At 46.7% G+C, this 121,896-nt stretch overlaps 4 protein-coding genes and 2 long non-coding RNA genes across 22 annotated transcripts; 4 read left to right on the plus strand and 2 right to left on the minus strand.

Annotated features, from left to right (window-relative positions):
- Window positions 1-47,336: 47,336 nt before the first annotated feature.
- Window positions 47,337-66,534, minus strand: LOC119182785 (tRNA wybutosine-synthesizing protein 5). Of its 15 annotated transcripts, XM_075888689.1 has the most exons (9): window positions 66,111-66,471; window positions 65,875-65,951; window positions 57,427-57,476; window positions 56,016-56,170; window positions 55,891-55,960; window positions 54,588-54,766; window positions 47,824-47,911; window positions 47,647-47,763; window positions 47,337-47,586 (listed from the first exon to the last, which is right to left on the minus strand). In XM_075888689.1, exons 1-9 carry the CDS (start codon window positions 66,186-66,188, stop codon window positions 47,339-47,341), a joined length of 1,062 nt encoding a protein of 353 aa, XP_075744804.1. In that variant the 5' UTR covers window positions 66,189-66,471; the 3' UTR covers window positions 47,337-47,338. The 15 variants fall into 15 exon arrangements, with proteins under 15 accessions (XP_075744804.1, XP_075744807.1, XP_075744805.1 ...); XM_075888692.1 differs by lacking the exon at window positions 55,891-55,960 and having other exon boundaries at window positions 54,588-54,770; window positions 66,111-66,474; XM_075888690.1 differs by lacking the exon at window positions 57,427-57,476 and having other exon boundaries at window positions 56,016-56,175; window positions 66,111-66,470.
- Window positions 66,535-67,740: 1,206 nt separating this feature from the next.
- LOC119184656 (thioredoxin domain-containing protein 17) lies at window positions 67,741-85,267 on the plus strand. Of its 2 annotated transcripts, XM_075888701.1 has the most exons (5): window positions 67,741-68,078; window positions 76,001-76,079; window positions 83,938-84,019; window positions 84,128-84,193; window positions 84,517-85,267. In XM_075888701.1, exons 1-4 carry the CDS (start codon window positions 67,919-67,921, stop codon window positions 84,191-84,193), a joined length of 387 nt encoding a protein of 128 aa, XP_075744816.1. In that variant the 5' UTR covers window positions 67,741-67,918; the 3' UTR covers window positions 84,517-85,267. The 2 variants fall into 2 exon arrangements, with proteins under 2 accessions (XP_075744816.1, XP_037289877.1); XM_037433980.2 differs by having other exon boundaries at window positions 67,742-68,078; window positions 84,128-85,267.
- Window positions 85,268-96,369: 11,102 nt separating this feature from the next.
- Window positions 96,370-99,456, plus strand: LOC142803567 (uncharacterized). The gene is made up of 3 exons (XR_012894170.1): window positions 96,370-97,927; window positions 98,647-98,728; window positions 98,838-99,456. It is a non-coding gene; the product is annotated as an uncharacterized LOC142803567 (long non-coding RNA).
- On the minus strand, window positions 98,783-111,581 carry Psf2 (DNA replication complex GINS protein PSF2-like protein). Of its 2 annotated transcripts, none has more exons than XM_037433978.2 (2): window positions 110,979-111,581; window positions 98,783-98,969 (listed from the first exon to the last, which is right to left on the minus strand). In XM_037433978.2, the coding sequence occupies exons 1-2, from the start codon at window positions 111,492-111,494 to the stop codon at window positions 98,925-98,927; spliced, it is 561 nt and encodes a 186-aa protein (XP_037289875.1). In that variant the 5' UTR covers window positions 111,495-111,581; the 3' UTR covers window positions 98,783-98,924. The 2 variants fall into 2 exon arrangements, with proteins under 2 accessions (XP_037289875.1, XP_075744815.1); XM_075888700.1 differs by lacking the exon at window positions 98,783-98,969 and adding an exon at window positions 104,338-105,592.
- Window positions 111,274-112,096, plus strand: LOC119184646 (uncharacterized). Its single transcript, XR_005111447.2, has 2 exons — window positions 111,274-111,413; window positions 111,574-112,096. It is a non-coding gene; the product is annotated as an uncharacterized LOC119184646 (long non-coding RNA).
- Window positions 112,097-113,113: 1,017 nt separating this feature from the next.
- LOC142803566 (uncharacterized) lies at window positions 113,114-116,219 on the plus strand. Its single transcript, XM_075888688.1, has 2 exons — window positions 113,114-116,082; window positions 116,154-116,219. The coding sequence occupies exon 1, from the start codon at window positions 114,328-114,330 to the stop codon at window positions 115,894-115,896; it is 1,569 nt and encodes a 522-aa protein (XP_075744803.1). The 5' UTR covers window positions 113,114-114,327; the 3' UTR covers window positions 115,897-116,082; window positions 116,154-116,219.
- The last annotated feature ends 5,677 nt before the right edge of the window (window positions 116,220-121,896 follow it).

Below are 121,896 nucleotides of genomic sequence, written 5' to 3' on the forward strand. Positions count from 1 at the left end.
ATGGTCTATACGAGTTCACTGTATTCTTGGCACTGCTGCTCAACACTCGCTAAACCTTTCTAAAACCAAAGAGGTGTCGCCCAGCGAGTAAAACGTAGTAACCCTTTTTTGTCAGATAGTATTCAATGTACATGCCAATGGCTGCTCATGGGGAATGAGAGACAGGAGAATTCCGCTTTTACTTTCTTACAGCTTGCGCTTCGTACCTACTTTCCACCTTTAACCACCTCGAGTTCATGGTTTATACCAGTTCACTGTATTCATTGCACTGTGGCTCAACGCTCGCTAAATCTTTTTAATACGAAGGAGGTTACGCCCAGCGAGTATAACGTAGCAACCTTTTCTTGTCAGATATAGCTCTATGTACATGCCAATGGCTGCTTATGGAGAATGGGAGACAGGAAAATTCGGCTTTTACTTTCTTTCGGCTTGCACTTCGGATCTGCTTTCCACCTTTAAACACCTCGAGTTCTTGGTATATACAAGTTCACTGTATTCATGGCACTGCGGCTCAATGCTCAGTAAACCTTTTTAATATGAAAGAGGTTATGCCCAGCGAGTATAACGTAGCAACCCCTTCTTCTCAGATAGTGCTCAATGTACATGCCATCGGCTGCTAATGGGGAATGAAACAGAAGAATTCGGCGTTTGCTTTCTTACGGCTTGCACTTCGTATCTACTTCCCACCTTTGACCACCTCGAGTTCATGGTTTACACTAGTTCACTGTATTCATGGCACTGTGGCTCAACGCTCGCTAAACCTTTCTAAAACCAAAGAGGTGTCGCCCAGTGAGTATACCGTAGAAACCCTTTCTTGTTAGTTATTGCTCAATGTACATGCCATCGGCTGCTAATGGGGAATGAGAGACAGGAGGATTCGGCGTTTACTTTCTTACGGCTTGCGCATGGTATCTACTTCCCACCTTTAACCACCTCGAGTTGATGGTTTATACTAGTTCACTGTATTCATGGCACTGTGACTCAACGCTCGCTAAACCTTTCTAAAACCAAGGAGGTTAAGTCCAGCGAGTATAACGTAGCAACCCTTTCTTGTCAGATAGTGTTCAATGTACATGCCAATAGCTGCTAATGGGGAGTGAGAGAAAGGAGAATTCGGCTCGGCTTTCACTTTGTTACGGCTTGCGCTTCGTATCTACTTTTCCCCTCTAACTAGCTATAGTTCATGGTATATACTAGTGCACTGTATTCATGGCACTGCGGTCCAATGCTACCTAAACATTTCTAAAACGAAGGAGGTTACGCCCAGCAAGTATTATGTAGCAACCCTTTCTTGTCAGATAGCGCTCAATGTACATGCCAACGGCTGCTAACGGGGAATGCGAGACTGCAGAATTCGGCTTTACTTTCTTAAGGTTTGCGCTTCATATCTACTTTCCACCTTTAACCACCTCGAGTTCGTGGTATATACTAGTTCAATAGATTCATGGCACTGCGACTCAATGCTCGCTAAACGTTTCCAAAACAAAGGAAGTTGCGCCCAGCGAGTATAATGTGCCAACCATTTCTTGTCAGATAGCGCTCAATGTACATGCCAATGGCTGCTTATGGGGAATGAGAAACAGGAGAATCCGGCTTTGACTTTCTTACGGTTTGCGGTTCGTATCTACTTTCCACCTTTAACCAGCTCGAGTTCATGGTTTATACGAGTTCACTGTATTCATGGCACTGTGGCTCAACACTCGCTAAACCTATCTAAAACCAAAGAGGTGTCACCCAGTGAGTATAACGTAGTAAACCTTTCTTGTCAGATAGTGTTCAATGTACATGCCAATGGATGCTAATGAGGAATGAAAGACAGGAGAATTCGGCTTTGACTTTCTTACGGCTTGCGCTTCGTATCTACCTTCCACCTTTAACCACCTCGAGTTCATGGTTTATACTAGTTCAGTGTATTCATGGCACTGGGCTCAACGCTCGCTAAACCTTTCGAAATCCATGGAGGTTACGCCCAGCGAGTATAACGTAGCAACCCCTCCTTCTCAGATAGTGCTCAATGTACATACCAATGGCTGCCAATGGGGAATGAGAGACTGGAGAATCCGGCTTTTGCATTCTTACGGCTTGCGGTTCGTATGTACTTTCCACCTTTAACCACCTTGAGTTCATGGTTTATACTAGTGCACTGTATTCATGGCACTGTGGCTCAACGCGCGCTACACCTTTCTCAAACGAAGGAGGTTGCGCCCAGCAAGTATATTGTTACGGGTAACTTATTTAATAAATTAAATACGATGCACTGTGCTTGGCGAACAAGATGGCGACAGTTCATAAACAACCAGCCACCAACGTCGTCTTTCTCTTTCTTCCAGACAGGCTGTGCCGGCTGTTGCGTATCATAACCCCCCGGTGGTAGAAGCACCGTTACGGTGCTTGAGCGACTCGGATGCAGTAGAAGGAGGGTGATAGGGCTTGAGTCGAGCTATGTGCACGATGTCACTCGAAGGTGACGATGATGTTGAATCGGCTGGAAGGATCTCATATGTAACGTCAGTCACCTGGCGATTGACGCGGTATGGTCCAGTGTAGCGTGACAGCAGTTTTTCAGAAAGCCCTACACGCCGAGTGGGGAGGACAAGGGAACCCGGTGAAAAGTGCACGTTTCGATGATGGGAATCGTAGAGCTGTCTTTGGCGCTCCTGTGAAGCCTGCAGGCGGCTGCGGGCGAGTTGGCGTGCGTGGTCGGCTCGCGCGATGGCTTCGCCGACATACTCAGTGACCGAGGGCAGCAAGGTGTCAAGGGGTAGGGCGGCTTCTCGGCCGTATAGAAGATGCAATGGTGAATAGCCGGCAGTGTCGTGACGTGACGAATTATATGCGAACGTCACAAGTGGCAAATGAACGTCCCAGTCCCGGTGGTCGGCCGCTACGTATTTAGAAAGCATGTCGGTTATGGTGCGGTTGAGGCGCTCCGTAAGACTGTTCGTTTGCGGATGGTACGAAGTGGCAAACTTGTGCTTGGCAGAGCAAAAGCACAGGATTTCATCAACGACAGCTGATAGAAAGGTGCGGCCCCGATCAGTGAGAAGCTGGCGTGGAGCTCCGTGTACTAAAATAATATCATATACCAGAAAGTCCGCCACATCGGTTGCGCAACTCGTCGGAAGTGCTCGTGTGATAGCGTACCGTGTCGCATAGTCAGTGGCGAGAGCGATCCATTTGTTGCCTGAGCTGGAGATTGGGAATGGGCCAAGCAGGTCGAGGCCAACTCGAAAAAAAGGTTCGATGGGAATGTCGATCGGCTGAAGGAATCCAGCTGGTAGGGAAGATGGCTTTTTGCGGCGCTGGCAGGGTTCACAAGCGGCGACGTAGCGTCGAAAAGAGCGGGCAAGACCAGGCCAAAAGAAACGACGACGTACACGGTCGTATGTGCGAGAGATGCCCAAGTGGCCCGCCAAAGGAGCGTCATGAAGTTGGTTGAGAACAGTCGCACGAAGATGTGCTGGTATGACGGGGAGCAAGTCATGGCCATATGGATCGAGGTTACGGCGATACAGGATGCCGTCTTTTACCAGGAACATTTGCAGAGATGCGTCGCGAGGCCTTGACTCAAGTTTGCCAATGATGGTTCGCAGGGAAGCATCCCGGCGTTGTTCGTGCCCAAAGTTGAGTAGCTGCGTCACAGACAGAAGGTCTGGAAAGGTGCCAGTATGGGCAGCCTCTTTCATGGGGTAGCGTGATAAGCAATCAGCATCTTGGTGTGACCACCCTGTTTTGTACGTTATGGTGAACGTGTATTCTTGTAATCGTAGGGACCAACGAGCCAGGCGTCCTGTGGGATCCTTGAGTGAGGCCAGCCAGCAGAGCGCGTGATGGTCGGTGACTACCCGGAACGGACGCCCGTATAAGTATGGGCGAAACTTGGCGACTGCCCACACGAGAGCGAGACACTCACGTTTCGTGATTGAATTGTTGCGCTCGGCTGTAGATAGAAGCGGCTTGCATATGCTATAATACGGTCATGTCCGCGTTGATGTTGCATTAGCATTGCCCCGATGCCATGCCCACTAGCGTCAGTGTGAACCTCGGTTGGAGCTGATGGATCGAAATGGGCTAAAATCGGTGGTGTTGTAAGGAGCGTCGTGAGCTGGGAAAAAGATGAGGCTTGGTCAGCGCCCCAGAAAAACGGGGTGTCCTTCTTCAGGAGGTTTGTGAGTGGGCGTGCAATGATGGCGAAGTCCTTAACAAACCGTCTAAAGTAGGAGCACAAGCCCACAAAACTGCGAACGTCTTTGTTGACTTCGGAACAGGAAAGTCCTTGACGGCGTGAATTTTCTCGGGATCCGGGTGGACTCCTGCGGCATCGACGATGTGGCCAAGTACGGTTATTTGGCGACGAGCAAAGTGGCATTTCGACGAGTTCAGTTGAAGTCCGGCTCGACGAAAAACTTCAAGAATCGCTGATAAACGCTTGAGATGGGAGTCGAATGTGGGCGAGAAAACGATAACGTCGTCTAAATAACATAAGCAGGTTGACCATTTAAACCCTTGGAGCAACGAGTCCATCATTCTTTCGAATGTGGCCGGCGCATTACAGAGACCAAAGGGCATAACTTTGAAGTGATAAAGCCCGTCAGGAGTGACGAATGCGGTCTTCTCACGGTCCATCTCATCTACAGCGATCTGCCAATAGCCAGATCGAAGGTCGATAGTGGAAAAATACGTAGCACCGTAAAGGCAGCCTAAGGCATCGTCGATTCTAGGCAACGGATAAACATCTTTCTTCGTAATTTTGTAGAGATGCCTATAATCTACACAAAAGCGCCATGTTCCATCCTTCTTTCTGATCAGGACGACAGGAGAAGCCCAGGGGCTACAAGAGGGTTCGATTATGTCTTTTGCAAGCATCTTTTTGACTTCCTGTTGTATGACTGTGCGCTCGGACGTGGAAACACGGTATGGACGTCGGTGAATGGGACTCGCGTCACCGGTATTGATGCGATGAGTAACAACACTCGTTCGGCTTAAAGCCGTGCTGGCGAAGTCGAAAATGTCACTATAGGACTCCAGGACGTGACGAAGGGCTTCCGCTTGATCAGGAGCGAGGTCTGATGGTACCATGTGGTCAACGTCGACGCCCGATGAACGTGTTATAGTGTGTTCATTGTCTGAGGTGCAGCAATCATCCACTCTGAAGGGTTCAACCATATGGTCTTGTAGAGCAGTAATTTCGGCCAGGGAGATGCCTTGTGGAAGAATTTGGGCAGTGAGGGCAAAATTGACAATAGGAAGGCATGTGCGGTTTCCAACGATTGTCAAAATGGTGTGCGGAACAGCGACGCCATGCGTAAGCATCACGGCATGAAAATTGGTGCCACCATGTAATTGCCGTCAGGTACAGGTGGTGTAGAGAAGAGGTCGATATGTGTGACACAGTTAGGCGGAAGGCGTGCGAAATCAATGCAGCAAAGGCGACTTTTGGGTGGGTTGGTCAGATCAGAAAGTAGAGGCATTTCAAGGTCAAGACAGCCGGCTGAACAATCTATAAGGGCCGAGTGAGCGATTAGAAAATCCATGCCTAAATTACTTCATGAGGACAATTTTCTATAACGGTGAAAAGAACAGCAGTGCTTCTATCGGCGATAGTCACACGGGCAGAGCACATGCCAATAATCGCGGCAGTTCCCCCGTCGGCAACTCGAACGGCGGGGGAACTGCGCGCACAGGTACATTGTCTAAAGTAACGTTCAACAGATTCCGGGTGGTCGGTAATGTTACACGAGGATTTCTTGCAGAGGTCATCGTCAATGCAGCTTCACATCCAGAAGCTGCACTGCCTAGTTTTCCGGTCGGGGGCGCTGCGAATAGGTCGGAGAGGCAGGACGGCGTTGTGGGGGCGAACGAGATTGACGGCGAGCAGGGGATGGTGAGCGGGCGCAGCGAGGTCTCGTCAGAGGTGCGGCAGAATCAGATGATGTGGTCGGCATAGGGGAACCAAAATCAAATGTTGAGGACGACTGGTGGTCAGAAGTGGCTTGGGTAGGAGGCCCATAGCGTGCCGGCGGAGCCCAGTGATTGCGGCAGTGGCGAGCAATATGACCGACACGTCGGCAGTTGAAGCATACGGGCTTGTCGTCCAGTGTACGCCATTCGGACAAATTGCGCTGTCGAGAGTAGTTGGACCCAAATCGAGGAGCGGATGGACGACGATAAAAAGGCTCGGCAGAGTAGACTGGTTGAATGGGGTGTAGGCCGACGTTCGATAATTCTTGACGAACGACGGCTTGCATCAGTGAGATATTGGTCGGTGAAGGATCAGGCGTTGGAAATGGAGTAGCTACTGGTTGGGCTGCCTCGACCTCACGACGAATGATGCGGGTGAGGTTGTCACATCGGGGAACTGGGCGGACGGAGTCATCACAAGAGGAAGTAGCAGGTGTGTTCGGCAGGCGCGTGATTCCGTGGGTGACGTAGCGGGCTTTAGCCTGTTCTAGACGGTGGCACTCTGTCAGGATCGTCTCGATTCTCGTGACATTATTAAAAACCAGCAGGTTGAAGGCATCGTCAGCAATACCTTTGAGGACATGGTTAACTTTTTCTTCTTCTGACATGCACTAGTCGTCCTTGCTACAAAGCGCCAAGACGTCAAGAATGTATGAGACGTACGATTCAGTAGACGTCTGGGCGCGACTGGCGAGAGCCTTCTTGGCAGCGAGCTGACGACCAGATAAATCGCCAAAAAGATCACGGATCTTCAATTTGAAAAGATCCCAGCTTGTGATTTCGGCTTCGTTGGTTTCGAACCATGTCCGCGGCGTGCCGTCGAGGTAGAACACAAAATTGGCGAGCATGAGCGTGGGATCCCAGCGCTGGGTAGCACTGACTCGCTCGTACTGGTGCAGCCAGGAGTCAACGTCGATGGTGCCGTCAGCGGAGAAAGTTCCAGGATCCCGCAGGGGTGGCAGGGTGACGTAGATTGTCGACTCGGATCGAGAGACCGGTGGGGATGAGGCACTGGCAGTTGAAGTAGCCGAAGAGTCCCCGGTGTTGCGACCGCTGCGCGTCTCCATCGAGGTACGGGAGTCGTCCACCTCCACCAATAATGTTACGGGTAACCTATTTAATAAATTAAATACGATGCACTGTGCTCGGCGAACAAGATGGTGACAGTTCATAAAACACCAGCCACCAACGTCGTCTTTCTCTTTCATCCAGACAGGCTGTGCCGGCTGTTGCGTATCAATATTGTGGCAACCCTTTCTTGTCAGATAGTGCTCAATGTACATGTCAATGGCTGCTTATGGGGAATGAGAGACAGGAGAATCCAGCTTTTACTTTCTTACGGCTTGCGCTTGGTATGTACTTCCCACCTTTAACCACCTCGAGTTCATTGTTTATACTAGTTCAATATATTCATTACACAGTGGTGAAATGCTCGCTAAACCTTTCGAAATCCATGGAAGTTACGCCAAGCGAGTATAACGTAGCAACCCCTTCTTCTCAGATAGTGATCAATGTACATGCCAATGGCTGCTTAAGGGGAATGAGAGACAGGAGAATTCGGCTTTGACTTTCTTACGGCTTGCGCTTCGTATCTACTTTCCACCATTAACCACCTCGAGTTCATGGTTTATACTAGTTCAGTGTATTCATGGCACTGGGCTCAACGCTCGCTAAACCTTTCGAAATCCATGGAGGTTACGCCCAGCGAGTATAACGTAGCAACCCCTCCTTCTCAGATAGTGCTCAATGTACATACCAATGGCTGCCAATGGGGAATGAGAGACTGGAGAATCCGGCTTTTGCATTCTTACGGCTTGTGGTTCGTATGTACTTTCCACCATTAACCACCTAGAGTTCATGGTTTATACTAGTTCACTGTTTTCATGGCACTGTGGCTCAACGCTCGCTAAACCTTTCTAAAAACAAAGAGGTCACGCCCAGCGAGTATAACGTAGCAAACCTTCTCAGATAGTGCTCAATGAATATGCCATCGGCTGCTAATGGGGAATGAGAGACAGTGGAATTCGGCTTTGACTTTCTTACGGCTTGCGCTTCGTATCTACTTTCCACCATAAACCACCTAGAGTTCATAGTTTATACTAGTTCACTGTATTCATGGCACTGTGGCTCAACGCTCGCTAAAGTTTTCTGAAACGAAGGAGGTTACGCCCAGCGAGTATCACGTAGCAACCCTTTCTTGTCAGATAGTGCTCAATGTACATTCCAATTGCTGCTAATGGGGAGTGAGAGACAGGAGAATTCGGCTTTTACTTTTCTACGGCTTGCACTTGGTATCTACTTTCCACCTTTAACCACCTCGAGTTCATGGCAGATACTAGTTCAATGTATTCATTACACAGTGGTGAAATGCTCACTAAACCTTTCGAAATCCATGGAAGTTACGCCCAGCGAGTATAACGTAGCAAACCTTCTCAGATAGTGCTCAATGTACATGCCATCGGCTGCTAATGGGGAATGAGAGACAGGAAAATTCGGCGTTTACTTTATTACGGCTTGCGCTTCGTATCTACTTCCCACCTTTAACCACCTCGAGTTGTTGGTTTATACTAGTTCACTGTATTAATGGCATTGTGGGTCAATGCTCCCTAAACCTTGGTAAAACCGAGGAGGCTATGCCCAGCCAGTATAACGTTGCAACCCTTTCTTGTCAGATAGTGTTCAATGTACATGCAAATGGCTGCTAATGGGGAGTTAGAGACAGGCGAATTCGGCTTTTACTTTCTTACGGCTTTCGCTTCGTATCTACTTTCCCCCTCTAACCACCTCGAGTTCATGGTACATACAAGTTCACTGTATTCATGGAACTGCGGTTCAATGCTACCTAAAGCTTTCTAAAACGAAGGAGGTTACGGCCAGCGAGTATCACGTAGCAAGCTTTTCTTGTCAGATAGTGTTCAAACTACATGCCGATGGCTGCTAACGGGGAACGAGAGACAGCAAAATTCGGCTTTACCTTCTTACGCCTTGCACGTCGTATCTACTTTCCACCTTTAACCACCTCGAGTTCATGGCAGATACTAGTTCAATGTATTCATTACACAGTGGTGAAATGCTCGCTAAACCTTTCGAAACCCATGGAGGTTACGCCCGGCGAGTATAACGCTGCAAAGCCTTCTTCTCAGATAGTACTCAATGTACATGCCAATGGCTGCTTATGGGGAATGAGATACAGGAGAATTCGGCTTTGACTTTCTTACGGCTTGCGCTTCGTATCTATTTTCCATCTTTAACCACCTCGAGTTCATGGTGTACACTAGTTCATTGTATTCATGGCACTGCGGCTTAATGCTCGCTAAACCTTTCTAAAACCGAGGAGGCTATGCCCAGCGACTATAACGTAGCAACCCTTTCTTGTCAGATAGTGATCAATGTACATGCCAATGGCCGCTAATGGGGAGTGAGAGACAGGAGAATTCGGCTTTTACTTTCTTGTGGCTTGCGCTTTCGTATCTACTTTCCCCCTCAACCCTCCTCTAGTTCATGGTATAGACAAGTTCACTGTATTCATGGCACTGCGGATCAATGCTACCTAAAGCTTTCTAAAACGAAGGAGGTTACGGCCAGCGAGTATAACGTAGCAACCCCTTCTTCTCAGATAGTGCTCAATGTACATGCTAATGGCTGCTTAAGGGGAATGAGATACAGGAGAATTCGGCTTTGACTTTCTTACGGCTTGCGCTTCGTATCTATTTTCCATCTTTAACCACCTCGAGTTCATGGTGTACACTAGTTCATTGTATTCATGGCACTGCGGCTTAATGCTCGCTAAACCTTTCCAAAACAAAGGAGGTTACGCCCAGCGAGTATAATGTGGCAACCCTTTCTTGTCAGATAGTACTCCATGTACATGCCAATGGCTGCTTATGGGGAATGAGAGACAGGAGAATTCCGCTTTTACTTTCTTAAGGCTTGCGCTTCGTATCTACTTTCCACCTTTAACCACCTTGAGTTCGTGTTATATACTAGTTCAATGTATTCATGGCACTGCGGCTCAATGCTCGCTAAACCTTTCTAAAACAAAGGAGGTTATTCCCAGCGAGTACAACGCAGCAACCCTTTTTTGTCAGTAAGCGCTCAATGTACGTGCCAACGGCTGCTAATGGAAATGAGAGACAGCAGAATTCGGCTTTACTTTCTTAAGGCTTGCGCTTCGTATCTACTTTCCACCTTTAACCACCTCGAGTTCGTGGTATATACTAGTTGAATGTATTCATGGCACTGCGGCTCAATGCTCGCTACACCTTTCTAAAACGAGGAGGTTATGCCCAGCGAGTATAACGTTGCAACCCTTTCTTGTCAGATAGCGCTCAATGTACATGCTAATGGCTGCTTAAGGGGAATGAGATACAGGAGAATTCGGCTTTGACTTTCTTACGGCTTGCGCTTCGTATCTATTTTCCATCTTTAACCACCTCGAGTTCATGGTGTACACTAGTTCATTGTATTCATGGCACTGCGGCTTAATGCTCGCTAAACCTTTCCAAAACAAAGAAGGTTACACCCAGCGAGTATAATGTGGCAACACTTTCTTGTCAGATAGTACTCAATGTACATGCCAATGGCTGCTAAAGGGAATGAGAGACAGGAGAATTCGGCTTTTACTTTCTTACGGCTTGCGCTTCGTACCAACTTCCCACCTTTAACCACCTCGAGTTCATAGTTTATACTAGTTCAATGTATTCGTTACACAGTAGTGAAATGCTCGCTAAACCTTTCGAAGTCCATGGAGGTTACGCCTAGCGAGTATAACGTAGCAACCCCTTCTTCTCAGATAATGCTCAATGTACATGCCATCGGCTGCTAATGGGGAATGAGAGACAGGAGAATTTGGCGTTTACTTTCTTACAGCTTGCGCTTCGTATCTACTTCCCACCTTTAACCACCTCGAGTTGATGGTTTATACTAGTTCACTTTATTCATTGCACTGTGGCTCAACGCTCGCTACACCTTTCTAAAACGAGGAGGTTATGCCCAGCGAGTATAACGTTGCAACCCTTTCTTGTCAGATAGCGCTCAATGTACATGCCAACGGCTGCTAACAGGGAATGAGAGACAGCAGAATTCGGCTTTATTTTCTTAAGGCTTGCGCTTCATATCTACTTTCCACCTTTAACCGCCTCGAGTTCGTGGTATATACTAGTTTAATATATTCATATCACTGCGGTTCAATGCTCGCTCGAGCTGGTTTACGGTGGAAGGTAGATACGAAGCGCAAGCCGTAAGAAAGTCAAAGCCGAATTCTCCTGTCTGTCATTCCCTATTAGCATCCATTGGCATGTACATTGAACACTATCTGACAAGAAAGGGCTACTACGTTATACTCGCTGGGTGACACCTCTTTGGTTTTAGAAAAGTTTAGCGAGTGTTGAGCCACAGTGCCATGAATACAGTGAACTTGTATAAACCGTGAACTCGAGGTGGTTAAAGGTGGGAAGTAGATACGAACCGCAAGCCGTAAGAAAGTAAAAGCCGGATTCTCCTGTCTCTCATTCCCCATAAGCAGCCATTGGCATGTACATTGAGCACTATCTGACAAGAAAGGGTTGCTACATTATACTCGCTGGGCGTAAACTCCTTTGTTTTTTTCACCGTCTTCAATCACCGTCTTAAGTTCTTCAGAATCAAGGCAGGCTCTTTAGGGAATATTGCAAAGTTGCGTCATTACAGTTCTACCCTGCTGCTCCTACCATCCACATCACTATGGAATTCAATATTTAGTCAGTTTAGTGCCAATATTGTGACCACACTGCATATGAAAAAGCATGTAGACAGTATGAAATGTTTGCAGTGTGGTCATGATTTCTGTGTAAAATTAACTACTGAATTCAGGCATGCACCAACTAGCCCAACAGCAGGTACTTCTACACCATGAAAAATTAGGTACGATGAACTTCCATTTGATGCCTTTGCTACTGGAGTGTCCAGCAGCATAGTCCTGTAATGGCATGCTGCAAAGTGTTTTTCTTAAAGGCCCTCACACTGCCTGAACAAGTGACCTGGGAAAGTCCTTGCATGGTAGAATATCAATGCCAGCCCATCAAGAAGGCCTCAGATGTCATGCTAGATTGCTCTTGATGCTGTGCATGTGAACAGATCTGTGTAGTTCTTCCATCTTTCCTGATGAAGTATTCACGAAGAAAGGTACCAAGAAAATCCACTCCAACCACTTCAGGCGCATGTGGTCGTGTCACCTGACGCTTTGTGAGAGGAGCTAATGAATTGTGTCCTGGAGTAACATTCACACAAGTAGCATTCCCTGGTTAATGAGAAAGGCAATAATCCTGTGTCAATATAAACAACAAAAAGCTTGATGGGGTACAGTGCACATAAACGAGTCTCATGTGGTGTGGTCTCCTATACAAAAGGGCCTTTGCACAGCGTCAAGCTCGCAAGGAAGTGGCTACTTAAGAAAAACTTTGGCATTATATTAACTATGTCAACTAAATTTAGGCAACTCTCTGTGTGTCTTTTTTTTTTTTTGCTGCTTAAGCTATCAAACTGGAGGTGGGCTACGGATTATTTACAGACTGCACTTCTGGAGGAATGCGGTCGTCAGCAACATTTTGGTCCCCTGGTATACACTTCGTTCGTCTGCGTAGCATTCGTCCCATCATCACATTTTGTGTGCGAGGGCATTTATGCTGTGAAAGAGAAGTTGAGCGGGTCAAGGTTAGACTTGGCTATTGTGGTCTTCTCTTTTACACCCCTTTATATCTGCTTGCTGCCTGACAGCAGAATATTTCTTTACAAGCACTAAAAACAAGAGCATTGTGCACGTGTCCCCTGCTCAAAGGGCCATGTCGTCTCGGGCGAGGTATGACTGATCACATTGCCTGCAGAATAATATGCAGGTGGCAAGTGCATATGTTGCGATCTTCATGCGTCTATAGAAGTAATATTGAAACCTGCTACCGGTCACTTGGATACTATGTTGTTATGATGCCAAATACAACAACGTCAGAAACAATGTCGTCAGAACACACGATAAACATTTTCTCTGCTGTGCCAACGACTCAAGCAAATTATAACAATAGTTTTGAATGGAAAATAAAAACATGTGTTTTTGTTTTGATGCTGTAGGGCATATTTTATACAGTCTGTTTTGCATAATATCCTCCTTATTTGTCCCTCAAATGCGTTAAAGTGGACGATGCCTTCGTGAAGGGCTCCTTGTCGGAGAAAATGTTGAGGAATATTTGTGAATGCCACTCGCCTTTTAAGTTTAGGAGAAGCACATTCCTCAACTCCACAGAGTTTAAGTGGAGAGTCGAGCTGAGGAGCTCTGTGAATACGGACCTGAGTACACAGTATTGCGTTTTTCCTCACTTTCATATTTGTAAACTCGCCATTATCACCTATATGTGGTCCAGTCAATCGACACGCTTATTCCGTTTTTTTTTTCTCACTGGATAAGCAGACCAGCTCATCAGTAATATAGTGTCAAGTTTTCTTGACTCCTGCGCCAAATGCTGAAGCCATCATGCTGGCTGATATATCTTGGAAAATGTTGCAGTCTTTCTTGATGGCTATGGGTGCAAATTCCGCATTGTAATGCTGATGCCAGAGGTGAAGTGCGTCATTGTGGTCTTTTTCTCTCATTTGCAAAAGTAATGGCTGCTATAGTTGCAAAGCGAAGGCACTTCAATTTCAAGCACCTTGAAAGGGCTTCTGTAACAGTATGTTCACTACCTTCATGAAACTTTGATAAAATGACTCAAATAATCAGTCACTGCCCATGCACATAAAGTCTGTTGGGATACGCAGGTGAAAGCATCAGCTTTTTCAGTGATCTCAATTACAGCTGCACGTAGTCTTACTGCTGCCTTTGATATCTTCACATGCTCTTCAGCTTAGCTTATCTGGGTCGCACATACTGAACAAATCATGGGCTTTGCAGCCCTAGCATGAAATTCTATTACTGCGATCCCTTGCGCAGTTACCCAAATATACTGGTGCATCAAAGGAACCGTATGTTGGTAGACAAAAGCTTCTCTGACAGAGGTACGTCCCTACAACAGAAAACTCCAACAAATGCTGCGTAACCTTGCAAAAGGTGCAGCCCACATCGACCATTTGAGTCTGACCCTTGTGGGGTCTGGAAATGGCAAGCGAGCACCACGCCACGCTCTTGAAGCAAAAGGACACCGTTGACACGGTCGGTACAAACCAAACAACATATTGTAGGCATCTATTATGCGCTTCATCCTCATCTGAACAGCATTCGGCTGCTGCCGATCCTCAATGCACTGCTACGAAGCAACAAGCAAGGAAGGCCGTCTACGACACCTCTCATCGTGTGGTATCATTCCGACCGGGTGACGAGGTGCTGCTATTGACACCAATTCGCACACCTGGTCTCTGCGACAAGTTCCAGCCTCGATTCATCGGCCCATATGTTGTTTTAGAGCAGACTTCACCTGTCAACTATCGTGTCAAAGTCAAAGTCAAAGTCAAAGTTTATTTCACCAGAGAAATTCTGGATGGGCTTCAGGGATAAAAGCTGCTCGAGGCAGCTTGACTTGGTCCCTGAAGACCCTTTACAATTGGCAGCAGTGACGCCTCTTGTCGTGCCAACTGACCGCCGTTACCGCAGCACCGAAATTGTACACGTTTCCCGCATGAAGCTTTTCACGCGGCATTCCTCGTCACCTTGACTACCCGCCCGCAGCGGCCAGGCTGGCCGCTTCCACGAGGGGGGAATCAGTGTAGGCATCTATTATGCGCTTCATCCTCATCTGAACAGCAGTCAATCATCATCATATGTTCTGGCTGACAATCATCATCTGCTTGGCACGAGCGCTTCTTTGTCGGGTCCGTTGCGCTTGTTCGTTCCCGAGTTCACGGCCAATAAACCTCGCTACAACCGAGTCGTCATAATATATACATTTATTTAGCTAACTTACAACGACGATATCGTCCGCCGAATCGATACATCAGTAATGAACACGCTAGGACATCGTTACACAATAACACGACAAACACACTAACACACCCAAGGCGGCATCGCCAACGCTTAACTTGCCACGTGGGCCCCCCGGCGCGCAGGGCCGCAGTGCCCCGCGCAGAGGACCCACTCTAGAGACAACCGTTCGCGGAAACCGCCACGCGCCGAAGAGACTCGCTCAACTCTCGCCCGCCACCAAGACCTGCCTTCCGCCAGAGGTCACTGCCGGCGCTACCACTCTACCAACAGTGGTAGTCAACGCGAACAAAACGCCATCTATCGTCCGGCGGTTGTCACGCCCGAAATACGGCTTCTGTGCGAGACACATGCGCCACGCGGCGCCAACAACTTAACAAGAGGGGTCAACACCCCCACATTTTTCCAACTTTAAATCAAACCATATCCCGAAAACAAAAAGATAAGCTACGCAAGCTTTAACAAAAAAATGACATCACATGTCCATAATGTCCCTGCACCACGACACTGCCGCCGGTCAACACTGCTGCACTGTTTGGCTCGACTTCACCTTAGTGCCGGCCCCGCAACATCAACGTTGCTGTTGGCGCGCCGAACCGGCGCTAGCGCCGACACGTCTTCCAGTTGCAACCAGCACTCACGAGGGCGCCCGACTGCAGGCAGTTGCACAGGTCCCAGGCATCTCCATCGCTCGACCTCACGACCGCATTCCTGGCCAGCGACGCTGACGATGTGCAGAAGACAGTCGGCCGTGGATGACATCCCTCCCGCTGAAGACAAAAAAAAAAAACTCGAAAGAAACAATGGAGCAGGGCCTAGGGAAGAGAGCTTCTGGCTTTTCGGCCACGTGGTGCGATGGTCAGTACTGCTAGCTAATACATCGGTGGCGGCCGAGACGCCCATCAAAAGAAAACGAAAATCACTTTTCTTAACTCGTGCATCACAAGATTTTAAAAAAGTGAGGGAAGCAGAGCGCAACACCTCAACGCCACGATCCACCTAGTTATGCCACATGCGACAGGCGGCTGCGCAGAGCCTTAGGCCTACTGAGTCACTCGGCAACAACCAGCATCCACCCAGCACCCAGCCTAGGTGCTGAAGAGGCAGCCACTAGAAGACATCCACTCTGTGAGGTGGCCCTATCGCTCGCCGCACACAGCAGCTTACCGAGCGATCAGCGTCCACCGCCCAGGGCGGTGTCACGACGCCCTGGCGTCGAGCCACAATACAAGTCAGCAACGACGCCCGGCTCCCTGAGCCCAAAGAGATAGAAGAAGCTATTTACAAGAAATCGGACCACCCACGAGGCTTCGGTACTCACTCGCTCCGGGCTTTACCTGCAAACCACGTGCTCTAGGCCTTCCTCACCCCAGGATGCAGAGCGCATGGCTCTCGTCCTAATTCAACAACGGTTTTGAAAACTAGCAACAAAAAAGAACAACACTTGCGAGCAAAAAAAATTATAAAAACTCAACCTGCCGACAAATTCAAACACGTCACAAAACCAATCTCCTCGCTTCTCAACAAAGCACACCGCCGACGCAAGCAATGAGAAGTCCCCCCTAGGCCTACTTTTTCCCGGCTCACACAAAAGCCTGTACCGAAAGAGCTCCACGTTGGGCAGCCAGTGTGGGGCCTCGAATTGGCGAGCGAGCACCACGCCACGCTCTTTGAGTGAACGGACACGGAAGACGCGGTCGGTACAAACCAAATAACATACATACATTTATTTAACTAATTTAGACGACGACATCGTTCGCCGAATCGATACATCAATTGTAATTAACACGCTACCATACAAACAACATAACACAGTAACGCACCACCCAAGGCGGCGTCGCCAACGCTTGACTTACCACGTGGGCCCCCCGGCGCGCAGGTCCGCGGTGCCCTGCGCCTAGGACACACGCTAGAGACAACCGTTCGCGGCAACCACCACGCGCCGAAGAGACTCACTCAACTCTCTCCCGCCACCAAGCCCTGCCTTCCGCCAGGGGTCACCGCCAGCGCTACCACTCTACCAATAGTGGTACGATGGATGGATGGATGGATGGATGTGGCTGTACCCTTTAGATCGGGCGGCGGCTAACGCCACCTAGCCGTAATACTTAGTGAACTAACCATTACATTTATCTTTTTTTCCCTTTAAATAATGAAGTTGAGGATTCGTACTTCGCAGTGAAGGGTTTAATTTTCACTCGTCCCTTGACTTTAGCCACCAATCAGATAACCTCCTTCTAGTTAAGTCTACCCGCTTAAAGTCTATTTTGCCCTCGCTGTCCCTAAATCCCAGTACTTTGAAAAACTCTGCGCCATCATCCTGAATTATAGGGTGAAGCCCTTTACAGAACATTATCAAGTGTTCGGCAGTTTCTTCTTCCTCTCCGCACGCACTGCATACTGTGTCGACCCCTTCGTATTTGGCCCGATATGTCTTGGTTCGCAGTACTCCCGTCCTGGCCTCAAACAGTAAAGAACTACCCCGAGTATTATCATAGATCCTTTCTTTGGCAATTTCCTGCTTAAAAGTTCGATAGATCTCTAGTGCGGACTTCTTAATCATGCCCATTCTCCACATGTCAGTCTCCGTTTCCTTCACTTTTTTCTTAACCGATAGTTCCTTTTGGTTTGGCCACCTGCTGTTTTCTAAGTATTTACCAGTCAACTTCCTGGTTCGCTTCCTCCATTTTGTATCGACATTCTTCATGTACAAGTAGCTGAAAACCTTCCTAGCCCAACGCTCTTCCCCCATTTCTCTCAATCGCTTCTCAAATTTTATCTTGCTGCTAGCTTCCCTGCCCTCAAATGATGTCCATCCCATATCACCTTGTACTCCCTGATTTGGTGTATTCCCGCGAGCTCCTAAAGCAAGCCTACCTATTCCACGTTGCTTAATTTCTAATCTTGCTTGAACTTCTGATCTCATGCACAAGACCGCATTGCTGAACGTCAGCCCAGGAACCATGACCCCTTTCCATATTCCTCTCACAACATCATACCTATTGTAATTCCACAGTGCCCTATTTTTCATGACTGCTGCATTCCTGTTACCTTTAGTCGTCACGTATATTTCGTGTTCCCTCAGATACTCGGTCCCATTGCTTATCCATACGCCCAGATATTTGTATTTATCTGTTATCTCTAGCGTGACCTCCTGTATTCTAAGCTCACTACCTTCGTTGTCATTGAAAATCATGATTGCTGATTTTTCCCTACTGAATCTAAAATCTAACCTATCTCCCTCATTACCGCAGATGTCCATCAATCTCTGCAAATCTTCCTTGTTGTTGGCCATCAGCACTATATCATCTGCGTACATTAATGGTGGTAGTGCCTGATGAATAAGTACTTAACGCGAACACAACGCCATCTATCGTCCGGCGGTTGTCACCTCCGAAATACGGCTTCTGTGCGAGACACGTGCGCCACGCGGCGCAAACAACTTTACAGGAGGGTCAACACCCCCACACTTTGCAACTACAACCATGAGTGAGTGTAACAACTTTATTAGGTTCACAGTAGGCGTGAGTTAACTCGATGTCTCCTGGCTAGGCCCACTCGGGCATGGTCTGTATAATAGTGACCGCCCTCATGCGCGCCATACGGAAGGACAGGATTAGAGAGGTCAGGTCACGGGCCTTAATGAGACTGGTTATTTCCTCTTGGTAGAAAGGGGACATCTTTAAATCATCTTTTTTTAATCAAAGGTAGTCATCTACTTTCAAGTCCATGATGCATCACAGACTAGAGCTGCAGAAATTTTGTATTTATGTCCTACTTTATATTTCAATAGGAATGCTCATGTGCAGGGTGGAAATTTTTAAATATTACACTGAAGTATAAAACATAAAAATATGCTTATGTGACCATTGGCATTGTATCCTATAAGAGGCATGACCCGCATTTCAATATCTAACACTGCACACAAAATAATAAAAGAGTTTCATTTAGTTTTTGTATTGCGTCCTGCACTAGATGCTGCAATGGCAAAACAAGCTGCCCAAACTAGTTAAACCATCATAAACAAAATGCACAGATGTAAACAGAAATATACATATGGTTAAACTATGTACGTTCAACTAAGTGCAATATCAATGCTAGATATTGCACACTAATGAATTCTAACCGCAGTTCAAGGCTACATCAGATGGTACAAGAAAAAAAGCACACATTCTAATTAGAATATTGTACAATTTAGTAATTCATCTGTGAAGTATTTAAAGTTCATTCACAATATATTGATTGAAACAATAACTCGTCAATGGGAAGCCAAGAATTCTATTGGTGTGGTTTCATATGTCGTGCAACACATGTCAAATGGTAAAATGAACATTTGTATTTATGCTTATATAGCTCATTCAGACACTATCACGTGGTACAAAATTAATTTGGAAAGAATTATATAAGGAGGAAAGGAAACAGTGCATTGCATGTCACTCGCACAAGGCTAGTAACAGTGTTTCAAGTCAAAATAAAATCGTGCATTTCAGTGTGTGTTTCAGTACGTACTTTTAACCATAGAATTTCTTATAAATAAACTAGAGGGAACTCTGGCACTAGTGTCTATGAAAGCTGCAACGCACGGTGCTTCAGCGAATATGGGAATGATGGGTAGTGCGTGGATATGTCTAATTTTTGTACTTTCGGCTCCGTTGGTTGGCTTCGAATTGCTTTTTCGTGAAATGACGATCAGCAAATCTTCAGCAGTCACACTTCACTGCCTTCACCTTTTAGGCTTACCATTTCAAATTAGGTCACAAAGTTCAAAAAGATTTGTTCTTCCAAATAAAACTGAAACACAGTAATAAACAAAGCCACAAGTGCCTAGATCCAGTCACTTTGATTGCAGCCTTGCCTTGTTTACAACATTTTACAGATTACTACAGTTAGCAAGAAGTTTTCTGATAATAGCTACCAGAGACGATCTGCTGCTTTGTTAGTGGTGCATATCTTTTCAAGTTTCAATATATTAGTTGTAAGACCCGTATGCAGCCTTCTTTTATGATGCTCTTGGTAACCATGACCGTGGTTCTCAATATATTAGTTATAAGACCCGTATGCAGCCTTCTTTTATGATGCTCTTGGTAACCATGACCGTGGTTCTCCACCGTCCTGATCCACTATTCACAGGCTTGCAAATGCAGACTTGTGAAAGTCTAACGCTGCACATACGTCAGACTCCCAATAATAATCAGACACACCAGATTGACTAACAGTAAACAACTCGCATGAAGCTCAGTTTTTGTTTTGTGCCTACTGTCGTAGGCACGAAACAGTACAACAGTACGACAGTAAACGAAGTACTAATACTGGCGTCACAATAATTTCGTAAACACTAATTTCAAGCAAAGGTCCTTACCTGCTGCGGGTCGAATTGCACTACGCCAGTGCCAGATCAAAGTGCCAAGGCCCTGTATGTTGTGTTGTGCTGTCAACTTCGCGGCCCAGCTCAACCCCGACCCAACACTGTACTGCCTCGGTCATTTTACTTACGGTCAGCAAGTACTTCTACATACATAATGGCATCACCAGGGGCCTATCAAGGTCATGCAAAACCATGCAGCAAAAAACAGTGAGCACAATGACCGCTCTTGTGACACTTATTAGCCTACGTGATTGCCCCAGAACTGGAGCCTGCACGTGTGTCAGTGCAGCAACAGAACCGCCAGAACCAACAGCGCGCAGAATAAGCTCATTTTTTACTATTTTATGAACGGCCGCTCACGTATCCTCGTACTGGAATCGTACAAACCGCTGCACAAGACACACACAAATCAACTAGCCCTCGTCAATAATCACATCGATGTGGGAGCGCAAACCACCACACAACACAGACACAATAACTAGCACTTGTGCACAATCACATCCTGTTGGTCGTTCAACACTACCGCTTGCACGAAGCAGCCAGCACTCACACATCACCACATTTGCTACACAATACTACTAGCCCTCGTGCATAATCACATCGATGTGGGAGCCCAAACCGCCGCACAACACACACACACACACACACACACACAATAACTAGCACTCGTACATAATCACATCGTGTTGGTCGTTCAGCCAGCACTCAACGAAACAGCCAGCACTCACACATCGCCACATTTGCTGGGAATTGCAATCAACGCCGCACAACACCGAATTAAAGGAACGTAACAGCGCGACACTCTGAGGCCAGCGCAATGTCAGTCGATGTGAGTGTGCTGCTAGGCAGGTTTGCGAATTCCGATGCCTCAATCGTCAGAAAAGCACCTAGCGCCTGGGCACTCGTTTTAGTTCGCGCCGTGGCGCAGCAGTCACCCCGGCTGCACTTGGGAGGAATTACTATCCCCCCCAAGTGCAACCACCCCCCGGACAGTGCACGGGCAGAGATCATCTACCGCGCTTGGAAGGGTGAATCACCTAAGGACTTGCTGCAAGAATTACGTTGGGCGAATCCCCTCCAACCAATAGTCCAAGCAAGGGACATGGGGCGTACCTCACCCTCAGTGCTCATTCATTTCATGGCTGAAAAGCTTTCTCCATCAGTGAAAATGTTTGGCATTCTTTACGCCATTTCCAACTTTCGACCGAAAGTGGAAGCGTGCCTAACTTGCAGAAAAGTTGGCCACGGACAAGATGTATGTCCTTTATCAAATCGCCTCACTTGCTCAAGCTGAGGACAGAAACACCCGGAGGACTACCCCTGCGCTCCGCAGTGCATCATCTGTGGGGATACTCACAAGACAAGTGACAGGGCATGCATGCCAAACGCTTCTAGCGCGGCTTCAGCCGTCCCTTTTGCCCACGACAGAGGCCGCAACAGGAGCACCACCAACAGCAGCCCGAGTTCCAGCTCGAGAAGGAGTTTTTTCCAAGCATCGACGATGGAAATCGTAGCAGTAGAAGCAAGAGTCCTGGACGAAACCGCAGCAGCAAAAGCAAGAGCCCTGGACGAAGTGCATCACAAAGCCGCGACTTCGGCACCAAACCCGGAAAGGTGAACTGGGCAAAGCAAACCTCCTCCTCCTGTTGTATGCTCTCTGAAGCTAAGGAAAATTTTAAAACAAAGAAGACTATCCAACGTCTAATGCGAAAGAATCAAGAGTTAAAGCAACGGTTGGCTCTGGCGCTGGAACGTTTAAGCTGGCCCACTTGCGTCTTCACCACCCCCCTCCATCTCCCTCTCTATCATCATCATCATCATCATCAGCAGCAGCAGCAGCAGCAGCAGCAGCCTGACTACGTCCACTGCAGGACAAAGGCCTCTCCCATGTTCCGCCAGTTAACCCGGTCCTGTGCTTGCTGCTGCCAATTTATACCCGCAAACTTCTTAATCTCATCTGCCCACCTAACCTTCTGTCTCCCCCTTACCCGCTTTCCTTCTCTGGCAATCCAGTTAGTTACCCTTAACGACCAGCGGTTATCCTGTCTACGCGCTTCATGCCCAGCCCATGTCTATTTCTTCTTGATTTCAGCTATGATATCCTTAACCCCCGTTTGTTCCATAATCCACTCTGCTCTCTTCTTGCCTCTTAAGGTTACACCTACCATTTTTCTTTCCATTGCTTGCTGCGTCGTCCTCAGCTTAAGCTGAACCCTCTTTGTAAGTCTCCAGGTTTCTGCTCCGTAGCTAAGTACCGGCAAGATACAGCTGTTATATACCTTTCTCTTGAGAGATAGTGGCAATCTACCTGTCATAATTTGAGAGTGCTTGCCAAATGTGCTCCACCTCATTCTTATTCTTCTAGTTACTTCAATCTCGTGGTTCGGCTCCGCGGTTATTACCTGACCTAAGTAGACATAGTATTTTACAACTTGAAGTGCACTATTACCTATCTCGAAGCGCTGCTCTTTTCCGAGGTTGTTGTACATTACTTTTGTTTTCTGCAGATTCATTTTAAGACTTACCTTTCTGCTCTCCTTGTCTAACTCCGTAATCATGAGTTGCAATTCGTCCCCTGAGTTACTCGGCAATGCAATGTCATCGGCGAAGCGCAGGTTACTAAGGTACTCTCCATTAACTCTTATCCCTAACTGTTCCCATTCTAGGCTTCTGAAAACCTCCTGTAAGCACGCGGTAAATAGCATTGGGGAGATTGTGTCCCCCTGCCTTACACCTTTCTTGATTGGTATTCTGTTGCTTTCTTTATGAAGCACTTTGGTAGCAGTTTATCCCCTGTAGATTTCTTCCAGGATGTTTATATATACTTCATCGAAGCCCTGATTCCGCAGCGTCAGCATGACGGCTGATATTTCTACTGAATCAAACGCCTTCTCGTAATCTATGAAGGCTATGTATAGTGGTTGGTTATATTCTAAGCATTTCTCTATTACCTGATTGATAGTATGAATCTGGTCGATTGTTGAGTAGCCTGTTCGAAATCCTGCTTGTTCCTTTGGTTGATTGAATTCTAATGTTTCTTTACTCTGCTAGCAATTACTTTTGTAAATAGCTTGTATGCTACAGAGAGCAAGCTAATCAGCCTGTAATTCTTCAAGTCCTTGTCATCTCCTTTCTTAAGTATTAAGATGATGTTAGCGTTCTTCCAAGACTCTGGTACTCTTCCTGTCAGGAGACACCTCGTGAACAGGGTGGCTAGTTTTTCTAACACAATCTGTCCTCCATCTTTCAGCAGATCTGATGTTACCTGATCCTCACTAGCAGATTTGCCTTTTTGCATGCTCTTCAAAGCTTTTCTGACTTCTATCATTACTGGTGGGGTGTCATTTGGGTTACTGCTAGTTCTTATAGTATTAAAGTCGTGGTTGTCCCGGCTACTGTACAGATCTCTGTAAAACTCCTCCGCTATTTTAACTATCCTATCCAAATTGGTAGTTATTTTGCCTTCTTTGTGCCTTAGTGCATACATCCGATTTTTGCCTATCCCAAGTTTCCTCTTCACTGCTTTGACGCTTCTTCCGTTTTTCAGAGCGTGTTCAATTCTCTCCATGTTATACCTTCTTACGTCGGATACCTTACGCCTATTAATCAACTTCGAAAGCTCTGCCAGTTCTATTTTGTCTGTTGTACTTGAGACTTTCATGATTTGACGCTTCTTAATGAGATTTTTCGTTTCCTGGGAAAGCTTGTCAGTGTCCTGTCTAACTACCCTTCCTCCAACTTCCACTGCACAGTCCGTAATGATACTCGTCAGATTATCATTCATTGTATCTATGCTAAGGTTGGTTTCCTCACTAAAAGCCGAGTACCTGTTCTGAAGCGAGGCTTGAATTCCTGTACTTTCCCTCTCAGTGCTAGCTCATTGATTGGCTTCTTGCGTATCAGTTTCTGTCGTTCTTTCTCAAGTCTAGGCGAATTTAAGACCGTACCATTCTATCGTCACTGCATCGTACGTCACTGCAATACAAGAAAAGCTTGCAAGAAAAGCTAAAAAACTTAACAATAGACGACCCTTTTTTGGTAAACAACTCTGACGCTGTTATTGACATTATTAGGCGAACTAACACAGGACTCCAGGCAATGTCTGTGGATATTGCTACGGAGAGGAAGAAAAGGAAGAGGCGCGACTGACAGGCGCGCGACTGGGCCGATCAGCCATTGTGTCTCTTGCCTGTAGTTTTTACTCTGCAAATACATCTCGCTCAGAAGCAACCAACCTCGTAACATATTGGTGGAGGTGCTGGGTAACCATCAGGCAACGGAGCTCCGCAGCGGACGTCGCATCGCCCTTCCAGCCATGGCCAATGCTCAGCCCTCCGCGTCAACGTCAGCGTCTCCGACGAACATGGCGTCGCAACCGTACGTTTTCACGCCTCTCAAGGATCCCGGTACATTCTGCGGAACCGATGGCGTCGACGTTGACGATTGGCTGGCCATGTTTGAACGAGTGAGTGTGCCGAACAGATGGGATCCCACACTTCAGTTGGCTAATGTGCTGTTCTATTTGAGAGGCACGGCCAAGGTGTGGTATGAGAACAATGAAGAAGAACTCACAAGCTGGGACCAATGCAAAGCAAAGATGCGGGAGGTGTTTGGCAAAACCGCCAGTCGGAAGATCGCCGCCAAAAAGGAATTGGCCTGCCGTGCCCAATCCCCTACGGAGTCATACCTCGCTTACATTCAAGACGTGCTGGCCCTCTGCCGAAAGGCCGAAAGCGACATGACAGAAGGTGACAAGGTGGGACATGTTCTGAAAGGGATTGCCGACGACGCGTTCAATCTCCTGATGTGCAAGGGCTGTTCCACCGTAGACGCGATCATCAAAGAGTGTCGTCAGTTCGAGCAAGTGAAAAGTCGCCGCATTCTACAAACATTCGCTCGACTCCCAAACACCGCTGCAACATCTACTTGCGAGGACCAGTCAACACCACAACGTGCATCGCCGCCGGGAGACCTTACACGCATTGTTCGTCGTGAACTGGAAGCTATGGCGCCCTCGGCGTTCTATTCGCGCAGTACCGATGCCACTCCTGTTACTGTTCCTCTTGTTCAAGCCATCGTGCGCCGGGAGCTTGAAAACATCGGAGTGCATTCCGTGTGCCATGTCACCGCGCCTAGAGTCAGCGAACGCCCTTTCGTGATGCCCTTCTCCGACCGACGGTCTTCTCCACGTACTCGCAACCCGGCTGAGTGGCGAACTGCAGATGACCGCCCTATATGTTTCAACTGCCACCGCGTTGGACATATTGCCCGTTACTGCCGCAACACATGGTCCTCGGCACATCGCGCAACGACCAATATGACCCGTTTCGACGATACCGCCCGCACCTTTCCACCTGCCGAAGAGCCCAATGCCATTGACCATTCTCGGAACACTTGGTACAGCCGCTCGCCTTCACCACGTGGGCACCAGTCTCGATCGCCGCAAACACGTCGTCCATCGTCCCGTTCGCCGCAGCCACGGCGCTTCTCGTCCCCCGTGGCTTCCGGCCGCGTTGTCTCGGAAAACTGAGAAATGCAGCCCCCGGAGGTGGTGCTGCATTGACGACTTCCGCAGCAAATCCTCTTTCCGTTCCCACCAGACGAAGTGTAATAGACGTTAAAGTAGACGGCGAACCTGTACAAGCACTTGTCGACACCGGCGCAAGCATTTCGGTCATGAGTTCAAGCCTACGCACACGTTTAAAGAAAGTTCTGACACCAGCGGCTGCACAAATGCTCCGTGTGGCCGATGGCGGCACGCCGATGGTTCTCGGTCTGTGCACTGCCCGCTTACGTATAAAGGACCACACTACTTCTGTCATTTTAGCCGTGATTGACCACTGCCCTTATGACATTATCCTAGGCCTGGACTTCTTGTCGAATCATTCTGCTCTGATCGATTGTGCTACAGGCGTTCTTCAGCTAGAGTTGCCTCAGATAGTCGCTGAACCCCCCACTGCCCCGCCGCGCCTGTGCTCTCTTCAGGATGTGCGGCTGTCAGCTCAGGCAGCCACCTTCGTCGTTTTGACCGCACAGCCCCAAGTTCCCGATGGTCAATATGTCCTCCTTCCTCTCGCCGACGTCCTCTTGAGCCGCAACATTGCCATTCCCCATACGCTTGTGACTGTTACTGACAATTGTACCTCGCTTCCACTTCTCAATTTCAGCTTGTGCCCTCAAGTGCTTCCTCGTGGCATGTTCTTGGCCACCGTATCTAATGCTGACGAATTCGAAATAGCAGCGCTCACCACCGAGATTGATTTACTTCAGTCTCCTGTAGCGAACAGCACCTGTTCTCGGCCAGATCGTTTCTCGAAGATGATTGCACCCGACCTCAACCCTGCGCAAGCCAATGACATCCATCGCCTTCTCGCGTCATATACCGACATTTTTTCTTTCGACGACAGACCTCTAGGGCAAACATCCACTGTTCAACACCGTATAAATACTGGTGACGCCAGTCCTATTCGCCGACGCCCCTATCGTGTCTCCCCCACTGAGCGTAGAGTTATCCAAGCAGAAGTGGACAAAATGCTCAACAAAGGCGTCATAGAACCATCAAGTAGTCCTTGGGCCTCCCCTGTCGTCCTTGTGAAAAAAAAAGATGGTACCTGGCGCTTCTGCGTTGACTATCGCCACCTAAACAAGATCACACGAAAAGACGTGTACCCGCTACCACGCATCGATGACGCGTTGGACTGCCTACACGGGGCTACATACTTCTCGTCTATAGATCTTCGGTCCGGCTACTGGCAGATTTCTGTCGATGAAATGGACCGCGAGAAGACGGCCTTCATTACACCAGATGGTTTATACCAGTTTAAGGTCATGCCTTTTGGACTATGTAACGCCCCTGCCACATTCGAACGAATGATGGACTCTCTCCTGCGTGGTTACAAGTGGTCTACTTGTCTTTGTTACCTAGACGATGTGATAGTCTTTTCATCTACTTTCGATAGCCACCTGACCCGTCTCGCTGCAATTCTCGCAGTCTTCAGAACAGCTGGGCTACAACTCAATTCCAAGAAGTGTCAATTTGGTCACCGTCAGATTGCCATTCTGGGCCATATTGTAAACGCCGATGGTGTCCAACCAGATCCCGAAAAGATCCGCGTCGTCCGTAGCTTTCCAGTGCCCCGTTCTACATCCGACGTCCGTAGCTTCGTCGGCTTATGTTCCTACTTTCGCCGTTTTGTGCAAAACTTCGCTGACGTTGCCCGGCCACTGACAGATTTGCTGAAGAAGGATACCACATTCTCATGGGGCCCTGAGCAGGCTCAAGCGTTCGCCGCTCTCATCGGCTACCTAACTACGCCCCCCATACTTGCCCACTTTAATCCTTCTGCTGCCACAGAGGTTCGCACCGACGCCAGTGGCCACGGTATCGGCGCAGTTCTCGCTCAGCGGCACCACGGTAGACAGTGCGTGATAGCTTACGCCAGTCGCCTGCTTTCTCCCCAGGAGATGAATTATTCCATCACCGAGAGAGAGTGTCTAGCTTTAGTTTGGGCCGTCGCCAAGTTTCGGCCATATTTATATGGTCGCATTTTCACTGTCGTTACGGACCACCACGCCCTCTGTTGGCTGACTTCTCTGAAGGACCCGACTGGACGTCTGGCTCGCTGGGCTCTGAGGCTTCAGGAATTTTCGTTTAGCGTCAGCTACAAGTCTGGCCGTTTGCACAAGGACGCAGACTGTCTTTCTCGATATCCGGTAGATCCTCCTGATCCCGTTGCGCCTGACCTGGAGAGCAGAGTAATGGCGTTTACAGACGTCAGCGATATGCGCATCGAACAACGACGGGATGAGTCATTGCGCACTATCATCGACGCCATCCAGTCTGACAGCCATGACGCTCAATCCCGTATGTTCGTGCTGCATGACGGCATCCTCTACCGCCGCAACGTCACCACTGAAGGCCCTGAGCTTCTGCTTGTCATCCCTCGTCATCTACGGCCTGCCATACTTCAACAACTTCACGACGCACCAACAGCGGGACACCTCGGCGTTTCCCGCACATACGACCGCGTGCGACGTCGATTTTTCTGGCCTGGATTGTACCGCAGCGTACGTCGATATGTCGCCACTTGCGACCTCTGCCAGCGCCGGAAAAGACCTTCTTTGCTGCCAGCTGGATACCTTCACCCAATTGAAGTCCCCTCTGAACCATTTCATCGCGTGGGACTCGACCTTCTTGGCCCTTTTCCGACGACGACACTAGGAAATAAATGGATTGCCGTCGCCACAGATTATGCGACCCGTTACGCGATAACAAAGGCCATGCCAACCAGTTGCGCCACTGACGTCGCGGATTTTCTTCTTCATGACGTCATCTTACACCATGGTGCACCCCGACAGCTGCTTACGGACCGCGGCCGCTCTTTCCTGTCCAAAGTTGTCGATGACCTCCTTCGATCGTGTGCTACAGCCCATAAGCTATCTACCGCCTACCACCCACAAACTAATGGCCTAACTGAACGTCTCAACCGCACGCTCACAGAGATGCTTTCGATGTACGTCTCCGATGATCATCGAGACTGGGATACAACGTTGGCCTATGTGACCTTCGCATATAACTCCTCTCGACATGACACTGCGGGATTCTCGCCTTTTTATCTTTTATATGGTCGCGACCCCATATTGCCATTTGAAACCACCTTGCCTCTCGTGCCATCTGCTTCCGAGTACGCGCGCGAAGCCATTGATCGGGCTCACATGGCTCGTCAAGTTGCCCAGTCTCGCCTCACCAGGTCACAGGATATGCAAAAAGCCCGCTACGACCACCGGCATCGAAATATAACGTTTGCCCCAGGTGACCACGTGCTCCTCTGGTCACCGTGTCGCCGTGTAGGTCTCTCCGAAAAACTTTTGTCCCGATACGCCGGACCCTACCTAGTCTTACGTCAAGTTAGCGACGTAACCTACGAGATAGCGCCATTGCACTCCAATACGTCACCAAGTTCGTCACTAGTTGACATTGTCCATGTTTCGCGCTTGAAACCCTACTTCTGTCGCACTTCTCCGGACTCTCGCCGAGACGGCGCTCCAACGCCCGGGGGTCCTGCTACGGAGAGGAAGAAAAGGAAGAGGCGCGACTGACAGGCGCGCGACTGGGCCGATCAGCCATTGTGTCTCTTGCCTGTAGTTTTTACTCTGCAAATACATCTCGCTCAGAAGCAACCAACCTCGTAACAATATTAAGGACTTGTATTACTCTTTGCCGCACGATCAACTACTAAAATGTGTAGAGGAATCCATAGACAACTTCGGATCATCAGCGTTCCAAACGCGCACTGGAATTCATAATAGCAGCCTATTAGAGTTACTCAGCTTCTACTTGAAGGCCACTTTTGTATCTTGGGATGAAAAAAACTACTTACAAAAAAGTGGAGTATGTATTGGTTCATGCTTGGCACCCATTCTCAGTGACATATTTCTAGCACATCAGGATCGTGTCTTGTCAAACAAACTTGATGACTCTGTGGTTTTTAAAGTCTGCCGTTTTGTTGATGATTATTTAGTGTTGTTTAAATGTGACAGTCAAAATTTTCAGACCATTTCCTCTGACGTGTTGACTGTTTTCCGAGAGTGCCTGAAACCATTAGTTTTAACGTATGAATCACCCACTGATAACAACCTGAAATTTCTAGATTTGAAGCTTTTGCTAGAACCCCGACATGTTTGCTGGATGTACGAACCAAGAAGCGGCAAGCCACTTCTGCCTTTCGGCTCAGCTCACTCAAAATTGGTCAAGCGGGGCATTGCTAACCTCTGCCTTGCCAACGCCTTGAAGAAGTCTTGCCCCCACATGGTACACCGCAGCTTTGCTCTACAAGTGGAGCGCCTCAGCAAAGCCGGTTACCCCGCACACGTTCTAGTTTCAGTGGCGGAAAAGCTGGTCACTGTCGTGAAGCGAGGCAACAAACCAGATAAGCGCAACAGCGTCAGTAAGAGCCGGCCTGTCGTACTACCGTACGTGCACGACATCTCACACAGGCTGAAAAAGATTGCTCGAGAGGCCAACGTTCTTGTTGTTTTTTCAGCACCTGAAAAATTGCAGAAGCTTTGCAAACGTGTAAATACACCTCGCGCAGCTTCTGCCGCGTGCTCTGTCGCGCACAGGACATGCTACGTCCCATGCGCAGTGGGAGTCGTATACTTAATTCCACTGACGTGTGGGTGCGTCTATGTCGGCCAAACCGGCAGGTGCATAAACGACCGCCTGCGAGAACACAGAAACAATGTGCACAATGTGGTACAAGGGCATCTTGGCATTCATTGCCGAGATTGTGGGTGCACCCCCCTCTTTGATCAGTGCTCTATATTGGCAAGGCACAGGGAGCAACTTACCCGAGAAATTATCGAAGCAGAAAGAATACACGTGCTAGGAAATAAATGCGTAAGCACTTCATCGGTTGCTTTATCCCAGGCTGAACGCGATTACCTGGCTGGGCTTTGAGGCATTAGAGGACCTGTCACACGTGCTGTTACTGGTGTGTAGATTGGGCTTGTTTTTTACATTTATGCTCTGTAATCTTCCTTTTTAGACGTATAAATTCTTGCCACTCTGCGAAATAAAGTTAGTTGGAAGTCAGCGCTCTTTCTGTCTACCCTGTCCCTTTTTTCCTTTGTTCGCGCGCTGAAACACCTTGCAAATATGAATTCCCTCACTAGATAAGGTTCTAGCGTTAAACGTTGCCAAGTTCAGGTTCCAATGGCAGCCTGTCCGGATCCAGAGATTCTTAGCACCCTCTGCTGCGTTGCAGATCTGACCGCCACCGTGGTCAGTTGCTTCGCAGCTGCTGGGGACTGAGGGCCGTGAGTTATTTGACGTATGCATGTGGGAGGTAGTGGCCGGATACTGCACCAGGGTGGCCAATCCTTCTCTGGTGAGGGAGTGCATTCCTGGCGGTGGTTACCGGTGAGGCCGCACCCCAGGCCTCGTAATGCAGTTTCATCACCACGCGGATTTTTTTTTTATCCGGTTGGGAACTGCACGGCACCGGGATTTGAACCACGGACCTTTTGCATGCGAGGCGGATGCTCTAACCACTACGCCATCGCTGCTTCTGAAGTGGTTGTGCCCCACAGTTAATAGGTGACTCTAGACAATAAAAGAAAACAGGACAAGATTTTCAGTGGGTTGGAGCATTGGACGACCTAGTCGTTATGAAATTCACATTGTGCGACGCCTGGCTGTTCTTTTGATGTTCTAAAACACTTTATTCCTTATTTTAACGCGATTTCTTTCCCGATGTGAAGCCTGCCTAAGGCCAGTTTAGAAACGAGTGCCAAGCAGTGCATGAAGCACTGCAGTCATTCGGAAAGATTTACAGTGGAAACTTGGAGTGTGTCAGAGATGGAACAGATGCGTACGTACCCTTAATCGAGATGTTGTATTGACACTCGCGGACGGATTCGGTGTGTCCGACATCCCGCATCTACTCTCAGTGTGCGGTCTACAGAGCCTCCTGCTCATTCCTTGCAGACCACCGTTAAGCCTGTGCTGCAACAGAGTAGGACACATTTTTTGTAACTGCTGGACACCGCGTTGTGAGGATTGTCGACGGTTTGGACACACGGCTCATGAATGTGTAGCGACGTATGCCAACAAACTACACAATCGCATACGATTACCTGATGACGCTTTCCAAGAACACATTATGGATGCTACAGAAATCCTTGAAGCAACTGGTGACCTTCCACGTGCTGTAGTTGCTGAACCCTGTGCTGCCGACAAAGACGAGGCTGATTACTGTGCTGTAGCGGAGACACCCGAACAAGCATCAAAACAAGATTGCGCGAAAAACAGCGGCGAAAAGCAGGCAGTCCCTGCATCTGGGAGGGCAGACACTCGCAAAGGAAGCCTTGGAAGCAGTGCTGATAATGAAGCACTAGATACGGAGATGACTGCTAAGGATGTGCGAGGATGCACCGACGCTTTCATAAGTAAAGGCCAAGCATCCCCAAACTCCGCGACAAGCGAGAAAACGGACTCGATTTCCTGTCCTCATCAGTCACGCCATCGCAAGTCATCACAGCCTGCAGGAAAGAGTAGACGCTCAAGATAAAGGAGGCCGGGTACTGATGATGGTCCAATGCTGGCAAACTGCACAAAAAATTATGAATATTTATGGCATGGTGGGTATTCAGCAGTGTGCTTGTAGCAGTTACCCAAAGAGTGTTTGGAAAAGGTTCTGAAAGGCCGCTTTTAAAGCTTTCCCTGCGACTGTGCTCTGCAGACCTGGCATTTTTTCGTAAATGCGATTGATGACGTCACGGGCAATGCTGGGGATACAGTGAAAGACCCAGTGCAGACAAAATTGTTCTTTTTATTTTGTGGTGCACCCGCAGCTCATAGCACTTCCACGTTTGACATTGTTGATCGTGACTGCGTTCTGAACTGCGCACTTAGTGGAAAAGCTATAAACTATTGAAGGTTGTTTAGGGATCCCTTTAGAAATTAAAAAGTTTAGAAACCTTTTGCCCCACTTCCCTGCAAGCACTTTAAACACTTTTTGTGTGCATTTTAACAAATAAAGTAAAGAAAGAGAAGCAACATTTGTTGGCTCTGTGAAGATTTATTTACATTGCAACAAAAGTGTGACTGTTTATCATGATGTGGAAAGGAAACACAAAATTTGGGCTGCTACACATTAAAACATTTGCGGGCGTTCGCATTCTGCTTCATGGCAGTTGGTAGAGTTAAAGGGACCCTTACGATGGTTCTTAGAAGGTTTGTCAGAGTTAAGGGTACAGCATCATCAAACCATTTGCACCACAAATTTACCGAGATGCCGTGTACCAAAGCCGCTATGGACAATTATACCCTCCTTCTCACCTCTGCCTTGCCTTCTGAACCCGCCATACACGTGCACTCGACAATTTGAGCTTCTCTCAGTCTAGATAGTATGCCGACAGGTTGGTTGCGCACAATCCCGAACACCACCACACAGTGCACCTGGCAGCACCCTCACCGTCTGGCAACAGAGAAAAAGATAGCGGAGTGGTTGATATCTTAGGAATCTTCGATTTGGCTTGCACTAGTTCAGAAAAGTGCAGGTGCAGAAAAAGCGGTGCCAAGCGGTGCAGTGAGCGTGCAGCGCCGGTCGAGCAAGTGCAGGTGCAGCCTCAACCACGCCTCGGCACTAGCCGACACTAGCGCGCGACGGCTACAGCCAAAACGAAGGCGTGAGTTGACGTGAGTGCAGGCCGGAGAACACCTTGTAGTGTAAGCCTAAAATAGCCGCCTCCGCCGCCTTGTCCGATCAATACACGGCCGTGATGGCACTTCTTGTGACTGCGATGGAATTGCTGGACTCGAGCAGCGACGACGATTCCGTCAGCGGTGCCGTTTGCAGTGACTGCGACGATGAGTACGACGATGCGTGCATCTTGGTCGCGTGCGCGTTGGTGCGCGACGATGCCAACCGTGTACCCGGGTACGAAAGCATTATCGGCAGGTACCATGAGTATGAATTCAAGCGCCTCTTCAGGCTGTCCAGGGAGACTTTTGATAGTTTCAGGGCCAAGTTCAAGACTTCAGCCTTCTACCCAAGGGCAGTGCAAGGCCGCCAACAAATCAGTGCCGAAAAAACATGCCTCATAGCGCTTGTGTACCTAGGCTCACAAATATCTATGTACGCCATAGGCGACAAATTCGATGTTACCGAGTCGTCTGTTCATGTTTGTGTGACACGGGTCGTTCACTTCTTACACGCTATTAGCGATGAGATAATTTGCTGGCCTAGTAGCGCGGAAGTGACCCGCATAAAGAACGGCTTCCTCGCCAAAAGTAAAGGCAAGGGCCCAAGAAACACCATCGGCTGTATCGATGGATCACACATCGGGATACTCACTCCAAGCGAATCTACGCAGTCTTACTTCAACCGGAAAAAGTGGCCTTCGATAATCCTGCAAGGAATCTGCGACGACAGGAACAAGTTGCTGAACGTGTTTATTGGGTTTCCAGGTTCGGTTCACGACGCCCGTGTCCTGAGGGAGAGCCCCTTCTTTGCACGCGCAATTCAGGAATGTGAAGACAATTATATACTGGGTGACAGTGCATATCCACTGATGCCATGGCTCATGACCCCATTCAAGGACAATGGAAGTTCTTTTCCTACGTGGAAAAAGAGCTTCAATAAACGACACAGTCAACAACGAGTGCTTATTGAGAACACCTTCGGCCTGCTTAAACAGCGTTTTAGGAGGCTCTACCTTGTTGATGCAAAAAGTGTGCAACAGTGCTGCTATATAGTTATGGCTGCGTGTGTGCTACACAACATGTGCAACGATGAAAGGGACTTCCTTGAGGAACTTGCAACGCTTCCCCAAGAAGAAGATGTGGGCAATGATGAAAGTGAAGGAGATTTTGATTGCAGTCTGCCAGGCTACAGTCAGTCTCTGCGAGAGTTCATTGCAAAGGAACAGTGCTAGAAGTTCATCTTTGCTTCGCGATTTATTCAGTGTGCAAATGTTTTGCGAAGTGGGGTGCCGCGTCTAGAAGCAATGTTTTTTTTTAACAAATTAGATGGAGTAGACACTGCTAGTGTTATAAAAGTTTATTGCCCATATTATAACCCGTCCTTATTTGAGAGTACGTCGATCAACCGATCGAATCGCTGCATGCGCTCATCATGCCGCTTTGCCTTTGCCTCTTCCCATTTTTTTCTTTCCTCCAGTTGTTTCACTGCTGCCTCCTCTTGCTTAGCTCTCGAAGCTTGCATTTTTTCTAATGCCTCCAAGAGCGGCGTGACTTGGGACCTACTCTGGCGCTTCCTTTTTGGCGTTGTGCTGCTCCGAACTTTGGATGCTGTGTTGCACTCGACTGGGACTGCTGCATCTTGAGGTGCTTCAGTGATGCTGGTGCTGTTGAAAGTAATTGTACAGGTGCCATGTCATTTCCAGGCTACAGCACAAATTAAGTAATTTTTACTTACTCTGGACTTGCACTAGGCAGGATTGTTTTTCCAGGCTCCAAGAGCAGCCTTGGATTTACACTATGTTCTTTTTCCAAGACTTCTGCCAGCTCTCTGTAATAGACACTATGAGAATCACTGAAGATATGAAGACACAATCGTAACTTACTCTTCATATTCACAGTTCACACGGTGGTGACCTGAAGAATTGTTGTCTTTTTTTGACTTTTTATATGCTCTGTCCAGCGACTTCCATTTGTTTTCCACTTGTGTGGCAGTCACGTTGCACAAGAACTCCGTATTGATGGCCTCAGCCAACTTCTTCCACAGAAGCCTTCTTGTGCTAAACAAAAAAGCAAAGCACAGTTAGTAGGAAAGAAGGAAGCGACGTAACGTGACCCAAGTCTTGCAGTAGCACATGAACCTTTCCTTAGTACTTCATATGTGTAGCTTTCAGGGATAATTGCTAGGGATGTTCGATTATTCGAAAATTTTGGATAATGAATCAAACAGCACTGTATTCGGTTCCTAAGTCGAATCGAATTGCACATATTCTAAGTAACAAATATTCTTTTAATAATCGGCACTGGCGGGAGAACCCCAAAACAACGAAACAGCTACAAGTCATTCTTTCAATCCCTAATGTGACCTGTACGCAGCCCAAGCTTTTGCAAGACTACCTACACTATATTGATTGTCGAATGAATGCGCTTCTGAAAGCTCCATTCTTGCTCAATTTTTACTGCACTTTAGCTGTATCGCATTTATCAGCTCCTGTCTTCGTCTTGTAATAACCAAAGGTGGGAACTACGAGTGCTTGCAGCTTCACGACTAGCAACAGATACAAGTTTTGCGTTTGCGTAAATTGTTCTTGCAGATGTAAATTTCAACGCCCATTGTTATCCGCTTTTAGTGCGCAGGCCATGTTGTGATGACGGGTTGATCTGCTCCGTTACATATTTAGTTGTATCTGCAATGTTTGGTTGTAAATTGTTTTGTTTTTGTGTCCCAATTTTATTTAAAGTGAGGTGACAAAGTCTCACGTTGATAACGCTAGTCAATGCCGTAGTTGAACCTACAATTACAAAATGTTACGAATATTCTAGTTCCTGCTGCATACGAGATTACCTTAGTTTTCGTAATTGTGGTATTTTGAGTAGATTCAAACTGACTGTAATGGCCTTTGTCGAAAGTTTGTGACTATTTGTTTCAAATAAAATGTTCTGTTCTAAGGCTGTTTTGAAAATGGTCTACTTACTATTCAAACAGTATTCAATTACTATTTGTATTCTATTTGGTGCCATTACTATTTGACTCTTACTTGATTAGGTTCCGAAATTCACTATTCACACACTTCTGATAACTGCGAACGTTCTTTTTGTGCGGGAAGCATTATGTTGGAGAAGTTGAACATTGTGTAAATCACTCTTTTGGATCATAAAGCTTCACTAAGGAGACAGCCATATTCTAACCTGTCTTTGCATTGTAAAACATGCAGCTGCGCAACCTTGTTTGCTGACACGACGGCGCAGTCTAGGTTCAAAGATAGGGTAGCACGTGTCAAGAAGCATATCTCTTTTAACAATGAGCTGCACCATCTTGAAAAGTGGCAGTGCGAGAGAAATGCGGACAGACAGTGAAGACACAAGGACTGCAGGGCGAGACTTGCTAGAGATGTGCCTCAGAATAACAACATGCAATTCCCTCTAGTGCAAATTCTCAAGGCAGCACTACACTTGCAACATGGCTTGAGCTTGGAGGTGCTGCACCTTTTCGGCAAGACAGCGGTTGTGCAATGCCCAACACAAAAGCACCGTCGCTGTTTTTGAAGATCACTTGACTTAATGAAACATTACGAATGCCTTCGTTGTGTATATATGTGCGTGACTATACATACTGTTTGTGTGTATATGTAAACGTATATGTCACAGTCAGGCGCATAGCCAAAATTTTTTTTCAGTGGGGGGGGGCAGTAAAATGTAAATTGCTGGCAGTAAAATGTAGGCAACAATAACCATCGCCATTGTGAACTTCATGCGCCCTTATCTTGTTGGTGCTTGCCTAGAGTGAAACGGAATAATAAAAAGCTGCAAATAATTTTGGACATAGGATGACATACCGAAGTGCCCTGGTTTTTCCCACCAAGTCCTTCATTTCCGAGTATTTGGCGATGAAGAACCTTGTTTTTCGGGCGCTCCAAAGCTCTTCCACATCTTCAGCCGACGCGGCTGCTGCTGGAAATGCGGCTAAAGCCCCATCGCTGTCAACGTCGCCGTCGCAGGCAGGAGAAGGCGTCGGCGGTTGTGCCGGAGGGGGGTCATTTTCACGATTCCCTGCCATGAACCGCAACGTAACGCGCTTGCCGTCTGCAAGGGCGAAAACCAAGATTAAAAATACCGACATAGCATAAGCAATGCTACGAGGCTGTTTGCTGACCGACTACGACTCCTGGCCGCTAACCACGTTTTTTGGCAATGCATGCAGCCTGACTTACCTGATGCCTCATAGACGTAACCGTTGGCGTCCGTCATAAATGACCCGTCGGGATTGTGAAGTGCCTTAACTTCCTTTTGAACGCCCTGAACAACTATTTGCAACGTCGTCTGCTCTGGCCTTGGGGGGACGCCCGCCATGCTGCACTACTCTGCACCTGCTTTGGAGTGCGTGCACGCCGGTACAGAACTCGTCAGGAACTAGGCTTACACCTAGACAAAACGAGGGAGCCAGTGCAGAGGGTGCGACAGAGGGCGCGCGCTGCTCCGGCAAAACGAGGACGAAGGTGCTGCACCCTTTGAACTGGTTCAGCCGGTGCAGCCAAAACGAAGAGACCACTTGATATCTGCTCTGACAGGTGCTGCCACAATACTAGTAGATCTTCCTCACGTTCCACAGTAAATCAGACCAGGAGCCTCTGTGACGTCGCGTTACCAGAGCATGTTGTTCTGTGAACGGGTGGTTGAAAACGCATTTGGCCAAGACGCATCGATCTGCAGTGATTCGCAGCTTCAAAGGCCAACTCTGGCGATTTTTTGACCATGACAGAATAATGGTGATTTTATGTTCCTGAGACACTCTTGTCACGCGCCCGATAGCTGAAACTGAACAAATTCGAAAATGACCTTTCATTACCGAAAAACCCCAATACCGAAACCTAACTGAATGTGCTTTTATGCGTGACGTAATCATTTGCCCGAACCTGCCTGATAGCACATAATGCCCGCCATATGGCACTACTTATGCACGTCATTCGCGGCGATCTGCTAAAACGCTTACGCTGTTATGATGAATATATGGCGAATCGTGTGTGGCTCATAACGCAACACCACTTGCCACTTATTATCACACGCCCACTAACATAGAAAAGCAGATTGCACGCTCAACCAAAAAAGCGCCGGCCAAACCCGCACAATCCATAGCAGACAAGCAGACGCTGCAGTGGCGGGGACTCGCTTGCTTGATTTCGAGCTGACCGGTCGTGCGCTCGCGCGCTCCGCGCGCTTGCGATCTCCCGCGTCAGCGTGGCTCTGGCCGACTGGACTCGCCCTACGTCATCTCCTGCCGCCGACGACCTTCCACCTCCGACGACAGTGCAGCTCTGATTTACTGGACTTGTTCTACGCCATCCACCGACGCCGAAAGGAGCTCTCGCAGGTGCGCCCCGTCCTCGGACTCCAGTGACCGTGCTCCATCTTTCCTATCTCTTCTATCCCCTCGATTTGTCCTCGCTCGCTGTGGCTTACCACACGTCTCTTCTTCTCTTCTCCTTCTTCGGCTTTCCCACATCTTTACTCCTATCCTTTTTATCCCTCCTCACCCCCATCCCTCGTGAGCTACTGTGGCGGTGTCGCTCTTTGAAGCAGACAATAACGGGGCTCGCTTTTCTCTTCTTTTCTCTTTTCATAGCCACTCCGCTGCAGTGGCACATCAGTTCCGTCACTTCCGCCCGGCAAAACTAAACGTCACACACACAATGTTGCCATTAATTCTGGCAAACGAGGTGAGCATTTTGAGGCAAGCTATAAAACTATTTTTAAAAGAATCTTCGAAAATCTCAAGCCTGCCATTTCGCATGAATGGCGCAAACGTGCAGATGAACGTATCCAGTGAATTTTATTGAGATTCATTGACCTCAAAAAATCGCCAAAGTTGCCATTTAAAGTGTTGTAATAAATGACACAGTTTACACACAGAGCTCAAATTGGTCTGTAAATGACCCTTAGGACTTAGCTTACGGCACAACGTGTTTGCAAAAAACCATCAAAACTGTGTCGGGGTTCCTTTAACAGACTCAATAAGAAAAAAAAAGAACAAGTAGCAGATGTTACCAGCACAAATTTTGCTAGTACAAGTTAGGGCTAGGGCTGTTCATGCTGCCAGCCATGCTTCCAGGATCGAAAAATGACAACAGCACAGCACATCTAGAAAAAAAATTATGTGCTTACACTGACACGAAGTAAACCCTTAAATAGTGTCTGAGAAGCAAAGACATTGGTGCCAAAAAAGTACACTCTTCCAGGACATCGACAGTGCTGTCTGGTGTCACTTTCGGTGAGGAAGTATCACACAAATATTGAACATTGACCCAAGAATGCTAGGGTGGTGGTTACCATTAGGGTCACTACCAACTTTGATCCTTTTTGTTTAACACTGCACGGTCAGTGAATTCATTCAGCTCAATATGTAAAATTTCAGAGGCAATGTGCAAGTGCTGTGAGCATAGTCACTGTGCCCAGTTCCTGCTTTGGCCATGTATGTCCCTCCTTACAAGGCAATACATTTTATGCCTCGTAAGGAGGGACAGCGAATTGATGCAAAAATAAATCATGTGGGGAACAAAAGGAAAAGAAAAAAAAACACAGAAAAACTTGCGATGCGCAAGATGATTACGGGACATTATCAAGACATGGATTGACGATGGTTTTTCACTAAACTGTTGGTTCTTGTCAATGACCACAGATATTGTGAATACATCTAAGCTCTCTATCTAGAGCTCTCTATCTAAGCTCTCTATGTCTATCTAAGCCCTCTCTATCATAGAGCCTGATATATGGCAGCCGAGTCGGGGACCAATATTACAGATTCCTCACCACAGCCCGCAAAAAAAAAAAGAACAGAGCAGCCTGAGTCATCGGAAGAAAGATGATTTTAAATGCACCAGTAAAAAAATTCGGAAAGAACTCTGGGATCTCAAACAAAAGGTTGATCTAGGCTTTACACAAATTGCTGAACGCTTCACTAAGATAGAGAGTATTCTAGACGTGTTAGTTGCTCGGCTTGAATCTCTCCCGCTATCTCAACCCTCTCCAGCACCTTCGCAGCCATAACCCCCTCCTGTACTCTTGCCTCATCCTCACCCTCTTCACTCTGCATATGGCAATGTGATTGCCGTTGATTAAAAAGCAAAACAGACAACCTCTCACTTTATATACAGTGTTCTACACGCGCCCCTGATGTCATCTTTGTACAGGAGTCTTTAAAAGCATGCAAACTTCTCGGCTATCAGGCTGTACATTCGTATCCTAGCTCCCCGTGGGCTACCACATATATACACAGGAATATGTCGTTTATAGTGCATGATCTCTCCGATCTTTACAGTGACTGCATTCTTCTTGAACTTCTCCCGCGTCGTACAGGACAAGGCAGATATTTCATTTCAAATGTTTATTCTCATCCTAGAGATGACCTCACTGCTGTTTTGAAGCAATCGATAGGGCCATCCAAATAGCAAGCTCCTCTCCCATAGTTGTAACGGATGATTTTAATGCCCTGCACGTAGATTGGAGTTACAGCTAGGAGAAACACTCGGAAGGGCACCAGCCTTTTTCAATACATTCAGCGAAACTGGTGCACCCTAGTCACTGATTGCATGCTACCAACACGCATTGGCAACAGTGTGAGCATAGATACCACCCCAGACCTTACATTCACTAAGAATGTGCGACAAGCCAACTGGACACACAGTGGAGTCAACCTTGGCAGTGATCATTACATCTTAACAATTACACTGTCCCATGCCAATTTTCATCCACAGTTTCATTTGAGACTTATTGTCGACTGGGACAAATTTCGCGCAATTCGAGACCGAAACCCCAAAAAAGAAATTCAGAACTACAAAGACTGGGCGTCTCAGTTAAACAGGATGTATCTCTTAGCAAAAAAGTAGCACCAGCAGCACATATCCGCGATCCAGTAGACAGCAGGCTACTCCACCTACGGGAGGCCTATCAGAGTTTAGAGAAACCATGGCTCAATCAAAAATATAATCGCAAACCAAAAAGAAAAATGGCACAAACGCTCCGGCTTGTAACTGAACACGTGGCCGAGATTTCATCGCACGAATGGAACCAGATATGTAACCGACTTGACGGCACCCTACATATAAAAAACTCCTGGTCTCTGCTACGCCATATGTTGAACCCATGCTCCTCGCGATCTGAAAGTAATAAGCAAATTTCGAAACTCTTGTTTGAATTAGAGAAACAAGGACAAGACATTGAAACTGCTCTTAGAACTACGTAATTTCCTGGCACAAGGCGAGAATCGATACTTTCCTACAACGGAGCTCCCAATCCAGACTTGGATGTACCGATTGCAGAGGCAGATGTTTGGGCTGAACTAAGCAAACCTCATATTAAATCCGCTCCAGGAATAGATGGAATTACGAACAAAACACTCCGAAATTTAGACTCAGAGTGAGTGGCCGCCCTTGCCGATTACATGAATCAACAATGGGAGCAAGGCACGCTGCCCCAGGAATGAAAATCAGCTAAGGCGACTTTCATACCCAAACATAATGAGCCGTTAGACCTTAATCATTTAAGACCGATCTCTCTTACCTCATGCACAGGAAAACTCATGGCGCATGTGATTCTCAATCGCCTTAGCCGCTACATGGAACAAGAAAAACTTTTTCACTCTATCATGTACGGCTTCCAAGCGGAACTCTCCACTCAGGATGTCATGCTGCAGCTTAAGGAAGATGTGCTAAATCCTACTTTCCCACACATCACCACAGCCATCCTCACATTAGACCTGACAAAGGCTTTCGACTATGTCTCTCACTCCTCGATTTTACAGTCTCTTAACGAACTAAACGTAGGATCTCGCATGCACAGGTATGTCACTGCTTTTCTCAGCAACAGGTGCGTCCGCCTACAATTAGGCACTTTCAAAACCAATCCCTTCATGTTAGGTAGCAAGGGAACGCCCCAGGGATCGGTTTTGTTCCCGTTCCTTTTTAACGTTACTCTCATCCCGCAACTACCTTCCATCAATCACTCTTCGTACGCGTATGACATCACCATCTGGGTGAATTCCGGCAACCATAGCGAAATCGAATCAGAGCTTCAGTTGGCCGCTGACACGGTTGTTGAGCACGCCAACAGTATTGGGCTCACCTGCTTGGCGGCTAAATCGGAACTCCTAGTAATTTACTTTAAAAAGCAACATACATGTGACATTCAAGTCATTCTTGATAACACCCCTATTCGCAGGGTCAATAAAATCAAAATTTTAGGCCTTAATATTTCCGACATCCCGCCGCGGTGGTCTAGTGGCTAAGGCACTCGGCTGCTAACCCGCAGGTCGCGAGATCGAATCCCGACTGCGGCGGCTGCATTTCCGATGGAGGCGGAAATGTTGTAGGCCCGTGTGCTCAGATTTGGGTGCACGTTAAAGAACCCCAGGTGGTCAAAATTTCCGGAGCCCTCCACTACGGCGTCTCTCATAATCATATGGTGGTTTTGGGACGTTAAACCCGACAAATCAATCAATATTTCCGACAATGGTTCCAACGCCGACACCATAAAGTTAATCCGCACTTCAGTTCATAATGCAGCTTCTCTCATTAAGCGCATTTCCAATCGTCATCGCGGCATAAGGGAAGCAGACACATGCCGCCTCATTCAGACCTTTTGCCTATGCAGAATTACCTATTCCATTCCCTATCTCTATCCCACACCCACGGAGACCGAGGAACTTAACAGACTCATTCGCAATGCCTATAAAACTGCTCTCCATCTCCCTAAATCAACAACCGCGGATAAATTACTTCAACTTGGGGTGCACAACACTTTGGGAGATCTTTTCAGTCAGTATCAACGACTATCGCTTACAGAAACAGGTCACAAGTCAAGTACTCCTGCGCTGACTTGAAATCAATGTTCCTGCAGGTCACACCACAGCCATGCACACAGTTACAGTTGCTGTTAGCAGCAACCTTTTAATCCCGCCAGTTCCCAAAAACACTCACTTAGAACGTAATCGAGCGCGACGGGAAGCTAGAGCCCAAAGCCCTTTACAAGCACGTCCCTCCTAATTCTTCCGAAGCCTATGAAGACGCGGCCGAATATGCACATCTTCCAGCTTTTGCCATAGTTGTAGACGGATTTCAAAAACTGGTCGCTAGTGCATCCCTTCCGAATTCGACAGAATCCCTAGAAGCGGAGGAGGCAGCAATTGCTTTAGCCATTGTTCACTTTGCAGCTGAGTATATTTTTTTGGATTCGAAAACTGCAATTCGTAATTTCACCACTCTCAAAATTGATTCTCCGGCTGCTAAAATTCTTGAATTATCTCCTCCACCCGATCGCCTCATCACCCCCTCTGGGTCCCTGCGCACTGTGGACACACAGGCCACACGGCCGCTCACACCCAAGCTCGAGCACTCGCCAACCGGGCTCAAAGCGACCTGCCTTCGCCTCAAGGTGTCAGGGATCGACTTCTCAGATGTCACGATGTGACGCTATTTTACCGAAGTTTTCACCCAGCGTACCCCCACCACATAAATCTCTTTCCAGAAGTGACCAGGTTTTGTGCCACAGACTTCAAACAGCCACAGTGACGACTCCTTTTATTCTCTCCCTTTTCACGCATGGTGAAACCTCTCCTCATTGCAACTTATGTCCTAGCACCGGAGCCGACTTCCATCACGTATTAAACTGTTTGAACAAACCCAAGCCCCCATGGCAAGAGTCAGAACACCAGGAGCGATGGGAGGCTGCTCTGCAGAGCTAGCAACCGAGGTTACAGCTTCGGACAGTGAGCTGGGTCAGAAGGGTCGCCGAAGCACAGCAGTGTCCGGCCACCTAGAGCAGCCCGAGGGCCCGTCGTGATCCTGCTTCCACTTCCCCTGCCACACACGCCCTCACATGATTCTATACCGTAGATCAATAAAGTTGCTTACCTGCCTACCTACCACTCATCCTCATGATGACACCCAGAACCTTCAATACTTTTTGACTGCAAAGAACTGGCTTACCTGGATTCATTGGCTGGTTCTATGTCGCCGCTTTTCTTTTTTTTTTTTTGGTCTCTGATTTAATGCTTCACTTCATTTTTTGTTCTTGTTGTTTTAATCTCGCGTGTAAGGCAACACGTTTGGAATTGTGATAAATTTCAATTGGATGTCGGCGATAATCCTCGTCTCCCTTGTGTTGCTGTGTTTAGCACTGAGCAGTTTGAAGTGTGGAATACCAACTAGTATGCAGTCACATATTGCTCCATGCACAGAAACTGTGGGCAACGCCTCCTAAAAAAATTATGCCTGGAACGTGAGCCACGAACGCGCTGCCCGACCCTCTGATTTTACCCTCCTCCTTTGGTAGGAAGGCGACACGCATTCCAGGCATAGTTCTTGTAGGAGGCATCGCCGTGGGGTGATATCCGCACGCTCAAACTCGAATGTTTTTTCATCGCTCGCGCAGCCATGGAAGCGAATAGTGAGGCTTGATTGAGCATGCGGGTGTCACAATTCCTATCGAAAGCGAATTACTGCACCGTTATTGACTCATCTCCGCATGTAACGCAATGAAGAAACTTGGACTGTATAGCCATCGGAATTACATCGTGTGATGCCTGTACTTTGAAGTCCGCACAGATGAAGTCAGACCAATACAACGTTGTTCAACAATGAAAACACCGCGAAGTCGTCGTTATAACCAACACATCCAACCGCCAGCTTTCCTTCGACAGAGCTAGGGTGTTCTGCGGCGAGGCGGGATCACGTGATTCAACCCTGCGCGTCAGCAATTGCAGCGCTTGCACCTCCAGTGGTGGGCCTCGCGCCCAGGTGTTCTGTGCCCAAACTCACTCACACTCACGGCTTGGTCTGAGTATGAGTGTTGACTCACGAGTCCTTCAGATTTTAATTAACTTTATACCTGGTGTCTGTGCTGTTTAGCACCAATACCTCACGTAATCGGTGGTCTTCTTTGCACTGATTGATTATAGCTTTAAACAGAAGTGAGTCATGAGTACGCTATTTTTTCATGGAAGAGATCACAACATAAGATATATTTATTAAGAAATTCCCTGGAAGAGTTGGTTGAGGGGCAATCAAGACACCCATGCATTTAATTCGTGCGTCTGATCATTAAATATTAAAATAGTGTATGAAGGACACTTCTTTGGAATATGTGGGAGTAGTAATGAGCCTAGGTAAGGCTGATAGTAATGCTGGAAAGTGTACAGATAGGACCATAAGTCAACAAAAGAAAATGGAACTCACTGAAGAAATATATTTTGCACTTTGGACTCCGACTAAAGACTCACCAAAAAGTTTCATGGGCTGAACTCACTCAGACTCACGAAGCTGGACTCATTTGAACTCGTATTTACCAAAATGTTCCCGGCCTAGACTCGTGACTCGATCAGTCTGAGTGAGCTCACCGACCTATGCTGGGAACAACTATATTTCAATATAGAATTAACGTAGCATTTACACTAATCTATGAAAGCCACTTGATCTCCACGTGGGCACTCACGGAAAAAAAGCATGTTTCTGACATTTTTGGAGGGCAAAAGCTGGCTTCACTTTTGCTGGCAAAGTATTGCGGGAGCTTTCACTCCAGCATTTTTTTTTTTTTCAAACCTCCTTGATGTCTATTGCTACTATCACGGCGATAGAGCGACGTCTGATCGCAGTGACTATGCTGATGGCACTTGCTGCAGCGCAAGGAACAATATAAAAAATTAATTTTTACTTTGAAGTTTATTTTAACAAGCGCAGCTGCTCACGTCGGAAAGATGTGAAGTGGAAAGAAAGGTTTGTAGTAGATAGTGAGCTGTTTCATGACTTTCGAACATATGTTAAAAAAATTGACTTTCTTACTCAAATTTCAGACATCACAGAACTTAAGCATGACACACGCACGCATGCGCGAGCGGGGGCAACCAGTTGAATAAAACTAGTGTCCAGCAGGTCAACCAGCTGAACATGCATGGTCATTTAATATATAACTCCAATTGAAAAATGTTTTCCCAATTCGAATGTGAATGTGCACATCCAATTGGGAGGTCAACTGGATGCACGGTTCCAATAGTTTTCGAAATGAAATGTGTGCAACCAATTTGACGGCCAAGCATTCCAGTGGGGAGACCAAGTGAGAAGCCGTGGACCAATTGGAATGACCAATCGGAACTGTGTGCTCCAATTGGTCCTACACACTGAAGCACGTCATCCCAGTTGGTTTACAATTCAATCTATTTCAGACCGATGGCTAGGAACTGGTATGACCAGCAGGACACTTTTTGACTGGGAAGCCTAGCTTTAGACATGCTGAAGTCGTCGCTCATTTAGGCATTCAAGGCTCCCAACAAAGCACACAGAGGCAGAAGCACTTGCGCACCCATTACGGGCTAATGCTGCTAACAGCTGACTGTATGAGCGAACCCCACCAATCCACAAGCACCTGCAGATCCGCCTGCCGAGAACTTTTAGTACACTCTAGCCACACTGCCATACCTTAGAACTCTCTTGAGACTTCTCTGCTGTAACATGGCTGGTGCCACAAAGAGGCTTGGCTGGCTTAATCCGAGTGTGACCTCTATCAGGCAGTAAGCATAAGCCGTGGTTGTTTTGCAGCAATACCTTTAAACCACTTAGCTTTTCAGTTTTTATATTGAACAATAAAGAACTACAAAGAAATGTTACTTTAATCGTTGTTGCTTTCTTGACAGGTGGTGTTCAAACTTGTGTATGTAGAGATTGCCAGGTAATGCATTAGAAGCAACATTTTTGGTCCAGCAGTCACAGAGTGACTTTTGTAACAGGTAGAGTAAGTGCACAAGGTGCTTAATTAGCTTTCTCATGAGCATTACATGGTCTATTTAAGAGAAGACAGACATGGAAGGTGTACTACCCTCAAACTGTCAAGATAGACCAAAGTGATTTTTAATATGTGAAATCATTTTCAGTGCGTAGAACTGCTGGCAATCAAGTGGAAGTAGCTGCAGCTGTTTCACTGCTTTTTCCACCAAAGTGAGAGCACTGGAAGCAGGAATCAGGTCCTTGTTCCCATAGGGATCCTTCTTGTCATACAAACTTGCATCCAGGTTCTTCCAGAACACATTGACAGCAATTCCGAAATCCAGAGCAGTTATGTTATGAAACCACAATGCTGTAACAAGAGTGGCACAAATCAATTGACATGAGCCTATTACCGACAACGAGAGCTTACCTGGTATGAATAATATGTCACCAGAAGTAAGTGTAGCTTCGTAACGGGTAGCTTTTCGAAACTTGGGAAATTTTGCTAAGTCTGGACACTCCAGATCCAGAACAAGGGATTTGTCACCTAAGATGAAAATCTGTAGTTGGACACTTCGGCATGACTGTCTCAACTCATGTAACTTACCCTGTATGTAAAGGTACTCAAAGTCATTTGGATGGAACAATACAGCTTTCTTTTTGCCTTTAACTTGAATGAGGAAATTGTCCATCACCTGCGAACAGAAAGAAGGATCTCCCCTCTTTGCAACACAAGCTAAATTGTAGCTGTGCATATAGCATGTTAATCTAACATGTGAAGACAACTATGTTTGGCTGTCAATGAGCCCACATTGTGACATTTCGAGCAGCTCAATCTATTACAGTTGCAACTCAATTTAATGATGTACAAATGTGCTTGAATTATTTTGTTGAAAAGGGAAGCTTGTAAAATCAAGAAAGAAATTTTTCGGTCTCTCGACATCTACAACTAAAATGCACAACACAACCAAAAGCCACCACAGCTTTTTAGTTGCCACTAGCAGACGCTTGTGTGGTTGCACACATACTGCATAGACTTCAACACCACGGCGCCTCAGCTTCATGCTACGTTCACATGTGTGAGTGACGAGAGGAGTTGCGTGAGAGCGGGCACTGTGTTGTTTTCCAAAGCCTTTGCTCCCTGGCTGAAGCAGAGATTCCCCGTTTCCTCCTTTTCTGGGGAGACCCTGAGAATGCGCGTTGCTTTCTCGAGGTCTTCCGTCCTGAAAAGGTGTGACTGGCTGAGTCTCATCCAAGCCGGGAACATCAACCCCTGCAGCCCCCGGCCATGGAGAGTGAACTACAGCCCCCCCCCCCCCCCCCCCCCAAGGGTGCACGTCAAAGAACCCCAGGTGGTCTAAATTTCCGAAGCCCTCCACTACGGCGTCTCTCATAATCATATGGTGGTTTTGGGACGTTAAACCCGACATATCAATCAATCAATCAATCGAACTACAGCCCCAAGTGCACAAGCCGTGCGAGATGAACGATAACCATTCCCTCAACATGTGCTTACTATGTCTAGATTGTCTCCCCCTGCCCCTGAAGTACTCTTTAGCATATGCTACTGCACATTGGTGTAATGATGAGGGAGGTAGTTACCAAGGTGGCCAATCGTGCTCTGGTGAGAGAGTGCATTACGGGATGTGATTGCCAGTGAGGAAGCACCCCAGGCTATTTTTTATGCAATTCTATCGGCATGCGAAGTTTTTCTTCTGGTTAAGAACTGTATAGCACCAGGATTCGAACCACAAGCCTCTTGCATGCAAGGCTCATGCTGTACCTCTAAACCATCACTGCGTCTCAGTTGAAATCGAGAATAAGTGGACATGGACCTTGCACGGAGTGTGTAGGCAGGATAACTGCTGGTCATTAAAAGGGTACTGATACAAAAATTTTTCCCTCGCATTTTCTTGCTGCAGTGCGTTGCTGAAGGCCTGATAGTCATAACACGGCATATAGTTTCCTGCAGCATGATAGAGATAATAAATTACAGGCACTTCATTACCAACTAGTCTCAGTTTACGTTTGAGAGACTTTCAAAGAACGACAAGCCGCCTAGCGCAACTATCACCACCTAGCGTGTACATCTTTCAATCCCAAGCACACAGAACTGTGACGCACTTTGCGCGGTCCACATCAATAAGTTTTTCAAACAGGAAATAGGACAGCAGTGTCACCAAACACAGAGACTTCAATGCGTGCACTGCAGCCACGGACTCATGAGCTGCTGCCGAGTAAATAGCTTGCTGGTGCAAAGACGGCAAAAGCAAAATACAGCTATGACGTCTACACAACTTGCTGAATGAAATAGGTAGGGGGGGGGGGGGGGCATTAAGGGTCACCTTTTAGCTTGTCAATGGTGCGGGCAAGTCGATCGCTCACGCAAAATTAGCTTAAAACTTAAAATACCTTCCAAGCTATATTCGCTGTTGACATTTTGTAGATGATATATGCATGTTCACGAATCGATCCCGCAAGCTATCTCAGCTTCGAAATTTTGTGTTGGTATACTAAGGCCAAGGGTGACTGACTGAATTCCAAGGGAAGGTAAACACATGAAAAGGAGACAGAATTAGGTGCCCAGATGAGTTTAAGAAGTTTGCAGGCGTAACGTGGCAGCAGAGAGCACTGAAAGAGGTCAACTGGCAGAACATGGGAGAGGCCTTTGCCCTGGAGAGGGTGTAGACATGCTGATGATAATGACCATACTGTTGTGTTTTGCGACCCCTGATAGCACGCAAGAGCACCAGTGCAGCGAAGCTTCCGGTACATGTCACTAGGTGAAGCTTGGACTCTCACGTGTCTGTTCCTGCCGCCAACCCAGCTTGGACATCCTGGTCATGTGACCTGAGCCGTACCGATTAATCGCCTATTTTTCCTCTCCTTTAAAACCACCTGCAATAAAAGCAGGAGCTCAATCTCTTGTAAGTATCGCCTTAGCTCGGTCCAGTGTCGTCCCTCTATGCGCCGTCCCGTCGCTCTCCGTTGACCTGCCTCCAAGGTTACGCATGCTGCTGCCCGACAAACACATGGCGACAAGTGTGTGACAAGCAACACCAGGAAGAGCAAGACACTTACAATCGAGTCAAGTTTCTCCTGCACGCCGAGTGCTTTGCCTTCCTGCTCGCTAATACGGTGTCGGCCTCTTGAACTGCAGCGCAATGTCCTCGCTGATGACAATAAGCGCCACAAACCAGGGCCTTCCTCATGAGCTCTTTCACTCAGGCGGTGCAGTGAAATTGTCGTAGTTTTAATAAAACGTGCTCCACTATCCGTAATTATGTTCAAAGGCATCGCCCCTTGTTCCTTCTCCAGGAGACGCGCAGGATGTGCTCGCTTCCTGGTTACCGTGCTTTTCAGACACCAACCATAAAACATAAGCGGCAGCTTCCCAAAGGCCAGGCAGCGCTTCTGGTGCGGAATGACTGCCCGGCCACTCAATTAGACATTCCTGATCTCAGTTCTAATGCTCGCGAAAAAGTAGCTGTTAAAATTTGTCCTCCTGGCCAAAAGCCCTTCGTGGCCGTGTCTGCATATTTTCGCCCAGGAAATATTTCCGTTGGACTATACACGTGGCTGGAGACGCTTAAGCAAGCATCTAAGGACCTCCCTCTGCTCATTGGAGGTGATTTTAATGCTCATCACCTAGCCTGGGGGGCCCGAAAGGCGAATAAACGTGGAAAATATCTTTATGACGCTATTGAACTCTCTTCTATAGAAATTTGTAACGCCCCCGACACCCCTACAAGAATAGGACTACATAGAGCGCAGGGAGACACGACCCCAGATCTGACCCCTGCCAGCCCCTAATTTGTACGGCACTGGACAGTCTTTAGCCATTCATGGGGCAGTGATCATCTCCCGATATTTGTGGCACTTAATCCAAAAAGCCTCCGAATCAAAACAACAACGATGACTGATTGGAATACTTTTCGTAGTAAGGTTATTGTATCCTTCCCGATAGTTGAGGGCCTTCTGGACATTGTTCAACAGGCCCGTGAGCTGGCACGCGAAACAGTGCTATGCGAAGACCATACTCAGCCGATGGATAACCATTTAGGCAATTTATGGAAAACAGCAGACTATTTAGTCAGAAGATACCGCTCGCATAGCAAACGACACTCTGACCCCATGAAAATTAAGCACCAATTTAAGCTTATCTATGAATATCAGCTCCAACTTCAAAGTGAAGCCTGGCAATCCACTTGCGAACGCCTTGGCCGTGTACCGGGCCTTCAAGGTCTATGGCGTATTTTTCGTAGCCTGAGCGGGAAGGGAAAGCGCAACTCTCCTCTGGCCGAGCTGTTCCTCAAAGCAGATCCATCCGTTGTGGAAGACAAAGTTATTACCACTTTCTTTCCTGACGCTTCACTCACTCCGCCTACATCTCCGAAAGCCTGCACCATAACGCAACCTGATCCGAACCTCGATCGCCCATTTAGCATGGGAGAAATGCTAGCAGCCATCAAACGGGCGTCCTCGATCTGCGCCTGGCCACGACCGAATCACATGGCAAGAACTCCGCAACCTCGGAGATGAAGCCCAGGACACACTTTTGGCGGTAATCAATGACCTCAGGGCCTCAGGAAATGTTCCGGAGAACCTTAAGCTGTCTCTCATTTATCCTATTCCGAAACATAGAAAAGAGAAGACCCTCTGCAAGAACCTCAGGCCAATATCTTTAACGTCTACTTTATATAAGCTCATTGAACGCAAGATTCACACACACGCATGTCCCATTACCTCGAGATAACCCGGCCGGGATACCATCCAGCCCTAGCAGGTTTTCGCCCTAACCTCGGCACCCATGACTGCCTTTGGCTGCTACAGCGCGTTATCAATCATACCTCAAGAAAGATGTTACCTGACTACTTGCTGGTCGTCGACATGCAGAAAGCGTTCGATAATGTTCACCATAACGCTATTCTTGAGGAACTAGCTAAGCGCTACCCAAGTCAGCGTGCGCAGACATGGATTCGAAATTTCCTTGCCGCTCGGCCCATTCGCTTAAGCGGTGCATCACCTGGATGGAGCCCAAAGACTTACTACTTAGACATAGGTGTTCCACAGGGATCTATTTTAGGACTGACGCTGTTTAATCTGGCCATGAGCAGGGTAGCAGAAAACCTTGAACGGGACACCACGGCCAGATTCGCCATCTATACCGATGATATTACTATATGGACAAAGGCAGTGAATTATTCTGACAAAGAATCAATGCAGACTGAGCTGCAGGCAGCCTTCCTTAGTTTGGAGTCCACTCTTAAGGAAGTAGGCCTGCAGCTGGCTCCACATAAGAAAGAACTTATAAGCATAGATGGCAAGAATCACACCAACCCGAAAATGTGTATCTCACTCCATATTGAATGACACACTATACAATCAAAAAACGGACAAATCAAAGTCCTCGGTTTACCAATAGCCAGCTGCAACAGCCCACAAAAGTGGGTGCGTGGACTGCGGCAGGCATGGCCAGCCACGTTACATATGATACGTCGTCTGTCTAACAAATACGGAGGTGCACGACAACAAGCCTGTCGCACTCTTGCAAGAGCTGCGGCTGTTGTAAAGATTTTGTACGGCGCACCCATATACACGCTCTCTCCAACGGACATCCAAAATTTGGAACGCCTTCATCGGGCTACTGTCCGTACCATCACGGGGCTCCCCTAAACAAACTAAGATATCCACCCTTGAAAGCGCAAAGGGCTTGTTTCTCTGCAAGACATCATCCATGAAGTCAACACTCGACACCACATCCGCCTGGAAAACACACCGCAAGGTCGTCGCCTGGGATTGTCAGCGGCATGATGATGCACCTCTTCTTAATCAGTCCTTACCCTTATGAGAAACTCCAATAGCCTCTCGACTGTTCCGACGCCCCATATCTCATCACAATAATACTGCCCGCCAGTTTCTTGCCACACGACAACTCAGGAAAGCGAGCTTAGATACCATCGACATACACACGAACGCTGCCATTACCGATGGCGAAGCTTGTATAGCATGGATCTGCGCGCAGACCACCGAGTACACTGGGGCCTACAGGTGCCACCTACCGAACGGTACCCCTATGCATGCCGAACTACTTGCCATATGGGGAGCGACTGCAAGCCTCCCATACACTATACAGAAACCCCTTCGTGTCTTTACCGACTCGCACGCTGCTTACTCAGAAATATTTCACCCAGCGTCCGAGGATGCTACAGCTGCTGCTATTCAAAGCATCATTCGTAGGCATGAAAAAGCCGACAGGCCAATAGAAATTATCTGGACGCCGTGGCATACGGGTGTGCCCGGGGGAAATACGGCGGCACACGCTGCTGCTGCTTCCGCAGGTGGGTCGACCAATCTTTCTCTGCCCCCATTCCTCAGGGTGAGCCCGTATGAGCTCTTAAGTCAAATGGTTCCCTCGGTAGCCACAATGCACTACGTACGCACGTCCCTGCGTCATGCTAGTAAAAAAACGCATTGCGCAGGTTACCCCACCAGTTTTATTTTTCAGCAAATGTGAGCTTTCACGCTCCCAAGAAGTCTTCATTAATAAGGTCTACGCAAATTCTGCATACACACCATACTCTTTAGCCAAATGGCGACAACCGGACATTGCGACAGTGACGTGCAACCACTGCGGGCTGCACTGCCGCGCAGACCTTCGCCACTTACTGTGGCAGTGTTCCGAATTTGAAAAAGGGCGAATGGCCATACAAGCTTTGCAAACCACAAATTATCGTGAAGTACTCCTTACAGACCCGGACATGCAGTTATTATTTGCCCAATATGGACGTCAGAGCGGCCTGATCAGAGTGGTTTAGGGGGTCTGACGAACCACAGTACTCACCCTATACCGCCTCAGTTCCAGTGATGGTGAATGCAATAAGTGTGAAACCCGTGACACTGTGAACTAGTAGTGTAGTTAGAAAGTCCTGCTTATCCCCACAGAGGTCCTGTGCCTCACTCCTTTTTTTTTTCAATAAAGGACTTTCCATCCATCCATCCATCCAATTCATCATAGTTCTCAAGGAGAACAACCTCACTTCCAAGTTAGAAGCCAGTTACGAAGACAGAATTCGTGCGTTCCTGCCCACACTACACATGGCGACTCTCCCATACTAGGGGGGTGATCACGAGAGCACCCAGACGTAAGCGAATGGACGGGCAGACGGACGGACAGATCGATAGATAGATACATAGATAGATCCCAAAAGTGCTTGCAGTACACAAAGAAATGCTTTGCCTTTAAAATGGCGCAGGCACCTATCTGCTGCAAATGACACATGTGCTGTGTGACAGGGCTGTCATGAAAGTCCCAAGTGCCATTGCTCAAGCCTAACCTGAGGAGGCTAGAAGTAATGAAAGAAAACGTACGTCGTAATGAGTCCACAAGGAGAGCTGAGGTGATGCAATTCGAAGAACACTGGAGAAAAAGGATTCATCGGGAAACCACTTTGGCAATGTGACATCTTTGGCAAGCTCTGGAAATTGTGCAACAATGTTGGCTGGCTCTCTTCTGGAGTCACTCCCAAGTGTCCTGAAGTAGTAGAACTCTGTCTGGTAAAAAAAAAGTGAATCTTAACAACAATAATTACATTAAAATTATCTTTTTGGCAAACAGACATTCAAGGGTTTCTGTTATCATCCCGTTGATTATGCCTCAAGCATGAATAGCTCTCAATGCTATCTATAATAATCCTGAAAAGGTAAGGATGCAAAGTAAATCTGTTTTATTGCTAAAATTTATAACAAGTGAACTACAATTAGGAGTGAAACAGGACAAATGTGATATTTAATATTTTTTCTAATAATATTGCAGTTCATGGCTGTATACAAAGTAAATGTGATACTTGAAAGGACATAACCAATAAAAAAATAATTTATATGCGCACAAAATTAAGTTGTAGAACAAGGCAAAACTAAATTCAGTACTCGTAACATTTTCACGATGTAAATTAAGAAATCGCTCACAAGAAAAAACTGTGTCGATGACTTAGTTTCGTATTTGATTTCTTAAAGGCTTTCAAACCAGTTTTCGCATGAAGTGAGATTCATAGCAGCAATCACATGGTGGCACTGGTGCACTCAGGTAAAGTATTGTGAAAGAAGTTTGCACATAAGCATCGCCCTAGAGTGACTTAGCAGAGGCAGTCGTAAATTTGTTATCACTATGATGCTGGCGATAATAACTGATAAGGTGATATTGTGTGTTTTGCAATTAGGCCTACCTCTACAGTGCATACTAGATGAGTCCTCCTCATGCACAGAATTCATAGAAACTACTCTTGGAACACCTAGGAAGCAGGTTTCGCTCTTGTCTTAGCAACAGGTTCTTCATCCCCCCACAGATAATTCTCAAATTATTCACACAGAGAGTGTTCTAATAAGGCCACTGAAACGAGGCACATAATGCAGGAACGAAAAAATGCACCTGGCACTTGAAGAAGTTCGTCAGACTCCCTGGATGTTCACATATAACTGGACCATCTCTGCACATGCCACACTCCAACTCCCTTACACCAAAACCAAATTCTTTTGACAGAAATACTAGTGCATAACTTTGTAAGCCAAGCTGCAGGTGTTGCAAGTATTTTAAATCCAACAAATATTAGTTGTGTCGAGTTGCCGTCAGAATGGGAATTTAAGCCAGTAGGCAATTTTTTAATGCTGTACTCACCTCGTTTATGAAGAAGTTGGTATTTCTTGACTTGGACGCTCGCTCCACAAGTTGACAAAATGGCAATGTTCTGCATATAGACTATAATAAAGTCTTCAAATTGGTAGACAATGCGAAAAAATCACCTGTAGATGAAGTTCTTTTGGACGAAGTCCATGTGCCTGTGTGGCGATACGTGCACCTTGACATCCCGGTTGCCCCCGTGCATGCACAAATACTCCTTGTCCCACAGCGACGTGCAAGGACCCACAGGCACTCCTCGTAACACTGCTGGCTCCCTCTGCACTTGAATGATGGTGAGGAAGCAACTACAGCTCCGTTTACCAAAGCATTCTTGGTGAGTTCCCTGACCCAATCTCGGTTTGCAATATATGCATACTTGGTGCGCGCTACTTTTTTATGCACTTTATCGCCTTCCTGCTAGTTACGGCAGTTGAAATACGCAGTTAGTTTTCTCTTGTTGTTTACCCAATCAGATGCAGCATGCAGTGCCGGCAAACCATAGGGGAGGGGCTTTTGCTCACTTGGTATGGCCCTGGTGTCACACGCATAGTTCGGAAACATTTTTGCAATATTAAGTTAATTATTGCAATTATTTCTGAGTTAATTAGGTGAATTATGTTATCTATATAGGCCTTTAACCTGGTTTTGCTCACCACTAGCCTTGTTACAGCCTGTACTGAGACATGAGGATTTATTGACAACAAACCGTGCCCACCATTCTCGTAAAAGTTCATCTCTTGTAGCTGCTCGATAAGTGGCGCAGATCTGGACAGCACATGAAACACAGCAAAGTCAGTGAAATAAAGTAGGACAACCAAAACCGGGTGTTAATCAGAAGAAGAGGCACAGTACTGGCTACGTGAGGCTGAAATACGTGGCGCAAGGTTACCAATGAGAAGAACGAGAAGAGACAGAAAGAGCTCCAACTCACAACTATGTTTAATTTCATGAAGCATTCACAATATATAGGCTCTCGGAGGACATGCGCAGACCATTTCATTCACCGCACGTGCAGGCATGAACATTTTGATGACGTAAAAAATGATTATTGCAATCATGATATCTGGGAACCAGCAACAAACAGATATGCATGATGTAAAGACGTCGAAAAAACTGAACACGCCCAAGCCTGCGCAAAAAAAATGCGAGAAAAAAAACAGCAAAAAGGACTGACACACACTTCCTATGCATACTTGGTGCGCGCTACTTTTTTTATGCACTTTATCGCCTTCCTGCTAGTTACGGCAGTTGAAATACGCAGTTAGTTTTCTCTTGTTGTTTACCCAATCAGATGCAGCATGCAGTGCCGGCAAACCATAGGGGAGGGGCTTTTGCTCACTTGGTATGGCCCTGGTGTCACACGCATAGTTCGGAAACATTTTTGCAATATTAAGTTAATTATTGCAATTATTTCTGAGTTAATTAGGTGAATTATGTTATCTATATAGGCCTTTAACCTGGTTTTGCTCACCACTAGCCTTGTTACAGCCTGTACTGAGACATGAGGATTTATTGACAACAAACCGTGCCCACCATTCTCGTAAAAGTTCATCTCTTGTAGCTGCTCGATAAGTGGCGCAGATCTGGACAGCACATGAAACACAGCAAAGTCAGTGAAATAAAGTAGGACAACCAAAACCGGGTGTTAATCAGAAGAAGAGGCACAGTACTGGCTACGTGAGCCACTCTCATTTAAAACCCATTTTCAATTTCCTCTACTTGCCCTGCACACTTTTTGAAGAAAGTATGGATTCTGAAATTTCAACGTCGTTATAATTGTGTGGCTTTCGACTAATTTATAAACATATTTTCACATTTCACCCTATGAAAAGCCAGCTGATCGCAGTGCTATGTAGTTTTCAGTGCGCAATGAAATAATGAATATAGAACACAAAATGTAGCTACAGCATAACAGAGCTCTATATTACAAAATTTTTTTTGTGGGTCCCCCCCACCCTTAATAAACGAAGAGAACCTTACCTTTGATGCAGTGGAAAGTAAGTGAATTAAAAAAAATAACTTTACTGGCAGTCTGCCAATGATGTGAACTCATTCTACATCAGTACTGGCAGGTCTATTTTACCAGACAGCTGCGATTCTAACATGGGGCTATGCAGAGGCAAGTTCTCCTTGCTTAACTTGGAGACCCACACAGTGCGAGCGTACGCTGCCAGCAGGTGCGATACAGGTACCTTCTAACTACGAGCCGCCATGAGCGCCTCAGGCATTGGGAGAGCAGTTGCGCCTGCTTGACCCTAGCGACTCTGTGCTGGTCGCATCGCTCTGCACCATTGTCGGAAAGAAATCCAAATGCAACGAATGATTTTTAGTCAGTTTTATCTCGCTGGGTGCCATAAAATCTCTTTTGATGAAAGGCTTACGAGCATAACAGTATGCTATGGTGGGCTAGTTGGTACATATTAGGCTGAAATACGTGGCGCAAGGTTACCAATGAGAAGAACGAGAAGAGACAGAAAGAGCTCCAACTCACAACTATGTTTAATTTCATGAAGCATTCACAATATATAGGCTCTCGGAGGACATGCGCAGACCATTTCATTCACCGCACGTGCAGGCATGAACATTTTGATGACGTAAAAAATGATTATTGCAATCATGATATCTGGGAACCAGCAACAAACAGATATGCATGATGTAAAGACGTCGAAAAAACTGAACACGCCCAAGCCTGCGCAAAAAAAATGCGAGAAAAAAAACAGCAAAAAGGACTGACACACACTTCCTAGCAACCATCTAAAGTACATCTAGATCCAACAGTTGGAATTCACTATTATGCAACAAAACTGAAGGCACGCTGACGCACGAGTCACCTTTCTTCCTTGTGTGAAAGGCTTTGAGTAACTCCCACGCCAGCGCATCCCGGCTCCTTCCAAGTAGTCGCGTGCGATCGAACTGTGGCGTGCGATCGAACTGTGGCGTGCAGCCACACGAAGCTCAGTGGTAGAGCAAATGAGACCCTGTTCCATTCCTAATTGATAAAGAATGCTCCCTTAAACGGTCATTTGTACAGTGCCCTGTCTGGCCTATGTAGACCTTGCCACAGCTCAGGGAAATTTCATGAACAGTGCCCACGGCACAACGCAGGAAGAGCTTTGCATGCTTCTCATCGCACACTGCCTTGGCACCTCTTGAAGAAATGTGGGCACAGAGCCTTGAAAGCTTATTCGGAGCAGAGAAAACCACCGGCACATGGTGCCGATTTGCAACCTTTTTCAGGTTGTGGGAGATTTTTTGCATGAATGGTACAACCTGCGGTCTCTTCCTCTGTCCTTGCAAAGGCTCTAGCCTCCTGCGTTTTTCAGTTTTTGAATGCAAGAAAACTTCCTTGGAAGTGTTTTTCAATGTAAAAACGCACAAAGTTGACAGGCCGTTTATGTCAATTGTGACAGAAAATGCTACTTGGCAGCTGCAAGTGAGTCGCTATCTGTTTAAAAATTTAAATACTTTAGCATTTGTAAATCTTTTCGCAATAAAAAGCTCCTGTGACGTCATAGATTTCTTGAAGAACAAAAGTGACATCAGTTATCTTTTTTTCAATTGACGTTGAGGATCTTTTTCATTCAGTGCCTCATAATGAACTTTTATCCTGTGTAAGGGACTGTATCGAGGAACATGGGGGCACAACATTTATCAATACTTCTGGCGTATCCGTTTCAAACTTCATGTCACTTTTAGAATTTTACCTTCATAGCACCTTTGTCTCATTTAATAATGGTTTGTTTATGCAAAGCAAAGGCATTTGTATTGGCTCCTGCATTGCACCTGTTCTTTGTAGCATTTTTTTTTGCGTCTATTGGTCGTGCTTTAGCAAATGCCGTTGATCCAGGAAAAGTCCCTAAGACTCTTAGATATGTGGATGATTTCCTCGTGGTGTTAACTTCTACTAACCCTGTAACGCACTATAGCGAGGTAGATTTGGCTTTGAAGCTGTTCCGACAACGTGGAAAAGGCCTGCTTTTTACCCATGAACTGCCCATTGACGAAAGCTTGCAGTGTTTAGATATTAACCTGACTCTGGGGGACGGTCATGTCTGTTGAAAGTTCAGCCCTAGAACGAGAAAAGGACTTCTTTCATATTATTCTGCACATTCTAAAGTGGTGAAGAGGTCTATAGCTGCTATGTGTTTTCGTTCTGCGCTGTCCAAGTCATGCCAGCACACAGTGTGTGATAGTTTTTCCTGTCAGTTATCGCGGCTCACTGCAGTTGGGTTTCCTTATTCAGTCTTAGTCAGTGTGCCTGAAACTTTGCTTCAGAGGCTGAAAGGGAAATGCAGGAGGCCAGAGCCATGGCAAGGACAATGGAAAAGACCGCATGTTGTACCATACGTGCACAAAATCTCCCACAGCCTGAAAAAGGTTGCAAATCAGCACCATGTGCCTGTGGTTTTCTCTGCTCCGAATAAGCTTTCAAGGCTCTGTGCCCGCATTTTTTCAAGAGGTGCCAAGGCAGTGTGCGATAAGAAGTATGCAAAGCTCTTCCTGCATTGTGCTGTGGGCATTGTTTATGAAATTCCCCTGAGCTTTGGCAAGGTCTATATAGACCATACAGGGCACTGTACAAATGACCGTTTAAGGGAGCATTTTTTATCAATTAGGAATGGAACAGGGTCTCATTTGCCTTACCACTGTGCTTCGTGTGGCTGCACCCAGCAGTTCGATCGCACCCAACTACTTGGAAGGAGCCGGGATGCGCTGGCGCGGGAGTTACTTGAAGCCTTTCACATAAGGAAGAAAGGTGACTCGTGCGTCAGAGTGCCTTCAGTTTTGTTGCATAATAGTGAATTCCAACTGTTGGATCTAGATGTACTTTAGATGGTTGCTAGGAAGTGTGTGTCAGTCGTTTTTGCTATTTTTATCCTCGCATTTTTTTTGCGCATGCTTGGGCGTGTTTGGTTTTTTCGACGTCTTTACATCAGGCATATCTGTTTGTTGCTGGTTCCCAGATATCATGATTGCAATAATCATTTATTACATCATCAAAATGTTCATGCCTGCACGTGCGGTGAATGAAATGGTCTGCGCATGTCCTCCAAGAGCCTATATATTATGAATGCTTCACGAAAATAAACTTACATGTGAGTTGGTGCTCTTTCTGTCTCTTCTCATTGGTAACCTTGCGCCACATATTTCAGCCTATTACGAGCATCATCACAGGATAGACAGGTGCTGTTTTCTTTCCATGCTTGTGCCATTAACCTTGTCTTTGACCTAAGCATAAACTAGCCCACCTTTTCAACGCTTACTCAGTCTATAATATGAGCACTTAGAGCAACTCTGCAGAATAAGGTTTCACACCTTGAAACTTTTGCACGTCAGTGAGTTTCATTGTGGCAAGCTATGAATAGTGCCAGTCTTTTTTTTTTTTCATTATCTGAAATATAACATTTTGTATTGAACTTTCTATGGTTTACAAGAATTTACATACCGACAGATTTACCAGCATGGCATCGTTATAGGAAAATTGAAAGGCTTCTGGCAGAAATTCAGGAGTAGAAGCATACATTTTAAGGTTGTTTTGCTGCAATCAAAGTGCAAGTCAAAGAATAGCATTTTTTTCAAAGACTGTTTTTTCATTGCTACATTTTATTAATTTGCATTAATATCATGACTCAATTAGAGAAAACGTAAAAAAGAAGTTTTTACCATAAAGTCTTTACCCATTTCTTTTGCAAAATTTCTAACAATATTTACACTAGTAAAATATATATATTTTTTTTAAAATTCGAAGCCAGAGACAAGTTTATCTCGCATATGGGAAGCATGCAGCAGCTGCAAGGGGTGCAGCAGTGCACTGCACCTATGCAGTGCCAGCACCACAAGTGACAACTTGCGATCACTTTAGTTTCAACTGGCGTGCTAGTCATAACACGGCATATAGTTTCGTGTAACATTTGATAAAGATAATTAATTACAGGCTCTTCATTACCGACTAGTCTCAGTTTCGGTTTGAGAGAGTTCAAAAAAAAAAAAAAGCAAGCTGCCGAGCGCAACTATCACCACCTAGCACGTACATCTTTCAGCCACGTAAGCACACAGAACTGTGACGCACTTCGCACGGTCCACATGAATAAGTCCTTTCAAACAGGAAATAAGACAGCAGTGTCACCAAACACAGAAACTTCAACGCATGCGCCGCTGCCACGGACTCGCGAGCTGCTGCCGAGTAAACAGCTTGCTGGTGCAAACACGGCAAAAGCAACCTACATTGTATGCAAGTGCAAAGGAGACAGGTTTAATTAAACTGGTGAGCTTCCATAAAAATAAGTGCATGATTTTAGTGGGGGTCCCGAGCAAAAATAAAGGACATAATTCAATTTATCATGTTTTTGATGTGGCACACACATGAGGACGAGTCTTTTTATTGATGTGGCTGGCTGGTGTTAAGCTAGAAACCATCACCATCAATGTTTATAAACAATTATTCTTGCCATTTAGCCTGTTGAAACTATGGCGTTTAATAGTTCCTGACAACTCCTTGCTATGAGCGCAAGTAATACATACGATCGTGAAACCCCACGTGTTGCATTTAGTATAATGCATGTCATTTGCATAAAGTTTTGTGAAGTAGTTCAGCTCCATTTCTAGGCATTGCTCGAGCTGCATGAGTCATTGATTAAATTTGTCATGTGGCAGCTTTGCACACAATATCTGTTGCTTAATGCAATAAAACAGCATAGTCCTGCGTCACTTGCACGCACAGTGCTGTTAAGGACAGTACATGGGGAATAAATTCTGACATTCTCACGGTCTGAGATTAATTTTGCTCTGTAAGCAGTATGTCTTCATTCATTTAACTGTTTATGAACTGCAGCACAGCAAAAACACAGAAGCAGCATATGAGGGAGAATTGCTGGATCTGTCGATTCGCCAACAAATTGAGGACTGCAGACTCAAGATCACTTTTGCGGCTCCCCTTCATTTTCTTCAATATGGTAAAAATATCAGCTGACTTGCGGGGAAAGTAAATTTACACTGAAATAGCTACAGCGTGCACTTCATAAATGTGCCTGTGGGATCATTTGCTTCACGTAGCACACGCTAATGGAGTGTTCCCGCCGGTTTCTTAAGCACAGTCATGACGGAGAACTTTGTTCCAGGTGTATATTTCCTATAGTTATTGCACAATTTGTGCAATTCATACGCTACATTGCAAAGTACCACTAACAAGGCGACACTCGGCTGCTGCACGCATCACGCCAATTTCTTTCGTTCACTCACTGGCTCATTGCACGTTTCCTATATTTAAAGAATGGAATGGCTCCATGTTTTCATTTGCCTGTCACACCGGCTGGGCCATAATTTTTCGTGCCTTGTCTAATTGCCTGCACATTCAAGAATTATCAACTTGCTAAAACATTAAAGCCATGCAAAATTTCATAGCTTAATCATAGAACGGTCTCTAAAGTCTGCCAACTTGGGGCTCTTTTTTTACCAATTAATTGATACTGGTCGTTACCTCTAATGCCCTGCACAAAAACATTGCTGTTATGACACCAGTAGTCAAAGAAAGAAATGTACATCTAAGGGCTCGCTTTCTTTGTTAGACACAGTATTAATGAGATCTAACAGACAATCACGCCAAGTAAAGTATAAGGGACAGTATTAGAACTAATGTAAGTGCAAAGAAAGAAAAGTGGATGAAAAGATAACTTGCTGTGTGTTGAGACCGAACATGTATCACATTCACATAACAAAAAAGAGCCCACTTACAGTCAGCCGTGGGCGTTCTTTGAGGGAATTTTTATGTCCATTTTATGTATGAAGCAAGTTCACTTGCTTAATCATCGGCATTTCTATATGATGATATAATCCGTGATTTCACCATTTCGTATCAATCACATGTATTTTAAAATATCAGCAAAGACAAGTGCCGCATGACACAGGCCAAGGAAAAAGTGACATATGTCCGAAAGAATAAAAAATGCTACGCCTGTGTTCTGAATTGTTCAACACAAGTTCTTGAAATTTTTTCACTATGCAATAACAACATGGATGATTTGCTAGACTTTAGCAAAATTTAGTTTAGAGCAGCGGTAAAAATAAAAACCTGCTTTTGTACCGGCACGCACCGCCTTCGCTGTACTTGGCGTAGCGAGCCTGCCCCGCAGATTCTCTCCGGACTCTAACGAGGAGGACGCTGACAGACCAGCTCTGTGTAAATATAAATTTAGCTGCAGATTTTTACAATACAGGCTAGTGATTGCGACTTCCATTACTTGAGTATGACATATCTTATGATTACAATGATACATGAAGTGCTTGAATTCTGATCTGGCCATTAGTGAAGGTGCAGAGAATTCATCGAACAGCAATTAATTTCCTTCTTAATTAACACCTATAATGAATTTTGTTGCTGGTAATACCTCAATAGCAGGCCCATTTAAAGATGACTTTGCCAGTGCACCTGCCATTTCATTCATAAATAGGCCCTTAAATCCTGGAACCCACACCAATTGGATAAAAAAAACTAATGCTTTGAAAGCACTCAGAGCATGTGAGTTCTCAATTGCAGTAAGAGAGAGACATTACTGCCGAACTTACTGCTGCCGTTACTTTATGGAGAGCTAGAATTATTGCGAAAATTCTGCTTCAAAAATGGGCACAAAATCTGGAACGCAAAGAGAAAAGGACCAATCTAGGGTAGGAGAAAAAAATACCCATTCTACATTTTTCACTTTGTTACGCATCAGTTGCCATGACTGCTTGTATTGATGTAAGTACCAGGTAATCCCTTAATATAGCTTTTAAAGAAATTGGCAGAATCAATTTTGAATTTTTTAGAAATATTTCATCAAACTGTATTTTAACAGCATTGTTAGTGGTACTGATTGAAGGTATGGCATTAATTTCAATGCTTAATTTATACAGAAAGTGCTGTATAACCAGAATTTGAGGCGTATAAAATCTCGGCCAGTATTGTTTATAAACCAAGTCCAGTCGGACAAAAAGAACTGTTTCTAACCACATTACCGGTGAATCATACAGCCTGAAAAATGACTGTGTCAACAATCATTTAAAACGGGTAGCAACCAAGGGAAGCCTAGCTTGCAGATAAAGGACTTAGAATTGATTGCTACAAACTTGATTGATTGATTGATTGATATGTGTGGTTTAACGTCCCAAAACCACCATTTGATTATGAGAGACGCCGTAGTGGAGGGCTCCGGAAATTTCGACCACCTGAAGTTCTTTAACGTGCACCCAAATCTGAGCACACTGGCCTACAACATTTCCGCCTCAGATTGCTACAAACTTAGCGGGACCTAAACACAGTCTCAAGGCTTGTCTCTCGACGACTACCAGATAATGCATCTTGTATGCCGATGCCCCAGACGTATAACACACACCCAAACTCAAGCACCGGGCAAACATAATGCAATACACGGAAATAAGAGTATTTCCCTGCATACCTAAACGTCTATTACTGATTTTGCTTAACAATCCCGCCACCCGACCTCCCTTTGCTGCAATATATTCAATGTGCGTCTTCCAAGACTTAGATTGGTCATAAATTACCCCAAGATATTTCGCATTCACTACTTGGGGAATAAAATCAATATGTGAACAGGGTCTTGGTAAGGAAATATTAAACCAGAGCATTTCTTGACATTTAAATACAGATGTAAAACATCACGCCACCTTTCTACGGCTGATAGGTATGACTGCAATATTCGGAATAGCTTATGAATATTATCTGCTGATGAAAAAAAAAAAAAACGCAATGTCGTCCACGTGTGGTGTGTGGACGTCCTAAATGTCGCGGAATATAGCTAATCGAAATGTTGAACAACACCGGGGGAAGGACTGCTGTTTGCGGGACACCTAGCTCTTGTTTGCACAGATCTAGAAAACGAGATGCCGCTTTGGAAACAGAAAAACGGTCTATAACGTAAAAATTCGGCAATCTATAATTGTTTATTATTCGGAAAGTTAAGGTTATAGGTAAAAGGATAAACAGACCCTTCTAGAAGAATTTGGTCATCACGTCGAGTAGCGGGAGCACCACTGTGGCCGTCCGGGGAACACCTTAACCGACCCTACGCGAGCGAGAAACCGGAGAAATGAATGACGAGTCGCATCACCCAGGTTCGTCGAAAGCAAGCATGATAGCACATATGTTTCGACGACATAGAAGCTCGAGACGAGTTGCCACAGCCTCCGTCGGTTCACTGCGAAAAATGAACACACAAACATACCTTAGGAAATATAAGCGAGCTGAAAGTCTCTTCATCTACGTTTTCGTAGCATGATACGGTTTTTGCAGCGGTAGACATCTCCGCTGCCTCCGCCTCTGAACTACCACACAGTCTACCAGTGCCTCCTTTAGCGCGAAACGCCGATCATCTATGGCAGCGCTGCCTACATAGGAGTAAGGGTTTTTGTAGTTGGCCTTCGAGATTCGCAATTTTGGCGTTCATTACTAATATTAGAGGATGCCTTGTATTTAAAAATTTGCTTGCTGAATGACGGCGTCACTTTCGTATGGTTAACTATAATTACGTTTACGCCTGCTTTAAACTTTTTACGTTATTTTTGTTGCATATAAGCTTCAAAAACGTAAAAACCTATTTGAAAACACCCCTACTTGAGTAGCGTCACCACCATAGTTTCGACGACCGCCGCTTCCCATGTAACTGCCAATAATACCCGTGCCACACGGGCATAGAAAATGACATTTGGTGGCGAAGGCCTTCAGTTCCCGAATGACATTCGTTTTGCCGGCGCTGCTACACGTCCAAAGCGAATGACATTTGACTTGATGATGTCGATCACAGCACCTTCCAAGTGAGCATTGAGTGAATAGCAATAAAAAAAAATTAAGAAGCATTTACAAGCTTCATACACATCAGATAATCATCAAATGAAGAAATAAGCGTATTACGCTGTCCTAAGTTTTAGTTTCTTGCTTTGTTTTACAACGTTGCAGCCGACCGTAGCTACCTAAGCCAACACTAGTCAGATCCACAGCGTAAATAGGCACTAAAATTGACAAGCGTTTCATTATCAATACTTTATTTTCTTCGTATAACGTTCAAAGCATCTTTTTAAGACTTTAGTAAAAATAAAAGACGGGAAATTTCATTTTTAGCTCAATATGATTTGTTTTATATACTTTCAGGTAAATCGCACTTCGCGAGCTGTGTCGTCGAGAGTAGGCATTTCTCAGTCAACTGAGTTCTGGCGAAGGCAGTTGGCGGCGAATGGCATTCGAATGGCATTCGGATGAATGTCATTTTGTTCGCCCGTGTGGCACCGCGCGAATGGCAATAAATCTGAAGGCATTCGGGGGTAAATGCCATTTTTTTCTGCCCGTGTGGCACGGGTATAATACGGCAGGCACAAGAAATCTAGGAGGCGTTGGTACCACAGAACACCCTAGTTAGGGCGGCTAGAGTCATAGAGTTTCCCACAATATTAACTAGAGAGACTAGGCAAATGTGTGTACTACAACAAAACCGAAACACAGCAATAAACGAAGCCGCAAGTACGAAGACTAGGCAAATGTGTGTACTACCGTACGTAGTACGAGCGCGGAGGAAGGACGTGACTACGAGTCTACGAGACTACGACACACATTTGCCTAGTCTTCGTACTTGCGGGCGGCGAATCGTACTTGCGGCTTTGTTTATTGCTGTGTTTCGGTTTTGTTTTGAAAGAAATAACAAACCCTTTTAAACTTACGCACTTGATTCAAAATAGCAAACTTAAAAAAATAAGGTTGTGAAGCACAAACTGTGAACATTTGCTAATTTATGTTTTTGTGAAAAAACAGCTCTAAGCCACACGAACACACACGGAGCCAGAAGCAGGCCAGAAGTACGAAAATTAGACAAATGTGTGTACTACCCATCATTCCCATGCTCGTTGAAGTGCCGTGCGTTGCAGGTATTACAGGTGTTCTGTGGTGGTGGGCGTACATTCCGACTTCGAGTGGCCTGCACTGTACTTCTGTAGGAGTTCCAAGGACTGTAACTGTACGTTGACTGTCTTTTCGCTTGAGGACATGGTGAAAAAAATTGTCGCAAAGTCTTTCGAAGAGTTTCAAGCTGCAATCAAGTCTTTAAGACCCAAAGACACGAAAGAAAATCAGGATTTGGTGCTGTGTCTCTTCACAGGATCGGAAGATGATAGCGGCAAAAGCTGGTGCCCTGACTGCGTTGCAGGTATTACCGCACCATTACGTTTCTATCAGCTACAAACTGAGCGTTGCGATGATCCCAGAAGCCGAAGAAATTTGCGAATTACGTGCATTATACCGAATGTGTTAAATGTCACATAATCATATCCGTGGAAAATCCTAAGGTAACTGCGATAATTTGTAGGCTACTGCGTCAATAAAGCTTGTGATATCTTGCAGACATCTTCAGATGGATCGAGATTGTTGTGGAAGTTACAATAAATTTTTAACGAGGGGGATAGCGACGGGGTTAAGGCGGAGTATCCAGGTCCCCCGGCACTAGGATAAGGCAAATGCTTAGACGCGGGCTCGACTCTATCGACTTGCCTTGAGGGTGAAGCTGGTAATGGCTGTTGCGAAATGTCGGAGAGCTAAATGACTGTTTGAAAGCTTAAAATACAGCAAGGCGCTAATAAGTTGCTGGCTTCTGTTATGTTATAGGCACCGTTCAGTCGAGTTTTCCAGTTTGACTACAGCGCCAGAATACATAGCCTAGAGGATTAAAAAAAAAAAAACTTGAGACGGCCTCGGTGAAAATGGAACGCGACGCGAGCGAATTGTGTCCGGGATACATTAGGGACGCGAGCACGGATAGATGGATGGATGGATGTGGCTGTACCCTTTAGATCGAGCGGTGGCTAGCGCCACCAAGCCGTAATACATAATGAACCAAAAACTAGATTTACATATTTTTTCCCTTTAAATAGTGAGGTTGAGGATTCGTACTTTGCAGTGAAGGGTTTAATTTTCACTCGTGCCTTGACTTTAGCCACCAATCAGATAACCTCCTTCTAGTTAATTCTACCCGCTTAAAGTCTACTTTGCCCTCCCTGTCCCTAAACCCCAGTGCTTTGGAAAACTCTGTGCCGTCATCCTGAACTATAGGGTGAAGCCATTTACAGAACATTATCAAGTGTTCGGCAGTTTCTTCTTCCTTTCCACACGCACTGTATACCGTGTCTACCCCTTCGTATTTGGCCCGATATGTCTTGGTTTGCAATACTCTCGTCCTGGCCTCAAACAGTAGAGAACTACCCCGAGTATTATCATAGATCCTTTCCTTGGCAATTTCCTGCTTAAAAGTTCGATAGATCTCTAGTGCAGACTTCTTAACCATGCCAATTCTCCACATATCGGTCTCAACTTCCTTCACCTTCTTCTTAACCGATAATTATTTTTGGTTTGTCCGCCTGCTTTTTCGAAGTATTGACCAGTCAATTTTCTGGTTCGCTTCCTTCATTTTGTATCGACATTATTTATGTACAAGTAGCTGAATACCTTCCTAGCCCAACGCTCCTCCCTCATTTCTCTCAATTGCTTCTCAAATTTTATCTTGCTGCTAGTTTCCCTGCCCTCAAATGATGTCCATCCCATATCACCTTGTACTCTCTGATTTGGTGTATTCCCGTGAGCTCCTAAGGCAAGCCTACCTATTCCACGTCGCTTAATTTCTATTTCTAATCTTGCTTGAACTTCTGATCTCATGCACAAGACCACATTGCCGAACTTCAGACCAGGAACCATGACCCCTTTTCATATTCCTCTCACAACATCATACCTATTGTAATTCCACAGTGCCCTGTTTTTCATTACCGCTGCATTCCTGTTACTTTTAGTCGCCACGTATATTTCGTGTTCCTTTAGGTACTCGGCCCCATTGCTTATCCATATGCCCGGATATTTGTACTTATCTGTTATCTCTAGTGTGACCTCCTGTATTGTAAACTCGCTACCTTCATTCTCATTCAAAATCATGACTGCTGATTTTTCCTTACTTAATCTGAAATCTAACCAATCTCCCTCATTACCGCAGATGTCCACCAATCTCTGCAAATCTTCCTTGTTGTCGGCCATTAGTACTATATCATCTGTGTACATCAGTGCTGGTAGTGCTTGTTCAATGAGTTTTCCTTGTTTGACGAAAGAAAGGTTGAAGCCCAGTCCACTTCCCTCTAATTTGGCCTCTAATCCTTGTAGGTACATCATGAATAATAAGCGTGACAGGGAACACCCCTGCCTAAGCCCCCATTTTACCTCTGCAGGCTTGGATACCTGTTTTTTCCACTTTATAATTACCTTGTTACCTTTATACATACCATCTAAAAGATTAGTGACTACATCTTCCACGCCTAGTGTGTCTAGTATTCCCCAAAATTCCTCTTGAGCCACGCTATCGTACGCTCCCTTGATATCCAAAAATGCTAGTCATAGGGGCCTGTGTTCCTTTTCTGCTATTTCGATGCACTGCGTCAGTGAGAACAGATTGTCTTCCAACCTCCTGTGTTTCCGAAACCCATTCTGCAGTTCTCCCAGCACCCCCTCATCCTCTATCCATGCCTGCAGTTTTTCCTTTATAATCTGCATCGCCAGCCTGTAGACCACTGATGTCACTGTTATAAGACGGTAGTTGTTTATGTCAGCTTTGTCGCCCTTTCCTTTATAGATCATGCTCATCTTGCTAAGTTTCCATCCATCGGGGACCTCACCACCAATTCTTGTTCTGCTGACTGCCTCTCTCAAAGTCGGTTCAGACTTCGGACCCAATGTCACTATCAGCATAATTGGAATGCCATCTGGGCTTGTTGATGTACTACTTTGAACCCTCTTCTCAGCCCTTTCCCACTCTGGTTGTGAAAATGGAGCCATTGCGCCACTTACCCATCTTTGCCTATTGTGTTGCATAAGGCACTTTTTTGTTGAAATTTTTCTGTCACCCTTGTTCTTATATATTTAACAGCTTCGTCCCCTCCTAGCCTAGCATTTTGAGCTGTAGTCACGAACCTCTGCTCTAGGCTTGTTTCATTTCTTAGGGAGTTTAGATGGTTCCAAAATTTGGCAGCTGCCTTTCTATCCTTTTTATGTTCTTCTGCCAGCCACTGAGCACCCTTTCTTCTAATCTCTTCATTGATCAGGAGGGATGCTTCCCTTCAAGAGTTCAGAAAGATGTCCCGTTTTCTTTCTACATCATCTGTCTGTTCACCCCGCTGCTTAGCATGTCTGTGTTCTCTAGAGGCTTCCTGACGTTTTGCTATGGCTCTTTTAACTTCCTCATCCCACCAACTCTTGGGTTTGTGTCTTCTTTTCCGGGGTGACTTGTCACGAGCCTTAGCAAGCTCTAGCTCAAACAGTCTAATTAGATTTGTGTATGTCCACACTGCTTTATTATCCTCAGTGATCACTTTCTCAATTTGTTTAGTAGCAATTTTCATTTGCCTTTGTGAATGAAAATTTTCCTGTAGTTGCTCATCTTGTCTCCTTCACACTTTCGCTGCTCTTCCAAAACTTAGCTTGATACGTTTGTGATCACAACCCAGACTTCTGGAGCCACCTTCATCTATGTGCATTCCCCTGAGCTTATCATACGTCCTATGTGACATCAGTGCATAATCAATCGTTGACTGCAGCCTTCCTACCTTCCATGTTATTTGCCCTTCACACTTCTCAGTACTGTTGCAAATGATCAAATCATGTGTCCCTTTTTTTGTGTGCTCCTAACGGCGAATGTCAGAAACTTAGAGACGAGAGAGAGAGTATAAAACATTTATTTGTGACCGAGGAAGGAATGTCCGTGAGTGGGATCCTTTGTCCGGGATCCTATTGGCACGGGCCGCTGACCTCGCTCGTCTCACAAGGGCCTCTTGGGTCGAGGTAACGCAGCTCCCTCTGGTCAGTGTGCGGTGCCTATGCCAGCCGCCGGCACTACACGTGCAGCACTTATTTTGCTGGCATATGTATTACCAGCATGAAAGGCTCCCCATAAATGAGCCGACAGAAAAGCCACATGGTCATGCGGAGCCAATGAAGAAAAAACTGCCGGCAACTTTTTTTTCCAGGATAATATGCCTGCACTATTGGCCGCGAGATGAAGCAGAATTGCAGCCTGGCGGCGACTGGCTGAAACGGTGAAGTGTGGATTGCTCCTTGCGTTGTCTGGTAGCCACGTCGTGTTTCTATGTGCGTGTACGTCATGCACGTTCTGAAAGTATGGTTTGTTCGATCATGTCAGCACGAGTGTAACTGTTTCTACGTATGCCTGAAACGACACACAAAGGCATTTGGTCTTGCTTGGCTGCTAATGCAGTCTGCTAATGCTAATGCGAGTGCAACTTTCCGGAGTGCTGTGTAATGTCATCGTACCCTCCATTCACCAGAATAATTTCAGAGTTGGTGCTGCCTTCTGTTTCAAGCACATTGCAAAATGCTCTTGGCATCCTCCCAAGCATGAGGACTATTAATGGTGTGTGAATGCAGCGTTTTATAAAGAATCTATTGTACAAAAAAAAAAGGCTCCTAGGTCATGCACTGCGCGCTGGTGGCAGGTGTACAACTGCCGCACCGTAGTTTATCGATCATGCGAGATGCCTCAGTTGTGTTCATCTGGCTGTGGTACCACTACATAGAAATATTACTATCACAAGAACTGTGAGACTTCGGTACTTACACTGTACTTATTAAAACAGATTTACCGTGTGCCACCGCGTGCTTAGATTTGAAAATGCTTTAGAGAGCCCAGGCGTTGAAAGTTTATTCAGATGGCATGCCTTATGGGAGATTTTTACTTCAACCAAAAGTTTTGAAGAAATCCGACGTTTCAAAACCGACTTGGTTCCTTTCTCTGGGGTGATTGCGGAGACTACATAGCAGCGGTGGGGTGGATAATGAACCCCCTCTCTCTTTCTCTCTCGTTTTGCCGTGGAGCACAGTCCACGTGTATACTCTGGGGGAAGGGTTCCGAGAGAGCGGTTGATGTTATGGACTGACCTCTGTATGTGCCACGACTCGAGTAATAACCTTCTCCTCCAGTTCGGCTCTCTTTCAAGGATGGCCGTCGCTTCCATCCTCGAAAGCGAGCTGAACTGGAGGAGAAACGCAAGCAGGTGGAACACAAGCTAACCTCGTACAAACGACACAGCAAAGGCGTGATTTAGTGTGAAGGCATGAAAAGTCGCCCAGAACGACGATCATCCCTATGGAAGGCAGAGTGCGTTTTACTCACGGGTAATGTTAACGTTGCATAGGTGTCGTGCACTGATTCAGTAGAGAAGAGCGTAGATCTTAACAGTGAACTGTAGTCAAGGCATCTTACCCACTGACAATCTGCTCAGACCGCGCGCAACGAAGCGCCGCTGCGTGTATTTGTATACGCGCCGGCCGCCGACCGCCTATCCACACTTGCGCGGGAATGGTGCTGCCTTCTATAGCCCGATCTCGCCCAAATAGGCGCGGGCTTTCGAAATACACTGCCGATGTCTGCCGAAATTGGGATTGCAAGAGCGCGATTGCGTCGTTCTGCAGTTTTCAGGTGCTTCGGTGAAATTCGTATTTCGTCACGACAAAGGGGGGAGGAGACAGCGGCCATTTATTTTTTAAATCTCAGAGCAGCAAGGAACACTTCGACTGCCCAACTTCTTTATTTATAAAAAAGCTAGGCATTTAAGATGTCTGCCACCACATAAAAATGATGCCTTTATGTTCAGGATTTCTGGACACTTTTTCTGAAGCATGTCTAAAGGCACTAAGCCGTGCTAGATATGTCTTCTGTGGTGCGCAGCCATGCTTGGGCCCTTCTAGCCATGCCATGCGACAGGAGCGTCCTTCTCGGGACGAAGCTTCGTAAGGCTGAACTTGTCTGTTGCGCTCCACAAAACCGAAATTAATCAAATTTAAAGTGGAGTAAAAAATGTCGAATCATTATTTATTTGTTAAAATACGTGCAACAATGAATGAAACGACCTATTTACTTTTCTTGGGTAGTCGCCATTCAGTTGATTGCATGTTCTAGTGCATGATTAATGTTGATTCACTCTTGACTTCAACACTGATGTTGAACTACGTCTGGTGGAAAAATGCAAATAAGCCCCAAGACGTGAGAAGAGACTGGTAAATTCTAGAAGCACCTTGGAGAAAATTCCGGCATATCAAGCAAGTGAATGATAATGATGGAGCTAAGCCCTCAATCCTCTCTGTTCAATCATCATCAAAGTCGGGGGTTCATGGCGACACTTACAGCCTCGTGCTAGCAGGTTTGGAACGTGTTTGTGCTGGCTTGAAAGTACTGAACGCAGTGTGCTTCCAACATGTTTGTGCAAAGCCAGAGGGTCACGAGTTGTAGGATGTAGTGAAAAGTTCAAGAAAGTGAAGTCTATATATGTGCCCCTGATGGTAGTGGGATGCTTGTATAAAATGCACTGGAGAGCGTATGTGTCTATTCGGCCTTGCACGCTCGCACCGCAGGGCCTTGGCGGCAAGTCGTGCTGCTGCTGCATTCTGAGCCCTCTCCGCCACTGTCTTGTCTTCCTGACCACGCTATCTTTCATACCTAACATCAAGTATATAAAAAAGAGTATGCTTAGATGCCATGAATATTCTGAAATTGTTGTCATGCACTGCATGGGGTGGTGACGAGAACTGTCTGATGAATGTCTATAAGCCTCATACGCACATGCTGTGACTACGGAGTGATAATGTATCAATCACCTTTTTTTGGGCACTTTTTGTGCCAGCCCCGTACAAAGCCTCTACGCTGAATTGAATGAGTGGTCAATCCACCTGTAGAGATCTACACCGCCTTTGTGTATTTTCTGAAAGTGAACGGAGACATGGAACACCCTTCAAACTCTTTAATTGATGTAAGTTCAGCCTTGTATGACAACCGCCCAACAGCCGTACTCACCGCGTATGGGGGGCCTAGCTCAGGAAATGGGCGCCCCATTCTCGAACACTGTCTGGTGACCCTCGCTGCTTTCTCCCACTATGGAAGTTCATAGACTGCGATGTATCCTTCGTGTAAGTTACTAAGCACGCGCCTGCAGCACATATCCATACACACTTCCAGGAACTCCTGCACAAATGCACTTTTCCTGAATTCTTTACCGATGCCTCAAAATCTCAGACTTTGTGTCTTATGCAGCGATTGGTCTATCCTTTTCGGATGTAGGCATTCTGCACCCCAATACAAGCATCTTCACAGCAGAGGCATACGTGATATTATCGACCATCGGACATATAAAAGAATTAAAACTGTCAAAAGCAATGGTACACAAATTTTGTAAGCTCTGAAAAAAATTCTTAAAAAACTCACAAAATTTGTTCTTCTTGTTTACTCACTTTTATGCATGATATACGTACAAAAATAGTATGTCATAGTTTGCTGGTTGCCAGGACCGTGCAAGATTCAAGGAAACGTGTTGGCGGACCAGCTAGCTGCTCCCGCTCACAAGCACTACAGCCAGTACATTCACAACTGTGCCTGCACTTTACCTCAAGCTTTTCCTTAAAGGAAAGCTCAAGAATTATCGGCTGCGACTATGGGATAGGCAAACACAAAATAAAATTCATCTCATCAAGCCGCGTTTCAGAAATTGGCCACCAACATTCAAGTCACACCGCACAGAAGTAACACTTAATGGATTAAGAATAGGACATACACATAGTACACATTTAGCCCTTAACTGATAGTATCGTGATGAACTTTTTACTGTCTATGGCTATATTTCAGCATCCAAAAGTGCAATCACTCATTTGAAAGTTGCCACATGGTCACCCTTGTCGTGAAATGTTTATTTTGGGGCACTAACAACCAACAAACACGATAATGTTCAAAGGAGCAATGGTAATCTGGAGTGGGGGCCCAAAGAAATTTCTGGCTATGCTACTGGACACTACAGGAGCTCTTTTTGTATTGTAAATTTATTAGTCTGTATTCATCAAAAAATGAATGGAGCACCTGTCCCGTCTGTCAAGGACAATAGGTTGTGACTTCTTTCTTGTGTCCATCTTTTAAAATGAACGCACCTCTGTGTTATCTTAAGCTTTATGCTTCTTCATATTTTTGTGCAGTCATGATAGTACAAAGCTGACTACTGTGTTTCTTTTATTTTAAAGCTTGCAATCTACTCTATTCTGCAGCAAAACCCATTCTGGCAGAAGCACTGGAAAAGGCTCCAAAAGAAACGACACTGATCACATGCTATATTGAAAGAGCAATGTAAGTCTCCAAACAATTAAGTTATGCATAACTCTTGGCCATCCCTATTTATTGCTGGCTTTGTGGTGTCGCTGCAAAATGTGCCTTAAGCAAGTTGAGCAGTGCATGCAGCTCACTCTCTCAATCAAAGCAGTATATTTGCTATAGACACTCTATAATTGCTTATGATTGTGTTAGTTTTCTCAGCCTTTAGATCAAGGCTGGGCAGAGATACCCAGAAAGGTATTCCATAATACAGAGATATGGGTTGGAAGCTTGAAATACAGATATCTAGATGCACTTTGTGATATTTCAAAGATGAATTTGTCAGCGATTGCACTCTTACGCCAAATCAGATTTACTATGCCATCCTGATAGTATCGTTACGGAGAAAATTTATTCGTACAAAGCGGGACTAGCTAACGCTGTGTAGAGCACACAGTATCGCAGACCGACTGGGCAGCTCGAGAGTTCAACCCACAACGTTGTCGTCTACCTTTTTTTTGGGTGTCGTTTTAGCGCCAGTTTCAACCACGTGTCAATACCCCGTCCGGTAAGGCACTGTCTCAGTGCCTGTTAAATTGGCGAGTCACCATAGTAGGGCTTAAGATTAGAAACTTGGACTACTTTGGTTTTGGGTGTAACAGGCGATGAGCTTCTTGTCACGGAATTCTCATAAGTGATAGGTGTGACCAGATGAATAAGGGCCCAACGTAGCGCGATAATAATTTATCGCAGAGGCCAAGACATCGAGATGGAAGCCACAGTAGAACAAGAAAGCCCGCCGAAAAAAAAGCATCCCTATGTCGACAATTGTAAAGACTTCTGCGCTCTCTGTGAGGATGATAACTGAGCGTGGGCCTCTGCGCATGCCATGAGAGCATGGGTGACAACACCTTGATCGTACGAAGTGAAGTCAGCCAGAAGCAGAGTGTCTAAGCGTAGTAAGGAATGACGGCTGAAGAGTAGTAGATAAAATGGCAAGTGGCCAGCTGTTTCATGACGCGATAAGTTGTAGGTGAAGGTGACAAACAGCAGAGCTAAGTCACAATCAGTGTGATTGCTAGATACGTACGTAGAAAGCATGTCTGTCTGTGTGCGGTGAGGTGCTCTGTAAGGCCGTCAGTCCGAGAAGTGTGGCAGTTTGGGCTAGTTGGTATGCGTGAGAACTCTTTGTCATCGTTCTATTTTCGCGCTAGAACTATCGTTAGTCTGAGGGTGGTAAAACGTGGTGAAGTTGTGACAGGTCTCAACATCAAAGTAGATCATCAATCACGCGAGATAGGAAGCAGCAACCACGATCTGTGAGCAAGTTAGACTGAGCGCCATGCTGGAGAATGTCATAGAGCAGGAAGTCTGCAACATCAGTGGTGCAGCTGGTCGGTAGCGCTCGAGTGATTGCACACCGAGTGGCATTATCGGTTGCTACGGCCACCCATTTGTTTCCATTTGTCGAAGTAGGAAAGGGACCTAGCGAATCCTACCCCACTTGATAAAATGGCTGGGCTGGCACTTCGATGAGGGAGTCGTAGGCTTTTTTCGGTGCTGGTAGAGGTCGCAAGCTGCAACATAACGGCGAACAGAGCGATAAAGACCCTTCCCGTATACTCAGCATCGAACGCAGTCGTAGGTTCTGAAGACACCTAAATGTCCAGAAGTTGGAGAGTCGTGAAATTATTGTAGAACATCCTCGCGCAGGTGATTGCACCCCATGAAGGTGTAGGTTGCAGTGGTACAAAATGTTGTCTTCAAGCGGGAACCTGCAAAGGGAAGGGCCAGTATGTCCAATTGGAGGCGGTCAATGATGGAGAGCAGCGATTGATCTCATCTCGATGTTGTTCATCCCCCCCCCCCGTGCAGAAAGTCAGTGCTGGCTAAGATGCAGTCATCGGATTCCAAATTAGTGAAGTTGGGTGGATCGACGGGGTGTCTGATATGCAGTCGGCATCAGTGTGCGGATCGCCAGATTTGTACACAACTGAGGACGTGTACTCTTTTAATCTTAGTGGCCAACGGCCGAGTCTTCCTATAGGGTCCTTAAGTGTTGACAGCAAGCAAAGCACATGATGGCCTGTGATGACTGCGAACGGACGACCGTATAAGTATGGACGAAATTTCGTGATGGCCCAGACAAGGGCTAAGCATTCCCGCTCAGTGGTAGAATAATTTTGTCCCATCTGCGACAAAAGATGACTAGCACAGGCTATCACATGGTTCGTACCATTCTGTACCTGAGCGAGTATCGTGCCAATGCCATGGCCACTTGCATAGGTGCGAAGCTCTGTCCGAGAAGCTAGATCAAAATGAGCCAACACATGTGATGTGAGAGAGGAAATCAGCGACGCGAAGGAATGGTCTTGGTATTTACCCCAGATAAAGGCTACATTCTTTTGATAAGATTAGTATGGGGCCGAGCCATATCTGTGAAGTTCGTGACATAACGGCGGAAGTATGAGCAGAGCCCAATAAAGCTGCGAACTTCTTGTATGGATCACGAAACTGGGAATTCGCGGACAGTTGTCAGGGTCGGGTCGTACACCGGTGGCGTCAACAAGGTGGCCGAGTAGTTTAATCTGCCGTCGTTCATATTGAATTGGCGTTGAAGGCCAGCACAACGAAATGTCAAAAATGGCCGAGAGATGAGGCAGGTGGCTTTCAAAGGTGGGGGAAAAACTATGACATCATCCAGATAGCACAGGCAGGTCGACCATTTGAATTTGCGGAGAAGAGAGTCCATCATACACTCAAAGGTAGCCGAAGCATTGCACAACCCAAAAAGCATACTTTAAATGCTGTTTTCTCGCGGTCCCGCACAACCCAAAAAGCATACTTTAAATGCTGTTTTCTCGCGGTCCCGGTGGTCAACCGAAATTTTCCAGTATTTGGATAGAAAATCAATGGACGAGAAATACTTCGCACCGTGGAGGCAGTCGAGCGCGTCATCCATTCTAGGTGGAGGACAGACATTCTTCTTGGTGATCTGATTAGGTGGCAATAGTCGACGCGAATGAGCCAGCTGTTATCCTTCTTTTTCACTAAGACCACAGGGAATGCCCAAGGACTAGATGAAGGCTATATGTTGTCTTTTCTGAGCATTTAGTTGACCTCCTTCGGTATAACTGGGTGCTCAGCATGCGAAACACGGTAAGGGCGTTTGTGAAGTGGACTCACGTTGCCAGTGTTGATACAGTGAGCTACGGTGCTTGTGCGACCCAGGGGACAGTCGTCAATGTCAAAGATATTCAGGTAAGAAAATAGAACACCACATTCCGCTTCAACTTGACAGGTAACAGGTCGCCGGATATCATTTTGTTCAGGAATGCCTTATTTTGAGGGGTGATGACAGTTTTCGCCATAATCAGAGGTGAAAGAAGAAATCGTACATTCCTTCACGGTGGAAAGTTTGGCTAAAGTTATGTCTTGAGGAAGGACTTCGGTTGACGTGGAGAGGTTGAGAACAGGAAATAGCGTTGTGTTGTTAGGAACAAACACTATGGTATGTGGAAGTGCAATGTTGTCCATAAGGGTCAAGTCAAAGTGTGGAGGCACGAGATAATCTCCATTATGAACGGACGGAAAAGGGCGACACAGGGACGTATATAGCAGCCTGGGGCGGTATCCGTAGAGAGACCACGGATCATAGCCAAGTGCGACCTATAGGTGCAAAATCGGAGCACAAAGGCTACTCGAGCTGTAAGATGCTGGTGGAACAATTTATGAGAGCGGAGTGAGAAGTTAGAGAATCAATTTTAGGGATGCCATTGTGTGGGCACGCATAGAGAACTGCGAAGAGGACGGAAGTGTGGTGACCGTCAACAGTAACACTGGCAGTGCACATGCCAAGCACTGATATTTGGCTTCTGTTGGCTACTCACACAGTAGACAATGTAGCAGGTGTGAGAACGTTCTTTAGTCGAGATCGAAGCTTAGCACTCATAATGGATACTTGGGCACCAGTGTCAATCAGAGCAGTAATGGCTAAACCATCAAGGAGCACGCGAAGTGAATTGCGTCTTGAATTTCTAGTCGGTTGAAAGTTTGCGATCCTAGTCGTCAACGCAGCACCACCTCCAGGAGCTGCAGTTATCAGTTTCTTGGGGGATGACCAGAATAAGCCGGTGACAGAGAATGGTTGCACTGAAGAGTGAGAGTAACGGGCGATTCTGAGGTGACGGCGAGTGGCTAGACCATTTTCTCTGTGCGACGTCAGCGTAAGATGGTTCGAAGAGTGGATATGAACGGTGAGAGAAGGGTTTTGAAGGGTCTTCCATGAAAGTGTGTTGTGAATACTGTCCAGGATTTTAACATTGGTCATTTGGAAAGTTTGGCCGGGAAGACCATCTGTTGCGGCAATGATGAAAGATGTGCCCAACATGAGAGCAAGAGAAGCACTTGCTTTGTCAGCATACTTGCTCGAAAAACATGAGCCATTCATCGACGTCCATGCTGTTGATACCACAAAACGTTCCAGGGTCCAGAAGATGAGAGGAATCACAGGTGACTGAGCTGGCACATACTGCGAGGCCTGGGTGGCAGTTTCAGGCGTCACGGCTGGACAAAGGTGGTGTCCACTGCAGATTTTCGGAGCCGGGTTGACTGAAGAGCCCGCACCTCCACTAAAAAAGATGTTACGCGCTATTTGTTGACAGCGGGATAGCTAACGCTGCGCAGAGTGTACAGTGTGGCAGACCAACTGGGCAGTTCAACCCACAACAACAACGTTGTCGTCTTCCTCTTTTTGGGCGTTATTTTAGCGCTTGTGCCAGAGTCGCAGTTCTATACATGTATCATTATGAACGGAAATCGCGCCAAGAAGTCTTGGACTTGGGGGCATCTATCACCTGCAATAGCCAGCGTCAAAACACATGCAGCTTGTTTTTGGGGCCACCAAAGTCACAGTCACGTACCTAGAATGATTCCGCTGAATGTACAGCCGTTGCATGTGCGTCCCGAAAAATCCACGATGCTATGCTCGATGTTTTGACACAGCTTCTGTTGTCCAAGTCGGCTAAACAACAAAACGTGCTCTCCGCAAAGGCTCGTGACGTCTAGGCCACTCGGTAGCGTGTAAGTGTTGTGGTGATTCATCGGCGGGTGTTGTCCTTTCCAGGACACTGCCGATAGCTCGTTTTGAGAGTCGCACTACCCGTAATTAAAGCACTTTTCACTAATAACTGCAAATAAATAAATAAATGTGCCGCCAGAATGTCGCATCTATTTTTGTACATCACAATCTTTTTTTTTTTTTCTATAGAAGAGCATGTGAACAGTGGGAATGCATTGACACTTTTTCTTAAATATGCTTCATCTATCGATTTTCATCCAGAAGAGCTTTTTCATAATTTTTACCACCAGAACATCCAAGTTCCTAATCGCTGTTGCAGTAAATGTCCTCTAAAAGGCCTTGCATATAAGTGCTAGGGTTCCATTTTGTATTTTTCACAGGCTTTTTCAGAAATGTCATTTCATCAATAAAAGCATCCATACTGTTTCGAGCACCTGTACTACAGCTTTAATATGCCCAGCTTTCAGTAGTAGGCCCATCAATAAGCAAGTGGACGACATGTTGAAACATGACATCGTTAAGTCCTCCGACAGTTTCTGGGCTTCACCGGTAGTTCTCATAAAAAAAAAAAGAGAGACGAGTCTATCGGGTTCTCCATTGACTACTGCTGACTTCGCAAAGTAACACGCACAGAAGTATATGATGTCTTAGACTGCCTACAACGAGCAGAGGCCTTTTCTTCATTAGATTTTACGCTTCAGGTACTGGCAGGTGCCCATGGCAAAGGACGACCGACATGCTGAAGAATATCACAAGCTTGCCTGTGCATTCCCATTACAAGACCAGACACACCAAAAACATTGCCACGATGCATTAACTAAGCCTGCGTGCTTAGCTCCTAATTCATTGGTGAGGTTGCGGTTTCCATCTACTCCTCCAGGACTCTCCCAAAAGCTTTCTTCGAGGTACAATGATCCCTATTGGGCAGTGCACCAAACATTACCAGTCAACTAACTCGTAGAGCCGCTGGATGCATCTCTGGACAAGCATTGTGATAGACAAGAAATAGTACATGTCACTTTGCTCAAGCAGTAACATGACCCTTTTGTGTACCTTAGGTCGCCAGGATGGCTCCCTCTTGGCACTGGAGTGATTGTAACGAGGGCAGTGGAGCTTGAGTAGAGAAAAGACTATGCACTGTGATTGTCGGCCTGCATCGACTTCCGCTATTTTGTCGAGTCAACTCCTGTCTGTAAAACACACCATTTCAACAGCTAGAGCTTTGAAGAAATCTGAAATCCGTTTCGAAGGGGGGGGGGGGGGGGGGGTACTTAAAGGGGAGTGAGTAGTTTGCCTGTTTTAAATAACAGTGAGTGTTCCTCCTCTTTAGTTAAGCATGCACTGTTAGTGGTTTCAGTGTAATGTGCTGGCAAGAAGTATGCCTGCTCCATGTAATCAGAAGCAACAGAGACTTTTGCTGATCAATAGTGAGGGTGACTTCATATTGCTTCACCTATAAGGTGGTTAGGCATTAGACAATGTGCTACAGTTCAGCTATATTCTGATTGCGACAGTTGGTAATGTTACGTAGCTGCTGAATTAAAATAAAGCTCTGTGATTGAAGAACCCCATTAGACTGGACGTGGTGTAGGGGTTGGGTATGTTCCCGACGCATCAGCTATATTTCGTGCCCTTGGCAACATTTTCAGGCTTCTAGTAAGCATTATGAAATAAGATAAATGAGTCAACTGCATCTGGTACCGATTTTTTTCAATATGGGAAACTTTTGGGAACATGGCACGGTTGCATTTGTCAGAGGTTTTACTTTGCCTGTTGGAAATTTGAAATTCTATGTCGGCATTTAAATGCACTTGGTATATTCAGAAGATTGATAAGACAGCGCAATCGTCGAAGACTTTCCAATATGTGACTCATTTGGCAGAAATGCTTGCAACACAGACTGCCTGTTAACGTGATGAGTGAGTTAAAATCTGGTCGTATGTTGTATGGTGTTCATCTATACTTTAAAATGAGTGTCATTTTTTTCGTCATGATTTGTTGTTTTCAAAGATATGCGAGGTAAAATTGGAATGCCTCATTAGCGATGTAGTCATTGAAATTTGCAGCCGTGTCCCATTTCAGCAATGATGTGGCAGTAAGTAAAATTGTCCGAACCAATCCTGCACCTGTCCACCGTATGCCGATTAAGTGTAGTTTGAGATTCCAAGGTTTCCCCATGGTGTTGCTAGTTGCAGCAGGGATCCACTTGTGTGGTTTCAAGGTGTCTTGCTGAGGGCTTTGCTGATGACATGCGGTTGATGAATCAATTGGCTGCCAACTCTTTCTCCTGTCGACTTGTGCTGCACTACAAATGAGAGATGTGCCGTGGCCTTACTTTTTTTTATTTCACACGCACTTTTCATCTTCAGCCGACAACCTTCAAGAGTCGCAGACACATGTGCATGCACACACACATTGGTGGGTCAAAAGTGCGTCAAGTTTGGAACATGCTATATTTGAGGAGTGAAAAAGTAGCTATTTTTACTTCTACGCAGGCCCGTGGTCGGGGAAGGGTGCCCTAGGATTACTTTGAATTTCGGATGGAGGGGAATGTAGCTGCCCCCCTTCCCCCTTTAAGAAATCCCTGGCTATGGGCCTGCTTCCAGGATCGGTTTTGGTAGACAACGGTGCTGTTTGCATTTAATCGCCCGAAGTTTCATTTTACAAAGACTTTTTGCTTCATTTGATATTGACCTGGTGTTTCTGACTGCTCTCAGGTCATAGTTTTTATTTTTCTTCAACTATCTATTAATTACCTTTTAAATACAATTTAAATCAAGATGCCATTTTGATGGTGAATTATTTTGCACACAGCTGGAAAGACTTGAAGAACCCATTCAGGACTGACAAATCTCTCAATTTGAAGTGTGTACCAACACTGATGCGATGGGGAACAGTGAGTACAAGTTTCATTTCATAAAGAGTGCTATAGTGAGGCATAACTGTAGGTTGAGTTGTAACGAGCGCTTTATTGACAATATTGATTATCACGATTCTTTTACAGGCTCAGAGGCTGGATGACACGCAGTGCCAGAAAAAGGACATGGTTGAGATGCTCCTTGAAGACTAAGTGCATGAACAAAGCTTGTACCTAGAATGTCTGACTTTGCGATAATGCTTGTCCGTCGCTTGGTCCCTGCAAGAAATAATTATAGTGTTCTGCCTCTTTAACTGCTCCAGAAATTGCAAACAAGTCCAGTTTTTAAAAAAATGTTGACAGCGTATAAAATGATTAAAAAAAGACGAGACAACAGAGGCTTTGCGATAAGAAGAGCGTTTATACAAGGCAAGGAAGCGCTCTTTACCTCTGTTGTCTCGTCCTTTCTTGATGTGCTGTTTGAATTGAAACAAGTCCAGCATATGGCTATAAAGCATTAAAGCATCCTTCTGCAGGAAATGCACTTCAATGGAGGGCTTAGCTACATCACTGGCAATTCTTGGAACTACCACAGAACTCGGATCAAGTGATGTGATTACGGTTCCAAATCCAAGCCACACAAAACAAGAAGTGGGGTTCCATTGCATCAACAAGAGGGAGCAATGGCAGAGCTCGCTCATTATGCATGGATCTCCTGGAGGCATGGACAGTTAACATGCCCACAAATAAAGTGATGCAAAAAATCTTTTTTGTAGAACACCACTTCAGTACAACTTCCAATAAAATGTAGGACAGGGCTCTCCGAACATCTTAAACCGTAGGCTATGCACTGGTATGAGGTAGACATAAAATGGTTTGTGGAACAGACACTTTTTTTGTTCACAGTGGTGCCAAGACTGTCGGTGAGTTGTCTACACATCACACCCCTCAAAGTAAACGGGAGAGAAGCAATGTCATGGCATCCACGTTTTGAGTAATGGCTACATAACCAAGAAAGAACAAATATTAGCAGTCTTGTCTATCTGTTCAGTGGAATAGGCAAAGTAAGATTTTGTGGCATAAGCCTGCTCACATAAAGCGGGATTCTGCATGAGCAACCTGTAAATTTCACTCTGACATTTTTGGAAGGCATGGGTGCATGCATGCGGTGACATCGGCCAGGTTATTTTGGGGTTTTTATTCACCTGCCATATTCGTACACTCACTGTTCCGTTGATGCGTGTGTGCCTTTACTCGTTCTGTTAGATAAAGCTCAGTGAAGAGTTAGCGCTTGTCTGCGCCTTTTCTTTCCTCGTTTCTGATCATGGAGTACGAACTAGCCTGACCCTTTTTAAAGGAGGTGGGCTCAGTGTGCCTCATGGTCACGTCGTGGTTGAGGCATGTCAAACCTCACACATATTCGCAGGGTATCCACCACAGATTTATTGGCAAATCATGGCCAACTGGATGACCATTAAAATGTGGCAGTCCATATGCCACGTGACATGGGGAGGAAATGCAAGTTAGATGGTTTTCCGATGGTCACCATTGGAAGCAATCTAAAATATAAAACACCCTAGAGTCTACACACCTTCGTTATGCAGCTCGTCTCTGAATGGCTTGCACAAAGATGTGGTTATATTGTGACGATGGAACGCGTTTATTTACAAGATGGGTAATGCCGAGGTTTAGCTCAGCGAAGGAACAACAGCGTCGCTCGCGAGCCAGTCCAGTCTCTTCCTCCTCTTCGTTGAATCTTCGCTAGCGCGTTTCACTTCCCGGTTCGCAGACGATGCCCTCTGGGCGAGTCACTCAGATGGTTGATGGTGGCACGGTTTAAGGCGCGCAACGTGTGTCAATTGTGTTTTGCTAGAGCGGCGACCATTGCTTGTGATGCTCGAGATTACGTACGTGACGTCGCTGAGGCGGTCAAGAATGACGAATGGACCGGAATAGTGGGCCAAGAACTTCTGGCACAAACCACGTTTGCGGACTGGTGTCCATAACTACACAAGATCGCCCCTTACTATAAGATACGGAGCGATGGCAGGCGTAACGTTTCTTGGAACGCTGCTGGGATGCCAAGGTTCGGAGGCGTGCGATGCGACGGGCTTCTTCTGCGCGGCAGAGCGTCTCGGCTATCGATGTTTCCACGTCTAGTGTGAAAGGTAGTATAGTGTCGAGACAAAATCGTGGGGAGCGAGCGTATAGCAGGTAAAATGGAGAGTAACCTGTAGTCTCATGCTTCGCAGTATTGTACGCGTACGTGATGTAAGGTAGCACTTCGTCCCAGTTTTTGTGCTTAGAATCGACATAGACAGCATGTTCGTGAGAGTCCGGTTCGTGCGCTCTACGAGACCATTGGTCTGCGGGTGATATGGTGTGGCATGGCGGAAATGGCAGGCAGACAGACGCAGGATCTCTTCAACGACGTCGGCAACGAACTGACGTCCGTGGTCGCTAATGACAACGCGTGGAGGATCATGGCGGAGAATTGTACAGCGAAGCATAAACTGCGACACGTGCATGGCCGTTGCAGCAGGTATTGCAGCAGTTTCTGCGTAGCGCGTTAGGTGGTCAACACAGACGACGACCCATCGATTGTTACTGCTCGATCGTGGAAATGGACCGAGCAGATCGACACCAACAGTCTCGAAGGGAGAGTTAGGAGGTGGAACAGGATGGAGAAGTCCTGGCGGCGTAGCCGTGGGACGTTTGTGTCGTTGGCATTGTTCGCATCCAGCAACGTATTTTTCCGTGTCGTGTCGCATCTTGGGCCAATAGAACCTTTGCTGGATTCGAAGCGTTCTGCCGAAGCCCATGTGGCCGCAGGTTGCGTCGTCGTGTAAGGACCGAAAGACGTGAGCCCGTAAAGTGCGTGGAACAACTAGAAGCAGACGGGCGCCTTGTCCGGAATAATTCTTCTTGTAAAGGCCGCCGTCATGAACCACAAAAGAGCTTGGGTTTGCGTGTTCATTTGCGGAGGCGAACAGAGAATCTAAGGAGCGGTCCTCTTGTTGGGCGGACAGGAAAGTCGCGAGATCGGGGAACTCAGAGGCAATAGTGCCGATATACTGGTCGAAGTTGTCAGCGTCGCACTCAGTCGTCGGTAGAGAAAGGCGCGATAGGCAGTCGGCGTCTGCGTGCCGGTTACCGCTCTTGTAGCGTACTGTGAAGTCGAACTCTTGTAAGCGCAAAGCCCATCGCGTCAGTCGTCCAGATGGGTCTCGGAGGCCTACCAACCAGCATAGAGAATGATGGTCGGTGATTACCGAGAAGCGACGGCCGTAAGATGTATGGGCGAAACTTGTGCACAGCGAAAACGACTGCGAGGCACTCCTGTTCTGTGACTCTGTAATTTCGTTCTGCCTTGCTCAACGGACGACTCGCGTAAGCGACCACGTGTTCAGCATTGTCATGGCGCTGAACGAGCACTACACCAAGGCCGATTCCACTAGCATCTGTGTGAATTTCCGTTTCAGCAGAAGGATCGAAATGGCGAAGTACCGGTCCTGAAGTCAGTGTGAACCGAAGCTGCTGAAAGGCTGCTTCGCAATCCGGTGTCCAGTGGAAAGGGACATCCTTTTGCAGAAAGTCAGTCAGTGGTTGTGCTTTATCAGCGAAATTCGGAACAAATCGACGAAAGTAAGAACACAGGCCCAGGAAGCTACGCAACTCCCTGGGGGACTGCGGCTGCTTGAAGTTGCCGACAGCGGCGACTTTCTGCGGGTCCGGTCTCACGCCATTTTTATCCACCAGGTGTCCCAGAACCAAGGTTTCACGTTCTCCAAAGCGACATTTTTTTGAGTTCAGTGTAAGCGCAGCTTCCTCGAGACAGGTTAGAACGAGGTCAAGGCGATGATTATGTTCTTCAAATGTTCGGCCAAAAATCACCACATCGCCCAGGTAACACAGGCAAATTTCCCATTTGAGGCCCCGTAAAACGGTGTCCATATATCTTTCAAATGTGGCGGGGGCATTACACAAGCCGAATGGCATAACATTAAACTCAAACAGACCGTCGGGTGTAACAAAGGCCGTCTTTTATTTGTCAGCCGGATCCATGGGGATCTTCCAATACCCGGATCGCAAGTCCACCGATGAAAAATAGGACGCTGAATGCAGGCAGTCGATGACATCATCGATGCGAGGAAGCGGGTACACGTCCTTCTTAGTTACAGAGTTGAGACGTCGGTAGTCAACGCAGAACCTCCAGGACCCATCTGTTTTCTTGACCAAGATAACAGGCGCGGCCCAGGGACTTGACGATTCTTGAATTACGCCAGAGGTTAGCATCTCGCTGACTTGCTCTGAAATTACCTTGCGCTCTGACGCGGAAACTCGATAAGGTTTCTGTCTGAGGGGGTGCGCAGATCGGGTGTCGATCTTGTGACGAGTGCGTGTGCTGGGCGTCTGAGGTCTATGCGACTTCCGTGCAAAATCAAATACTTTAGCGTGCCTGGCCAGCAGTGTAACCAACACTTTGCGCTTATGCGAGGGAATAGACTTGCTAACCATCTTATAAAATTAGTATTCCGTTCCGGATACATCAGCATAGTCCGAATTTGCCGCATTGCTGAGAGCTCCTATGCAGATACTGCACTGCCCTTCAAACATGGCAAGGCGCATTCCCTCTGGTAGTACAACAGACTCGGATGAGCAGTTAACTACCCATAATTAAGTTTTTCCTTCGGTGAGAGACACAACGCAGCGCGGCAGAAAGATGTTTTTCTTCATGCAAGGCAAAGGCAACGGCTCAATCACAATATCAGGAGAACTGAAACTCGAGTCGGCATTCGAAGCAGCAACGGGCACGCTGGCAGTAGACCATGCCGGTAGAATAGCGTCTTTAACTACAACGAGGTTGTCGTCTCCGCTACGCTGAGGCTGCTGGGCGAGGGCGGACAACAGAACCTCGCCTGCCCCGCAGTCGGCAGTCGCACGGCACTCTTGCAAGAAGTCAGTTCCAAGGATAACGTCATGTGTGGAATGAGCGAGCACTGGGAATTCTGCCTTGAACGGTTTACCAGCAACACAAACAGACACAGTGCACACACCTACTGGGCACAAAGCCGTGCCGCTGACTGCTCGAAAAGTAGAAGATTTATCCCAATAAAACATAACCTTGCGGCCAAGTCTCTCCTTGAAAACTAAACTCATTACAGAAACTGTTGCACCGGTGTCTACCGGAGCCATCGTGGCAACATCGTCAATGAATACATGAACCTTGTTGTGAAGCATGTGAACTAATGGAGGCATACTTGTGTGCAAAGCGGTACGTCCAGCGACCTCGCCTCCATCGGCCGCGCCGGCTAGTTTCCCGGTGGCGGAGAGGAAAGCCGCGGCCGGGGACGGGGAGATGGGGACCGTCGCTGGCGCGTAGTGGGTGGCGTCAAGCTCCTTACAGAGGCAGGCGAGTCACTGCGGATGTTCGGCCGGTGCCCGTGCTTCTGGGCAGTTGAATCCGAAGGCCAGTAGGCGTAATCAGGCTGTTGGCTTCGCCGTGCAAGCATCGCTGGTCGGTCAGAAAACGTCGTGCGTGGGCGACGTCGCGATGGGCAAAACCGGGCGATATGTCCGCGAACACCGCACTGGTAGCACACGGGGCGTTCCCGAGGCACATTGAATGCTGCGATGTGGAGAGGATGCTCAGGGAACTGTTGCCACTCGGACACAAACGGAGGCGGTTGGCTGTCGTAGCTATAACTGCTGCGGGGCGCATAAGACGACTCGACGTAAGTAGCCGTTAGTGGCGGAGCCCTCAGCCGTGGACTGCGGGTGGAGTAACTGCTCTCGTCGAAACTCGCAGCATTGATGCTTGGGGATAGTGTATCACACTGCGGGTCTCCAGCTTGCATGGGAACAGAGACATGGCGACGCAGTTCCTCCCGTACAATCTGACGAATGGTGGAGGAAAGGTCGGCAGGTAGAGAATTTTGGCAGACATCGACGGTGGCAACAGTCGTGACGTTGGCCAGACGTCCGAACTTCGATGTGATGCGAAGAGCCTCGAAGGTTCGGCAGTGGTTAATGACGTCGGCCACGCATTCCAGGCTCTCCTTGCCAATGAGGAAGTGGTAGACGTCATCGGCGATGCCCTTGAGTATATGGCCCACCTTGTCTTCTTCCGTCATGTGGGCATCCACCGACTTGCACAACTTCAGAATCTCTTCAATGTAGGTTCTGCATGTCTCACCGGTGACTTGAGCCCTCTGCGACAACGTCTGCTCGGCACGCTTCTTCTTCGTTGCTGGGTCTCCAAAGCATTTCTTAATTTCCTCCACAAACTGGTCCCAGGTTGTCAATGTGTCTTCATGGTTCTCAAACCATACCAGCGCCGTGAAATCGAGGAAGAGCCCCACGTGAGACAGCTGGCTAGCCGCATTCCAACCGTTCGATCGGCTCACCCGCTGATAGTGGCTTAGCCATTCGCCCACGTCATCGCCGGGTTTCCCTGTGAAGGTTCGCGGCTCCCTGTAGTGGTAGGGCGACGTCCTTGCGGCTGGTTGCTGGTTGTCTCCGTCCGAGCTCATTTCTTGAGGTAATGGTGCCGAGCCCGCTAGTCGACGGCTGCGGCGAAGCTCGTGTAGCGGTTCCGTCGTTAGGGGACGGTGCCTCTCCGGTATCACTTGGTAGTAGCTAGCTTACCCAGCACCTTCCACCACAATTGTGACGATGGAACGCGTTTATTTACAAGATGAGTAATGCCGAGGTGTAGCTCAGCGAAGGAACAACAGCGTCGCTCGCGAGCCAGTCCAGTCTCTTCCTCCTCTTCGTCGAATCTTCGCTAGCGCGTTTCAATATTGTCGTGGGTAATAAAACACGGGTGCTTTATTCAGAAACATAGGGGGTGTCGTATTCAGAGAAACACTTTAGAATGGGGCCGCCAAGAACGTCTCCTTTTTCACCCATTTCCTGGGTCTCGGCACCTACTACCGGCAATTTATAGCAGACCTTGCACACATCGCCTCTCCACTCACCCGCATCAAAAGGAAAGATGTTGCGTTCGTATGGGGCCAAGAGCAAGAAGCGTCGTTCAAAGAGTCTCATCTACAAACTCCACCCGTTCTAGTTCATTTTGACAAGGACGCAACAACAACCATCCGAACAGGCCTAGGTGCTGCTCTTGTCCTGTGCCAAGATGGTGCAGAGAGAGTAGTTGCCCATGCTAGCAGAGCTTTGACACGTGCAGAGTCCGGCTACTCAATAACGGAGAAAGAGTGTCTGGCTGTCATTTTGGCAGCTGCGAAGTTTCGCCCGTATTTATATGACCGCGTTTTCTAAGTCGCAGGTGAAAACCACTCTCTTTGTTGGTTCACCAACATGAAAGGCCCATCCTGACGCTTGGCGCGATATAGCTTATAGCTTCAAGAGACGACATCATTGTAGCTTAAGTTGGAAAGGGAACACTTCACTACCGACTGATTGTCAAGGACGCCAATGAAATCACAGATTGCAAAGGATGACAAATACACAGGTTTTTTTTGTTATTGTTGATGCGGCTGTCATCTCTCAGCAAAACCGAGACGATCGAGAGCTCAACTCACTAATAGTATTCTTGAAATGTCAAGCCACGAATGCACCGAGAGTTTTTGAGGAAATTATCATCATTTTGCTTGCAGAACAGAATTCTCTGCAAAAGAAATTTCTCATCAACAGGGAGAAGCTGTCTGCTAGTAATTCTCAAAACTTCCTGCAACAAAATTTTACAAGCCTGCCATGACGAAGCTACTGCAGGCCACCTCGGTGTCACAAGAACATTGACACACGCCAAAGAAAAATACTACTGGCCGAAAATGGCAGCAGAGGAGAAACGTTATGTTCGAACATGCAGTGACTGTCAGCGGCGCAAGGTACCACCTGTCGAAAACGCTCCGCTATTGCATCCAATTCTACTGCTAGAAAGTTAGTTTGCGGAAATTGGAATGGGTATGCTGGGTCACGTAAGAGTGAGGGTAGCCCGAAGACAGGAGACCGGGAGGCTAGTAGAAATAGAAGGAGATCCGTTTATTTGGCGTCCTTGCGCCCACTAAAGGAAAACAGACACATCGGCTTAGCGGGTGGCGAACAGCGTGTTCGACGGCCGTCGGGGAACAGAATGTTTCACTGGATCGCAAGGCGCGTTCACCATCCGAGGTACAGTCGCCGTAGCGTCTGGCGCTATCTCGTTATCAACGAATGGTCGACGAGCGGGCCACGATCTTCGCAGATGAATCACGGTGCATCCTGGACCACGATAAGGCCGCGTGCCGGCGGTATCGGCATGCGCAACACTATCCGCAATACGCCTCGCGGCATTGCTCCCCTCCTCAACGTAAGCATCGACCCAATGCTTTGTTTAAAATAAAACCAAAACAAAAGGACAGCCTGTGCGAAGGTAAATGTCAAATAAGCACGAATCACGCACACATAAACAAAACAAGAGATGCAAACAGGGAGCCTCCTTTAGCGCGCATGATAGGGCTTCAAACGGGCGACGTGTACCATGCACTTCTTGTCGTGCGCGGCGTCGTTGGGATGAGCTAGCCCCATCAGGGACCACTTCATAGTCCACTTCACCCACTTGACGGATGACTTTGTATGGGCCGAAATAACGGCGCATGAGTTTTTCGCTTAATCCTCGGCGGCGAACGGGCGTCCAAACCCAGACTCTGTCACCTGGCCTGTATGTTAAATCGCGCCTCCGCAGGTTGTAGCGTCTTGCGTCGTTTCGCTGTTGGTCTTTTATGCGCAGACGAGCAAGCTGCCGGGCTTCTTCTGCGCGCTGAAGGTAGGCGGCCACGTCTAGGTTGTTTTCATCGGTGACATTAGGCAGCATGGCGTCCAGGGTAGTAACGGCATCCCTCCCATGGACGAGATTAAATGGTGTCATTTTAGTGGTCTCCTGCACCGCGGTGTTGTAGGCGAAGACCACGTAAGGCAGAATTAAGTCCCAGGTCTTGTGTTCTGTGTCCACGTATATAGCGAGCATATCGACAATGGTCTTGTTCAAGCGTTCCGTGAGACCGTTTGTCTGCAGATGGTACGCAGTTGTTCTTCGGTGATCTTTATGACTGTAATGTAAGATTGCCTGAATAAGATCAGCCGTAAACGCCGTTCCCCTGTCTGTTATTAGTACCTCAGGTGCGCCATGACGGAGGAGAATTGATTCGACAAAAAATTTGGCAACTTCTACGGCTGTGCCGTTCGGAAGGGCTTTAGCTTCAGCGTATCGGCTAAGGTAATCAGTGGCCACTATGATCCACTTGTTACCGGATGTTGACGTGGGGAAAGGTCTAAGCAGGTCCATACCAATTTGTTGGAATGGTCTCGACGGGGGCTCAATTGGCTTGAGGAATCCAGCTGGTTTTGTTGGAGGTCTCTTCCGGCGCTGACATTCACGGCAACTCTTGACGTACCGCGCAACATCTGAGGAGAGGCGGGGCCAGTAGTATCGTTCTAAATTCTGTGGAGTGTGCGTGTAAAACCGAGGTGGCCTGCAGTGGGTTCGTCATGTAATGCTTGTAAAATTTCTTCTCTGAGGCTGCTTGGGACGACAAGAAGGTAAGCTGCCTTATTCAGAGCGAAGTTCTTTTTAACTACCACCCCGTTTTGCACACAGAAGGAGGATATCCCACGCTTGAACAGTGCAGGCGGTATGGAGGCTTTTCCTTCGATGTAGTTGATCAACTGTTGTAGGATCGGGTCTGAGCGCTGCTGTAATGCAAAGGTGCTGCTGCTGATAGGCCCAAGAAAGGCATCGTCGTCTTCATGGCTTGGTGGTGCGCCGACAGGGGCTCTTGAGAGGCAGTCTGCGTCGGAGTGCTTACGACCAGACGTGTAGACTACCTTCACGTCAAACTCCTGAAGCCGTAGGCTCCATCGAGCGAGACGGCCAGAAGGGTCTTTCAAACTGGCCAACCAGCACAACGCATGATGGTCCGTTACGACTTTGAAGGGTCTGCCATACAAGTATGGGCGGAATTTCGAGGTGGCCCATACTATCGCAAGACACTCCTTCTCAGACGTGGAATAGTTCACTTCCGCTTTCGACAGTGAGCGGCTTGCATACGCGATGACGCGCTCGCAGCCCTTGTGCTTCTGAACCAGAACGGCACCTAAGCCGATGCTGCTGGCGTCTGTATGTATCTCAGTTTCGGCATTTTCATCAAAGTGACCCAGCACTGGCGGCGACTGTAAACGTTGTTGAAGTTGTTTGCCTCACGTTGTGCAGCTTTCCATTTGAAAGGGGCGTCCGACTTGGTGAGCTGCGTCAAAGGGTCAGCAATGTGTGAGAAGTTCTTGACGAACCGCCGGTAATAGGCGCACAGTCCTAAGAATCGGCGCACTGCTCTCTTATATTGCGGCTGAGGAAACTGTGCGATAGCGGCTGTCTTCTTGGGATTTGGTCGTACGCCATCTTTGCTTATAACATGGCCAAGGAACTGTAGTTCTTCATAGGCAAAATGACATTTTTCTTGCTTCAGTGTCAGCCCTGATGACTTAATTGCGTCCAGTACTGTCCGGAGCCTTTTCAGGTGGTCGCTAAAGTTGGAGGCGAATACGACCACATCGTCCAGGTATACGAGACATATTTGCCACTTGAGACCTGCCAGTACTGTGTCCATTAGACGCTGGAAGGTTGCTGGAGCGGAACAAAGTCCAAATGGCATCACTTTGAACTCATACAATCCATCCGGCGTGATGAAGGCGGTCTTTTCTCAATCTCTTTCATCAACCTGAATTTGCCAATACCCTGTCTTCGGATCAATGGACGAGAAGTACCTTGCATCACTAAGACGATCTAGGGTATCGTCGATCCTTGGTAAAGGGTACGCGTCCTTCTTGGTTACACTATTCAACCGTCGGTAATCAACGCAAAACCGAAGACTTCCGTCTTTCTTTTTGACAAGGACGACTGGTGCTGCCCATGGGCTTTTCGATGGCTGAATTACATCGTCGTGTAACATTTCCTCAACTTGCTCTCGGATGGCCTGACGTTCACGTGCCGACACACGATAAGGGCTTTGATGGAGAGGGCGGATGTCTTCTTGTGTTATGATTCGATGCTTTGCCAGAGAAGTGTGTCGGACCTGTGAAGAAGTGGCAAAACAGTCGTCATAACGTCGAAGGAGGTTCTGGAGCAGTTGCTGCTTGCATCGAGGCAAGGAAGGGTTAATGTCGAATGACAGCTGCGAGTTGTGGGTCTGTGGGGTGATGGTCGCTGGATTCGAAAGGGCGAGGGTGTCACTGACTTCCGCGATTTCATCGAGAAAGGCAATGGTCGTGCCTTTGGCCAGGTGACGGTGTTCTTGGCTGAAATTTGTTAGCAGCACTGGGCCCTGTCCATTCCGGAAGTCCGCAATGCCTCTTGCGATTGCGATATCACGGCCAAGCAAAAGCTGTATGTTACCTTCGACGACGCTATGGGCATTTTCGGCAGTACCAGTGGTTACGGGGATTAGGGTCGTTGATCGGGGTGGGACGCTCACGTCATTCTCGAGCACACGGAGGGCTGCGCGATTATGTGGTGCCGAGTATGAATTTATGGCTTCATCCGAGGAAAGTTTGATGGATCTGGACGCCAGGTCAATAACCGCGTGATGTTGAGTCAAGAAGTCTATGCAGAGAATGACGTCACGGGAGCACTGTGGGAGCACCAAGAAAGTGGCAAGGTATGTGTGACCATCGAATGTCACCCTTGCAGTACATCGCCCCGATGGGGTGAGGAGGTGGCGTCCCGCTGTGCGGATCTACGGGCCGTCCCAAGCCGTCTTAACCTTCTTCAGTTGTGCTGTCAATGACCCGCTGATGACCGAGTAGTCAGCTCCTGTGTCAATCAAGGCAGTTACCGGGTGGCCGTCGATAGATACTTCAAAATCGGTGGCACGTGGGCTGGAGTTGCGCGTTCGTTTTGGGTTCGGGTCACGGCTTCGTCTTGTTGCTTCGTTTTGCTTCGTCTCGCGGCTTGGGTTGTGCGTTGTCGTCGTCGTAGATGATGTGCTGTCGTCATATATGGTCGTCGGTGGAGGGTCTTCGGCTTTTCCTCTTGAAGCAACCTCACCTCCAAAGGTTGCTGGTTTTAGTTTCCCCTACGGGGGCTTGGGGACCTTCTTCGTTCGTTGTTGCTGCAGTTCGGTGAGGTGAAGCGTGGGGATGGCGGTGATGGAGAACGGCTGGACAAGTACTCTGTATGGCGCAAGTAGTCTTCGATTGCCGGAGGTCGTTGTCCAGGGCGTGGCCGTGGTGCCCGAGATGAGAAGCCATGCAGTCCCATCCGCCTGTAGGGGCAGTGTCGAAGAATGTGGCCGGCCTCATCGCAGTGAAAGCATAGGGGACGGTCGTCGGAAGTTCTCCAGGTGTCGCATTTTCTTTGGCTCGGGCGTCTCTCGTATGTAGGGTGGGCGGGGAAGGGCGGACGGCTACTTGGGGCTGCAGCGTACCGTCGAGGACTGGGCTCGTTTCGTCGGGTTGGCCTAGTGTTCACTGCAGCGGCGTAAGTCATTGCTTCGGCCTCTGTTCGAGTCGTCGCTGATGAAGAGCCAAGCGCCTGCTGGACTTCATCACGCACTATGTCCAAGAGAGATGCTCCTTGGGGGGGCTGGGGGGTAGGAGGTAGCAATCGGCGTAGTTCTTCTTTAACCACTTCTCGAATAGCTTCCCGCAGATCGTTGGTGGTTAGCCCACCTCGAATCGGTTTCGAGTAGAGCGAGCTGAGCTGAAACGGGCGGTTGTATTGCCGAGTCCGGGCGTCCAGGGTCCTTTCTATGGTGTGCGCTTCTTCAGTAAATTCAGCGACTGTTTTAGGAAGGTTCCTTATGAGACGGGCGAAAAGCGACTCCTTCACCCCTCGCATTAGGTATCCGACCTTTTTGTCTTCGGTCATGTCTTGGTCCGCTCGCCTAAAAAGACGTTTCATTTCTTCGACGTACGCGTTTAGGGTCTCATTGGGCTGTTGGGTCCTCAATTCTAGCAGCAGCTGGGCCCTTTTTTTTTTTCGCATGATGCTGGTGAAGGTCCTGAGCAACTCATTCTTCAGAAGTTCCCAGGTAGTCAGTGTGGTCTCATGGTTTTCATACCACGTTTTGGCGGGGCCGTCCAGGGAAAAGTAAACGTATTGCAGCTTCATTTCTTCATCCCACCTGTTTATGGTAGCCACGCGCTCGAATTGGTCGAGCCATTCTTAATTCTGGGTCTTCAGCGGCATAACCATGGAAAGTTGGGGGCACCCGCGGCTGCTGCAGCATGACAGGGGTAGGTGATTGCGGGGTGCTCATGGTGGCTGTGGAAGCGTCCTTTCGTGGTCGCGTGGGGTCCGGTAGCGGTCCCAGCTCGGGTGGCAGGTTTCGGAGGCGGCGACTGCTTCGAGTATCTGTGTCTTCAGCGTCCTCGTTCTCTGCAGTGGCTGTTTTAAGGTCGTTTTTGTGCATACCCCGCACCTCTCGCACCAGATGTCACGTAAGAGTGAGGGTAGCCCGAAGACAGGAGACCGGGAGGCTAGTAGAAATAGAAGGAGATTCGTTTATTTGGCGGACTTGCGCCCACTAAAGGAAAACAGACACATCGGCTTAGCGGGTGGCGAACAGCGTGTTCGACGGCCGTCGGGGAACAGAATGTCCCACTGGATCACAAGGCGCGTTCACCATCCGAGATACAGTCGCCGAAGCGTCTGGCGCTCTCGTTATCAACGAATGGTCGACATGCGGGCCATGATCTTCGCAGATGAATCGCGGTGCATCCTGGACCACGATAAGGCCGCGTGCCCGCGGTATAGGCATGCGCAACACTATCCGCAATACGCCTCGCGGTAGTATGTTGTATGGTGTTCATCTATACTTTAAAATGACTGTCATTTTTTTCGTCATGATTTGTTGTTTTCAAAGATATGCGAAGTAAAATTGGAATGCCTCATTAGCGATGTAGTCATTGAAATTCGCAGCCGTGTCCCATTTCAGCAAAGATGTGGCAGTAAGTAAAATTGTCCGAACCAGTCCTGCACCTGTCCACCGTATGCCGATTAAGTGTAGTTTGAGATTCCAAGGTCTCCCCATGGTGTTGCTAGTTGCAGCAGGGATCCACTTGTGTGGTTTCAAGGTGTCTTGCTGAGGGCTTTGCTGATGACATGCGGTTGATGAATCAATTGGCTGCCAACTCTTTCTCCTGTCGACTTGTGCTGCACTACAAATGAGAGATGTGCCGTGGCCTTACTTTTTTTATTTCACACGCACTTTTCATCTTCAGCCGACAACCTTCAAGAGTCGCAGACACATGTGCATGCACACACACATTGGTGGGTCAAAAGTGCGTCAAGTTTGGAACATGCTATATTTGAGGAGTGAAAGGGTAGCTATTTTTACTTCTACGCAGGCCCGTGGTCGGGGAAGGGTGCCCTAGGATTACTTTGAATTTCGGATGGAGGGGAATGTAGCTGCCCCCCTTCCCCCTTTAAGAAATCCCTGGCTATGGGCCTGCTTCCAGGATCGGTTTTGGTGGACAACGGTGCTATTTGCATTTAATCGCCCGAAGTTTCATTTTACAAAGACTTTTTGCTTCATTTGATATTGACCTGGTGTTTCTGACTGCTCTCAGGTCATAGTTTTTATTTTTCTTCAACTATCTATTAATTACCTTTTAAATACCAATTTAAAGCGAAATGCCATTTTGATGGTGAATTATTTTGCACACAGCTGGAAAGACTTGAAGAACCCATTCAGGACTGACAAATCTCTCAATTTGAAGTGTGTACCAACACTGATGCGATGGGGAACAGTGAGTACAAGTTTCATTTCATAAAGAGTGCTATCAGTGAGGCATAACTGTAGGTTGAGTTGTAACGAGCGCTTTATTGACAATATTGATTATCACGATTCTTTTACAGGCTCAGAGGCTGGATGACACGCAGTGCCAGAAAAAGGACATGGTTGAGATGCTCCTTGAAGACTAAGTGCATGAACAAAGCTTGTACCTAGAATGTCTGACTTTGCGATGATGCTTGTCCGTCGCTTGGTCCCTGCAAGAAATAATGATAGTGTTCTGCCTCTTTAACTGCTCCAGAAATTGCAAACAAGTCCAGTTTTTTAAAAAATGTTGACAGCGTATAAAATGATTAAAAAAAGACGAGACAACAGAGGCTTTGCGATAAGAAGAGCGTGTATACAAGGCAAGGAAGCGCTCTTTACCTCTGTTGTCTCGTCCTTTCTTGATGTGCTGTTTGAATTGAAACAAGTCCAGCATATGGCTATAAAGCATTAAAGCATCCTTCTGCAGGAAATGCACTTCAATGGAGGGCTTAGCCACATCACTGGCAATTCTTGGAACTACCACAGAACTCGGATCAAGTGACGTGATTACGGTTCCAAATCCAAGCCACACAAAACAAGAAGTGGGGGTCCATCGCATCAACAAGAGGGAGCAATGGCAGAGCTCGCTCATTATGCATGGATCTCCTGGAGGCATGGACAGTTAACATGCCCACAAATAAAGTGATGCAAAAAATCTTTTTTGTAGAACACCCCTTCAGTACAACTTCCAATAAAATGTAGGACAGGGCTCTCCGAACATCTTAAACCATAGGCTATGCACTGGTATGAGGTAGACATAAAATGGTTTGTGGAACAGACACTTTTTTTGTTCACAGTGGTGCCAAGACTGTCGGTGAGTTGTCGACACATCACACCCCTCAAAGTAAACGGGAGAGAAGGAATGTCATGGCATCCACGTTTTGAGTAATGGCTACATAACCAAGAAAGAACAAATATTAGCAGTCTTGTCTATCTGTTCAGTGGAATAGACAAAGTAAGATTTTGTGGCATAAGCCTGCTCACATAAAGCGGGATTCTGCATGAGCAAGCTGTACATTTCACTCTGACATTTTTGGAAGGCATGGGTGCATGCATGCGGTGACATCGGCCAGGTTATTTTGGGGTTTGTATTCACCTGCCATATTCGTACACTCACTGTTCCGTTGATGCGTGTGTGCCTTTACTCGTTCTGTTAGATAAAACTCAGTGAAGAGTTAGCGCTTGTCTGCGCCTTTTCTTTCCTCGTTTCTGATCGTGGAGTACGAACTAGCCTGACCCTGTGTTCCCGGCCTGGCATTCTTTAAAGGAGGTGGGCTCAGTGTGCCTCATGGTCACGTCGTGGTTGAGGAATGTCAAACCTCACACATATTCGCAGGGTATCCACCACAGATTTATTGGCAAATCATGGCCAACTGGATGACCATTAAAATGTGGCAGTCCATATGCCACCTGAAATGGGGAGGAAATGCAAGTTAGATGGTTTTCCGATGGTCACCATTGGAAGCAATCTAAAATATAACACCCTGGAGTCTACACACCTTCGTTATGCAGCTCGTCTGTGAATGGCTTGCACAGAGATGTGGTTATATTGTCGTGGGTAATAAAACACGGGTGCTTTATTCAGAAACATATGGGGTGTCGTATTCAGAGAAACACTCTAGAATGGGGCCGCCAAGAACGTCTCCTTTTTCACCCATTTCCTGTGTCTCGGCACCTACTACCGGCAATTTATAGCAGACCTTGCACACATCGCCTCTCCACTCACCCGCATCAAAAGGAAAGATGTTGCGTTCGTATGGGGCCAAGAGCAAGAAGCGTCGTTCAAAGAGTCTCATCTACAAACTCCACCCGTTCTAGTTCATTTTGACAAGGACGCAACAACAACCATCCGAACAGGCCTAGGTGCTGCTCTTGTCCTGTGCCAAGATGGTGCAGGGAGAGTAGTTGCCCATGCTAGCAGAGCGTTGACACGTGCAGAGTCCGACTACTCAATAACGGAGAAAGAGTGTCTGGCTGTCATTTTGGCAGCTGCGAAGTTTCGCCCATATTTATATGACCGCGTTTTCTAAGTCGCAGGTGAAAACCACTCTCTTTGTTGGTTCACCAACATGAAAGGCCCATCTGGACGCTTGGCGCGATATAGCTTATAGCTTCAAGAGACGACATCATTGTAGCTTAAGTTGAAAAGGGAACACTTCACTACCGACTGATTGTCAAGGACGCCAATGAAATCACAGATTGCAAAGGATGACAAATACACAGGTTTTTTTTGTTATTGTTGATGCGGCTGTCATCTCTCAGCAAAACCGAGACAATCGAGAGCTCAACTCACTAATAGTATTCTTGAAATGTCAAGCCACGAATGCACCGAGAGTTTTTGAGGAAATTATCATCATTTTGCTTGCAGAGCAGAATTCTCTGCAAAAGAAATTTCTCATCAACAGGGAGAAGCTGTCTGCTAGTAATTCTCAAAACTTCCTGCAACAAAATTTTACAAGCCTGCCATGACGAAGCTACTGCAGGCCACCTCGGTGTCACAAGAACATTGACACACGCCAAAGAAAAATACTACTGGCCGAAAATGGCAGCAGAGGAGAAACGTTATGTTCGAACATGCAGTGACTGTCAGCGGCGCAAGGTACCACCTGTCAAAACCGCTCCGCTATTGCATCCAATTCTACTGCTAGAAAGTTAGTTTGCGGAAATTGGAATGGGTATGCTGGGTCCATTTTCAACAAATGCGTTATAGCAAGGTTCATAGCACTTAAGTAAAACAAAATTCAAGGGTTTTCAAGGACTTTTAAGGACCTAACAAATACTTTACAAGGACCTAAAATAACACTCCAAACTGCAGGAAATGACAACACCACTTTTTACAGAAAAAAAATTTGTACTTTATTTGACTTGTATGGTTGGCACCATGAACACACTCAAGTTGCCGTGGGCTGTAGTCCCTTTTGTGTTCTCAATATGTTTCGTACTCTTCATGGGACATTTAAGGCCAGACTTGCCCATTGATGACACGTCAAAGCTCTTCCTACATGCGAAAACTTTGCCTAATGCGAGTTTAACGTACCCGGTGCAATACACTTTCTATAAGCAGTAATGCATGACCAACAAGGCCGGAATTCGCACTTGCCCGGCATAGTTCTACCATAAGCGACGATACTGAAAATATATGCGCACACTTGCACAGTTTCCACAAAAAAGCCAGGCTTAGCTCCGTTGCTGCTGTAACCACACAAGCGCTACAACAACTACAGTGTACTAGAAGAGTACACTATACTACAACTAGAGTGTACTAGAAGTGTTGAGTGGCGAGACGGCGCCTCGCCGCCTGATCCCTTCCGCGTTGCCCCCAACGGCGGCGCTGCAGTCGAATAGTACTGAAAGAGCCCCGTGCAGGAACTGCCATGCACTTCAGCTCCTCCGTCACGCTTTCTTGATGCAGATTTCTTTGTAGATGCCTATCATTAAATGTCTAGCACATGATGCCACAGCCCTTGAAGTATGACACGTCAATCTACTGAATTTGAGCTCCATAAAAGTCCTAGTGAGAAATCGTAGACAATTCAGAAAGGGTGCGTCCTATACTAATTTCTTTTCTCTTAACTCTTTCTTCGTTGCTTAGGCGTCTGCAATATTCAGGATAGCTGAGCCGATTTATTAGAATTTAGCTGTGCTCAGGAAGCTGCGAGTTTAAAAAACACTGTGTCACATGCACGCAGAACCAGAAAGCCATAAGTAAAGAGGAAAGAGGAAGGGAATCTGAACTCCCTACACCACAAAATGTTTTCGTATTTTAACTTTTCAGGGTATACTAAAATATTTACAGGCATTCACAGCGACCACCAAGTGCCAAAGTTAGGAGTTCTGCTGCACACTCCACCCATTCAAAAAAAAAAAAAAGAAATCATCTATGGGTAGTCCTGCGTCAATAGTTTACAGTTGGCAAAGCGAATTATAGCGTGTCTCTACAAATGCGCACTGTAGAGTAGATTTCACCTTTTTGACAGTATGATGTCTCATAACTAGTTCAAGTCTAACGTATTCAAACGAGAAATGCACCACCCAAAAATAGTAGCTGTGCTAAAGGGCATTTTGTGTGTGTGTGTGTGTGTGTGTGTGTGCGTGTGTGTGTGTATGCGTGTGTTCGCGCGCGCGCTGTCTGCATATACACTTTTGACACTTAATAAAAGAACTACGCTTACAATACAAAACATCGTCATAAATTTGCTCGCTTGCAATGGCGTTACGCCAATAGAATATTTCGAAAGCAGCACAATTTAAACTGTCGATCCAAAATGAGAACTGGTTACAATGAATTTATGCAGATTAACAGACAAGCTACATATACAATTGGCACTTTTTAATATGTTTGTATGTTGTTTTATTTAGTTTAATAAGTAATAAACCTTTTGAAAAGCAATAATTATCATCTTCCACAAAACAGACAAGATAAAACAAAGCCATCACCGATTAATGTTGTCACAACAATACTTATACTCGATTTCTCTTGAAACAATCGAGCGCATGTAAGCTCATATGAGGAACACTGTGATCTGCATATCGTAGAGACAGTCGACAAAACGAGCGTATGATTTAATCACGGTTTTGATAGTTCTCCTTTTTTTGTAGTTTGGCAGTAGCCACTTATGATGTAAAGCAGCTCAAAGCACTGTTTGAGTAAGAAGTTAGGTAGATCCGTGCAAATTCCGATTGACATTTCTTTTTTGTGTCTGTGTTTGGGTCGGCAGGTTTTCGAAACAGTGAATGTATCGAGGCAATTTCGGCGTGCCTGCATATTCAATCATGCACGATGGCGCGTAGCAGGTGCGTCCACTGATAAAGGTTCAGAAACGCATTAAGCACGCTAAAAACGAGCAATTACACGCTTTCGCAGGCACGGGCGCGCGCGCTCCCAATGCAGACGCTTTTGAAATTTTCAGTACCATGGGACTACAGCGCCGCCGCTACTGTCACCCGCCGGAGGATCAGCCATGATGTGGCGCGGCCGCCTCGTTCTCTCCACTGCCCCCTTCTAGTACACTGTACTACAACACTGCACCATGGCTAGAGAAACGGATTGGATTGGATGGTTTGTTGACGTGAGAGCTCATAGTTGCCAGACAAGCATGAATGATCTACTAAATTATGCCTTAAGAAACCTCAATTGACTAAATTCAAGGACTTTAAAGGACCTCAAACAAATTTAAGGGTTTTCAAGGACCGTTATGAACCCTGGTTATAGTGGCAATGGATTACCTCATCCGATATGCAGAGACCAGGGCAATATTCTGAGTAGCACTGCAGCTGAAGCAGCCCGGTTCTTCATTTAGAACATTGTCCTGAGAAATAGTGCTCCCACATCATCATAACAGCAAAGGTACCGCACTCACAGCCAAACTTTTGTGCATTGTGCATATGCTCAGTGGTAAAGCGCAGAGGAAGAGAACAGCTTATCACCCACAAACCAATGGGTTAATGCAATGACTCAAGACAATCTCTGACATGCTTTGCATGTACGTCGACATGGAACACAAGAATTGGGACCGAATTTCGCCATACACCACATTCGCGTATAATACGGCACACCAGGAAACAAGGAAATGACACCATTCGCACTAATTCATGGTAGAGAAGAGACTACGATGCTTGACGCTGTGCTGCCTCATCACTGCAATGATTCGGAGACGGACGCTGCAGATTTCCCTGAGGGGGCCGAGGAAGCAATACAGCTTGCCCGCATCAGTATAATGAACCAGCAAGAATTCGACGCCCAATGATACAATCTTCGCCCCCGATTCGTATCTTATAAACCTGGACAAAGAGTTAGAGATTGGTTCCCTGTTCGACGGCGAGGCCTCTTGGAGAAACTCCTACGCTGATACTTCGGACCCTACAAGGTTCTGCCCCATCTTAGTGACGTGATGTTCAATGTAGTGGCTGACGCCTCTCTTTGTTCGAAACGCCATCAGCATCTGCCTAAGACTGTGCATGTTGTCTGCAAGAAACTTATTATTTGGATTGATGTGAATGCTCGCTTACACATCGCTACTTGGTGAGCATCGAGATGATGCTCACTCTGATGGGAGGGTAATGCCAGGTTCATAGCTGTGTCTAGCTGTATGCTAGCGATGGAGCCACTGATTTGCTCGAGTAGCTGTTCTTGGCGGCCCTCTTTTAGAGCATTTCTCCTAATGTGACACCTCCTATGTTCCTGAATAAATCACCTGTGTTTTATAACTTGTGACAACGTTGCATTGCACTGATGGAGCTCAAAGGTGGCTGCTAGCTGGATGTATTTCCACCAATTGAATACATCATTGTACTTAGTTGATTGCCGCTCAACATGTACCAGATTTAACAAATGGCAATGAGAGTCAATATGCCTGAAAATTATCTGCTGGCTGTGGAGAACAACATAGCTATTCTGTCTGGCACAAGGAACGTTTTGTATCTAGTAACAGTCAACAATGCGAGTTGGAATGCAGCCATGGCAAAGCTCAAAGGGAATGCCTTTGTCGCAGGCCTTTATGAGTCCTCTGAGCAAACGTGGATGAATTAAATCAGTATAAGCGAGTGTTGCTAGAAAGCTCTGCCGTGCCTTTGCAACATGCTCAAATTGCTAAAGCTATGGAGGTAACATGCAACTTACACCACATTCAGAAAGGAGGCAACCATTAGCCATAATACCAGAATGCTCTGTAGCCTTAGAGTGGTGCCACACCACCCATCTCTACACCAGGATCTTGCTGAAGCTCTTCAAGGTGGAGAGCAACATGGATGAGCAACAAGTATGGTAGATTGGGTGACCCTAGAAAAGGAAAACCTGTGGAAATTTGAGAGGTCGTCAAAAAGGAGGGGATTCGAATCATGAATGCTTCATTTCCACCTCTGGCGCATAACAGAAGTACACAGTGATGTACAAGTGCCCACAGCTGTTAGATAATAAATGCAAAGCATTCTTTTGCACACTGCAGGCTCTCTTGAGCGCCTGTCTATCGAGCGAGCCAGCCACGGGTGCTCTCGTGATTACCTTCTTGGGGTAAACCAAAATTAGTATAGAAGGTAAGATGGTTTGAAGAATATAACTCGCTGGTTATGACATGATTAAAATACCATTGTGTATGTCACCAAACATAACACATACCCACGGGCAGGTATGTGCCACAGATGATTGACAGTTTATCTATACCCAGGAACAGCCAGAACAGAAATGAGTAATTCTAATGCATGAGCGTTAAGAAAAAGCTTATACTGGCAGCGTTGACCCTGCGAATTCAAAAACAAATGTCAGGGCCTCAGCAGGAATCAAACCCCAGCATTCTACGTGGCAATCAAGTATTTACCACTGAGCCAGGCCTCAAAACTACCTTTCAAATAGACCCTAATGTTCGTGAAACATCAATAGTAGTAGCAGTGCTGGCTATTCAATTTTATAAATATTACATATGTAGTCCTATGATACAGTTGTCACATTGGGTTAATGTGAATTGTAGTTAGGTGCCATCCGCTGAGGTTTATTTATATAGCAGTGTCCAGGGCTACCATTCTCGCGAGCACCAGCACTTTGTATGAGCTTACCACTTCTGGTGTTGCTAATATCTATCTTGCTGTTAGTACTGTTACGTAACTGTAAAAAAAATGGTTATATAAAACATATACAGCTGTTTAATGTTGTCTGTGCGAGCATTTGTACACTGTCGTCCTATATGAAAAAGAACAAGCGAGTGCGTGGCTTCCGCTCTGCCGCTACTGCCTACAGCACCATTGACCAACGGCTGAAGAAAGTGCCTCGACTTCTGGCGACACCGCCGGTTATCAGAGCGGAGCAGGAGTGTTATGTAGCAGTGCTTGTCCAACAGCCATGACTTTGTTACCCTGTTTGCCAATAAAGGACGCCAAAAGCCAACATGCTTTTTTTTGCTGTCGGTAGATGGTACTGTGGGCAGCCACCGCCACTGAGCCCTGCCACGCTCTTTTTCATAAAGAAGGACAACGTAGATGAATTCAGCACCACTTTGTAAAAACACAGTTAACTTCCATCTATAACCTTCGCATAACGTCAATTCCCAAGGTACGTGGGATCTGCTGAATTTTTTTCCTGAATGAAACATTTAATAAAGCATGGCCGTTAAAGAAGATGGTTTCCAAAAGGCCTACTCATGCAAGATGCAGTTATCTGAATGATGACTCATCATAAAAAGATAGCATATTTAATGCCCCTCCAAAGCCTTTCAACAAAATGTCTGATAAGTTCATTTATGAAACCTTGTTATTTTAATATCAACAGTATGACTACAAACAGAATATTTCAATGTTTTTATCTAACCAATGTTAATTTGTAACTTTCAATGAGTCCTTTTCTATGAGATCATTAAAAAGTCCAGGGTGAAACAGGGCTGCATATTGGTACCAATTTTATTCCTGCTATACAGCAACTATATCAAGGCTAGTATTTTGTAGAAATGCTTTTTTTTTTTTACTCTCGTGCCATTTCATGCTTGACCAGTGGTCTGGCCGCATCAACAGATCGTGCTGGTTGTGGATGGTAAGACTAGCACAGAATAAGATAAACACATCGCTAGACAATATCAGCCCGGTAATATTACACCTACATTAAGACTGAATAGTCTAAATTCAGACGCTTGCATAATAGGCAAATAATGGGCCTTTCTGACACTGCCTCTTTGACATGAGGCCCAGCGAAAATTACTGACCTGTGTAAACAATGGCAAATAAATTATTTCAGAAAGTGAGGTTGTGCTGCTTGTGGATGGTAAGACTAGCACAGAATAAGATAAACACATCGCTAGACAATATCAGCCCGGTAATATTACACCTACATTAAGACTGAATAGTCTAAATTCAGACGCTTGCATAATAGGTAAATAATGGGCTTTTCTGTCACTGCCTCTATGACATGAGGCCCAGCGAAAATTACTGACCTGTGTAAACAACGGCAAATAAATTATTTCAGAAAGTGAGGCTATTCAGCTTTCACATGATCTATGAACCCCAAGCTAACCAATTACTCGAACAGCATTGTTACTGTACATGTACACACAATAATACAACCGAAAAAAAAATGTTTGTTTACTTTGTAGCGTAGGGCAATCAAACTTTTGCTGTTAACATAGGTTTTTATGCTGACTTTAAACATGTAATCAGTTTTACAGCAAGTTGCGCAGTTTCTGCTTTGTACCATGACAATGTGTAAAATATAGGTCTTTTGGGACACTTTCTTTGCCACTAAACTTTTATGGTTATGAGTCATTATTAGCTCATATTGCTCCACATTAACTGCAAAATGCAAATAATACACAAGAAAGTGTGTACAAGACATTTTATTGAACAAAGAGTCTTAAAATGCTCAGCTCATACTAATTACTTTAAGTTCGTAATATAAAAGATACGACGTTTGAAAGAACACAACTGCGCTTTTCACATGTCAATGAAAAGATAGGGAAAACTTCATCCCGACCTGGTCATTACGAGTACCAGAACATGATGCCCAAACTCAAGAAGGCATTTTAAATACAAAAATTAAAGGTCGTCTGTGAGGCAAAGATATACTTTTTAACCCTTTGAAGGATAATGGGACGAGTGTGTTCAGAAAAAGCTTTCTCCACCGCTTCGTGTTGCCATCAGCTCAATGCTTTTTTGCTACAGTAAATCAGGAATCATTAAGAAACCAGAAAAACATGTTTCCGTACATGGTATTGGCGATACGTTTAGTTTAATTTTGTTTTGTGCTGTTGGACTTTTTTTGTACAAGTGGTGTCACAGTGTGTTCAAGATGGCTTAAGTTCTAGATTTATGGTATTTTTCTCCTTTTCTTGAAAGAAATAGCTTTAGCATGCAACTATGGATTTTCTTTCAAAATTGGAGCAATGTATCGGCCCTAAATCATGTTTGATTGATTGATATGTGGGATTTAACGTCCCAAAACCACCATATGATTATGAGAGACCCCGTAGTGGAGGTCTCCGGAAATTTTGACCACCCGGGGTTCTTTAATGTGCGCCCAAATCTGAGCACACGGGCCTACAACATTTCCGCCTCCATCGGAAATGCAGCCGCCGCAGCCAGGATTCAATCCCGCGATCTGTGGGTCAGCAGCCGAGTACCTTAGCCACTAGACCACCGCGGCGGGGCGCCCTAAATCATGTTGGCAGAAGATGAAGAAATATCTTACTTAGGCAAACTAGATAATATGCACTCACAGCTGTTTTCGTCAAGGGCATTAGTGCATAACAAAACAGCACTTTCTTAGGGTCCTCAAGTTCTTTTTTGTCCTTTTTTTACCACTACGAGAGCTGTCGCAATTGGACCAAAAGCTACGGCTAAAATGCTGCTTCTGAAATTGAAGGCCAAAGGGGAAAAAAGGCAATATTGATGCTTTAGACAGCCAGGAAGCAAAATATAACACAAATGCACAAGATCTATGAAGAAAGCTAATATCTCAGGCCAGAATGAGTTCACGAATATGACGTAGCAGTTGTAAATGCACCAACAGGATTCAATGCATTCAGTGACACTGCGACGATGTGGCTTCTCGTGATTCATGACCACAATTTTACATATGGGCACAAATTCAGGCATAACTGAGGTGTTCGTCCTTATCTACACCTAACAAAGAGACTAAAAAGGTTGATGCATGCCAAGACCTCACACAGACTCACTGGGCTGAACACAACAGGCAGAGGCACATTTGTCTACCACATATGGAAATAAGCAGCTCACAATTTTTTTTGTACAGTTTTTGAAGTGTGCCTCTGTACCGTCTACATCAGACCTTTTTGTTCTAGAAATTTAGCAAAAGAATTACAGCTTGGTGCTCTCATGAGACAATGGGACAGGTATTGTCTCGCGTTTTTCATGGCACCTCATGGGTCAATGGGACAAATATGTCCCACTTTTTTCTCTTAAGCTAATGGTCATATCTTAGTGAAACTTGCTTCATACTATTTCTAAGCATGCTATTTAGGAATTCCTCAGGCATAATTTCAATTGCCACGTGAATAATATTGATAAATCCCCAAAGGGTTAAAATGATTTCTTTCATACTGAGAGACTGGGAATTATGTTTATTTTGAGCATGGTGGCTTTGCTGAACTTCTCATGCGAAATGCAATAGCAAGCAGCCAGGTGACATTTCCGAGATACTGCAGACTATGAGCTCTCTTTATAGTTTTTAATATAAACCTTGTGCTTTTTAAAAGTGCTTTTAACTTACTTCAAGTTTAACTACAACCTATATTTGTTTTTGTCACGAAATCAGTAAAAGCAAACTTGTGAAAGCAAGTAAAAATAAAAAATATGTAATTTTATTTAAAAATTGGCGTTTCTCGCATAGTAAAAGGAATGGACATAAACAATCATCTGTGAAATAGGTGAAATACAGTTTGACCAACACTACTTTGAAGGTGGATGAGAACCTAAGCCAAGCTGTTGAAAATATATTCTAGGCCAGTGCCAGGGGGGCTCTGCCCCCTATGGGGCAACCTGGAGGGGGCCCGAGCCCCCAGTACTCTCTGCCTATGCTGTGTAGTATGATAGGCTGACCAGAGGAGCCTCAGCACTGACTGCATCAACTGCCGGGGATAGCCAAGAAAATGAAACACTCGAACACATCGATGCACTCAAGAGTTTCCCTTTCAGGCATGTTTTCAGCGAATGCTTTCTGGGTGCATCCATAAATTCATGATCAGCCGTAAACCCCCTTCCTCCCACCACCTGAACAAACATACAAACGTGCCCTAGCAAGTCCGATTTTACTGCCTATACTCATTAGGCCGTGTTTTGGCGCTACCACCGGAAGCTGCATTGCCAGGTGCCTATACAGGAACATTATCTGGCTGTAGCACTTGTTGATCAACACACCATAGATGCTTTCCAGAGTTGATGAAAGCTTTGTCAGCACATATTACATTGCTGCTTTTGAACAACTCTAATGGTTGGAAGGATTACGCACTCCCGGGCGGACAATAACCGAATATTTCTCATTGAACTTCTTTCTTTTCAAACGACTGTTTCTTTTGTATCTGCGCTGAATACCCCATAACAGTGCAAGACTATGGACACTGCTAGGGCTGTTTGACCAGTTTGTTGGTTTTATGTATTATGTTGGTTTTATTTCGAATCATGACCTCTTTTTCTTTACACATTATGCTGACAAAAGTTGCCCCTTTACTGGAAGACAAGGCTCGTACCTGGCGCAGCTTGTTGAGGTGATCGAGAGCAGCGCAAAGCAGGCGGCGCACGCTGATCGTCTCCACGAGGGTGAGGTGGTCGACGCGGGCATGAACCTCGTCGCTCTTGACGAAAGCGTCGACGGAGCTGCGCAGCTTGGCCTGCCGCATGTCCCAGATGTCCTTGACTAGAGTGCGCACTTCGCTCGCGTCCGGTATGTCGGCGGCGGCCACGTCGAACAGCATCTGCGTCACCTCCAGGTAGTGCTCGCACGGCATGCGGGTGAAGAGCGGCGAGCCAGCCTCCTCTTGCTTCACCTCCTCGAGAAAATGCTTGCCGAGCCAGGCCGGCGGCACAATGCGACACTGCTGCCTCTGCTTCAAGTTCAGGGCCATCCACAGGGGCACGCTCAGCGGAGTGCCCGCCGTGAAGGGACCCACGTCGCCAGTGATGAGGTACAGTTTCTCCGCACTGAATGTCGGTATGATGGTGACCGGCGTCTTCTCGGCCAGAAACTCTGCGTCCGCGCACTCCATGTTCACGCGGCCCGCCACGTAGACATGCTGATGATGATCACTGCGGCCCTTGAAATTAACGGTTACTATTTTTTTCTAGTGGTCAACGTCGGAAAATTTTCTGTTGACAAAACCACGGAGAAAGTCAACAAATCTCTCTACCGTGCGGCAACGCTTCCAGCTTAGAGGCAGCGCAACAGAAAAGGTACACAAGATGCTTGCGACTTGAGCCACTGAACACCTACCAGTTTGAGCCGAAAAGCTGGTCCCCGGCCGCGAGCTGATATATTTTCCTGGACACGGAGATATACATCTCTCAGAATTTATGACCATTCTTTTCTTTTTATTATTGCTTTTTCATGTCCATACCACTTGATTATTATACATTTAAACTATTCTCTTTTTATTTTCGGCGCTTTTTTATAAATTTTTGTATTACTTTTTGTGATGTTAAAGATTTTATTCCTAAGTTTATTTGATATTCGTTATGCATGATTGTCTGCCACTCCTGCTGCTTTGCCAACTTGTGGACGGGTCAGGACATCGTCAAGCTCTTGAACTTTTAGTGCTGTACTCCTTCTAAACAAAAGGAAATAAAATAATTGATTGATTGTGTTTCCGAAGACGAGCGGATAGTCCGCCCCCCCCCCCTCCCCTCCCTCGCAATGCAATGTGTCAGGCGCCTTTACGAGACTTTCCGAAGCTGCGCGCTCATTGGTTCGCGCGTGATGTCGCTAGCAAACACGGCTGCGCCCATGGAGGAAAGAAAAAAACCTTTTCCTTCCTCCATAGCTGCGCCCGTGACGATGCTACAGGCAGCTGCCAGACAAGAATAACCCTTTACCCCCAAATGCAGAGATGTTGCAAAGGGTATGTCATAGAGTTTCATACAATAATACCTAGGGGGGAATCTCGAGCTAGTGTCTACGTGGGCTCCTTAAGCAGCGCGCGTACCATCTGCTTTGGATGCATTACTTTCTTGAGATTCGCGACGCTTGTTTGCCGAATCATAGCCTCCTAGATTTCCTTTGCTTGCCGGATTATCCGCGGTCACTTGAAAAGCAGCCGTCGTCAGAACTATGGTAGTGGCACCACTTAAAAAGGGGTGTCTTCAAATAATGTTTTACGTTTTTGAAGCTCATATGCAACAAAAGTAACGTAAAAAGTTTTAAAAGGCTGTAAACGTAATTTTACTTAACCCTACGTAAGTGCCACCATTGTAGATGACAGGCGTTTTGTGCTCATTTAGCAGGCACCCCGTCGATACAAGGCATAGCCTCTAAAATTAGCAAACGCCAAAATTGCCAATCTCAAAGGCCAAGTACAAAAATTCTTACCCCTACGTAGGTAGCGCCGCCATAGATGACGAGCGTTTCGCGCTCATCCGGCAGGCAAAAAAAATCTAGAAGGCTATAGGCCAAATGTAAGACAAGGCTGTGCGCCGAGGAGTCAGCACGCCGCCGCGGACAGTTTTTTTTTTTTTTTTTTTGCTACGTTGCTAGAGTGTATATAGTGGCGTGACCGCGCGTCGCCGCCCAATCGCTTCCGCGTTGCCCGAAGCGGCGGCGCTGCAGTCGAATAGTACTGATAGCGCCGCGCGCAGGAACTGCTATCAGGGTTAGTAGCGGTTCTTGAAACCCTTGAAAACCCTGGAATTTGATAATAGCATTTTCAAGGCCTTGAAAATCTTTGAATTTTTTCAGGTCCTTAAATTTCCTTGAATTTTGTCAATAGGCTTTAGTTTAGCCAGTTTTAGCAAATTCCGCTTGAACGCCTGGCAACTATGTACTAAAACCAGCAAGGCATTTAATTTAATTTACTCCTGTAGCTACTGCGCAGTACAACTGGTAGGTGTTCTGTGCCAGTACGACAGTTTGGCGTGGTTGCAGCGGTAGCGACGACCAAAGCTAAGCCTACCCTACCGGTGTAGTGGGAAACATGGTCTGTGGATAGTCCAAGTCGTCTTCCGCAGCTGCAATATGCCGGGAAAATGCAACTTCCAGCACGCGTGGTTAACCGGTGCTGCTTATAAAGAGTGGATTTCTCCGGACACATCGAACTCGCATCGAGCTAAGTGCAAGGTATGTGCAAAAACATTCGACGTGTCGTCAATGGGGGAGTCTGCCCTCAAAAGTCACATGAAAAGCGCAAAGCATGTGGAGAACATGACAGCAACCACAGCTCATAGTACTGTGCGGAGCCACTTCACAGCTGTTGAGAAGCAACGCGTCGAGCCAACTCCTTCAAGTTCAACGTCGTCAGATGTGAGCAGCCTGTGCAAAGCTCATGAGAGTGTGGTCGACGCGGAGATACTGTGGACCCTGAAAATGGTCACGGCGCACTGCTCCTACAAATCGTCCGCACATACGGGGGACCTTTTCAAGAAAATGTTCCCGGACAGTGAAATCGCTAAGGCATTTTCCTGCAGTGAGAGGAAATCTGCATACGTGGTGTGCCATGGTCTGAGACCGTTTTTTCTCTCGTGCCTCAGTGCCATTTTTCATGATGCACCAGCGCGAAGGGAAGACTTCTCTACTGTGACAAGCCAAATAACATTTCCTCTCAACTTCGCTTCTCATCGCTGGGTAGAAAATGTTCCCATCATTGAACGTGCCTGCAACGCGAATTGGAGCAGTCGGACGGTTACACCGTTCTGTTCGACGAGTCTTTGAACGAATACCTGCAGAGGAAACAAATAGACATTCATGTGCGCTACTGGAGCACGATGTCCGAGCGGGTGACCACGAGGTTTTATACGTCGGTGTTCATGGGACATTCAACTGCCGAAGACCTTCAATAGAAGCTTCAGGGTGCCCTGGAAGATTTGCCGCTGGCGAGAGCTGTTCAGCTGTCAATGGATGGCCCCAATGTAAACCTGAAGTGTTTTAGAGGAATGCAGGAATACCTGCAGCAGAACCATCAAGTTCAGTGTTTCGACCTGGGTACTTGCGGACTTCGTACCATACATAACGCGTACAGGGCGGGCGTTGTTGCCAGCAAGTGGGGCCTAGAGAATCTCCTTTCAAGCCTCAGTGCCATTTTTCATGATGCACCAGCACGAAGGGAAGACTTCTCTACTGTGACAAGCCAAATAACATTTACTCTCAACTTCGCTTCTCATCGCTGGGTAGAAAATGTTCCCATCATTGAACGTGCCATAACCCTCTGGGGTGACGTGCAAAAGTACGTCGCATGTGCAAAAAAGAAAGAGGTGAACTTGCAAAAGTGTGCATCGTTCATCCAGCTCAGCGACTTTTGCCAGGACCCACTGCTGTTGGGCAAACTGAAGTTTGCTCTGGGCATCGCGATGATTCTAAAACCGTTCCTCACGGAATATCAGCTGGACAAACCACTGGTGTTCTTTTTGAAAAGAGATCTCGAGTGCCTCGTGAGGAAGCTTCTTGCGAGATTCGTGAAGTGCTCGGTGCTGTCCGCTTCCACAGGAGTTGTCGGTATGCTGAAGATGGACGTCGCAGACCCAAATAACCATGTATCATCAGAGAAAGTTGATATTGGGCACGCTGCTGAACAAGTACTCAAAGCCGCGAAGGTGAGCGCCAAAGATGTATTTGCCTTTAGGATGGAATGCAAACAGTTCTTTGTAAGCACAACCAAGAAGATTCTGGAGAAAAGCCCACTGACATACCATCTGGTTAGGAACCTGTCATCTCTTGATCCCCGTCAAATGGCCTCAAAGCCAGATGACTGCCTTGCAGGCTTCAGAAAGGTCCTAGACGCACTTATTGCAGTTGGTCGATTGGGTGAGCATGAGCGCGATTCTGTCCTTGGGGAATACACAGAACTTCTGCAAGAAAAGAAACACAACCTGCAGCAGTTTGACAAACACACTCTTGGCCTGGACGAGTTCTACCTTGAGTTGTTGAAGGGTGACTCATCCTACATGCACTTGTGGAAGGTTATCCGGCTTCTTCTCATCTTGAGCCACGGACAGGCAACTGTTGAAAGAGGCTTCAGCGTCAACCGCCAGGTCTCTGTCGAAAACCTTAAGGACATCTCGTATGTGTCACAGCGAATCGTTTGTGATGCTGTAAGCAAGGCTGGTGGCATCCTGAACGTTGCCATAACGAAGGAGTTGCGGAAGTCTGTCGCAGCCGCACACAACCGTTATCGGGCCTATTTGGAGGATACGAAAAAACAAGTGATGGAGCAGACAAAGGCATCAAAGAGAAGCCACATTGAAGAAGAGATAGAGAGCATCAAGACAAAGAAGAGGAGGCTGGAAGCAACAATCGCTGACTTAACAGCCTGTGCCGACAAGTACGCTCTGCGGGCAGAAGCCACAAGCGACATCACTTTGATTGTGAAGTCCAACAGTTTAAGAAAATCTGCAAACGAGAAGTCCCTGGAACTTGCAGACATGGATGAGAGCCTGAAGGGGAAGCTTCTGGAACTTAAAACCTGACGGGAAGCTTCGGGTACTTAATATCTTGAGTCCACTGTTTGAAAATAGGCCCCTTTTGTGTGTATGTGTGCAATACGTCCTAGATACTGAGGCGAATCAGCAAAAGGGATGATGACATCAGCAGGAAACAGTGGTATGAAACCTAGTCCCCTTTTGTGCGTGTGTGCAATGCGTCTAAATTGTGAGGTGAATCAACCAAAAACAGTACAATGAAACCTAGTCCCCTTTTGTGTGTATGTGTGCAGTACGATTGTGAGGTGAATCAGCAAAATGGATGTTGAAATCAGCAGAAAACAGTGCAATGAAACCAGCATATATGAAAATTGTGCTTGCATTTTCTTCCTTACAGTAAAATATGTGCTTCCATGCTGTAAAAAATTGTTTTTCTACGGTCTTAGAAAAATGTTATGTCTCAAGGCCTTGAAAATCCTTAGTTGGGGCCTTGAAAGTCCTTAAAAACCCTTGAATTTTTTTCTTCGTGGTCGCTATGCACCCTGTGCTATGCGCTTGGGCTCCTCCGTTGCGCTTTCTTGATGCAGATTTCTTCGTACCTGCCCATCATTCATGTCTAGCACATGATGCCATAGCCCTTGAAGTATGACACGTCAATATACTGAATTTGAGCTCCAGAAAAGACCTTGTGAGAGATCGAAAATAGTTCAAAAAGGGTGTGTTTCATAATGATTTCTTTTCTCTTAACTCTTTCTTCGTTGGTTAGGCATTTACAATATTCAGAATAACTGAGATGATCTATTGGAAGTTAGCTGTGCTCAGAAAGCTGTGAGATTAAAAAAACAAATACTGTGTCACACGCGTGCAGAACCAGAAAGCCACAAATAAGAAGGTGAGAGGAAAGTAATCTGAACCCCCTACACCGCGAAATGTTTTCGTAATTTAACTTTTCAGGATATGCTAAATATTTACACGTATTCACCGCTACCACGAAGTGCCAAGTTAGGCGTTCTGCTGCCCCCCCTCCCCCCTACAAAAAAAAACTGCCATGGGTAGCCCTGCGCCAATAGCTTACAGTTAGCGAAGCTGAATATAGCATGTCTCTACAAATATGCACTGTAGATTTCACCTTTTCGACAGTATGAGGTCTCGTAACTAGTTCAAGTCTAACGTAGTCGGACGAGAGAAATGCACCGCTTAAAGTAGTAGCTGTGCTAAGGGGCATTGCATGAATATATATATATATATATATATATATATATATATATATATATATATATATATATATTGTCAGCTTCGGCGTGCGGGTAGCTGGAGCTAGAGAAAAGAAGAGAAAGACGAAGTGGAGAATAAGAACAGCTGACCCAGGATCAGGTGTTGTCTCTTGTTCTCTGTCTAGCACATTACAATGGCACAGCCGACGAAGAAGAAATCTTACGTCCCGGCTTCGTCATCGAGGACAGCCGTGATACGTCAGCCGTGGACGGCGTCAAGGCCTCCTCGGCGGCTGCAGTACACAAGAGACGCCGTCCACGCGTCCTTGGCTATGGATTCTGCCGTTAGCGCAAGCCGACAAGTGAACCCTCTGCGGGAAGCCACCGTTACGTGTCTTCGTGGTTCGTCGGCATCGCGGGCTTCTCCATCGAGGAACGCCGTTCACGCTTCCTTGGCAATGGGGTCCCACCCGCTGCTTCAGCTACCCTTCAGACCACCAGTGGACGGCGTCCAGGCCTCCTCTGGGGTTGTTGGGCATGACCTTATTGACACCCTGCCACCGTTTCTCGGCAGAAATCCGCACCGGATACTGTCCTTTGGGAATGCCGCTCACGCTTCTCATGGCCTACATTCCCGTTGCCGCACTCTTTCAACAAACGAGCCGCCACGGAACGCCGTCCAGGCTTACCTGCTCGTCGACCTCACCGGGATGAGTGCTGCAATTGCCTCTTACTCAAAGACCACAATCATTGATTCTTAGGGCTTAACGCCCGACAGCACCGCGGACCTGCGGCGTACCATCGCGCTACTACGCGTCGAGACTAACGAACTGACAGCGTTGATCGCCCAGCCAGCTCCTACAATGTTGCCAGCATTGTGTGACATTAACGCAGTGTTGGATGTAGCTGCCTCATACGACCTTGAGGCAAGCACACCGGAGCAACGCAGGGAGCTTCGGTCTTCTCTGATCAAGCTCTCATACCAGCTCGACTGCTTCGCGTCGTTGATCTCTGCGTTGCCACCTCACAATCACCAGCCGTCTTCGAACTACTGGAATTCCACGGGGTCCGGAACGACGCCGACAGCTGGGTGGCAACCGTCAACGCGATAGCAATGCGTGAGGCCTGGACGGAATCTCAGAAATGGACCGTGGCTGTAGACCGTCTTCGGGAAGGTGCAGCGGCATGGCACCGGTATGAAGGTTGGAAGCAGCAGTCATGGGCGGAGTGGAGCTTCAAGCTTATAGCTGCCTTCGACCGGACACTCTCCGATCTCCTTCCACCACCCAGTCCAACCTGACCGGTATCGAGGATGGAGTTCAAGAAGGGTTCCATCTCGAGGCTCCAGCTGAGCACTCCAGTTCTCCACATGAGCTTCCAGACTCGTCGCTGGTACCGGACCCAAATTCGTGTCAGCCATCGGCCACCCCGTCCTCTTTCGTGGGGGGAGATACAGAGGGGCACGGGATAGCTGGACCCTCTGTAACAAGAAGAGACAGAGATGGCGGCGCAGAGGCTCCTGCATCAAATCATGATGCCCGGGCATCGCAGCCTGTCTAGAACGCCGACGGCAATGAAGACCAGTGCCCCAAACTCTACCAATGGAATTGCCTGCTAAGCGTGCTGCGAGCGCCACGAGATAGCCATGGTCACCGACCAGAGTGTTCGACAGCCCCGCAAGGCGAGTCATCGCGTCCACGAGAGGGACCCCACAGACGCAGCCAATATGGTGACAGCTTCACAGAATGTCCTGCCGCAGATTGCTAGACCGGCCGTGAATTATGTTTTCTGCCACACATCACAGAAGTTGCGTACCCGCTCTCGGCACCAGTCAAGGCACCTAGCGCGTCTTTTGGGATACGCTTTCAGCAACCCTCGTCTGGCATTTTACGTCAGCCGCTGATTTTGCGGCCCGTCCGAAGCGCGCTGTCAGGTGCATGTTTGGCTGCTTCCCACAGAGAGCCTCTGCATGGCCGAGACCTACCAAAACGATGCAGCCAGTCTCGACCTCCCGATAGACTTGTCGCAGACTCTGCCACCCAGTTCCAGCGTGGCCGAGGCCGACCTCCGAGATGCAGCCAGTATCGACCACCAGATCTACTTCCGGCAGATACCCGGACCAAATCGCAGCATGGCCGAGAGCGTCGGCCGCAACGGGGCAGCCAGTGCCGGCTGCCTGAGTCCACAGCACTTTTTCAAGAGGCATCGTGGTGTGCAAAAGAGCGACCAGCTCGAGGCAGCCAGTGCCGTCCACCAGAGACGCTTCCCCCAGACCGTCGCTCTATGTTGCATTGTGGTCCGGGCTGACCATCACGATGCAGCCAAGCCCGCCCACAAAAAACTTTGCCGCCAGCTCCGCGCGCGCGCAGTCATGGCCGAGTGTCATGACCAAGAAAGACGCTGACGCTTCGGCGCGCGGGTAGCTGGAGCTAGAGAAAAGAAGAGAAAGACGAAGTGGAGAATAAGAACAGCTGGCCCAGGATCGGGTGTTGTCTCTTGTTCTCCGTCTCGCTCATTACAATATATGTATATATATGATTCAAAAAAGAAATTTTGTGGATCCAGTGCAAATATAGTTAAGAAATGAAAGAGCACAATTACGAAAATTTGATATTTGTTTACTCTACGTTTCGGCCGTGCCACGGCCGAAATGTAGTGTTCTCTCGCCTAAATAGGCGTTCGTAGGCGTTCTCTCACCTAAACTATTGGCGATTTTGGTGTTGTGCGGCGGTGTGTATGGATTGCGGTATTATTCTTTGTCAATATGGTCATGTGGCAGTGATTCTCGGCCGACCAATCCTTCAGAGGGGGAGATCGAGCGCCGTGGGTGTTTCGTGGAAGCAGCAGCGTTGAATGACCAACATTCCGTGTCGATGTGATATGCCAGTGCCTCCTTTATAACTTTCAGTGCCCGGTAAAAGCGGAAGAGAACAATGGGACTACTCCGTCGGCCCGAGTGTGGCACCTCGACACCAGGTGCCGGAGTTCGCTACGTGCCGCAGCTGCCGTGGTTCTGGCTCCGCGCTGAAAAGTAAACAGATTAAATCCTTAATGTTCTGCTCTCAAACCTCAATATATCGCAGCTGTAATCGCTGAATTATGTTACCGAGTGTTTCAGAGATCTGGTTGCCAGCTTTCACGCACTAGCTGCAAGCGAAGAACGCCACGGTAAATGAATATCAAAAACATGCCATGTACGCATGCACCTACATGCTTGGACATTAGATACATGAATTTCCAACGTTGACCTGCCACGCGTAGCAGCTCTATATTTTGCAAAATGAACCCAATTGATGTGATACGAATACATTTTGAAAAAAGAAGGAACATTTATTTGTAAGTACCTCTACTTTCAGTAGCCTTACAGTTTTGCATATTTTCTTGACAGGGGCTTTTTCGCGAAGTACTTGAAAGCATCATGCTTGTCACTGACAGTGAATGCAAAGTTCACCAGCAGGGGCCGCAAAAACCGAACAGATATCAGCTCCATGAGCTTAGCTCTGTGAGTGTCATCCATCTCCTTGCACTTGAGCAGGTTTGAAGCACACAGTGCTGGCACAGCATACTTAACCAGGGTAGACAATGGATTATTTAGAGTCGGATTGTCTTTCAGAGCACGATCCGCAAATGCCCTTAGCATGTCAACGGCAAACAGCAACTGGTCTGACGGGTAAAGTAGCCCACCTCGGTCCTGGCTGCGGGTGAACTGCAAGATAGGTTGATTGCTCGCTGGCTTTGTGCAGACAGCAGTGCAACTTCCACAACACATGTGCTCGTTTATGACGCGGGCAATATAGCCCCCAACATAAACAGTTGCAGAAATCTCAAGTGACGGCAAGTGCTGAGGCAAGACTGTTGCATTGAGCCGTTGCAAAGCACATGCAGCTCTCTGTAGCTGAGGCGGCTGCTGTGTTAGCGAAGGAGAAGCTTCAGTGAGCAGTGTGCGTGTTGACATTTGGGCACATTCTCTGTGTGCAACGTTTGATGCCATGCTGGATGCGGCAAGTCCAGTTTTTAAAACCTTCTCCAGTTCTTGCAAAACAGAACGAACATGATCAGCATGTCATTGCAGCCAGAGGACATCTGCAGTGTTCCAAACAGCGACTCGATGGGGTCACTATTAAGCTTACGCGTGAGCACAAACAAGAACTTCTCCTCTGTGAGCAGGTACTTGATACAGGCAACTGTAGAATATGTGGTCAGGAGGAATGCTTCATACGTTTCTTTCGTCAAAAATTCCTTTTGACTTCGTCAGCTTTTTTCCAGTTCATCCAAGTACATGGGCAGCGTGACCTCGAGCCACTCCAGTCTTGCATCTTCAGCATCGTCAAACTGCCGAGTGTCAAGTCATTTTTTGTGGATGTACTGGGTCGTATTGCTTGTATCATGCAGCACGAACCATCGATAGATGTTTTGCATGAAAATGATGGTCTGGCCTGCAGCTGAGAATGATACACTCTATGTATGCCCAGCTTGGTCTCTGAGATGCTCCAGGGCTGCAGTAATATCAGGCGAGAAGACCTGAATTGCTCTTGCGACATTCATTTTTTCTATGTTATTCGGATAGACATGTTTTCGGCTGAGGTACCGGACAGGCTTTACAACCAGGTCCTTCTGTAGGCCGTAGAGCTTCTTGATGTAGCAGGATGAGACCTCTCCTTTCGGACCAATGTCGTGGGCCAGAAACTGCGAGCACACGTTTTTTAAAACATGGCATGCATCAAAACCTAAAAAGAGGAACCTGTCGCAGTCACAGGGATGTTCTATCCGGTACGTAAGAAGACCATCGCCCAAAAGTGTCATGGCATTGACGTTCACTCTGTGGTTATCACTC

The sequence above is a fragment of the Rhipicephalus microplus genome, chromosome 3 (assembly GCF_043290135.1).
Source record: "Rhipicephalus microplus isolate Deutch F79 chromosome 3, USDA_Rmic, whole genome shotgun sequence".
Taxonomy (NCBI): domain Eukaryota; kingdom Metazoa; phylum Arthropoda; class Arachnida; order Ixodida; family Ixodidae; genus Rhipicephalus; species Rhipicephalus microplus.

Excerpts from the sequence above, each read along its gene's own strand:
- LOC119182785 (XM_075888689.1), bottom strand. The coding sequence starts at position 66,188 with ATGTCTACCGCTGCAAAAACCGTATCATGCTACGAAAACGTAGATGAA. Across the intron at positions 54,767-55,890 it reads CCAACTTCTTCATAAACGAG|AGTTCTACTACTTCAGGACA; the intron begins GTGAGTACAGCA and ends TTTACCAGACAG. Across the intron at positions 47,587-47,646 it reads TGACATATTATTCATACCAG|CATTGTGGTTTCATAACATA; the intron begins GTAAGCTCTCGT and ends CTCTTGTTACAG.
- LOC119184656 (XM_075888701.1), top strand. The coding sequence starts at position 67,919 with ATGGTGAAAAAAATTGTCGCAAAGTCTTTCGAAGAGTTTCAAGCTGCA. Across the intron at positions 68,079-76,000 it reads GTGCCCTGACTGCGTTGCAG|CAAAACCCATTCTGGCAGAA; the intron begins GTATTACCGCAC and ends TCTATTCTGCAG. Across the intron at positions 76,080-83,937 it reads TGCTATATTGAAAGAGCAAT|CTGGAAAGACTTGAAGAACC; the intron begins GTAAGTCTCCAA and ends TTTTGCACACAG.
- Psf2 (XM_037433978.2), bottom strand. The coding sequence starts at position 111,494 with ATGGAGTGCGCGGACGCAGAGTTTCTGGCCGAGAAGACGCCGGTCACC. Across the intron at positions 98,970-110,978 it reads ACCTCAACAAGCTGCGCCAG|GGACCAAGCGACGGACAAGC; the intron begins GTACGAGCCTTG and ends TATTTCTTGCAG.
- LOC142803566 (XM_075888688.1), top strand. The coding sequence starts at position 114,328 with ATGGATGGCCCCAATGTAAACCTGAAGTGTTTTAGAGGAATGCAGGAA.